The sequence below is a fragment of the Temnothorax nylanderi genome, unplaced genomic scaffold (assembly GCF_030848795.1).
Source record: "Temnothorax nylanderi isolate EJ_2023f unplaced genomic scaffold, tnyl_v1.0 TNYL_tig0180_pilon, whole genome shotgun sequence".
Lineage (NCBI taxonomy): Eukaryota > Metazoa > Arthropoda > Insecta > Hymenoptera > Formicidae > Temnothorax > Temnothorax nylanderi.
The window spans coordinates 198654-342832 of record NW_027249242.1 but is presented as its reverse complement, the minus strand read 5'-3'; the positions used below and the strand labels follow the sequence as shown (position 1 = coordinate 342832).

The window sequence follows — 144179 nt, the reverse complement described above, 5'->3', positions numbered from 1 at the left end:
TCTTGGAAAAGAGACCCCGATGCGATAGACATCGATGCTTTCACATTAAGATGGAAGAAGTGGTTTTTTTACGCGTTCCCTCCCTTCTCGGTTATTTTGAAAGTGTTGCAAAAAATCGAACGCGAGGGTTCGAGTGGCATAGTGGTAGTTCCGTACTGGGAAGCTCAGCCATGGTTTTCACTTTTTTTATCATTAATCGATGCTGAACCCATCATTTTTCGGCCAAATATTAATTTGATTCGTTCCTCTAGCGGAGAGACGCACCCGTTATGGCACCAGCTTACGCTGGTTGCCGCGAAGTTGTCCGGGAAGCCTTCATCCGAAAAGCAGTTCCATTGGGATCAGTGGATATAGTGATCGCATCCCTGTCGGAGTCGTCGTGTCGACAATATGATTGTGGACTAAGAAAATGGTGGAATTTTTGCAACGATAACGGAATCGACCCTTTTTCCGGAACGCCGGCGGATGTATTAACGTTTCTTACTATTGAGTTTAAGAAGAAAGCATCCTACAGTTCATTAAACGGCTACAGGTCGGCGGTAGCGTTAATTTTGGGACCTGAGTTAGGGCAAAACCATTTAATCCAGCGATTCTTTCGAGGGGTGTTTAAACTGAGACCAGCAAATCCCAGATATAATTTAACCTGGGATCCCAAAGTAGTTTTAAGTTATTTGTCAAAAGCATATCCAAATGAAGATATAAGTTTGGAACGGCTTTCTCAAAAGCTAGTGGCCTTGTTAGCTCTGGCTACAGGACATCGCATACAGACCTTGTGCCTGATAGATATTAGGAATATTCGTCAAATGAACGGAAATCATTTAGAAATAAAAATTCCTGATAGGATAAAAACGTCCGGCCCAAATAGAAAACAGCCAGTGCTGAGACTGCCGTTTTTCGTTCAGAATAGGTCCATTTGCGTGGCTACAGCTTTGCAATCGTATCTGAGTAGAACTCAAGATTTGCGTGCGTCTATTGTAAGTTTGTTTATATCGTTTAAGAAACCATATAAGGCGGTGTCCACACAAACACTCAGTAGATGGCTTAAGACAGTCTTGTCCCAGAGCGGCATAAATGTTGAAGAGTTTACCGCTTACAGCACGCGACACGCGGCAACTTCAGCCGCAAAGCGTCATGGCGTTAGTGTGGATGTAATAAGAAGAACGGCAGGGTGGACAAAGGACTCTGAAACCTTTGCGCGTTTTTACGAACGAGAGTTAATTTCGGAAGACGCCCAATTTGCCGAAGCAGTCTTCGATATGTACAGACAAGCTTAGGTCATATAATAATAATAGTAAAAAAAAAAAAAGTTTTGTTTTTCTTTTTATGGCACATCGAACGTAACTAACTTTAAACAACTACAACTGTGATCTCGAGGAAGAGGCGCGAAATACAATGAATGATTAAACGAACTTATCTAAGTGAAGTTCAATCATGATTGTATGAGCGCCTCTTCCGAATACTTTAAATAAATAATCAATGTGAAATAAATATTTAATAAACATTAAATAAATATTATTTTTACAATAAATTGTACAAATGTATAATTAATAAAAAATAAATTTTAAAAACACATTTAAAAAACATTGTCTGCTGATTGGGTATTAGTATGTTAATACTCAAGAATATTGCAGAATGGTCAGTACTGTGCCTATTAGTTCTTACAGTACTGGCAGTACTATCATGATAGTACTCCGAATATTAATCTGATAAAGTACTGACCACTTCAATACTTTGAAGTACTAATGAGTATTATTGCTTGTAGTACTGCCAGTACTGTAAGCACTGACAGACACAGTACTGACCATTCTGCAGTATTCATGAGTATTAACATATTAATACTCTCAATACTACGAGTACTGATCACTCAGTACTGAGTACTGATTGCTAGTACTACTTTTTCGTAAGGGTAGTGATGGAGCAACGCGTAGCAATTAAGGAGCAATCGTTTTATGTTGGATATACTTGCAGAAGACTGTGAGAAATGTATTTTTTCAAGAAAATGAACAGTTTTTTGCTAAAATATCACACAAAATTAATTATACGAATGGAGCAATTGAATATCCCAATAGATCAAGCGAGAAACAGTTATTCTACCAAAAATCAATAGGAAATGTTGATTAAACTCTTTGAGATATAGTTATAAACGATAGAGCTGTTATATTACGTTTGAATATTTCCGCCAATGGCTGCCGAGCCATATAGTTACAATAGGCGGCCAATAGATGGCGGCGGCGTCACTTGTGAAATGATTAATTTGTTATTTTTTCAATAAAAATGCAATAAATCATTAAAATAATGATGGAGCAATAAGGAGCAATTAAGGAGCAATCGTTCTATGCCGGATTTAGTTGCATAGAGTTATTAGAAATATGTTTTTGAGTGAAAATTATAAATTTTACTTTTTTTTTAATATCTTAAAAAATAATAATTTTAAAAGGGGAGCAATTGTTGATTCTGAGGGAGCAATTAGGGAGCAATCGTTTGAGCTATAGTTTATTAAAAAATATGAACTTCCAGCGCCAACTTATTTCCGGTGAAAATATCGAGAGTATCGAGACCGATCAAGATATTCGAAGAATACCGACAGAGGGTCACTATTTCCAACATTTGTTAACCTCTAACCGACGGTTAATTTTTCGGAGCGCTATATAACCCAAAGGCAGGGTTGAAGGCGCTAAATCTCCATGGTTGACGGCACGTTATTTCCCAGTTTTTTTTTTTTTTTTAAGGCGCTAACGCTCCTAACCTAAAAGGAGCAAAACAAAAAAAAATTAATTTTTTGGAATAACTTATTTCCGTTGATCAAAGATCCATAATTTTTTTAGAAATATGTCTGTGGTAGCTCGAATCTATAACTTCCGCAAATTCAGTCTTACAATGTTGACACTTTGTATACTCGTTTAAGACTTGAGACATAAGACAGTATTGTGCGTTGCTAAAAACAAAGATTTAAAGCATAAAACACTGTCTTGAAATTATAAGTCAGCTATTCTGCTCAGACACTAACTCAATATACATGTGTGTGTTGGTGTATCTGTGAGCACATCCGTGAGATATAAGGTCTGTTTTCTGTTGCTGCACTGCTGAACTAGTGCACTCTAGTACACTAGTTCTGTACTAGAATGCACTAGTTCAGCAGTGCAGCAACAGAAAACAGACCTTATATCTCACGGATGTGCTCACAGATACACCAACACACATGTATATTGAGTTAGTGTTAGTGACGCCACCATGACAGGACTAGACGCCATGGCGCCATCTGCCCCGAGTTTTACACCAAACATTCCTAATTATAAAGCGATTTTTTTCCTTTTAACAGTTGGCTACTGTTTGAGTCTTGACATTGGTAGAATTGACGCCAATGTAAACGCACTTACCAGCCGAAGATTTACCCGCCGAATTCAAATAAAAATTATTTATTTATATTTTAAACAAAGAAATATATATTTAAATGAAAAGTAAATCAATTAATAAGAATGTACAAACGATGTACAAACGATGTACAAACGATTAAGCACAATAAACTGTGATTTATCATTATTTTTGAAATAATGAGGGGCTAACTTTTAGAGGTCTTGTTAGTAAAACTTTTTTATTTTTTTTTTAATTAACCAAGAATGTACAAACACTAAAAATCATAGTACATTCATGTACAAACGATGTACAATCCGAATATATTAATATTTTTGTATTTTGTTGTAGATGAGGGGGCAAATATATGGACCTTATTAAGCCGTATATGTGCGTATAGCCGTCGCGCGTTTGTCCGAAGAAATCCGCTCTCTCAACCGGTCACCCATCCAAGTAGTATACCGGCGCCTTGTCGCTTGACATCGATGATCGAACAGGGTAGTGGTGATCCTCTGACTCTGACGCTTCTTTCTTTCTTATACTTGCGTATTTTGGTGAGCATAAAGCTATCGCATAACAATATTAACAATACAGATATACGAATAAATCTTTTTTGCCAGTCAGCGTCGAATATTATTTTATATTAAATATTATTAAATATTTTATATTTTATATTAAAAATGCCATATGACAAAATTTGGAATATCAGAAAATTCTTAATAAAAGAGAAAAAATGCAATAATTATATAATAATAAATTTAATTTTTTATAAGTTCTAAAGTCTGTCAGCAACTTTTCGGAAATATTACAAATGCAATGTTGTATGTGAAACATTCAAAAATATAACGCGTGCAATGCAAATGTAATAATAGTTTTATCACGTATCAGAAATGTTTCTAAACCATTGCATCTGCAATATTTCTCCCGCAATATTGTAGAAAATTCACTGCCTGCAATTCAATTTTTCATTACCGACACAATCTTTCGGAGATTTTTCACAGGTATTTTAAATGCGGTGTTGCGTTTGATATGTTACAGAAATATTATTCGTGCAAAGTAAACGTAATAGTGCTTTTGTAATGCTTTGGAAATGTTTCTGAAATATTGCATCTGCTACATTTTTTTTGCAATATTACAGAAACTTATAAATATTGTAAACAACTTTCTGAAAGGTTTCAGACATATTGTTAATGCAATATTGCAAAAAACATGGTGCAGGTACATTTTTGAAATATTTTAGATGCATAGTTGCAAGTGAGATGTTAATGAAGTGTTTCTGCATTGTTTCTGAATATTTCAATATTTCAGCAACATAACATGCCGAGTGGGTACTTTAACTGTTTCAGTGACACTGATAGCGAAAAAGAAAATTGATTTTCTTGAAATTATTTTCCGCTTTTCATTTTTCTACTAAAAAACAATGAATAAAGTGTATTCTATTATTTTTTATGATCAAAATTATGTATCTTTATTTAAAATCCAGTCCGAGAATGAAGACACGACTCCGCCCCGGAAATTTTGACTTTTCGATTTTTGCACCTTTGTCGTTTTTACTCTATACCGGTTGAACTAAGCAACATAGACCAAAAATGCCTATATAAATTTTGTAGTCAAGCGTTCACTTTTTACAATAGTATACTATATTTCACTAAAATGATTTATTTTGTTGTTAAAAATCGGCACCGAAAAAATAGGGCCGACTTCACCCCGGTCTCCCCTACTACTAACTTATATTTTTACAATAATAGCAATGTCATTACTAACGCATGCATCCTAAATTTATAATTTCCCAATAATAGCAATATTACAAGCAATATCATTCGTATAATGGTCTGTTTACAATAGCCGGCCTTAAGCCACTGTGCTCACGCATTGGTATGTTCGCGGGTTGACTCGAGTTCATCCCGTAATCAATTTTGTTAGGCGGGCAAATGCAGTGCGGGACCGAGAAAGCGGTTCCGCACATAACACCACTATGTGAAGTATCCATTTAATCAGCAGATTTGTAAAATACGATAAATACGCTTATCTTCAGCATATAATCAGATGATTGATTTAAAAATAAACAATGACGCCCACATATCTCGCAGAAGCATTCGACTGCGTTTGTGCATTAAAAGTTGACAAGTTTAAACCAGCTTTACTGTTTACCGGCGAATATTGTTCGCTAAGGTTTGTTATATATCCCAATATTGCAAGATTTATATGGACAGATTTGTGTGAAATGTTGATTTGTATTTTTTACTACAAAAACAATAATATCAGAAAATTTGCGCGAAGTGAATATGATAAATTGGTACAACGTCTGATTTTCTTAATCATGTTACTTTATTACTTTACTTTATACTTGTTGTATACCTGTTCTTTTAAAAAAAAACGTGTTTTTTTATGTTTTTCGTGTGACACATGCTATAAACATATATATTTGGGGCATGATAAGTATTTTTTGTATGTAAATCTAAATAATAAAAAAACAGCAGGTTGTATATATCTGTTCTAAAAAAGAACAGATACACAACAAGTCTAATAAAGAAAATTGATTAAGAAAATCAGACGTTACTAATTTATTATATTCACTTGGCGCAAATCTTCTGATATCATTGTTTTTGTAGTAAAAAATACAATAGAATTATAAGCTCAAATTAAATCAAAATTTTTTTTAATAAACATTTTGTATGGAGCGTGTACACTTAATGCGTTTTTTTTAGCCTTTTCTAAAAGGTCGTTTGTCGTTTTGTAAAAATATATATGTATGGCTTGATTAATTTTCTCACTTGAGAAGGGCCGAAATTATGGCCGAAACGTTGTGAGTTCAAATATATTAATTTTTTGGCTAGTTGGGTCGAACAAAAACGATTTCTGTTTTAAATATATATGTAACAACGTTTTATTATTAGGTTAGTGCAAAAATAATTGCGGCTTTTAATCTTCAACTTCAAATGTGAATATCTCAGCTCATTGAATGGTCTATGTAAAGCATAATTTGTGCAATCTCTCTAGTGATTTTCAGTGGATCCGCATGAATAATAGCTCTTTATTAATCATTATCAAGAGCTTCAGGCCGACCCGCTTTATCTTCTAAGCTTTCGTTTCTGCTACGGAATTTGTGAGACTGTATGTTTCTTAGTTGATATTGCGTGCAGTTTCCCAAGCTTTACAACTCAATTTGAACTCACATAAGATAATCGTACGAATTTGCTTCTTTTCTATCTTCAATTTGATAGTTTGCAATAACTTCATATACACTCTAAGAAGGATAGCACTAGTATGTAATGATAGAGGGAAGTCGGAACTTTACAGTAGTATACCCCAATGACCCCAATTAAACTCAACTTTATGTCGAAGTACTGTACCGAAATTCAAAATGATTGCATCTTATTAAGCTTCACGAAGGTGAGATTTCGTATCTCTTGCGCAGTCAAAAAAATGTCAAACTCTCGTTCCAGAGTTTGTTTAATTTCCACGGCTATCATGGAGTCCATTCCAAGTTCGGCCAGACATGAATTTTGACTTACTAACTTCATGTCTTTTATCTCTGTAATATAAAAAATTATTATGACTTTTAATGTATTACTCATACTATAAACTGATTTAATAAAGAATATAATAAGTATATGCAAAAAGTAAGTCTATACTTTGAACCAGATACCTAAAATATTGGCGACAGTTTTTATCAGACTGTTAAATCCAGAAGATCTTTCTTTCTTTTTAGCTACGATCATGCTGCTTACAACCGGTCGGCTTTGAATTAAAAATTTATCGAGCTCGTCGAGACAGCAAGATATCGTTTGGTGCAATATGCCGGCACGGTCGGTAATCAGTTCCTTATCGTTCCCCTGCATGTCAGCGACGATACCCACGTCACCCACAGATCCCCACTGAATCGCCAATCCGGGTAATCCTTCCTCCGCTCTCTTCTCGCACACCCTCTCCATGATAGAGTTGGCCATGCCATAATTAGTCTGTCCAGCGTTTCCTCTACCGCAGGCACCGGAAGAGAATACCACGAAGTGCCGCAGTTGGGAGCAAATCTTTCTAGAAAGTTTGTCCAATATTTGCGTTGCTCGAGCCTTCGATTGGAAGGACTCCGCGAAGGTCTCCGCGGTTTGATTCTTCAACACGCTATCCTTCAGCACCACACCGAGATTGAATATCGCGTCCACCGGCGCTTTCCTTTCGGCAGTTTGCAAGAGGTATTCGCAGTCCTTGGGATCAGCAACATCGATATCCTTGATAATCAGCACATTTACACAGTACGACTTCCATAGTCGAACTTTCATGCGTTGATACCCATTTTTCATTCCCGTTCGCGATATCAACACGACATTCCTGGCGCCTCGAAATATTAACCAATCGGTCAACTCCAAACCAAATCCACCTAGACCTCCCAATATAATATAACTTTTATTTCTGAGACAGTAATAGCGACGATATGCGACAATGGGCTTGTCTAGAGGTTTATCCTTTTCCTGGATTTTTATAATTATCTATAAAAATATATATTTATATGTTAAAAATGCACATTATATGTAAAATAGGTAAGTTCTGTAAAACTATTGTTACGCCCGAGCTGTACACCCGTACCGCGCGTCATGCGAGTCGCCCGCTATGTTCTGGAATTCTGTCTCTCCCGTAAAAGAAGACGCGAATCGTCCTTAGCGACGGTTGTTATTTATCATTGATGTTCAGATTACGGTCCGGGAATCCGTCACGTTCGAACGTGTTTACCCGAGCTCCCTGTATAAACGAGCTAGATAAATAAATAAGTTCCTTTTCTCTGTTTAACGAGCCTTACTTCCTTGTGTGAGTGTCGGAGTACGCGTCGCGCGTGAGTGTGAGTGAGGAAGTGCGGCGGACGCGCGGCGAGCGTAACACTATTATGAATAATTCTCTATGCTACTATTAATCAATACTAGCGTACCTTTCCCATGTGTTTTCCACTCGCCATGTATCTAAAAGCTTCTTCGATTTCTGTTTTCGAAAAAACTTTTACTTGAATTGGTTTGATGACTCCATCTTTAAGACCATCGGCTATCATTTTGGACAACAGCGACTTATACTTGTGATCGCCAGGACACATCATTTTATCGAGTAGAATCCCATGAAAGCTAATACCTTTCCGAAACACAGACATACCTAGCGTATTGTTAGAAATGAGATCAAATTGGCCGATTTCCAGAAAACGACCATTTTGCGCCAAGCAACGAATGGACGCGATTAACTTTTCTTCTGCCAATGAATTTAACACGATGTCGACGCCGCGACCGTTTGTTTCTCGCATTATCATTTGTTCAAAGCTGGTATCTCGTGAATTTCCAATATGTTCATCCAGAATGATCGGAAACATCTTCTTAATAAAGTTCCGTTTGTCTCTCGTGCCCACAGTGGTGAACACCTCGCATCCTTCTTTGAGAGCGAGGTGAATAGCTGCTTGTCCAATACCGCCAGTACCAGAGTGTATAAGTATCTTATTGCCTTTTTTCATTTTCCCATGTATGTATAAGGCTAAGTAAACCGTGCTGTAAACGCACGGGACTGTCGCCGCCGCTTCGAATGTCCACGCATCGGGTATCTTCCAGCAGAAATCTTTATCTTTCACAACGACGTTTGCAATACAACTAGAAAGAATAATCTTTATTTAGTTTCAATTCTATAATATTACGCAACGTAATTATTTTTTGGAGCATTATTTACTCGCTATTACGGATTCCCATTACACGTTGCCCGTTGGCATCGAATCCTACGTATTCAAACCCAAGGGGAGTACATTGAAATCGTCCTCGCGAGATCGCTTGACCAGATACTAATTTACCAGTCGCAAGCATTACATCTTTGAAATTGAGCGATGAGTAAACCACACGCACCAAATCCTCACGACGGGCTTCGACAGATAGACTGTTCTCTATCCAACAAAGTGTACCTAGATCACCACGGGCCTATAGAAAAATATCAATTTCATAATACGTGACATATATATAAAACGAAATTTTATATCGTGTGACAGTACTCAAAAGACGAAAATACATAATATTATTGTACATTGATAAAGTATATCGATATGCTTTGAAAAGATTCATGTGGCATACCGTTTGGCATACATGAGCGGTAGGTACGGGTTCGGCTTCCGGTCGTGGTAATCGCAAATGTCTATATGATCCCCAGGTCTCATTAGATCGCAATACATTAATGAACATATCTTTTTGCAATTGATGTATATAGAAAGGATCCTGTAGAGAAAACTTAGGGGCTTTCTCATCTTGAATAAGCACACTCCTAACAAACTCTCCGCCTGGCTCTTTTCTCAAACAGTTAACAAAACCTAATAAACCGCATTCAAAATCTCTCTCTCCAACAATTATAATCCTACTCTTTTCCTCGAGCTTATTCTCATCGCTCACAAGCCGTTTTAGATCCTCCAGCCAATTAAAATTATTATTATTTATATAGACAACAATTCTCTTTTCTATCAGAATTTTCTTCTTCAGAAGCACAATCATTTCTTTGTCGGTGCGCTTTTCAAGAATAACATTTAATTCGTATTGCTGTAAATATTTGGTGTAGTTAACTACGTCGCATTTCTCACGTGACAACAGATAACCACCTTCTCTCAGAAATGACAAAAGTCGTTCTAACGAGGCTTGTTGCTTGGTCAAAAGGTTGAATCCGGCAACTATTAAGGCTTTGTCATCTACAGATGGTTTGTTTAAATCTCTAATTGAAATGTTCTGCGGTAGATCTGCTGGACTAAAACGATTCGGCGATGTTAATACAATGATGTTCGTTTGTATCAATGGCACATCACCAAAAGTCTCAAGCAGCAACGAAGAAGAAAGATATTCTGGTGCGACATCGTCAACATCTTCCACTAGCTCGATGGTTTTCACTTGGATAATTTGATGATCTTCCAGCGCGAGTTGCGCCGATATTCGAGTCGCTTCGTTCAAAGAAATCTTAGCGCGATCATGATGAGCTACAAATACGTGTTCTTCGATAAGAACATCCTGAGCCAATCTTCGGCGAGAGATCTGAGTGGTTTTTAAGCCTCGAATCTCTATTCCGCCAGCTATAATCGTGTCTAGTTCTCTGTATATTCGTATCGGTAATGCTGCAATAAGACAAAATAATACGCCTTATATATCACATCAGAAATTTTCTTACGCGACATTCGTCAAAACAAAATAGCTCAACAAGTGATTGAAGAACACTTACTTTTATCCTTGCATGTCGTATCTTCCATGCCAGCCACGCTGTTTCGTAGCATCGATGCATGAAGCTTAGGATTGATCACCAACTTCTGAATGCTCGTCGAAACACATAAGTCTCTGGTATCATATCCAATAATATACATCTGTATCATAGTATCCATAAACGTTACCCAATTTGTTTTCCAAACAATATGTCCTTTGTTGCCTGAAATAGATGCGCTATGTATTCCGCGAAACCAGCCGCTGTACTGGTAACCACGCAGTCTCAACTCCTTATAGATATCTCGAGCAGTTATATATTCTTCTTCATCGTTAATCTCCGGTAATAGATCTGTCCGAATCATTTCCTGTTCTGGATTCGATATCTCGTGCACTGTACCTGTCACAAGAACGCTATCTCTTTCGGTTATTTCAAACTTCCCATCTGTAATATTTTTATATATCCGATTATTTTACATACATTCTTATACGATGCTACTTTAAAACAACTCATCTCATAAATACCTTTCTGTATCGCAATCATCAATTTTACAGCATTACTTTTCGTCAAGTGAGTAGCGCGAATAAAGTTTACATCTCGAAATATTATCGGTATTGTTGTGTATGTTATCCCTTTCATCATACCGAAAGTTTCCCAAACGAGTACAAGATAACTCGTTGCGGGTAGCAAATTTCTTCCATCGATTATATGACCGTACATATAGTCCTCATCGTTGAGTGAGATTTCGACATATCTTTCTCGAGATTTTATGGACGTTTGTGTTTCAAAACTCGGTATATACCAATCTTTGGAGTGATCCCATCTAATGTGGCATTAGAATGCTTGTTTGTACATTATATAATTACATATATAAGAAATAGATATATTATTATTTATATATGTAATATATATATTTAAATAATAATAACAGATTCGATAATATTAATTTATTACCTAATAAATATAATTATAATTAATAATATATATTATATTAATAATTTTACAATATAATTATAAATAATATAAACATATATTTTTAATTTCTTTTATGTAGACATCATCTAAATTGCAATTTCAAATAATATCTTGTACCTGATCGATGGGGAAATCATAGGAGTTCCTCGACTAACTGGATATTCCACTGGCGGGTATAAATTAGCAACTTTCGGCTGTAAGCCACAGTTATACAGCCTTCCAATTCCTTGTAAAATTACGTCAATATTTTGTTCAGTGCGTCGAGTCAATACAACGTTCATTACTTCCGAACACAAGGATTCTTTCAGAACGTGCTGCAGAACGATATCTGGCGCAATTTCGATGGTCACTGCGTTACTTGAAATTAGATGCGTTGTTTGTTCAAAGAGAACGGTATTTAATATACTATATGTATGATAGTCCGCCGATGATAATTTTGATGCTGAGGTGAACCATTCGGTGCGAGGTATGGAAGTGCTGATCCATTTTGGACTCCGTTTCTTCGGCCGTAATATTACTTTGTTTAAATTAAGCAAGAGTTGAATTTCCACAGATGCAAGATAAGAAGTGTGATACGGTACATTGCAGTGTACCTCTTTCACGTGAATATTATTGATCTGACAATACAAAAGTACAAATTTAATATATGCAAATGCGGCAAGTTCGATACTTTGAAGATCATTAAACGAAGTTTTCCATTCGCTTATGAAATATGAGAGCTATTCAATCCTACCTGCAAGATTTTCATAAATTCTCGCACGGATTCTGTGGGTCCACTCACAACGCTGCTATTCTCGCTATTGCGACATATTATTTCAATATCCACTGGACACATGTTTTTAAGACACTCGTAATCAAGACTGACAATTGCCATAGAGCTACGAATTATTTTTCCTTCGGCACACGCCAAACCAATAAAATATGCTGATAAAATAGTTTGTTCGATGGTGAGACATCCATCGGCGTACGCGCAACCAAGTTCACCAGCAGAATGGCTAATCATGTAATCCGGAATAATTCCTAATGATGTTAGGAGATCTACTAAACCGATCTAAAAATTTATACAAATAATTTTATAGCTGAATTACTTTGAAGAATTCATTTCTAATAAATCAATAAAGTGTGGTGAAATAAATGTAGTTATGTAAGGAGATAATTCCACTGTAGTAGGATAAAATGACGTAGAAAGAATTTATATTGCTTCATCAATAAATATAGTATAATTGACATTATTTTATAGCTTCGAAGTATATTTTACCTGAATAGCAACAATGCCAACAAACATGTGTAACGCGTCTTCGCACACTTTTTCATCTGTCTTTGTCAAAATATCCGCGACACCTATACCATATGGTTTTAAAGTAACGTCGCACACTCTTATCGCATTTGCAAAGACGTGAAATTTTAATAAGCTTCGACCTGATTTTAATTAAAAAATATATCATTATTTAAATGCTACTGTAAATAAAGTATGGAACATTAAATACATATATACCCATTCCTGGCCATTGCGAGCCTAAAGCAGAAAATATAAACCAAACAGGTCTTTTCGCATTCTCGCAATTTTGAATTTCCCTTATTGAATCTTGTTGCAAAATATTCAGTATAGTGAATCCTCTCCATAAGTGACCATCTATGCTGTCCCCATAGACGTCGTGTATTAAACGGATATATTCTATATTTATCGGACGATTAGCGACCTATAATCGAAAATTTTTTAAAGCAAAAAGTATGATATAATGATTAATCACTAAAAAGATCTTGTTGAAATTGCTTTCGAAATGTCTACTAACATCGTTTAAGAATAACTTCACTGATTCTTCAGTGCTCCCAGATAATATTACAAGTCTTGGCAAGTCATTACTCGGTGTTCCATTGTTAACTTTTTGTTTGAGGTTCCACTTTAATAACATGTGAGCATTAGCTCCCCCGAAACCGGAAGAATTGATACCTATATAACCGTTTTTAAGTGGCATCGGTTCTTCGACGACACGAACAGTTCCATTTATTAAGGCATCTATATTTCGTGGTGATGTATAATTGATATTTGGTGGAACAAAACCGGTTTCAAATGCTATTATTGCCTTTAAAAATCAATAACAATTATAAAATGTAAATATGAATTAATTTGTTAGATATTGACTTATATATTATTGATAAATAAGTAGTGATATGCCACGTTTGGTCGAGCTGGATCTTTATAGCTTAATATTATTCTTGTGTGAACTTATATACTTTTTTCACTAAAACTGAGCGCCAATTATTCGTTAGTCTTGAAACACAGTTTTTCGTTGAAACCATAAGTTCAACATATTTAAATTGATTTAACTTATTGATGCTAATGTATATCAGCATCATTTAAGTCACTGTAAAAAATTTTTAACTTAAAATAAACTTGAAATAAATTCACAAAAAAATCAAATCCAGCTCAACCAAAGATGGTACATCTTTATTTGTCAAAATTATTTATCGATCAAAATTTCACTTACCATATATTATATGGAGGGGTAAAAGCCATAGTGGTGTAAGTCAAATTTTTTAAAATATTGACTTGTGTGCATAGATACAATTTATATATTGTATAGATTGCATCTATGCACACAAATCAATATTTTAAAAAAGTTTGACTTACACCACTATGGCTTTTACCCCTCCATATGTATCTCATTATGTTAATTCTAGAGATAACCGTGTAATAGAAGGTAATATAATGTAATAGAAGGTTCTCGCGATCCTTTAACCTTTGTGCTCGAGTACGATAGAATGACTTGTCAAACAATTTTTACGTAAAATAAATCTTCCTGTGTGCGTGCGTGTGTATTGCGTAAAATAAACATAAATTTTAAAATAATAAATAAATGCGAAAATTACTTGTTTTACCTTAGCGATCTGAGTAAAACCACTTGCAGCTTCAGCATGACCAAGATTGGATTTTACGGAGCCGATCATTAATGGATTTTTTCTGTTCTTACACAAAACGTTATAAATAGCATTGATTTCCAGAAGATCGCCGATTTTAGTACCGGTACCATGTGCTTCAATGTAATCCAAGCAAGATGTTGATATTCTGCACTCATCGTAAAATTCCGTTAGCAAAGCACTTTGCATAAGCATCGATGGATGTACTATTCCTTCTTCCTTGTAACCATCGTTGTTTGTTTTAATATGAGGACATATAGCATAAATCCTTTTCGCATTCTTTGCTTTTTGAAGGTATATCACTCCTATCGTTTCGCTACGTGAATAACCGTTTGCAGCGATATCAAAAGGTCTGCAGTAACCGTTGGGTGACAAAGCACCTAAATAATAAAAATATGGTATACATCTCTCAATATATACATATATACATATGTGGATCGGTATACGAAACTAATGCCTCCTAATTTTTTTTCTTTCGAATCTGGCGCCATAGAAAATTTTGCATTATACTGAGTTGTTACTTGAAATCTCTAGTTATATTATGTTGAGTAGTGTTGTGATCAGTTTATGTTTGTGTGTCACACGAATAGTTCAAACTGGTGTGTATTTTAAATACGCGTAACAGACAAGGTCGGTGATTGAATTTCTTACCGTGGAAGAAGCGAGTCCTATTGAAATTCATTTGTATTTCAGAAACGGTGTTATCATAAACATTTCTGAGACGCGAATAAATTTCAATGGCTGCGTGCAGCAGAAAGAGCAATTTAGCGAGCAATGAGTAATTTTTTTAAATGGTTTGCCTTTAGTTCTTCCCTGGATCCAAGTGTAGAAACCAATCATAATAAAGAATCATTGAGCGCGCATTGAGCTGCTTTCTCCGCTGAACGCAGCCATTGGAACTCACTTCTTCCACGATAAGAAATTCAACCACCGCCCTTGTCTGTTACGCGCATCTGAAACACACACCAGTTCAAACTGCTTGTGTGACACACTCACGTAAATGATCACAATACCACTCAACATAACTCGCAACTAGAGACTTCAAATGACAACTCATTGAAACGCAAAATTTTCTATGGCGCCAGATTTGAAAGAAAAATATTAGGAGGCGTATTACTTTCGTACTGACCCTCGTATATACATACTAGGTGCGCAACTAAGTTTCCGGGTTTCACACATAGATGGCACCAATAACACATGTACTCGACTTACATGTCTGAAGTTGTCTGAAGTTATAGCTTGGACATCTGTTAACAATAACCAGTCGTTATATAAACACATATCGCAACGCAAAAATATTTTTTCTAACAACGGAGATGTCGAGTTTTGTGCCAAATAAACAGCATTTGCGGGAAGCTTTGCTTTTCTGCTTTAACTTGAAAAAAAATGCAGCTGAAGCACGTCGTTTGCTTGAGGAGGCCTACGGCAAACATGCACCATCGAAAACTACCTGTGAAGATTGGTTTAAACGCTTCAGAAGTGGCGATTTTGACACTGCCCAAGTAGAACAAGTTAATCACAGAAACGTCAAGATGACATTAAAATGATGAATTTTATGTCATCATATGGTCAACGTCAAGAATCAGTTTGAAATGACTGACTTGTGACATGCTGTTTTACGAGACTCGTGATATATGTAACAGTATATATTGTTACAAATTGCATGATTAGTCATAATTTTCTTCAGTTTTCATAACATATTTTGAGTATATTCTTAAATAGAACGAAAAGTTCAAATAAAAGTCAAGGAGAAGTAGTGATTAATCAAGATTAAATGCTTCTAATGGGCCATTTTGACGTCATGATGACGCGTAAAAAATGATTACAGAATGATGTCATTTTGATATTTTCATGACTGATTTGTTCTACTTGGGTGAGGACAAGGAGCGCTCCGGAAGACCAAAAACAATTGAGGACGCCGATCTGCAAGCGTTATTGGATGAAGATGATACGCAAACACAAGATCAACTTGCGGAGGCATTAAACATGACTCACCAAGGTATTTCCAAACGTTTACATGCCATGGGAAAAATTCAAAAGGAAGGAAAATGGGTGCCGCATGAGTTGACTGAGAGACAGATGGAAAATCGAAGAGCCACTTCCGAAATTTTGCTTTTGCGGCATGAAAGAAAGAGTTTTCTTCATCGAATTGTTACTGGCGATGAGAAGTGGATATATTTAGAGAATCCCAAACGCAAAAAATCGTGGCTTTCACCTGGTGAAGAATCAACATCGACGGCACGGCCAAATCGTTTTGGAAAGAAGACAATGCTCTGCGTTTGGTGGGACCAGAAAGGAATCGTGTACTATGAGCTGCTAAACCGGGCGAAACTGTCAATGGGCATCGCTACCGACAACAACTGATCAATTTAAACCATACATTGCTCGAAAAACGGCCAGAATGGGACACGAGACACGAACGAGTGATATTGCAGCACGACAACGCTCCGTGCCATCGCAGTTCCATCGTCCAGGACACCATCAAAACGCTGAAATGGGATCTGCTACCGCACCCGCCGTATTCGCCAGACCTGGCGCCTTCCGATTATCACTTGTTCCGGTCGATGGCGCATGGCTTGGCTGGGCTACACTTGACCAATTTCGAAGAAGTGCAAAATTGGTTGGATGAATGGTTTCGGTCCAAAGACGCGTCGTTTTATTGTCGCGGTATTCATGTATTGCCAGAGAGATGGCGAAAATGTATAGCTAGCGAGGGACGATACTTTGAATAAACCATTTTTTGTATTTCTCTTGAAATTTTCCATTTTTTATTGATCAAAAAAACCCGGAAACTTAGTTGCGCACCTAGTACACGTATATAATATTTATATACACAGAAAAATTAAAAGATTACTTGTCTTATCGAAAAGACATATTTGACTTTGACAAAAATCTTATCACAAATGTTTTTACTAAAACTACACAGCCCGTTGAAATTTGTTTATTGTTCGTGAATGAGAAAATGTAATCCTTTAATTTTTATGTTTAATATATTACAAGATTAATTCGTTTCAATAAAAGTACCAAGACGAGCGAACTGCAGGTTTATAATTGAATTGAGACATAATTGTGCAGTCCCAATTATCGCATCTTCGCATTTGCCCGACATGATATAATGATAACCAAGAGCCATGGCATAGAGACCAGAGCTACAAGCTGAATCGATTGCATACGATGGTCCCTTCAGATCCAAATGGTACGAAATCATGTTTGCTATTGTAGATTTGCTACATCCAATAAGATTCAGACCATCCATCTAATTGCAGAAAGTTAACGATTACAAATTCTCGCACACAAATGATAAATTCAATAATCTCTTCTATTAAACTTATCAATTAATAATTTTCTGTACCTCAAGATCCTCAAACAAAAATTTAGCTTGCGTTTCAGAATAGGATACCGCTATGATCACGGCAGTATTCTTTCCTCGCAATTGCTTCGGATTGATCCCTGCGTCGATAATTGCCTCATAAGAATGTTCCAGTATCATTCTCGTGTCAAGTCCGAGTGTGTGCGCTTGGTCGAAAGATAATCCGAAAAAATCCGCATCAAACTTGTTCAAATTATTAACTATTCCCATACGGTTTGGTACGTCTGGATGATCTAACAAAATGTATAATTTCATGCAAAGGCGTTACACTCCTTGTTCACTTTTTAATAAAATTTTAGTTTAAAATACATATCCTTAACATATAACCACTAATTATTGCAGAAGGGATATGGCATATCCTATATCCACCAATCAGGCATAAATGCAGAACTATCCTAGGTATATGAATTAATCACCTCTCTTCCATCGTCCATGATCAGCTCTAACAAGATCTTTTTTATTAAATAGATTTTCTCGTAATTGATTCATATTATCTGAATCCGGAAATCTACCAGCAATACCAGAAATAACGATCTCCTCGCCAGAGTCAATACCGTTCCAGGAGCTATATGCTTCTGTGCCATTCATGATTTCAATTATTTTCTTCGGATAATCTAGAAAAGTGCTGTGTATTTTACATACTTATTTCTTTTTTACGTATTATATAATACCTGTCTTGATGTTCATAGTATCACTATGATATCAATTAAGGTTGGCAAAGAAATGAGAAATTTGTATAAAACTTACCTTTTTTAAAATAAGGTAAAGAATAAGCCAAGTGTACGTGCTCCATACAAAATCTTTATTTTAAACAATTTTGATCTAATTTGGTCTTATAATTCCATGTATATTTTTTACTACAAAAAACAATGATATTAGAAGGCGTTAAGTAAATATGATAAATTAGTAACATTTGATTTTCTTAATCATGTTTTTTTTATTATACTTGTTGCGTACATGTTCTGTTTTTTTTTTACTATTTATTATTAGATTTACACACAAATATACTTAGCATGCCCTTCTTATGTTACTGGTGTACAGCAACATAGCATATGCTACAAACATATTTGGCATACGTGGCATAAAGAAGACACGTAGAGTGTTTTTTGTATGTGAATATAAATTATGGAATTAAAAAATAGTACAGGTACACAATAAGTATAATAAAAAAAAAACCTCGATTAAGAAAATCAAATATTGCTAATTTATCATATTTGTTTGGCGCAAACCTGCAATATCATTATTTTTGTAGTAAAAAATACGAACGGTATTATAAGCTCAAATTGGATCAAAATTTCTTTCAATAAAAATTTTGTATAGAGCGCGTACACTTGGCGCATTCTTTTTACTTTCTTTTTGAAAAAGATAAGTTTTGTACGAATTTCACTCTCTTGTCACAAGTACATGTAGAAATCGTAAAAATATAAAATCTTTGATATCAAGAGACACGGAAGTGTCTCGCGCCAAGTATACGCGAAGCGAGACCGCACCGTGGATCAACCCTTATAGAAAAATACACTCAACCCATAGAAAAACCCTTAAAGTTGGGTGTGATTTCAGACCGCCAATAGAACGTTAACCATTTAAATGATGGTTAACCTTCTATTGGCGGTCCGAAATCACACCCAACTTTAAGGGTTTTTCTATGGGTTGAGTGTATTTTTCTATAAGGGAAGAGACACGGAAGTGTCTCGCGCCAAGTATACGCGAAGCGAGACCGCACCGTGGATCATTTACGCGACGCGACGAGTTGCGAGTACCCGAGATTTTGAGATCTCGATAACCAGTGAACGGATCAAGTTCTAACTAGGCTTAATGGATAGCTTGGACCAAATTTATATAATAAAAGTGTCTTTATTTTTCCGTTACGTGCCCTACAAGCGGAGATATTGCGATGCAAAGTCCAAATGTGGAAATTTTTATTTAAGAAACGTCCACGTCGTCGTCGTCGGACAAAAATGGCGGCTGGTGTGTCACTTTCCCATTTTTGACACGAGAGGGCAGTGATGCCCGTGCAGACCATAGGGATCCTCTAGTGAGGGTAGAACACCGAGGCTGCAGGATGCGGATTGGTCGTCCGCCATTAATGGGATATTTCCGCTTTGAGTATATTTTAGTAAAGATAGTGTATAGTATATGTTAATTTATGACATATGACCACAGTATAACTCATACTGTGTTATAACTGATAAAGTGAGCGAGAGAAAAAATAAAAGTGTAAGCATTGCCCTTATGAAAAAGTACACTCAACTTTGATGGTTAACACCCAAATTGAGTGTTAACACTAAACTTACTCCCAAATTTGAGAGTTAGCACTCAAATTTGGGCGTAAGTTTAGTGTTGTCATCAAAGTTAAGTGTCAACACTTAAATTTAGGTGTAGATTGAGTGTTGACCATTAAGGTTTAGGTAAATTGTGGGTTTAATCCTCAATGATGAGTGTATATTGGGAGTTTATTCTCAATGATAAGTGTAGGTTGGGGATTAAGCCTCAATGTTTAGTGTAGGTTGGAGATTGATCCTCATCGTTGGATGTTGGTTTGGTGTTAACAGAGTGTTAACCTTTAATGTTCTATGTCGATTTAATCAGTGTCGCCATGATCCCTTTATCGTTGGGTGTCGTTTAAATGTTATTGTGTTAATTTTCGTTAAGTGTCAATTGACGGCTTGGTTTATTGGAAAAGTGTTTCAGATAAAAGTTGAAAGGTTTGAAGGGGGCCAATAGACGATCTTATTGGATTTTGGATCCAGGGCCTGTATTGAGCCCAATAGGGCCTAAGTCAAATTTTTTGAAAACCCCTATTTTTTATTGTACCATATTTTTATATAATACTTTTATATAATATATAATACTTTTTGAGATATTTAAGGAAAACTTGGTAACTTTTTCAATATATATTTAGCTTGATATCTTGATGATTGTTTGCCAGAGAAAAAAGTGGTACAGAGGACTTTTTAACTTAATTTTATTTCAAAAATGTGCTGTTGCAATAGTATACTCCAATTTTTTTTAAATATTTGTGTATGCATCTTCTTGGAGTGTTTACAAATATTTTAAAAAATTGGAGTGCTATTGCAACAGCATATTCTTAAGACAAAATCAAGTCAAAAAGTCCTCTATACCACTTTTGCCTCTGGCAAACCCTTACGAAAAAGTAGTACTAGCAATCAGTACTCAGTACTGAGTGAACAGTACTCGTAGTATTGAGAGTATTAGTATGTTAATACTCATGAATACTGCAGAATGGTCGGTACTGTGTCTGTCAGTGCTTACAGTACTGGCAGTACTACAAGCAATAATACTCATTAGTACTCCAAAGTATTGAAGTGGTCAGTACTTTATCAGATTAATATTCGGAGTACTATCATGATAGTACTGCCAGTACTGTAAGAAACTAATAGGCACAGATTATTGATAAATTAGTTCTCTAGCACAGTCTTGGTTTTGCAATTGACCAAAGATTTTTAATAAACAGGATTTAAACAGATCTCTTCTACGTGTCACAGGGTACCTACCTACCTTTCACATTACATGTCACAGTGTACCCTACGCTATGGCTCAATCGACCCCACGCGTGGGGTCCACTGTGACAAACGCAGCATTTCGAAATATCATTATTTTTGCAAAATATTTCTGAAAATTTACTTCTTAAATCATTTACAAACAAAGTTTATTATATTAAACATCGAATAGTCTCATTTATATTATAATGAAGTTATTAAAATTTTTAAATTCACATTTTTAATGTGATTTGAAAAAACGTGGTCCAAGGGTGCCCACTCTCCCCTACTGCGCCTGTACCATACGTTAGTATCTCACGATTATTTGATAAGTACTAAAAGAGTACTGGAGGGAGTACTGGAGGGAGTACAGGTAGGAGTACTGGGGGAGTACTGGAGGGAGTACTGAATGAGTATTGGATGAGTACTGGGAAGGAGTACTGACAAAGTCAGTATGGTCGATTTAGTAGTACTTTGAGTACTTATGTCTCCAGTACTTTCACCAATACTTTTTCCAGTATTAAAACCAGTACTACTTTTTCATAAGGGAACACTTATTAAGATATCATAAGCTAAATATTGAAAAAGTTACCAAGTTTTCCTTAAATATCTCAAAAAGTATTAGGCAAAATAAAAGAATTTTTCAAACAAAAGTTGTTCAAATTAATTAATAGAGAAAGATGGTACAATAAAAAATAGGGATTTTTATTTAAAAAATTTGACTTAGGCCCTACCCAGCGAGAAATGACCCATCGAATCGACATCTAATTGACGTCGAAATCATCGATATTACATCATATCGAAATAATGCTCGAAATTTGAAATTTATATTTCGATGTTTGTGCTATATGACATTTTTTAAAAGAAGAGATTATTTGTGACATACATTCATCGCGCCAGACTGTAAACAGGCAAATTATGTATTTTCTGTTAAGACATCGATATTTCATCATTTCGAAATCGATTCGAAGCTATTTTGATTTGCCTGTCAAATATATAATAACATTGCCATTATATAAAATGCAATATAAATAAAAAATTATATTGTATTGGCAGACATGGATAATGTAAATATTTTATGATTTGAGCATTATAATAATTGCGTTACAATATTAATTTTTTTAGGCTTCCATTTCCATTAAATAGTTACTTTACCCTTACGAAAAAGTAGTACTAGCAATCAGTACTCAGTACTGAGTGATCAGTAGGGGAGACCGGGGCTAAACCGCCAGTTTTTTTTCGGTGCCGATTTTTAACAAGAAAATAAATAATTTTAGTTAAAAGTGGTATACCACTGTAAAGAGTGAACCTTTAGCTACAAAATTTATATAGGAAATTTTTATCTATGTTGCTTTGTTTAACCGGTATAGAGCAACAACGACAATGGTGCAAAAATTGAAATCTCAAAAATGCCGGGGTTGAACCGCCACCCCCCCGGGGCTAATCCGCCACACTGCATTTTCAATACATATACGTACATCTAATCCTGAAAAATGATAGGATACATTTTAATAATTGTTTTTTAAGAGAAAAATATAAAAATTTATTTAAAATTTTTATGCAAAACATTATTAAAAAATAATTGTTTTACCTATTCCATAAAACAATTTAGGCACGTGAATACAGAGGTTAACCAAATCGTAAACTCCCCAACGGCACGTCACATTGTCAACGCGGGCAACCACGGGGAATACGCGTGACGGCGTTCCGGTGCCATAGGATCAGCGCGGACCCTCGAGCAACCTAACCAAGCCGCGTTTCTCGCGGGGAGCGATAAATAGCGACAGGGGGGTTAGAAAAGCTCGCGGTGGAGCGCGACCATTTTACCGACTCGACGGCGTCCTCGCGCCGATTCCTCGACGCGCCGACGACGACGACGACGACGGCCATGACCACCACGACAACGACGGCCACGACCACCACGACGACGACGGCCACGACCACGACGACGACGACGACGACGACCACCACGACGACGACGACGACGACGACGACGACGACGACGACGACGACGACGACGACGACGACGACGACGACGACGACGACGACGACGACGACGACGACGACGACGATGACCACCACCGACACCACCACCACTACAACGGCGGCGACAATGACGCCGAGACGATGCGGCGAACGCTGGACGATGCGGTTGCACGCGCGACTGTCACTGACACAACGACCAACAACGACGATTTACCGCGGCCGGGAGTCGGGACGATCTACCGCGCGCGCGGCATGTCAACTCTCGCGCGGAAATCGCGGGATCTCAGAGCCGTGCCGTGCCTCGCCGTACCTCGCCGACGTGCCGTGAGCGTGAGCGATCTCGAAAACAACGGTCCGCCATCTTTTTGGTCGGCCAAAACACCCGTTTTGCGACGATACGTGCGTACCATTTCCCTCCTACACAAACTGACGCACGTGCAAGGGAAGACAGAATCACGCTCAAGGGAAACCTAACCTGAAATCGCCGTGAGCTGAAGTCGTGCGCCCGGTGCGCCACAGTGACGAGACTGGCGGACCAGCCCCGGGTGCTTACTGGCGGATAAGCCCCAAACATAAGTTTCAGGTTTGATCGCCCACGAAATATTAGACATCAACGATAATGAAAAAACTACACTGGATTCGTGTTCAGCATGCATTACTCTTTATAATCACGTACCTCGAGATTTGGAGAGCAAATATTATTGCAGATATTACAAAATTTCCACGCGCAGAAAATTTCACTTTTACCTTCCGAAAACACGTTTGCCCTCGTAAAAATCATAACACGGCAGATAACCTGCCGAAACTCCGTTGGTCACATGGGTACCATAAGCAGCGTTTACAATGTTAATAGCGAGTTCGCACAATATACAGGTTCCGAGATATTTGATTTGACGGTTCAACCCCGGCGACGGTTAGGCCCCGGTCTCCCCTACTCGTAGTATTGAGAGTATTAGTATGTTAATACTCATGAATACTGCAGAATGGTCAGTACTGTGTCTGTCAGTGCTTACAGTACTGGCAGTACTACAAGCAATAATACTCATTAGTACTTCAAAGTATTGAAGTGGTCAGTACTTTACCAGATTAATATTCGGAGTACTATCATGATAGTACTGCCAGTACTGTAAGAACTAATAGGCACAGTACTGACCATTCTGCAATATTCTTGAGTATTAACATACTAAACTGTCAATACTACGAGTACTGATCACTCAGTACTGAGTACTGATTGCTAGTACTACTTTTTCGTAACGTATCTTGGAAATACTAAATTAATAAAATACTAAATTAACACACTAAACTATCAATATGACGTTATTTTGATATCATCTTGACTTTTTGTTCTACTTGGATAGTACTGCGCAAGTACTGCGCCTGTACCACACGTTAGTATCCCACGTATTCGATAAACTAAAAGAGTACTGGAGGGAGTACTGGTGGGAGTACTGGAGGGAGTACTGGTGGGAGTACTGGAGGGAGTACTGGGGGGAGTACTGGGGGGAGTACTGGAGAAAGTACTGGAGGGAGTACTGGAGGGAGTACACACACACACTAGAGGAAGTACTGAAGGGAGTACTGAATGAGTATTGGATGTGTACTGGGAAGGAGTACTGACGAAGTCAGTATGGTCGAATTTAGTAGTACTTTGAGTACTTATGTCTCCAGTACTTTCACCAATACTTTTTCCAGTATTAAAACCAGTACTACTTTTTCATAAGGGTAGGACTTTGTTTTCAGTTTTCAATTTCTTGGGTCATCTGATGAAACAAATATGACACGATTATTGATAAATTGGTTCTCTAGCACAGTCTTGGTTTTTCCTTTTTGTAGAAAGAAGAGTTAATAGACTACGTGTCACAGGGTACCCTACCTTTCACATTACATGTCACAGTGTACCCTAGGCTATGGCTCAATCGACACCACGCGTGGGGTCCACTGTGACAAACGCAGCATTTCGAAATATCATTATTTTTGCAAAATATTTCTGAAAATTTACTTCTTAAATCATTTACAAACAAAGTTTATTATATTAAACATCGAATAGTCTCATTTATATTATAATGAAGTTATTAAAAATTATTTTTAATGTGATTTGAAAAAACGTGGTTCAAGGGTGCCCACTCTCCTCTACTGCGCCTGTACCACACGTTAGTATCCCACGATTATTCGATAAGTACTAAAAGAGTACTGGAGGGAGTACTGGGGAGAGTACTGGGGGGAATACTGGAGAAAGTACTGGAGGGAGTACTGGAGGGAATACACTAGAGGAAGTACTGAAGGGAGTACTGAATGAGTATTGGATGAATACTGGGAAGGAGTACTGACGAAGTCAGTATGGTCGAATTTAGTAGTACTTTGAGTACTTATGTCTCCAGTACTTTCACCAATACTTTTTCCAGTATTAAAACCAGTACTACTTTTTTATAAAGGATAAACATAGTGACACGGAATTATTGCCAGAAGCTTATCTCCCGATTCTTAACGCACTTCCTCCTTCCTGATTCCCACTTAGGTTCCTTTCCCCTCCTATTCTCAGTCCCTTCCACATGTTCCTCTCGATATTTCTCGGACTCTCGCATTTGACGTTAGACCGACCACAGCTAAACAAGGTTTCTTTGACACGCGTTTCTGCGGTTGCAAGGTATCAATAATAAATTTAATTTGTATTACGTTTAATTTCAACACTTATAAATTAAATAATTCATATAAGGACATTCGGCATCAGTCCTATCTATCCCTTGACCGCAACGTGTTGGACAATAGAGACGGATCCTTCCTCAATCGACTTATGGACGCTCGAACTAAAAATTGGACACGATGATCTGTGTTTCCTGCTTCGGCGAGCTGGGATTAGGATTGATGCGATGTTATGTATGCGATTGACGATACACGGTAGCATGTAAGGAAGCGATTGGCGCTTAATTATGTTAAGATAAGGAGGTATTGTATTATTTTAATATGTAAGACTATAAGATAAGGGGGTACTGTAATATTTTAATATGTAACGACTATTCCGTTATTCAACGATCAATGTCATTGTCACACTGAAGAAGGCCACAGTTATGGCCGAAACGTTTGTTGATTATTTTTATTGTTCAGAATATATTATGGTAGCACAAAGATCTAGCTAGTTCGCAAGCCCTTTGTTTAATATTGTTTTTAATAAAAAACGACCGCCGGCTAAAAACTTCTGAAAGTCACTCAGGAGGGTGACTTTATATACAATTATATATACGGAATACCACATATATATATATATATATATATATATATATATATATATATATATATATATGTCTTTTGCTGCTTGTCACGCACAATTGTTATCTTCCTGGTGCTTGCTACCTAACTAAGAGCATTTCTATGGCGAGTGTCATCGTTTGGTCTAACCTAACTCTTGGCTGTTCCTGAGGAAAACGTTGATCTCAGCTGCGCATGCGCCCGTCGTTGCCGATCTACTCTATCTTCACGCTATTTTCTGAGCACGTGCTATCGAGGCGACTGTTGATTGGCGGCTCTGGTTGATCTCTGCGACATCCCGTGCGATCTATACGCAACACGGTGCTCGATGTGAACTGACTTTTATTTTGATCTCTGATTGGCTACTTTTGATCTGCGTCATCTCTCGTGATCTATTTGTTCTGCATTGAGTGACGTGCTAAGTGTCTTTCACTTTTTGATCTATTACACGACTGATAACTCATGCTGCGTACGTGTGCCAGGTGTACTAAATCAATAGCTGGTCTATCTGTGTCGTGCGTGGAGTGCAAACGCGTTTTTCACCCGGGTTGCGTCAAGACATACCTTATCACTAAATCTGCTAATAACTGCTGCAGAGCTTGTTTGTCAGTCATGCCGCTTACGCCTAAGGATCCTCAGATATCTCGAACTGCCGATCACCACAGCTCTGCTTCTCCGAGCGCGGGGGCTGTTGCCCCTTCTGGTGCCCAATCGCAATCTATTGATGCATTGCTTCAGTTGATTCTGTCCAAACTCGATGAATCTGACAAGAAATTTACTGCCAGGTTTGACAGGTCTGACAAGAGAATTACTGCCTTTATCGACCAACAAGAGTCATTAAACACGGATTTTGCGCGAAAACTTGATCAAATACCTGAGCTCCTGAAAATCATTACAAATTATGGCGAGAGAATCGCGGCGTTAGAGGCTCAGAATGCTAAATTGGAGCAAGATAATGTTAAGCTTATTCGTGAGATTCATGACTCGAAATCTGCTCAGTCTTTTCAGGGAACTCATGGTGGAAATGAGTTGATCATATCTGGTCTACCATCGGCATTATCCGTTGCTCCATCTGAGCTCGCCAAGAATGTGCTAGAGGCATTAGAAGTCCCGGACTTATCATGCCATATTCTCGGCGTTAGAGCTGTTAAGAAAGCGCTGTCAGTGACTTCCACAGTTGCTGCATCTTCTAGCTCGATCATTGTCACCTTGGCCTCGAGTGCCGTTCGCGATCTTGTTATTTCCAAAAAGCGAGCAAAGGGTGTACTTAAACGAAAAGACGTATGCGGTGGTAACTCAGATTGTAACATTTATGTCAATGAGTTGTTATCCAAGAGCACATATGATATATTACAACGGGCTAAGAGTATTGCTAAGGAGAGGTCCTATAAGTATGTCTGGGTAACGAACGGCCAGATATGTGTTAAATATTCCGATGGTGAACCTGTTATCCATATTGATTCCGATACTGATCTTGTTAAGCTCGTTTATCGTTCGGCATAATGCAACATGTAAATTTTCTTATCCGTATTGCTCAAATTTAACGCTAATTCCCTTTGTGGACATATCGACTTGCTTGCGCATGGAATTGGATAACATCAGTTTTCAGTTTTTGCTATAGGGCTTACAAGGGGAGGACCAGGTAGTGCCCTCACCGATTTAAATAAATTTTTAATATGTTGTAGGGTTAACCCCCCACTAATTAATGGTAAAGTGGCACGATGCAATACTCGAGCATTCGCAAGATATTTGTATCGAAATTTACTTATTTAGTCTATTCGCCAGGTCGATTGAGCATTTTTATCCAGGTTGATGGCTTAAGTTAATGTTTTTTTTTGTTTTTTGGGTCGTAGAACAAGAATCTGTAAATAGTTTTTTCGTAAGTCGATGCAATAAAAAGTTATTAACAATTTATTTGTTTAAATTGCCCTAGCGATCAAACTATACATCCTATAAAAAAATAAACTAGAGAAAATTTGTTCCTCTTTTCACGACGAACAAAATGGCGTTTGAATTTTTCCAAAATCTTTATTATTGACGGAAATATGTCAATTTTTAGGTAATTACTGCCTACGCGTCGCAGAGTACCCTAGGCGTGCGCGCTCGCGCTCAATTGTACCACACGAGTTTTGCTCCTTTAATTTTAATTTAATTTATTTTTTTGCTCCTTTTTTATCCTTTTTTGCTCCTAGGGTACTCCGCGACGCGTAGGCAGTAATTACCTAAAAATTGACATATTTCCGTCAATAATGAAGATTTTGGAAAAATTCAAACGCCATTTTGTTCGTCGTGAAAAGAGGAACAAATTTTCTCTAGTTTATTTTTTTATAGGATGTATAGTTTGATCGCTAGGGCAATTTAAACAAATAAATTGTTAATAACTTTTTATTGCATCAACTTACGAAAAAACTATTTACAGATTCTTGTTCTACGACCCAAAAAACATAAAAAAAACATTAACTTAAGCCATCAACCTGGATAAAAATGCTCAATCGACCTGGCGAATAGACTAAATAAGTAAATTTCGATGCAAATATCTTGCAAATGCTCGAGTATTGCATCGTGCCACTTTACCATTAATTAGTGGGGAGTTAACCCTACAACATATTAAAAATTTATTTAAATCGGTGAGGGCACTACCTGGTCCTCCCCTTGTTAGTGCTTTCTTACCTTGTTATTAGTTTGTAGATTGCGATGCGCTTTAGTTCTTAGTTTTATATACACTATTTAGTTCGCTTAGTGTTACTTGCTTCTTATCATATTCTATCTTCTTATCTCTCTCTCTCTCTCTCTCTCTCTCTCTCTCTCTCTCTCTCTCTCTCTCTCTCTCTCTCTCTCTCTCTCTCTCTCTCTCTCTCTCTCTCTCTCTCTCTCTCACATTGTTTTGAGCCTTTCGACTCACGAGACTCCTAGAGATATCATTGCCACCTTTGACTAGAGAGGATACGGCCTTAGAGGCGTTCAGGCATAATCCCACGGATGGTAGCTTCGCACCACCGGCCGCTCGACCGAGTGCGTGAACCAAATGTCCGAACCTGCGGTTCCTCTCGTACTGAGCAGGATTACTATCGCAATGACTGGTCATCAGTAGGGTAAAACTGCCGGCTCCGTACTCGCAATCAGTTGTACAAGCAAGCCAAACGTTCAAACAGTCTACTGGGTTATGCTAGATACCGTCATTTTCGCAACCAGCTTAACAATGACATCAAACGTGCTAAAAGTGAGTTTCACTTGGCTTCCCTTACCAATATTACTGACTCTGCTAAAATGTGGAGGGAACTTGCTCGTTTGGGACTGGTTAAATCTACGTCTGTTTCTCCTCTCCGCTTTTTCACACCTGATCAACTTAACTCTTACTATGTCTCAGTGTCTAGTACGTTATTGCCTTGCACATATGCCGACTTTACTTCTGCCATCGTTTCAGTTTCTTGCACTTCTCAACGTCCTGAATTTGTTTTCTCTACTATTCAGCCGGACTCTGTTTATAAGCTCATCTTTAATGGACCTTTTCTCTCCTATGCGTCTGGCTATGATGGCATCCCGCTTTATGTTCTTCGCATCGCTTGGCCCGTTATTTCTCAGTGGCTCATTCCTCTTTTTAATCGTTCACTTGAAGCTTCCATATTTCCTTCATCATGGAAACGTGCGTTGATTCGCCCTCTCTCTAAGATTCGCACTCCACTGTCACCGTCTGATACGCGACCTATTGCTAACCTACCTGAAATGTCAAAAATTCTCGAACGCATGGTAGCCTCACAAATTACTGACTATTTGAATGAACATAATCTGCTGAATCCCAGACAGTCTGCGTATCGTTCTGGCTTCAATACGCAATCTGCTCTTTTATGTGTCTGTGATGACATTAGAATGGGAATTGATAAAAGACTCATTACAATCATGATTCTGTTCGACTTTAGTAAAGCGTTTGACACGGTCCCACATCTTCGTTTGCTTATCAAACTGAAAGAAATCGGTTTTTCTGATGAAGTTCTTGCGTGGATTTTTTCTTACCTTACTGGCCGCTCTCAGGCCGTATTCGATGATGAGGGTAATTTTTCTGAGTGGCTTTTCACGTCGACTGGCGTCCCTCAGGGCTCTGTACTTGGCCCACTTCTATTTGCTCTTTATATCAATGATATAGGCGGATTCCTGTCTTTTGTTTATCATATGATATTCGCTGATGATGTACAAATATATCTCCAATGTACTCGCGCTGACATTCTTCATGGTCTTGAGTTGATTTCAAGGGATGCGAATGCTATTTTCGGTTATGCTACGTTGAATGGTCTTAAACTCAACCCTGCAAAATCAAAGGTACTTATATTTGGTAGTCAGGCTTATGTCAATGATATTGACCTCCATTGTCTTCCTCCTATTATTGTAAATCATACACCTTTACCCTTTGTTAACGAAGCTAAGAATTTGGGTGTAATTTTTACGACTAACCTATCTTGGAAAAAACATATCTTGCATGTCTCTCAAAAAGTGCATTATTCTTTGTACAAGCTTAAGTTCAACAAAAACTCCTTGTCCACAAGGTTAAGGATGAGGCTGGTATTAGCTTTAATTATGCCGCACATTGACTACTGCTGCTTAGTCTATCACGGTTTGACTGGAGAATTGAACACCATATTACAGAGACTTGTGAATTGTTGCATTCGCTTTATATTTGATCTCAAGCGTGACCAACATATTACTCCGTTCAGGCGACAATTGGGGTGGCTTACAGTTGAAAACAGGAGATTATACTTTCTTGGCTGTCAAATGTTTTGCATACTTTACATGCACTCTCCTTCGTATCTGCGTGATAATTTCGCTTTGCTTGATCCGCTGTTGAGGAGATCTGACCGCCGTCTTGTTGCATCCCAAACCTTTCATATTCTTTCCCATAGAACTACCACCTATAGAAACTCCTTTCATCTTTCATCTATATACTTTTGGCATTCTCTCCCTAGTAATATTACCTCTGCTTCCTCAATTGTCTCCTTTAAAGGTCTTCTCAGGGCGTATCTGTTGGCACGTGAGGTTGTATGATATCGATTGCTGGTGCGGGGCTTTTGATGGTGTTTTTCCCTGTTATCAGCTTGTAAGTTGTGTAGCGTCTTATTCTCAGTATTAGTTTTAGTTTTACTCTACTTACATTGTTCCTATTTTTAAGCTGCGTCAGTTCTAGGCCTTTTACAGTGTATACTGTTGTGATAAGCCATTGGTTGTGCTCTATACTTATTTGATTTGTGCAAGAGAGCATGCACATTTTGTTTTCTTTTTTGTATTGTTAATCTTTGCCCTTTAGTTTTTCTTGGGCATAATAAATTACATCTATCTATCTATCTATCTATCTCTCTTTCTCTCTCTCTCCCTCTCTCTCTCTGTAAGTATCGAGTGTGTCACGCTGTGTTCTTGCTCCTGCTTCGAGTGATCCGTTTTCTGCCGTGAGCTTGCCTTCGGGCCTTTTTGTTGCAGGCATCAGCAGGTCTTTTGTTGCTTGTCACGTGCTATTATTATCTTTCTGGTGCTTGCTACCTAATTAAAAGCATTTCTGTGGCAAATATCATCGCTTGTTCTAACCTAATTCCAGGGTTGGGAAAGTTACTTTTTAAAAATAACTAGTTACAGTTACTCGTTACCGAGTCAAAAAAGTAACTAGTACCGTTACTAGTTACTGATTCTCAAAAGTAACTCGTTACCGTTACAGTTACTTAAAAAGTAACGATTAGTTACTTTTTCAGTTACTTTTTTTAAATGTTAAAACAAGATTACAGAATAAAAAGTTTAATTTTAACATGATAATTTTAAACTTAAAATTCTTAAATAAAATGTATTATGTATAAAACTACACTACTATTTAGATCTAGGATTATCTCAATAACGTATTAAACTACAAGGATTATATAGGGTTATTTGGATTATAAAATAATAAAATATAAACTCGTTAAATTTTATCTATATTTTTGATTTATTTTTAGTAAAAGTTGATACTCCATTATATTATCATGTAGGCGACCTCTTGAAGGTTGACAGACAGAATTACCGATACTAAACATCCTTTCAACTGATGCATTGCTTCGTAAAGCCGTATTAAATTTAATGAATAGTTTTTTTAATTTCGGGAAATCAATTTCAATTTCAATTAATCTTTATTTCACTCCCCTTCCGGGGTTAGAAAACCTTTACAAATTCTGCTGTACAAATAAAATCATATACATTCATAATATAATTTTTCTTATTTCTTCTTTCCCCGACCTGGTCATTTCCCTTCCCTTCATCTTCCATCCGGCACCCTTTTGGTCATCTCTTTCAGCTTCCTTTAATTCCGCACTCTGACTTCCTCCTTTCTGTCGCTGCTCTTCCCTTTTCTTTCCGGCTCTCTCCCTCCTCTTGTTCGATGCCTTCCTTCTTTCTTATTCTACGTTCACTCTGCAAATAACTGCATTAAAGATTATTCTTACATTCTTACAATCTTACCTTCTTCTCCCCTTCCTCTCCCTTAATGCTTCTCTCTTTATCTCTCTTCATCTCTCCTTTTCATCCTAAGTTTCTCCTATTCTTTTTTCTTCCTATCTGCTTCGTCCTCGTCCGTATCCATAAGGAGATTTTCCTTCATCCTTTTCGCTCCTTCTTCCTCCACGGTCCTCTTTGGCCTCCCGCTTTCCTCTCCTCTCCTCTCTTTTCTCCTTTCTTTCTCCTCTCTTTCTCTTACCCTCGCTTCCACCGACTTGTCCTCGTCCATTTTCACCCTCAATCCGCTCTCTTTCTTTCTCTTTGCATCCAATACCTTCCGCTTATCCTCCTCAACATCATCTGTATTATTCTCTAATCTTTCTGACTAACTTGCCGTTGTATTAGCCTGCCTTCTTCTTCTCTCCAGCTCTGCCATCCATTTCTCTCCCTTTCCTTTACTATTCAGTATCCTTATGATCTTTCTCGCCAATTCCTTCTGGCTTCTCCTCCTCCTCTCCTCTTGTGCATCGCTCTAACACATGCTCCCATGTCTCTGGTTCTGCACCACATATTCTACAGCTTCTTTTCTCTATTGGTTCCCAATATCTTCCACCTCTCATCTCATTACCTATATAGCCTAAATCTCGCTATCCTAATCATGGACTTCTCTTTCCCTTTTTTCTCTAGGTATTCTGGCCTTCTGATTTCTGCTATCTCCCTGTACCACCTGTTATATCTATAGACTCTCTTACTCTTTCATCTCTCTCTTGACTCTGAATGTCTTTGTCTCTTCTTGTTATCTCCTCTATACTGCTCCAGCTATTTCCTCTTTTCCTTTTTATCTCCTCAGTTGCGTATCCTCTTTTTTCATAGAAGCTCCTTCTCTCTTCTTCCCAATTTGCCTTTTCCTTCCTGACATTCCTTTTTATTTCTTTCCAGCATTCTCTTGCAATCTCATTTCCCTCTCCCCTTTCCAGTTTTTCCTCGTATTTCATCTATATTTATTCCCTTTTACCAGCACTTATTCTCATTCTGCCCCTCTTGGTTTCCTCCCTTATCATGTATCCGGGTGTGCTCCAGTCTAGGCCCAATGTCCACCTTATATACCTTTTGTGCATTCTTTCTATTTTCTTTCTCTTTTTCCATCCCCACACTTCTGCTCCATACAAAGCTATGCTTGCTACCAGCGAATCGTATAACTTAATTCTTCTTATCCAGTTTCCTCCAAATAACCTTTTTCCTATTCCCCAAACCTGTCTCATTGCTATGGTAGTTTTCCTTACTCTTTCGTTTATATGCGCCTCCTGTCCTCCGTTCTTTTGGAATGTGTAGCCTAGAAAGCAGAATTCCTTTACCTCCTCTATTTCTTCTCCCTCCCATTTCCATTCCATTTTCTTCATTTTACCTCCTCCCTTCCTGAATCTCATTACCTTTGTTTTCCCTACATTCACTCTCAGCTTTTTTCTGTCGAAATATTTCTCCAGTCTTTTCATCATCCTCTTCATCTCCTCTTCATCCTCTGCTATAGCTACTATATCGTCTGCGTATGCTAACGTCCAAAATTTTATTCTCCCTACTACCACGCCTCCATCTTGCACCCTCCTCATTGTTTCCTCTAAGTCTGCCAGCAATAGTATGAAGAGCATAGCGCTCAGCGGGCATCCCTGTCTGATTCCTTTGACCGTCCAGAAGCATGATCCCTTTTCTCCTTTCACTCTTACCACGCTTCTTGTCTCTTCGTACAGATCTCCTATCCTAGTTCTCAGCTGTTCATTAATCCCTTCTCTTTTCAGTACCTCCCAAATTTGTTCTCTGTTCACGGAGTCGAATGCTGCTTTCAGATCAATAAATGATGCCACTAGCTTCCCTCTTTTTTTGCTAGCAGCCCTTCCAATTACATAATTCAGTGCGTATATATTCTCCATTGTACCCCTTCCTTTCCTGAACCCTGCCTGTGTTTCTGGTAATATTCTTCTTTCTTCCGCCTCCTTCTTCAATCTTTTCGCCAAAATTGCCGCGTATATTTTGTAGCTTGTGTTCATTAATGTCACCCCTCTGTAATCTTGTGCTTCTTTTCCTTCTCCTTTCTTTACTATTGGTACTATTATACCTTCTTTCCAGTCTTCTGCTATTTCTCCTGTCCTCCACGCTGTATCACATACCTCCCATATTTTTTCCTTCAATCTCTCTTTTCCATATATCCATACCTCATTTGGCAATTCATCCGTACCTGCTGCTTTTTTTTCTTTCATTTCTTTAATTACTTCTTTTACTTCCTCTCTTCTTATTCCTTCCTGCTCCTTTTTGCTACCCATTCTTTCCTCTCCCTTCCTGTCTTTTTCACGCGGTTTCACAGTTACTCCTTCCAATAGCTCCATGAAGTGTTTATTCCAGTGCTCCTCCGTTATTTCTTCGCAAACCTCTTTTCTACCCTTCCTTTCTCTGTTTATAAATCTCCATACTTCCTTCTCGCTAGTTGCTTCTCTCGCCTCTTTTATAACTCTCTCCCTTTCTATCTCTTTCTTCTCTTTTATTTTCTCCTCATATTCTTTTTTCTTTAGACTGTACCCCTTTTTATCTACTTTTGCCTTTCTCCATTTAACTTGTTTCTCTCGTGCTTCTCTCCTTAGTCTTACACATTCACTATCCCACCATCTGCTTTTTTTCTTCGATCTCTGGTCTTCTTTTATTTCTTTCCAAACAGCAGCCTGTTTTACTGCGTCCTTTATTCCCTCCAATATTTCTTCTATGTTTGCACTCTCTATTCTTGCCTCTTTCATTCTCTCCTTGTATAATTTTCCGTTCCTTCCTTTGACCAATTCATTATTCTCTTTACTCTTTTCTCCCCTTCTCTTCTCTCACCAGTTCCTTTTACCTTCAATATTACGGGCTGGTGATCAGAATCAATAGCATCTCCAATCCTTATTTCCTCAGTTTTCTCCCAAATTTCCTGGTTTCCGATTATATAATCTATTACCGATTCACCTCTCCCTCCTATAAAAGTGAACTCTCCGTTTTTGTCTCCCTTTGTTCCGTTCATTGTTCCTAATCCTTCTTCCTCTACAAACTCCAATAGCTTCCTTCCCTCTGAATTAATTTCTTTATCTTTCGATTTTCTTCTTTCTCCCATTATCTCTGTTAATCCTCCTTCTCCTGTTCTCGCATTAAAATCGCCTCCTATTATTATTTGCTCCCCTACCTAAACCACCATAATTTGTATATTCCTTTATCTTCTTTATCTTCTTTTCAATATCATTGCTCACATATACCGCTATAATTCTCCACGTACCTTCCTTTGTTTTTGCTATTCTTTCCACAATTCCTTCCTCCTCTCTCTCCTCTATTCCATCTGCGGCTAGTTCTTTCTTAACGCCTGTTATTATCCCTCCTTTTGCTCTTCCCTTCTTTCTTTCTTTCGTCGCTGACTGGCATTTCCACACATATTTATCCGATAACCTTCTTTTAACTTTACACCATTCTTTTTGCTCTACCCATGTTTCTAACATAGCTATATATTATATCCCAGTTTTCTATCTCTTTCCAGAATTCTTCGTTTTGCCTCATTAATCCAGCTATATTCCAGAAGCCTAATACTGTCATTGTGTTCACCCTTTCCTCACTTTGCTTACTCCCTTCCTGCCCCCCGTTCCGCATTTCCTCCCTCTTTCTCCTATTCCTTATGCCTTCTCCTTCCCTATCCTCTTTCCTTTCCTTATGACTTCCGAAAGTCACTCCTCTTCTCTAACTTTCCTCAAAATTTGAGGTTATATGCTTGCTGTCATTTACTGTGTGTTTAATAAATGTTAAATATTTTCCATACATGCCAATCACTGTGTAAACACTTGTGAGTTTGCCAGCCGGTTTCTGGCACCAATGAATGCCAGTCAGTTGGCGCCACTAATCATTGCGTGTGTAAACTTACCTTAACAATAAAAGTAACGATAAAAGTAACTGTTAAATTAGTTACAGTTACTGAAAAAATGTAACTAAGTTACCGTTACAGTTACCAAAAGAAAAATGTAACGCAGTTACCAGTAAGTTACCAAAAAAAGTAACTTGTAACGGTAACTGCGTTACAAGTAACGAGTTATTTCCCAACCCTGCCTAATTCTTGGCTGTTCCTGTGGAAGACGTTGATCTCAGCTGCGCATGCGCCTATCGTTGCCGATCTTCTCTATCTACATGCTATTTTCCGAACGCGTGCTATCTAAGTGACTGCTGATTGGCTGCTCGGGTTGATCTCTGCGACATGTCTTGTGATCTATACGGAACACTCTGATTGCGGATCGATACTACGGAACTCTACTTCTTTTAAGTGATTAAGCGATTGTAGATAACACATGCAGCGTACGTGTGTTAAGTGTACTAAGCAGATTGCTGGTAAATCTGCTTCATGTGCTGAGTGTCATAGAGAATTTCATCCGGGTTGTGTCAAGGCTTACGTTGGTACGAAGTCCGCTAGTGCTTGTTGCAAATTACAATTTTTAAATATGCCGGTTACTCCGATAGAAGATCGCCGTGTACTTTCCTCAGTTCATTGTGATAAAGTATCTAACATCGTTGATGCCCCTGGTAAAAATTACCGTTAGAAACGGATAGAACGTGCATTCTATCCGTTTCTGACTGTTTTACTATGCGTTTCTTTCCCTGCAATTACGGATAGAAGCAGATGAAAAGTGTTGCAGATTCTATAAGACTGTGTACGCAAATACGGTGAGGAAGGCTAACTGCATCTAACTGATTCCTAACGGAACGGAACTTCTATCTGAACCTATGCGCAGACGAATTATGAATCCTATTCGTTTTTATACGTAGCCAATTTTGAATGTCTATCCGCATCTGATTGCAAAACCAGGCAGGATATCTATCTGCATTTGCATGCAATTATGATTTGCCCGCTCTATCCGTTTCTAACTGCAAATGCATTTTATTCATTTCTTATTACTGCAAATACATGTACATTGTGGGAGGTTTGTAGTTATCAGGTAGATTCTACCTTTAAACGCCAGGAGAAGGGATTCCTTTAGTTACGACACTGTAATTTTTCTGGTTGTCGCCTGACAGAACGCCTGCTTATATATTATGGCTGGTTGTATTTTAAATGTGAGAAACGCTTTCCATCATGCGCCGCCTAGCGGCGTCGTCGCGAAGATGCAGATGGATGCGGTATCCGCAATTACGGATAGATACCGTCAGCATTTGATGCGTACAGAATGCGGACAGAAACATACAGGATTCGTATCCGTAGTTGCAGACAAATTCCTATAGGTCGACATTGCGTACAGATGCAGATGGATGCGGTATCCGCAATTACGGATAGATACCGTCAGCATCTGATGCGTACAGACTGCGGATAGAAACAGACAGGATTCGTATCCGTAGTTGCAGATAAATTCCTGTAGGTCGACATTGCGTACAGATGCAGATGGATGCGGTATCCGCAATTACGGATAGATACCGTCAGCATCTGATGCGTACAGAATGCGGACAAAAACAGACAGGATTCGCATCCGTAGTTGCAGACAAATTCCTATAAGTCGACATTGCGTACAGATGCAGATGGATGCGGTATCCGCAATTACGGATAGATACCGTCAGCATCTGATGCGTACAGAATGCGGACAGAAACAGACAAGTTTTTCTATTGCAAAAGCTTATAGATGCTGTATGCCGATAGATTTCCATTAGATACAGTTATACGTCGTTACATTTTCTGTCTGTATTTGCAGATACAATAGTGCTGCTTACAGAAACGGATAGAGCTAGACAAGCTTGCAGTTACAGCGGATAGGATTCCGTTACATACCATCAGAAATTCTATCTGTTTCTAACTGTTTCTAACGGTAATTTTTACCAGGGGCCTCACTCGGCGGTGCACGTACGCATTCCACTACGCATGACACTATACATGCTCTACCAATGATCTTTTGCGTGGATTGATTGCGAAGTTTTCCGCTTTTATTGACAGCCAGCAACGTACTAACAAAGAACTAAGTGATGAGATGAAAAAATCTGATGCGAACCTTTCTACTTTTATTGACAGTCAGCGACGTACGAACAAAGAAATAAGCGATAAACTTAGTCACTTAAATCGTCTTGCTGACACTGTCGCTCAGAATAGTCAGCGCCTAGCTAAATTGGAGCAAGATAATGCGATACTTATTCGTGAAATCCATGACTTGAAATCTGCTCAGTCATTTCAGGGATCCCATAGTAGAAATGAGTTGATCATTTCAGGTTTACCATCGACGTTGTCCGTTGCTCCATCTGAGCTTGCCAAAAATGTACTAGAGGCATTGGACGTTCCGAACTTGTCATGCCATATTCTCGGCGTTAGAGCTGTTAAGAAAGCGCTGTCAGCGACTTCCACAGTTGCTGCATCTTCTAGCTCGATCATTGTTACCTTGGCCTCGAGTGCCGTTCGCGATATTGTTATTTCTAAAAAGCGGACAAAGGGTGTACTCAAAAGGAAAGACGTATGCGGTGGTAACTCAGATCGTAACATCTACGTCAATGAGATGTTATTCAAGAGCACTTATGACATATTACAACGGGCTAAGAGTATCGCTAAGGAGAAGTCCTATAAGTATGTCTGGGTAAGGAACGGCCAGATATGCGTTAAATATTCCGATGGTGAACCTGTTATCTATATTGATTCAGATCTATACTGATCTTGCTAAGCTTGTCTATCGTTCGGCATAATGCAACATGTAAATTTTCTTATCCGTATTGCTCAATTTAACGCTAGTTCCCTTTGTGGACATATCGACTTGCTTGCACATGGAATTGAATAACTTCAGTTTTTGGTATAGGGCTTCTAGTGCTTTCTTACCTTGTTATAAGTTTGTAGATTGCGATGCGCCTTGATTCTTAGTTTTATATACACTGTTTAGTTTGCTTAGTATTACTTGCTTTTTATCATATTCTATTTTCATTATACTTATTAAGTTGCGTTAGTTCTTAATTTTATAGTGTATATATTATTGAAATTGGTTATATTTTATATTGTACCATAGAACAGAACATCCTATCAATTGTTTGTATGCTGGATCATTGGTTGCTCGCCCTTATGAGAGAGAGCATGCCATGCTTTGTAATTACAGTACTGTATTTCTCATCAAACTCACATCAACTTCTGTCTTTAATATATTCGCTCTTGCTTTACATCATGTGTATCTTTGTATTATGCCTTTGTAATTACAGTACTGTACTTCTATCAAACTCACATCGACTTCTGTCTTTAACATCTTGTAACTGCTAATTGTATAACTGCTATAGTAGTTAATTACCATATTATTGTAACTGCTATATTACTTTTTTGCCCTTTAGCCTTGCTTGGGCATAATAAATCTCTCTCTCTCTCTCTCTCTCTCTCTCTCTCTCTCTCTCTCTCTCTCTCTCTCTCTCTCTCTCTCTCCTCTCTCTCTCTCTCTCTCTCTCTCTCTCTCTCTCTTTTTCTCTAAAATGCTATAAATTGAAAAATATTACTTTTTAATCGACTGAAGTTCAATCCGTCGTATACAATTCTTTGAGATTCACTCAATTATTTCCCCTAAAAAATTGGAAAATTTTGTAACCGATTCCAAAAAGATACCGGTTCCCAAAAAGATCGGTAACGAAAAACTATACAGTTTATAGCACTCCCCTTGAAATTCTACGCCTGTTTATATACAATTCTTTAAAATTCGATCAATTATTTCCGAAAAATTGGGAAAAACTTCTGATACCGGTTTCCAAAAAGATCGGTACAAAAAATTATACATTTTATGGCACTCCCCGGGAATTCCCGAAAATTCCGAAAAACTTATGATACCGGTTTCCAAAAAGATCGGTAACGAAAAATTATGTTTTATATCAAAAAACCAATAATACGATTAATCTCAAAAAAAGACATCGAGAATCTTAATCCGCTATACGACCGAATCATAAATGCTACATAACATTTACTCTCTTTGTTTGTTTTTCTTCTGCGACCCACTCGTGTATTCGGTATGTAGTTCGATGCCGTCCTTTGACTCGGAATGACTGCTCTCACACGTCTCTCCGTTCCGGTTACCTCTTGTGCTACATCGCATTATAATTCAGGATGGATTGCGGCTCCTTCATTTTAATAATTAGACAACTTCGAATCTGACAAAAGTGTTAAACTGCAAGAAATTCGCGTGCGACTAATATGAGATAGGTAGATATATTTCCGTTCCTACGCCCTTTGTTCCTCGTTGCGATATTATTTTATGTAACATGACTTCGTAGTTTTAGTACTCTGGATAAGGACACAAACGAGTGTCGAAACGTCGAGGAATTGAATTAATGTAATTACGACATTATACGCAACGTCAGTTTGGTCAAACAATACTGCTTATGAAAAATTATACACTTTATGGCACTCCTCGGGAAATTCTACCCCTGTTTTATAGCAATTCTTTAAAATTCGGTCAATTATTTCTCGAAAAATTAAAAAAATAAAAAAACCGGTTTCCAGAAATCGGTAACAAAAAACTATACACATAATGACACTCCCCGGGAAATTCTACCCCTATTTCATATACTTTTGGTAAAAATTCGGTCCATTGGTCTCCAAGATCATCGAAAACAAACAATCAAACCGACAAACTCTGTCTCTTTATAATAATAGTAATGAAATAGGGGTAGAAAGACTTAAGAATATAATAAAATTAGAAATAGCCCAATATTTCAAAATTTACAAAAGTTAGAGCAACCACGGGCATTTCTAAAAAAATTCAAAATTTTATAAAGAAAGAAGCCCTTTACCGATTATCGCCAAATTCAATACCAACCTTCCTTAAATGATACTCTATCGATTAAAAAAAAACCAGCCCGATATCTCAATATTTGCGGAAGTTAGAGCAATCACGGCCATCAAATCCGCACATATACACACACACGTACACACACACACACATACGGAGATTTTTTTAAAATGCAATTTTTCGACGTTTTAGAACATTCTGAACAAATTGGCAGTGGCAACTAAAAGAAAATTTTTTTCACGAAAACAAAGCTTTCTCTATGAGGAAGCAAAAGGGAAAAAAAGAGCGCCAAGTGTCCGCGCCCGTAAAAATAGCTATTGCATTTTCATAAACATCTAATTGTTGGGGAGCAATTTGAATTAAGCCAAAGATGGCGGGCAGCGCGAGCATATAGCGAGAGTATAGCGAGGTGCGCGCCGTACGCCGAGAGTCGAGTAGTCGGTCGGTCGTGAGTCGGTCATTGTATCGTAGCCATTAGCATCTTTGTATAAGACGAGTCGCTCACTCAACGAGAATAAAGTATCCTTTACTAAAAGGTCTAACAATATATTTAGTACCTTGAGAGTTTATACTAACGATAAACCTACAACACTAATTTTATGTAAATTTTGATAAACTTACTTTGATTATCTTCATCCTTGGTATTAGAATTATTTAATTCATGTATGCGCTGCTGTATCATCTATATAATAATAGATTACGTAATAGACAAAATAATCCAGGATGTTAATAAAAATATATTTATCACATACCTCATCAGTAAGAGAATGTATCAAATTTGTATCTTTTTTCTGCTTGCGCCCCAAAGCAGTGGAGATTGGATATAACATCAGAAAATATTAATAACACGTACCCTGCCTCTATATACAAAAAAACTTTTAACCTGAAACATATTTTAAAATCAAAATTTGCATATACATATAAGATAGAATATAAGCGCATATTTAACTAATTGCTATTAAGTTTTATGAATAGAATTGGGAAGAAAATATTGTTTTTTTCAGTAACATGGAAATTCATTTAATGTCTTTATAACAAAAATTAATTAACTTAAAGTTATTCGACAAAACCAATTTTTTGATACATACAAATATGATTTTTCAGGAACATATAAAAATCTTGTCCAAATAGATTTATTCTTATTGATGTGTTACATAATTTACATCAACTACAAGAATTTAGAATAAGAAAATGTTGCATACCTCTGAAATGATTTTAGGTATTCGTTGTTTTCATCTGGTCCCAACTTGATACCCATCATAGAATCTTTACAGTAACAACATATAAAAAATTTTCATTATTTAAAATATTAATGTGCATACGATTAAACATTGAATTAATTTTTAAAATCGCTAAAACTCGGTAAAAAATTATCTTGACAAAAATTGAAAAAGAATTTTGAAGCTTTGAAGCTAATACTTTACTGTGCCTTTGGCAATTTTTGAATATATCTTATTTTTATTGTTCTGTGGATCAGAAATCACATTGTTCTGTTCCTTAAAATTGTATTGTCATTTTTTTAAAGCGGTTTTGACAGTTACAGCGGTTGAACAGTTTTTGAACCTAAATATATGTTCTCTATTTTTGTTAAGTAATATATATAATCAAGCATGATACAGTGTCAAGATAAAAAACAATATTTTGTTACTAACACATAAGAGTAATTACACAGGCACACGAAAAAAAAGGTCTTGTCCACCAGACGAGACAAACATTTCTATACGTTTTTGGGGTCGCTGAATCCGAATCCGGGGTCGGTTTGACTCGGTCAGATCGCATTTCGTTCCTAACCTCAAAAAAGTGATAAAAGTTGAAACATTCATTGAAATGCCCAGAAAGGAAAGCGATTATATGTTTTTAGGGTCGCTGAGTCCAAATTCGGGGTTAGTTTGACTCGGCCAGGCCGCATTACATTCCTAACCTCAAAAAAGTGATTGAAAAAACCGAAAACTGACCCTGATATGTCGGAGAAAATTTACTTTCATCTTTCCCTGTGATATCTCGTTCTTTTATTCTCGAAAGATCTATGAAGGGAGTTCCTCTTACGTTTGACCCCTTTTTAAGCACCCAGTAAGCAAAAAATCATTATTACAATGTTATTGCAACGATATTCTAGAACTTGTAATGTTGTTAAATATGTAGTTCTTAATGTTGTATAGAACATCATTATGAACATACTTTGACCACGATTCCGAATTTCAGTAATGTTGAAATGGGAGTGCCATAACGTTGCAAATAACATTGCGCTAAGGTTTTTCTATCATTCCTGTAATGTTTTTGAGATAAAAATTTAAACGTACTATCAACTTTATTACAATATTATATTAAGATTACCGTAATATTAATTCTAACATTTATTTAAAGTTCTTATTGATGTTTTATTTCTATTACAGGCAACATGTTTTCAATAAATATGCAATAGTAATAAAATATCTCAATATTTATTGTCTAATTAATATTTAGATTGCTTTTATAGACCAGGCTTGGACAACTTTGAGCTCCAGAACCACGACACTTCTTTTCTATCCACGGAAAGTAGGGGAGTGTCGTGGCTCCGGAGCTCGAAGTTGCCCAGGTCTGTTATATACTAATCTGCAATGGGGAATAATTCACTAATTATCATAAAAAAAGTTTTATTTATATAAAAATAATATATACCATATATATTACAGTTTTCAGTTTATCACAATAATATCTTTAGTGAAGAACACTGATCCTAGCGGAAGGTTTTGGGATAAAATTTATCTTTCAAATAAAAAAAATCAGATTTCTGTCTCAAATCCAGGAAAAAATGCATTTTAAGGCAAGATCAGATGTGGTCTCACATCTCGTCGTTGATCCTTGAATAAAAACTAAACGTGATACTGAGAAAAAATGTCAAGCCAAATAATTTTATCAAAATCTTCCTTTTTTATTTTAAATGTGTCCCCTCGAATGAGGGTGTTAGTGCCTTCGACCTTATCCTTTTAGATCATATAGCACAAATCACTATTTCTAATGTATAAAAACTTTCTTTTTATTATCGCCTACACTGTTGGAAAATTTGTGTACTTTTGTGAAAAAATCTGCTGGTTAAAATTTTTGTGTTAAATAATAATCAACACATACATGTGTAGATTTAACATATGTCTGCTATGTTAATTGAACTTAACAAATATAAAATGTAAAATTATTAAAATAATTAAAAAAATATGTTAAAGTAACACAATTTGAACGTATTTATTAAATGTGTTAAAATTTACAGAAAAAGAGTGTTGATTTGACTCTTTAACAGAAATGGGAATAAAAATTTACAGAAAAAAAGTGTTGATTTTACTCTTTAACACAAATGGGAGTAAAAATCTACAGAAAAGGAGTGTTAATTTTACTCTATAACAGAAGTGGGGATGACGTAGTCTCGACAAGTTTCGACAAGTCTCGACGTCGCTCATTGCCGCGCGGCAAGCGTTTCCGCGTCCCATGTGCAGAAGCCAATGGACAAGAAACGTCGCTGATCGTGGTGGCGCCCGCGCCGTGATTGACTATCTAGTCTGGGTAGCTATGGGTTGAGTTATCGTTGGCGCAAAAAGTGCCGAGTGCGAGTAAAGGAAAATCGGGAAGTTGTATGTGGACTGTGGTAACGCTAACGCACGGCATCGGCACGAAGTCCTATCGGTACCGATTGCGTGACGAAATTCTTCCGAGGGTCAGGATTAACAGCGAGCCTTCGTATTCTTGTTCTGTTCACTTGGATGTCAAGAGTAATTTGCACAAAAACTTGACGTAGGAACTCAGAAGAATCACAAGATCCGCCGTCGAGTGTCTCCTCCGTTACGACGTATCTTATGTTCATCTTTATCTGAGGGAAGAAAGGAGGAGAGAAGGTAGAATAAAATAGAGGGGTGTGGTGAGCGTGAGGAGGGTGAGAGACGGAGGGAAAGGAGAGCAGTGGGGATAGGAGGGAAGCGGAGAGGTGGCTGAGGGAAACGGACGAGGACAGGGAACAGTTGAGACAGGAAGGAGGAAGGCGAAGGTACGCGGAACCGGAGGAAGCAGAAGAAGATAAACAGAGGGATGAAGGAAGAGGGGGGAGGGAGAGGGAAATAGAATGAATTGTAAGGTCGCATATGGCCAGGGCGTGTAAGGGAGTGATTTGTAAGAGGTTTGGGTACGTTCCTCATAAAAAAAAAACGCCTTGTAAACCCTACGGGGATACACAATAAATCTACATACATAGTAAAAGTTGAAACTTTGAGGCTCAGTATCTTTATTTTTTATACCGGAAGAGGTACTGAAATTTATACCATGCATAAAGCACACCTAAATTAACGTATATTCACAGTTTCAAGAAAATCTAGAGAAAATCGATTTTCTCTAGTATAAGGACCGGAGAACGTCCTTAAGGATACGTCATAATATTGAACCAGTCTGCCAGTTTTAACTTCGGATTCGTATTAAGCGGGAAAAAATACATGGGAATACAGTAGTGTAGTGTCTCGGCCAAAACAATTTTTTTTTGCCTTTAATTCGTGTTTTTGAGCATTTTTTTGTGGTTATCTCATAAATTTTAGCCAATCTGACAATTCTGACTTCGGATTCGGATTCAGCGGGAAAAAGTACATGGGAATACACTAGTGTAGTGTCTCGGCCAAGACACTTTTTTTTTGTGTGCCTGTGTTATTATACATATTAAATTTTAGCCAACCTGTTTGAGGTTAGGAATGAAATGCGATCTGACCGAGTCAAACCGACCCCGGATTCGGATTCAGCGACCCCAAAAACGTATAGAAATGTTTGTCTCGTCTGGTGGACAAGATCGACCTTTTTTTTCGTGTGCCTGTGTTATCAACTGCTTAAAAATAACATTATATAATTAATATTTTTTAAACCTTATTAGTAAAATTGCATAAAAAATAACTTCATAATATAAATATAAATTATAATATAAACATAAATTATATACAGTGATTCAGCTGGACCTCTGTGTCAAACTCTGAGAAACCCCGGGAAAAAAAGATTCCCACTCGGCATGTTATGTTGCTGAAATATTGAAATATTCGGAAATGGTGCAGAAATATTTTGTTAACATTTCATTTGTAACTATGCATCTGAAATATTTCAGAAATGTACCTGCATCATGTTTTTTATAATAATGCATTAACAATATTTATGAAATCTTTCAGAAAGTTGTTTACAATATTTGTAAGTTTCTGTAATATTGCAAAAAAATGTAGCAGATGCAATATTTCAGAAATATTTCTGAAACATTATAAAAGTAATATTACGTTTGCTTTGCACGAATAATATTTCTGTAACATATCAAACGCAACATTGCATTTAAAATATTTCTGAAAGATTGCGTAATGAAAAATTGAGGTAAATATGCAGAATAGTGGCCTCCTCACCGATTTCGTTGAACTTAGGCTTAATCGACGCGTTTTTGCGTGAAACGAAAGAATCTGGCAGAAAAAAGTGTCGCTCTGCCTCGCGAAGCGAGATATTAACAGTTAAAGTTGACGACTATCAGGTTATAAAACCTGTCATACCGACAAGATATAGCGACTACGAACATGCCTCGCGGCCACATGCGCATGCTCCGTGGCCGCACGCGCATGCTCCGTAGCGACATATATAGTGTCCCACTCGGCATGTTATGTTGCTGAAATATTGAAATATTCGGAAATGGTGCAGAAATATTTCGTTAACATTTCATTTGTAACTATGCATCTGAAATATTTCAGAAATGTACCTGCATCATGTTTTTTATAATATTGCATTAACAATATTTCTGAAATTTTTCAGAAAGTTGTTTACAATATTTGTAAGTTTCTGTAATATTGCAAAAAAATGTAGCAGATGCAATATTTCAGAAATATTTCTGAAACATTATAAAAGTAATATTACGTTTGCATTGCACGAATAATATTTCTGTAACATATCAAACGCAACATTGCATTTAAAATATTTCTGAAAAATTTCTGAAAGATTGCGTAGGTAATGAAAAATTGAATTGCAGGCAGTGAATTTCTACAATATTGCAGAAGAAATATTGCAGATGTAATGGTTTAGAAACATTTCTGATACATGATAAAACTATTATTACGTTTACATTGCACGCGTTATATTTTTGAATGTTTCACATACAACATTGCATTTGTAATATTTCCGAAAAATTGCTGACTGACTTTAGAACTTATAAAAAATTAAATTTATTATTATTTAATATTGCATTTTATTGCATTTTTTCTATTTTATTAAGAATTTTCTAATATTCCAAATTTTGTCATATGGCATTTTTAATATAAAATATAAAATATTTAATAATATTTAATATAAAATAATATTCGACGCTGACTGGCAAAAAAGATTTATTCGTATATCTGTAGGGGAGACCGGGGCTAAAACGTCTACGGGGTAAATACGTCTAATCAAATATCTCGGAACCTGTATATTGTGCGAACTCGCTATTAACATTGTAAACGCTGCTTATAGTACCCATGTGACCAACGGAGTTTCGGCAGGTTACCTGCCGTGTTATGATTTTTACGAGGGCAAACGTGTTTTCGGAAGGTGAAAGTTACATTTTCTGCGCGTGGAAATTTTGTAATATCTGCAATAATATTTGCTCTCCAAATCTCGAGGTACGTGATTATAAAGAGTAATGCATGCTGAACACGAATCCAGTGTAGTTTTTTCATTATCGTTGATGTCTAATATTTCGTGGGCGATCAAACCTGAAACTTGTGTTTGGGGCTAATCGGTCAGTAAGTAGTCCGGGTGCATTTCCAAGACATTTTCGGGCTCACTGCATATGGAATATGGATGAGACGGGAATTACAACCGTTCAGACACCGAATAGAGTCATCGGACGTCGAGGAGTAAAACAAGTCGGGCGAGTGACTTCTGCGGAAAGAGGAACCCTCGTAACTATTTTTTAATAATGTTTCGCATAAAAATTTTAAATAAATTTTTATATTTTTCTCTTAAAAAACAATTATTAAAATGTATCCTATTATTTTTTAGGATTAGATGTACGTATATGTATCGAAAATGCAGTGCAGACTGTTATACCCCGGCATTTTTGAGATTTCAATTTTTCCATCGTTGTCGTTTTTGCTCTATACCGGTTAAACAAAGCGACATAGACAAAAATTTCCTATATAAATTTTGTAGCTAAAGGTTCACTCTTTACAGTGGTATACCACTTTTAACTACAATTATTTATTTTGTTGTTAAAAATCGGCACCGAAAAAAACGGACTGTTTAGCCCCGGTCTCCCCTATTGTTAATATTGTTATGCGATAGCTTTATGCTCACCAAAATAAGCAAGTATAAGAAAGAAAGAAGCGTCAGAGTCAGAGGATCACCACTACCCTGTTCGATCATCGATGTCAAGCAACAAGGCGCCGGTATACCACTTGGATGGGTGACCGGCTGAGAGAGCGGATTTCTTCGGACAAATGCGCGGCGGCTATACGCACATGGCTTAATATATTTTTTTTGTTCCGGTAACAAAATATTTCATTTTTCACATATCAACAAATAGTTTTTGCGTCAGTAACAAAATTTTGTTTGCTAATACAAAACATTTTTCTCAGTGTAAAATGTATTTGAAATATTTCTGAAGTGTTTCTGCAATATTTCGTAGATATATTTCAGAAATATTTCAAAAATATTGCCGAAATCTTTCAGCAAAGTTGCATTTGAAATAATTGTGCCGATTGAAACATTGCAGAAATGTTGCAAAAACGGTCGTGAAATATTTCTGAAATATTGATGAAAGGTGTTGTCAGTGGACCGCTCGACGTTTTCGCGGTGCGCGCCGTGGAAAGTACAAAAATGAGTACACGAAATAACAGTCAATCATTCTTATTAAAGTGGGTTACACTGGACTTCGCACTCGCGATTTCGCACTCGCTACATTCCTCCGTTTTCTCGACGTCGATCATGTATCGCGTGCGAGTTATGATGGCTCACTGCCGTCCCGGACGGAGCAGGCGAGGGATCGCGGCCGGAGCTTCGCGTCGAGAAATTCGGTGACGTGAGAAACGCTCGTTGGCTCCAAATCGTCTATTGGTCGCGGTGCTTGCGATCACGCGAGAAACACCTGTGCCGTTTGCTCGAAAACACACAAAAAAAGGGGGGGAGGAAACCGTCGCGATTTGGAGCCTTTCAAGCGTTCTCGAATAATGCTTGCTGTCTCGTCGAAGTTCGAGAATTTTCAGCTCGCATTTATTCAATTCTCAACATGCCGCCCGCCTCGCATTCGACGGAATGCGAAACGAACGGGGGTTGACAAGGTCGCATAGAGGAGCGTGGGAACGTCTTGGTTCAAAGCGTTATATACAATATATACATTTGAGAACTTAACCTATTTTTACAATGTCCTTAAATCTAATGAAAACGAACGAGCTTAATTCTAACGGGATTCCGCGGTTCCCGGCGGACTGATAGACGCGGGCAACCGACAGATCTGGGTTATTGGTCGTTTTAGCTCGGAATTGGCGGTGCGTAATGTGACGACGCGAACGCGACCGTCAAGTCCGGGATGGACCTGCTGAATCCTTGCGAGTTCCCACTTTGAAGGAGGGAGTAGGTTACTCTTAAGTAAAACTAACTCGTCAACCTTCGGATTATCGTGAGATTCGGTCCATTTCACGCGCTGTTGCAATGAATGTAAATAGTCCGAAGACCAAGAACGCCCGATCTGTTCGAGCATTAATTGTACGTGTTGCCATCGCGACAACCGATTCGCATTGATTTCGAGGACGGATTCCTCCGGTACGCTCGTGAGCGGTCGGCCGATAAGGAAATGACCAGGTGTCAAAGCGGTATAATCGGACGGATCGTCGCTAAGTGGAGAGATCGGTCGCGAGTTCAAGCAAGCCTCTATCTTACATAAAAGCGTAACGAATTCGGAGCGAGACAGAGTGCGAGCACCAGTCACTCGCCTGAGATGGTGCTTAAAGCTCTTCACTCCAGCCTCCCAAAGCCCGCCGAAATGTGATGCCGCAGGGGGCACGAAATGCCACCGTACGCCGTCGTTAGCGAGAATTTCCTTAAGGGAGGGGTTGTTCACAAGCGCGCGGAAGCTGCGTTGGAGCTCGCGGTCAGCACCCACAAAATTCGTGCCATTATCGCTGTACATGTCCGATGGCAGTCCGCGGCGACTGACAAACCGTTGAAATGCCGCGAGGAATCCATCGGTGGAGTAATCCTCCACACTTTCGAGGTGGATCGCCTTAGTGGCGAGACAAACGAACACCGCGACGTAGTGTTTGCTCCCCTTTTGGCCGCGACCGACAACGGGGGTAATGTTCATAGGTCCGGCGTAATCTATGCCCGTGTGAGAGAACGGAGGAGCAGGATTTACTCGGGGACTCGGGAGATCACCCATTAATTGCGTCGGAGTTTTCGCGGAATGTCGAACGCATGTAACACATTTATGAATGTGAGATTTGATCATGCTTCGCGCGGAAATTAACCAATAATTTTGACGGAGACATCTAAGCGTGAGTTTAGTCCCTCCATGGAGAGAGCGTCGGTGTGCTTGATCGATCAAAAGTTCGGCAATATGATGTCTAGCAAGTATGACGGGGTGTCGCTCATTGTAACTCAGCGCGGAGTTTTCGAGCCGCCCGCCAAGCCGGATTAATTTATCTTTCCCGATAAAGGGGTGGAGAGAGCGTAAGGAACTTGATCGCGATACAGCGGCGTGAGCGTTCAAAGCCTTCAAGTCATCCGAAAAACAAGTCGCTTGTGCCGATCGAAGCCAAAAGACGGAGGCTTCGTGAATCTCCTCTGCGGTCAAGGGAGACTTGACGATCACCGAAGAGGCGACTTTATTTTTAAGTTCCGAACGAAACGCCGAATGTACGCGGTAATACGAAGAAGTCGGATCCAGCTCGAGCAGGAGGTGGGCAGATCCCACTCAGGAGCTGAATCGACGAGATGAACGGTAGCTTTACGCGCTTCGGAAGATACCGTTTGTAAAATGTCCTTTTCAGTCGGAGTCGGGGGGATCGGCCACGAGGCCGTGGTCGAGCTAAGCCACCGGGGCCCCGACCACCATAATTCATGATTGACGAGATCGGCGGCAGTAAAGCCGCGCGACGCGCAGTCGGCAGGATTTTCCTGGGAGCGAACGTGTTGCCAACGTACGGTCGGAAGGCGCGTCTGCACCTCGGAGACGCGGTTCGCGACATAGGAATTCCAGCGGGATGGATGTTGTAGAAGCCAAGCTAATACGATTTGGGAATCAGTCCATCCAAATAAGAGAGCTCGCATCAAGCCCGTGGTGTTTCTTACTCATTCTATCAATCGAATTAATAGAACGACGGCGTTAAGTTCCAAGCGTGGAACGCTAACGGTTTTCAATGGCGCGACTTTCGTTTTGGCCGCGAGGAGGATGACTTGAATGTTAGAGGGAGAATGCACGATTCGGAGGAAAACTACCGCGGCGTAAGCGCGAGTGGAGGCGTCCGCGAAGCCGTGCAATTCAACATCGATTTTATCTTGACGCATCCCTGTCCATCGAGGAATGCGTATTTTGTTAATATTAGGCAAGTCTGAAACGTAATTGATCCACTGATGCAGAAGATCATCGGGGATGGGAGCATCCCAATCAATTTTACGGAGCCAGAGCTCCTGCATCAACATCTTGGCCGCGATGACTATCGGTGACGCCCAGCCGAGGGGGTCATACAGCTTTGCAATAAACGATAAAACGGAGCGCTTAGTATGAACTGTCCACGGCGTATGGCGAAATTACGAAACGAAACGAGTCATCGCGCGGAGACCAAGACAGGCCGAGGACCTTGAGCGTGTCATCATGGTTGATCGGATAGTCCGAGGATTCCCGTTGGTCCTCTGGAATATCCGTCAAAAGTTCGGCTGAATTCGCGGCCCATTTTCGCAGGGGGAAACATCCGCGATTCATTATGCCCACGAGTTGCTTGCGCTTCTCGAGCAGAGACAGAAGGTCGTCTGCTCCGAAAAGAACATCATCGACGTAGGTCGACTCTTCGATTTTATTGACCGCGTCGGGGAAGTCTTTACCTTCGTCGCGAGCTAATTGGATAAGGGAGCGCTGTGCGAGAAAAGGCGAAGGTTTTTGCCCGTAGGTCACGGTGAGTAAGCGGTAAAGCCGAATCAACAGACTGTCGGGGGGGGGCGCCAAAGAATTCGTTGATAGTCCGCGTCATCCCGATGCACGAGTATTTGTCGGAACATTTTAGCAATGTCAGCCATGTACACGTACCGAAAGAGTCGCCAGCGCAGGATTATCGCGGCGATGTCTTGTTGAAGTTTAGGTCCCGCCATTAGAAAATCATTGAGCGAGGTTTTGTCGGTCGATTCGCTAGAGGCATTAAACACGACGCGTAACTGGGTCGTTGTACTCGATTCGCGTAAAACAAAATGATGCGGGATGTATATCGGGGGGTAAGGGGGGCGCTCGTCCGCCCGCACCGACTCCATGTGCCCCATCGATTCGTATTCTCTTAAAAAATCGTGATACTGCGCGGCGATTTCTGGTTTCCGCGCGAGTCGGCGCTCCATATTGGAGTACAGGAAGGAAGCCTTTCGGAATGTGTCGCCGACGCGAGGGGGGCCGTTTTTGAACGGCAAACGCACAATGTAGCGTCCTTGTGAATCGCGAGAATGAGTCGTCGCAAAATGCTTCTCGCAACGTTCGTCCTCTTCGGTGAGAGGAGTTCGAGAGGGGATACGTTCGTCCTCCCAAAAACTTTGAATTAAGGAATTCGTATCCTCGCAGGATACGCAACTCAGGACAGAAGCGGACTCTCCGGCCGGGCGCGCAGGGCCGGCGGGACCGGAGAGGATCCATCCGAAAATTGTAAGCTGGCCCGTCGGAGTGCCGACCGGGCCCTGACGTAGACCGTCGAGTAGCAGAGACCCGTATAAATCCGCGCCGATTAATACATGAATCGGGTGATTACATGAGGGATCAGGATCTGCTAAAGGTAAATCGCGTAGATGTGGCCACATTGCGGCCGGCTTCTGTTGAGAGGCTGTATAAGAAGTGATTCTTTGATATACGTAACCCGAGAAGGGAAATATCGGTCCCTGTTTGTCGCAGGGCGCGAGAGCAAGATTAACTTGTGACCGCGCGACTCCATTAAATTTTTCTCCAAAACAATGTATCTTCAACGCGGCACGATGACGCCTGGTTCGCATCGTCTGACAAAGAGATTCTGATATGAAACTGTATGTCGAGCCTTGATCTAGTAGTGCACGTACTTTAAATGTGCGGCCCTCGATTGTACTTAAACTAACATACGCAGTGGCGAGAAGTACATGAGGCGGTTGTTTCACAAAATCTCGAGTAGCATGCACGTTTTGAACGAACGCTGAGGGCGCGGCCGGTGACTCGGAGGCAGCGGCGACTGACACAGCTGACGGAGCTGAGGACGGCGAATTAATCGCGGAAAGCGTACTTTTAGTACCAGTTTCCGTACCCTCGCGGTGAAGCAGCGAATGGTGAGCTTGGTGGCATTGATTGCACCGTCCTTTACTCGGACAATTGTTTGAAAAATGCTCGGTTCTCAAACAATTAAAGCAACATTTATGCTGTCGCGCGGCGAGTCGACGCTGCTCGACCGACAGACTTAGAAATTTATTACACTTTGCAAGACCGTGGTTTCCGGAACAACGGACGCATTTGACGGGCGAAACCGTATTCACCGAAGCACGAGCTCTATTACCGCGCGCACTATTTGACGCAGATTCGGATTGCGAAGGGTAATCCGCGAGACCGCGAATGCGAAGAGTCATGAAGTCATGAATCTCTTTATACGTAGGGTACGCATCCGTGTTGCCTCGTTTAAGATTCCATTCATTGCGCGTTCGCGGACTGAACTTTTGCGAGATAATATAAACTAGGAGGTCGTCCCACATATCGACCGGACGATCGAGATTCGTTAACGCGGCGAGAGATGCGGACACACTATCGCGAAGTTTTTTCAACTCGGTCACGTTCTCGTTTTTCATTTTCGGTAAGTCGGCGAACGAATGGATATGCGCGTGAATAATCGCGTTGCGGTTGTCGTATTCGTCGGTAAGAAGTAGCCACGCTGCCTCGTAGTTCGCGTCAGAAATTTGAATGTTATTAATCAACGACGCGGCCTCGCCGGAGAGGCTCGCTTTCAGATAATGTAACTTTTGCGTTCTTGTCAACGATTCACTGTTTGCTACGAGAGACTCGAAGATTCCGCGAAAATTCTCCCATTCAGCGAAAGCACCAGAAAAGTTCGGAAGCGAGATACGAGGCAGATGCAATGACACTCCGGAGTGCGCGTCGCGATAAGAAGACTCGTTACCTCGATACGGCGCGCTCGGGGCGTCGCTACTTAATTTACCGATGACCTCGTGGAGGTGGTCCGTCGCGTCGAGGTAGGCGTCCTCGGCGGCAAGAAATTCCTCGTCCTTGAAGTAGTGGGTCGACTTCTTCTCCTCCGCCGTAGCCGTCTGCAGCAGCTGGACATGGAGGGCTTGCACCTTTTCCCAGAGACCCTCCAAATTCGTCAGTCTCCCCTTCGTCTTAGGGAGAGTGACCTGAGCCTTGGGAAGCTTTTTGAAGTTAATCAGCGACCGTCGTAGCTGGTCAATCGCATTGCCTTGAGCAATGAGTAGATTTTCGAGATCCGAAGACATGTTGAGCAGATGTCTGGATCGTGTAGAAATCTTTCAGACACTTGCGTGTCAATCTTCTTGTCGAGCGAAGACGCTCGTGTGCGACTCCGCGGCGAGTAGCAGGGCGATACTCGCGGGAGGCAGGGACGTCTGGCACGTCTCGGTGCGACTCCGCGGCGAGTAGCAGGGCGATACTCGCGGGAGGCAAGGACGTCTGGCACGTCTCGGTGGTCGACTCCGCGGCGAGTAGCAGGGCGATACTCGCGGGAGGCAGGGACGTCTGGCACGTCTCGGTGCGACTCCGCGGCGAGTAGCAGGGCGATACTCGCGGGAGGCAGGGACGTCTGGCACGTCTCGGTGTGCGACTCCGCGGCGAGTAGCAGGTACTCGCGGGAGGCAGGGACGTCTGGCACGTCTCGGTGTGCGACTCCGCGGCGAGTAGCAGGTACTCGCGGGAGGCAGGGACGTATAGCACGTCGCAAAGCAGGGCGCCGTCGGGCGGCGGATGCGTATCGCAAGGAGCACGATACGTTTGCTGGAGGTCCCGCAGGAGCCTCCGAAGCACTTCACAAAATCACAAGGCACCTATCTTTAGGAGAGCGGGTGTGGTGCGCTCAATGTTCGGAGTGAGCCACGGAGTCGAGAACGCGTAGGCGGCGAACTCCGTTTTCGAGCGAGTCGAGCGGGCGCGCCGATTCGTCAATCTCGGCGTAGCACAACGCGAGCACTTTTGAGGCGGTCGAATTGTCTATGCCGGTCTTTTATGTCGATCCGGCTCGAAGGACCATTAAATGTCAGTGGACCGCTCGACGTTTTCGCGGTGCGCGCCGTGGAAAGTACAAAAATGAGTACACGAAATAACAGTCAGTCATTCTTATTAAAGTGGGTTACACTGGACTTCGCACTCGCGATTTCGCACTCGCTACATTCCTCCGTTTTCTCGACGTCGATCATGTATCGCGTGCGAGTTATGATGGCTCACTGCCGTCCCGGACGGAGCAGGCGAGGGATCGCGGCCGGAGCTTCGCGTCGAGGAATTCGGTGACGTGAGAAACGCTCTTTGGCTCCAAATCGTCTATTGGTCGCGGTGCTTGCGATCACGCGAGAAACACCTGTGCCGTTTGCTCGAAAACACACAAAAAAAGGGGGGGAGGAAACCGTCGCGATTTGGAGCCTTTCAAGCGTTCTCGAATAATGCTTGCTGTCTCGTCGAAGTTCGAGAATTTTCAGCTCGCATTTATTCAATTCTCAACAGGTGTAATATTTCAAATGGAATTTTGCAGAAATGTTTCTGAAATATTACATGCCGAGTGGGTGAGTTAATAGATGCTGCTGTATCAATTACTTCTTTAATATTTTCAGGGCAGAAGTTGAGAGTAGTATGTGTGTAAATGAATACGATTCATTCGTAGTAAAACAACTTAAAGAAACTATTTTATGAAACTCATGTTTGCAAAGCACTTCTGGACTCTTCAAAGTGTTAGAGGTGTTGAATATCTCGCAGACAAGCAGCAATTTCCTGAGGAATTTTTAATATATATGATCCACAAAATGGTTCCCCTGAATATTAGAAATGAGCAGGTTAGATTATTTTTATATTTTATTTATTAACATTAAGCGACGTTTTAGATTAGATCATATTTTAACAAATATTTTTATTCTAGTAAAACTTATTGTCCAGTTGAGTGACATTGTTTTTATATAAAATGAGAAATATAATTAAATATATTTTTTAATAATATATCCATATTTGGTTCTATTTGATTATATGCTATATAAAATTAATTTATACTTTTAATACAATAAAAAAAATTAGTGTATATAAATTTTGTCCATTAAGCTATATATAACTTTTATTACAGTTTTTATAAACTATATATCTAAGCAATACCTAGTCTAGGTAATTTTTACAGTATCTAAATTTACAAAATCTAGGCTTAATATTGTAATTAAGCCTAGTATATATATATAAGTCTTACATAGTTTATATTTGCAACAGCTTCTATATTAATCACCAAATATAAGATTATTATTTTTATGATATATATAAGTTAGATTCTCATGTTTAGTTTTACTTTTTCATAATAGCTAGGCATCTAATAAAGAAGCAGATTATTTTAATAAGTCGTGTGAGCTTCTTGGAGTTAAAAAATTACGATTGGAGTTGGCTGCACAAGCATTATCCTCCTGAAGATCCTATTCTTGTCGAAGTTAAAAAGTATTTACATATGTCAGAATCTATTATCGAAGATCCTCTACAATGGTAGAATAAAATGAAGTTGTCACTGCCGAATTTGTACAAATTGGTATGCTACATTTATGCCATACCGATTACAAGTTCAGCATCTGAACGCGCGTTTTCTTCTGCAGGTTTGCTTATCACAGCAAAACGTTCTTCGTTAAAACCATCAAAATCTAATAAAATATTATTTATTCACGATAATTTTAAATTAATAAAAGATATGTATTTAAAGTCAGTAAAATAAATTTTACATTAAGTATAAGTTATATTATTCATATTATTTATACAACTTAATATGTGAAGAAATGTTTAATAAGTAAGAGAGAAAGAAGTCTGATATCTGATGGTTATACAGTGAATTACATTTTATTTTTGTTACGTATGATGGTCAGGAATAACATTTTAAAATAAATTTTATTTTCTTTTGTAAAAGAAAAGATATTAGTAATGCTAATAAAGTGATCGTATTTTGAAAACAAGTGCTGAGTATTTATTGTTTGCTATTTTTGTTCATATTATTTATGAAAAGTTAAAATTGAACTTTATTTTAAGTCAGGAGGATTTAAAAAAATGTACTAACGCCGCCGTTCGCCGTCGCCGCCGATAAATTATCATCCGCCAATTCCGCCGCCGCTGAAAGAGAAAATTATCGGCGAACTTTGCCGCCGCCAAACTATTTTGCTTCAAACGCCGCAATTCACTACCATTCACTATTGCGCTGTTCATAGAGCCTGTAAACGCTAACGCTATTAATGCACTACCTCGGAAGGAAGAGCGTTGGTAGCGAGCAGTTATGACGTATAACACTACCAGTAATGACGTCATGACAGCGTTTGGTAGCGCTATCATAGAGCTCCGCGAACAGTCAGTAGTGCTAGGTAGCGCTAATAGCGTCTCCCCGAACGCACCCCTTGTCAACCTGCACATCTTAATCTTACAATGGCATATAAGACTAGTCATGTTCCGTACTTATTACCAGAATATGTAACAAATAAAAATTACTTTCTCTGAACATCTACATAGTTAATCGCGAAAACGAGACTTGAATATAATTGAAAGATCAAACAATCTCATAGAGAGATGTTCGATCGTAATTATATGAAAAGTCTCGTTCGAGCGATCATTCCCACCCGTTGTAAACACATACTTCCCTACCCGCATCGTAAGATAATTTTTATTTGACGATAATGAATGCATTGAGCTCTAAGGGGTCCGTTCCGAGTTACGCATGAAGCGCGTAGACTGCATAGAAAGTCGTTCCGATTTAATCAATGCGCGCATTGGAAGCGCTTTGGTAGCGCAGAGAATTCCCTAGATTGTACTAACCGTACTGAATTCTTAGCACTCCTCCCAGCGCATTGACTGCTTCTATTTCGACTTGAGGCAGTTGATGCGTCTGATGCGTTTATGCGGTCTATGCGCTTCTTGCGTAATTCGGAACGAACAACGGACTGTATTGACCTCTGACAAGAGGCAGGAATTTGTAATGATATTAGCCGACTGACACTTTTTTTTAAATTAGGTGTGAAATTGATTGTATTTTGTTTGTAGATTATTGTAGTGCATTTATTTTCGTTTGTTAGTTCATAATTAATTTTTAATTAAATATTTAAAGTGTCAGTCGTCGGCTAACATCATATGATACATCAACATATTATAAAATAAAAGAAGTTTGTTTGTAGTTAATTGTATTTTGTTTGTAGTTTTGTAGTCTCTTTAAATTGTTTATAATTAATAAATACATTTGTTGAACTATGTAGCAGAGGGCAACAGCTATCGTTAATTGATTGTCGGATAGCTACACAGTTCGACAAATGTATTTATTAATTATAAACAATTTAAAGAGACTACAAAACTTTTTAATTTTACTACAAAGCTCTACAAACAAAATACAATTAACTACAAACGAGCTTTTTTATTTTATAATATGTTGATGTATCATATGATGTTAACCGACGCGAGACTGACACTTTAAATATTTAATTAAAATATAATTATGGACTAAAACAATCGAAAATGAATGCACTACAATAATCTACAAACGAAATACAATCGATTCCACATCTATTTTTTTGTACACGCATCTACTTCTACAATTTTTTAGATACCGGGTTGAAATTTTGCACACAAATAGAGTATCATAGAAAGTATGTTCTCCTCTAATTTTATTAAAATCCGTCGACCGGTATAGATTTCAAGGGAATTTTTATTTTTCAGAAAAGCGTGATTTACGCTGTAGCTTTCTCAATATTTGAGATATCGATCTATTTCTAATTCTATTATATTTTTCAGTTTTTTAACCCCTATTTCATATATAATTCTTTAAGATTTGATTGATTAGATCCATTTTTATACGCGATCAAAGGTTCATAATTTTTTTAGAAATATGTGTAGCAAATATCGGGGAGATGGCTGGTCTAGTGGGTAGAGCGCCAGATTCGTAATCCGGAGAACCGGGTTCGAATCCCGCTAGGCCGATGAGAATTTTTCTCAGCAAAACGCTGCCCCCCCCATCTGGCGGATAGATCCCAAATGGATACAGTATCCCTAGATGGTAAACTGGGCTCCGTCTTTCGGAAGAGACGTTAAACCGTTGGTCCAGAAAGGGTTAAAGTGAGAGGAGAAAGGGTAGTAGTGTAAAGGTTTGGGTAACGTTCCTTGTAAAAACGACTTGAAAACCCTGCGGGGATAAGCAATAAAGATAGTTTAGTGTAGCAAATATCGGGCTATTTATAGTTTTATTATATTCTTGGCTTAATTGTCTAGATCGGATCATGATCTAAAATCGGTATGATTTAAGCAATTAAGTCAAGATCGGGGCATGATTCAGACAATTAAGCCAAGATCGGGGCATGATCTAAACAATTATGCCAAGATCGGGGCATGATCCGGACAATTAAGCCAAGATCGAGGGACGATCCAGACAATTAAGCCAAGATCGGGGCATGATTTGAATCAAGATCGGGGGACGATCCAGACAATTAAGTCAAGATCGGGGGACGAACCAGACAATTAAGCCAAGATCGGGGCATGATCTAAACAATTAAGCCATGATCGGGGCATGAACCGTACTTATAGTACCAAAATTATAGCAGCCACTAATTTTGGTATTAGAAAAATAATTTTGGACACAATTACATCACAGCATCTCAAAGATATGTTAAATTTAAAAAGAATAGTATTTAATCTTTATTTAATTAAAGAATAACTACAACTTCATCTAATACTTGTCCATTAATTCTTAACACATTCATACTCCTTTAAATGTTCAAGACGCTTGTCGTCACCTTAGCAGCAACAGTGTTTTGTTTACAGATTGCGATTGAATAAATTCATTGAACGTTCTTAATAAAAAGACAGGATGCCTCAAGAACTAATCAACCAAATCTTAAAGAATTATATATGAAATACGGGTAGAAAAGACTTAAAAATATAATAAAATTAGAAAAATTGCGCCAAACCAGTCGCAATTTATTCAATTCTAAATCTGTTATATTCTTCAGTCTTATATTCTCAAGTCCATATATGGACCATGTAGCCTGAACTACTCAAGTCAACATCGATTTAACATTGTGTCGATTGTAAAACTCCATTTATGCTACTAATTAGTAATAAAATCACTTTTTATATATTTAAAAAATTATTTTAAAGTAGAAATAAAAAACTAATGTATAAATAAAAAATGAAACAAAATGGAAAAATTAAGAAATATCCGCTATTAGTAGGGATCATTTTAATAAAAACATTAATTATTTAATTGATTTTTGTAATAATATAACAAATATTAGTCGCAATAAGGCTTATCACAATAAAAAAGTGTGCAAGTAGAAACTTGCACATTGCTTCCTCATAGTTTTTAAGTGTGCAAGTAGAAACTTGCACATTGCTTCCTCATAGTTTTTAAGTGGGCAAGTAGAAACTTGCACATTGCTTCCTCATAATTTTTAAGTGTACAAATTATAAATTTGAACATTACTTCCTCACAATTTTCAAGTATGCAAATTATAAATTTGCACGTTGCTTAATCAACATTTTATTTCGCTCATAAAGCTTCCTCTGTGAGGAAGCCAAATTAATAAATATCTACTAATAATTATACATTAAAAAATAGGCTTTCTCATAAGAGGAAGCTTTATGAGAGAAATAAAATGTTGATTAAGCAACGTGCAAATTTATAATTTGCATACTTGAAAATTGTGAGGAAGTAATGTTCAAATTTTTTAATTTTATAATATATGTCGGCTAGTTTCATGGTCTACAATTAAATAATTAATTAAAAATTAATTATAAACTAACAAACAAAAATAAATGCACTACAATAATCTACAAACGAAATACAATCGATTTCACATTTTTTAAAACATGTCACTAATTTTTTTTAAAAAGTGTCAGTCGTCGGCTAACATTATACGAATGAGGCAGGAGCCATTGATTAGAACGGCGTCGATCCTTTTTCAATTCGCATTAGTACGCAGAGCGGGCAGACAACCGTTCCGAATTACTAAAGCGCTTCATGCGCATTGACAAAACGGAACGATTTCGAAGCGCTACGCAACAGTAATTCAGTCTAAGCGTTTCATGCGCAACTCGGAACGGACCCCTTATGAAGCATGGCGTCGGGCATGGGTAGGCCCTTATGGAAAAATACACTCAACTTTTGGTGTTAACCGTTAAAAAAACACCATAGAAAAACCCTTAAAGTTGGGTGTGATTTCGGACCGTCAATTGAAGGTTAACCATCATTTGAAGGTTAATCTTCAATTGGCGGTCCAAAATCACACCCAACTTTAAGGGTTTTTCTTTGGATGATGGTTAACCTTCAAGTGATAGTTAACCTTGTAACGATGCACCCCGAAATATGCATCGTTCCGGCCTAACATCCTGCCGAGACCGCCCGGCCGACCATCCGCCGGGCGAGGAACGGGCACGGTGTGCCCACCTTATTTTAAACGTTTATTATAACGCTAGGAAGCCCGCGAACGGACTTACCGCGGCAACCGTCTCGACGCGCCGAGCGGTGCCGACCGCGACCGAAGACCGCCAAACGCAATCGCGGCGCCGGGACGCCGTAATTTCCGACCGCTCCGCCGCACCGTCCCGGCGCACGCGATTGCCGTCGCTACCCCCGCCACTCCGTAACGCCGCCGCGACGAGTATAAAAGACGAGCGTTTTTAACGCAAAGTGCGGATCAGCAGCGGTGGAGCGTACTCGGTTATCGCATTATCCAAGTTTGTCTTCGACTCTGCGAGTTCTGAGTCTTGTGAGAGCTGTGCCGACGAGGGCTACCTTAGTGCTGCTGGAGAGGCTGAAAGCTGGACGGCGGAGCCGGCGCAGTGTCTCCGGAGAAGCGGGCGTCTGGACACCCCTCCAAATCGGAGGGTAAGAAGACTACAGGGCTGCCGCTTAAGCGACAGGCTGAAGGCGACTCTTCCAGCCATTCTGGCTTGGAAAAATTACCCCGCATAGAAACCGACTCTACATTACAAGGTAAATTTAATACAACTAATCGCTTCCAATGCCTGGCAGAGACGATAGATTTGCTTGAGAGAGACGATGAGGAATGCGTAGATCAGTCAAAAAGTGAGCATGGGAGTAGATTAACTAATCGTGACGAAGAATTATCTGAAAATTCGGATGAACATAAAGCAACTAAAAAACCCCCCCCCCGATCTATCTTGCAACTAGAATACATGACTATGCTGAATTTGCGAACCTACTGAAGCAAAGTGTTGGTGAAAATTTTCATTTGAAATACCTTGGCAATCAAATTAAAATACAGTTTTTTAAGCTGAGTGATTTTGCCGGGTTTAAGAAATTTGCAATTGACAAAAAATACGCGTTTCACACTTATTCACTCCCAGAAAAGAAGACTCTTACCGTAACCTTGAAAGGCCTTCCAAACATTCAGAACCTAACGGTCTCCAACAAACTAAAAACTAAATACGGAATCGAAATCAACTCGTGTATACAGCTTAATGATGAAAATAGCACATATGCCACTTATAAAATTAATTTAAGCGCTAAGTTCTCGCTCGCGCAATTAAGAAAGATTCGATATTCATTCTACTCTAGAATCTACTGGGATAAGTTTATTAACCGTAAAATCGTTCTGCAATGCTTTCGATGTCAGGCGTTTGGCCATACGTCAGCCAACTGTTTTAAAAAGCCAAGGTGTGTCAAATGTGCTGAGAATCACTTAACATCGGACTGTAAAAAAGACCTAAGTGCACCGGCTAAATGCTGTAACTGTTCGGGAGAGCACCCAGCTAGTTATTCAAAATGCGTATCTTATTTAAAATTTTTAGAAAAGCGCACGGCTACTCGCCCGTCTGGCTTGTTGCCGTTCGAGGTACATAACAAGGAAACTCCTGGCACACGGCGCAAAACTATGTTTTTAAACCCAGCTGGTTATGACTTTCCTCTGTCGGGCAGATCGACTGCCTCAACGAACAAACATGATTACTCACCACCAAAAACATATTCTGAAGCACTGAAACATAACATACCAAGCAATATATCTAGTAACCTTACACATACAGACGATATGGCCGACTTCAACGGCCTAATCCTTGAAATTAAAAAGCTAAGCCAACTAGTTAACATTAAATCGATGTGTAATATTATACGTGAGCTTAACAAAAAGCTAGCTTCTTGCTCTGATGGACTTAGCAAATTACAGATGTTTGTTGAGGCAGCCGATCTTATAAACTAAAAATGGCTCCTTCTCCCTCTTCCCTAAGGATTTGCTTGTGGAATGCCACAAGCTTAAATAATAAAGAACTTGAAATAAACCATTTCATGTGTGCTAATAACATAGATATAGCCTTAGTAACCGAAACGTGGCTACATCCAGGTATCAAGTTAAATTTTTCGGGTTATGATATTATTCGATTAGATGCTCCACGTGTTAGAGCGGGCGGATTGGCGATAGTAATTAGTAAGTCTCTGCGCTTTCATACACTTCCAAACCCTGATATAGATGGATGCGAGGTTCTTTTGATAAGACTGCTATCGGGCCTGAGCTTGACGCTGGGGGTAGCGTACATTCCCCCCAGTAAGAACTTTGACTTTGATAAATTTAATGCGATTTTTCAAGATTTGTCGAATGACAAGATTCTAATAGGAGGTGATTTTAACGCTAAACACCGCTGCTGGAACAATTTCAGCAATAACAGCAGAGGCATCAAACTGCTAAATTATACAAACAAAAAAGTTATTAACATCATGCACAACTCAACATATTCGCATAGGATGCCCCGCAGGCGACCTTCCAACATTGATCTTTTCGTAGCAAAAAATCTGAATTACGATTATACTTGTGTAACAGCCGATGAACTTTCCTCAAACCACCTCCCAGTACTTCTAAATCTTGAGAAATCGCAAATAGAAAGAAGGTTAAATCAATCTCGTAAAGTTAATTGGGAAACTTTCAATTCTACAACGAATAAGTGGAGATTAAGGCATAGTCTGTTAAGCCAGGAAGAAATCGATACATGTATTCGCGACTTGTAACAGTTTCTCTGTGGAGCCTTCAAAAATGCCACTGAAGTGCAAAATTTCAACTTCAGCCATATAACGTCTGATTCCTCTACGGCCGCAGAATTAAATAAGCTCATTAAACTTCGTAATTATTACAGAAGGAAATATCAGCATGCTGGTCTAGATAGGCATAAGCACTATCGAAATATACTTAATTCCATCATTCAAAATAAATTAAGCGAAACTAAAAATAAAAAATGGGCGAAGCGACTGAAAAGTGCGAAGATCAGCGACAATAGTATATGGGGCCTGTGGAAGGCTCTACAGAGAAATAAAACACCCGCTCCTCCGTTTGATCTCGGTAACAACTCTTTTGCGTATGATCCTAAGGAAAAGGCAGAATTACTGGCGCAAAACTTCCAAAAAATTTATCAGGAGGCAGACAGCCTAGTATCTCCACATGAAAACGTTGTAAATGAATACGTTGAGCAACTGGATGAAAAGATCCTGCAATACGATTTGAAATTCATAACACCACGCCTGATTTCTAATATCATTAGATCCTTTCCTAACAACAAAGCCCCAGGCTCGGACAAGGTCACGACTGTTATACTTAAGAAATCATCTTTCAAAATCGTTCTTCAGATATATTATATTATTTTAAATTCATTTCGTTTATGTTACTTTCCGTCATGTTGGAAGACGGCAAAGATTCTTGCTTTCCCCAAGCCGGGTAAGGCACAAACATCACCAATAAATTATAGACCAATCAGCCTCCTAAGCTCGTTAAGTAAAGTGTATGAAAGAGTTTTGCTTACTCAGATTGATGCCTTCCTGTTAACTAATGATATCATTATCAACGAACAATTCGGTTTTAAGTCTCGTCATTCTACAATTCAGCAGTTGCTTAGAGTCACGGAATTCTTTGCAATGGAAATTAACAAGAAAAGAAGCTCAGCAATGATATTACTTGACATCCAAAAAGCATTTGACTCAGTATGGCATAAGGCCTTGCTATATAAATTAAATACTCTTAGTATGCCGGAATACATAATTAAAATCTTACCCTCGTATCTAAGAGATCGCTACTTTACAGTCACTTTTGAGGGAGAATCTTCCTCCGTATGCAGGGCTATGTCGGGTGTGCCCCAGGGCTCCATCTTGGGGCCGGTTCTCTTCAATATATTTATTAATGATATTCCTAAAGACCCGAACACAGAATTGGCAGTTTATGCTGACGACACTGCCGTGTATACTTCTTCTTGGAGTCCGGCTTTGCTCGTCAGCAGATTGCAAAGGCATGTTGATGTCATTTCTCAGTTCTTTAGGGACTGGAAAATGACAATCAACAATGAAAAAACCGAGGCGATAATTGTAACTCGTAAAAGATTTCCAAAACCTCCTTCCATCAGGATGGAAAATTTTATGGTCCCTTGGGCTTAAGATTGACGCGCAACTGAGGTGGAGGCCTGCCATTGACGACAGGATCGGTAAGGCTCGGGGAGCCCTTAGAAAGCTGTATCCTCTTATCAATGGGAAGAGTGATCTCAAATATTAGAATATAAAATTATGCTATACAAGACATGTGCCAGAACCGTTTTACTATATGCAGCTCAGGTCTGGGCGGCAGCTCACGAATCGCATATCAAAAGAATTCAAATCATGCAGAACAAATTTTTTCGCATCATCATCAATATACCTAGAACGCGCATCGCTGATTTGCATACGCAAACACAAGTGGAGTATGTTAGTAAAGTTATTTATGGGATGATCGCTAAAGTCTATAAACCTGATCACGAAAACCCTCTCATTAGCAACATTGGAAATTATAGCACAGATGAAATTCCAATGACCATTAGATGCAAGTTACCTAAACATTATATCGACTCAACATAGACAGTTTCTTTTCCTTTCCCTTCTCCCATCTTCCTTTCATAAAAACCAGCGCTATCGGCAATGTGTCATGGGTTTTTTGCAAATTTTTTCCCAACAAGTACACTCGGTAAATAAATCGCTTTTCCATAATGTAATATGTATGTAAAATATTAATTCACATATGTTTTATGCAGGTAATAGGCGTTGTTCCTGGGTACTGCTTTAGTCACACAAAGGATCCATTAAAAAAAAAAAATCGCAAAGTGCGATTGTCCTGATCACCACGCTCACCGACCGTACCGATCCTGAACTTCCGCACCCGCTAGTCAGAACGAGGGTAGAGAGCCTCTGGCATCCTCTGTCTTCACCGAGCGATTCTCGAAACATGACCAGCTTCCTTACACAATGCACCCGCTAGTCAGAACGAAGGTAGAGAGCCTCTGGCATAATCTGTCTTCACCGAGCGATTCTCGGTACACGACCGGCTTCCTTGCACACGGAGTTATCCGAACGGGGGCAGAGCGCTTCTCTGCCTCCACCGAGCGCTTCTCGCCGGATACCGCCCCGTCTCTAGACGCTTGTAGCCTGCCTCGGGGGTAGATCCTCCGTACTCTGCCTCCACCGAGCGCTTCTCAGTGGCCGGACTCGCGCAAGAGCTATCCTGCCGCCTAACGCGCCGAATTACCGCGATCTCGTCGCCGTATCCGCGCACCGTGCGCACCGCGCTTTACTTCGCGCCGCCCGCGGCACGCCGATCATTGTATCTCGCGCACCTCGAACCATTGCAAATATCGCGAGCATTTGTTATCAAATCCATATCAATCCGTTGTAAATACCGCAAATATTTGTTATCGAATAAAATCTTGTTATTTTGTTACACCTGGGAATACGCTTCATTTTGCCAACCTCGCCTCGCGTCTGTTCCTCCGCGCCTCCTTCGAACCCCGCCCAGCCGCGAGCTAGATCCGCGTGTCGAAGACAGGTTGTTTTAACCTTCAATTAATGGTTAATCCTTAAAAATGACGGTATAAACGCTAAAAATATAAACCCTCAAATGAAAGTAACAAATATGGCGTCCCAATGAGAATCTCTTAAGGGCTCTGCTCGCTGAACCGGACTCCTCGCCTCGATCCTCCCTCTTGGACGCTAGCTGCCGCAGCTCTCCCTTTCCTGGCGGTGAGCTCTCCCTGGTAATCCGACTCTCGCTCGGTTGGTCTCCAGAACACGCGCCGCAAAGATCAATCCGTCAAGAAAGAGATAACGGACTCGACACGTTCGAAGAAACGCAAGCAAGTGCGGCCATGACACCTAACGAGGCTCTTTGAGAGTAGCGACTCGCGCGTCGCGCCATCTAATGTGAAACGATCGGGCGTTGCCCTGGCGAAAATGAGAAGTTTCATAAACGTTTTTTTTTTATGTTTACGTGAGCGTTTGCGGAAGTTCGTTGAGAGTTTAGAAACGGTCAGTAGAGAGTTCGTAGAGCGGAAATTGCAACGCTGCAGCGTTTGAAAAGCGTTTGTATATAGCGTTTTTGAGAGTTTGCACAGCGTTTACATGACATATGACGTTTGCTGAGAGTTCTTTAAAACATTTAGAGATCCTCTGTTAAGCGTTTAGGCTGCGTTCGGAAACGTCACCCGGGTACACACGGGTATACTCCCTTCTCCTAACTCGCTGAGATAGAAAGAGAAGGGAGTATACTCGTGTGCACTCGGGTGACGTTTTCGAACGCAGCCCTGATAAGTCGAAAGCGTTTGCTTTCATCATTGAAAACTGCGTGCAGCCTCTATTGAGCTTAACGGGCGTTTACTCTTGTCGTTAGAAGAAACGGCGTAAAGAGCGTTAAATGTTAAAATCTGCTTTTCGCCTCGCAGGGGGTCTGCTTATATACGCGGCTGGATGTATTTTAAATGCGAGAAAGATACGCCGCCTAGCGGCATTGTTAGAAGAACGTTTGCTGAACGGAGGGAAAACGCTTGTGTTACGGAGTCGGGAAAAGCGTTTCTTGGGCGTCTCCAAGCCGTTTGCGTTAACGCCTTACAAATCGTTCACTGCGCCTCTACAATTCGCCATCGGAAGAGCGTTTGCTGAACGGATTGAAAACGCTTGTCTTACGGCGTTGGGAAAAGCGTTTGAAAAATCTGACAGCAAACTCTCTGCACGCAGCGTTTACTGAGCGTTCTCTGAAAAGCGTTGCCTCAGCATTTCAGAACTTTCATGAAACGTTATATACAGCGTTTTATAAGCGTTCTGAAAGCGTTCAAAATCCAACAGCGTTGTGTAAGCGTTCTTATAAAGTTTGAAAGCGTATAAACTCTCAAAAAACCCTCATTGAACGGTTGTCAACGCTTTATAAAGCTTCTTAATTTTCGCCAGGGTGTACATCCAACGATAAGGATCAATCTCCAACCTACACTAAACATTGATTGTTAATCCCCAACCTACACTTATCATTGAGAATAAACTCCCAATAAACACCCTGGCGAAAATAGGAAGTTTTATAAGCGTTTGTTAAGCGTTTACGTGAGCGTTTGCGGGAGTTTGTTGAGCGTTTAGAATCGGTCAGTAAAACGTTTAAAAAGCAGAAATTGCAACGCTTTAGCGTTTGAAAGACGTTTGTATTAAGCGTTTTGAAAGTTTGCACAGCATTCTCACAGCGTTTGCACAGCGTTTACGGGAGTTTGTTGAGCGTTTGAAAACGGCCAGTAATCCGTTTGAAAAGCGTTTGAAAAGCGGAAATTGCATCGCTTTAGGGTTCTTCTTGCGGTCGAAGAATAATTAACTGTAATTTGCCAATTCTTACGACTTACGACCTACAATACATCCATTGTAGACCGGGCCTAAAACATTTAGAGATCCTCTGTTAATAAGTCGAAAGCGTTTGCTTTCATCATTGGAAACTGCGTGCAGCCTCTATTGAGCGTTTAACAAGCGTTTACTCTTGTCGTTAGAAGAAACGGCGGAAAGAGCGTTAAATGTTAAAATCTGCTTTTCGCCTCGCAGAGGGTCTGCTTATATACGCGGCTAGATGTATTTTAAATGCGAGAAAGATGCGCCGCCTAGCGGCATTGTTAGAAGAACGTTTGTTGAACAGAAGGAAAACGCTTGTCTTACGGCGCCGGATAAAGCGTTTCTTAAGCGTTCTCAAACCGTTTGCACAAACGCCCTACAATTCGCCGCGTTAGAAGAGCATTTGCTGAGCAAAGGGAAAACGCTTGTCTTACGGCGTTGGGAAAAGCGTTTGATAAACGTTTGTAAAGTCTGACAGCAAACTCTCTATACGAAGTTGTATTAGCGTTCACTAAGCGTTCTCTGAAAAGCGTTGGCTTAGCATTACAGAATTTTCACGAAACGTTTTATACAGCGTTTGATAAGCGTTCCGAAAGCGTTTACAACCCAACAGCGTTGTGTAAGTGTTCTTACAACGTTTGAAAGCGTATAAACGCTCAGAAAACCCTCACCAAACGTTTGTCAACGCTCTATAAGGCTTCTTATTTTCGCCAGGGCACTCATCATTGAGGATTAAACCCACAATTTACCTAAACCTTAATGGTCAACACTCAATCTACACCTAAATTTAAGTGTTGATGACATTTAACTTTGATGACAAACACTAAACTTACGCCCAAATTTGAGTGTTAACTCTCAATTTGGGTGTTAACCATCAAAGTTGAGTGTACTTTTTCATAAGGGGGGACAACATAAGAAAATAAAAATCACTCTAAAGATTGTGGCGCCGCACACGAAAAAATTCTTAAAAGGTAAAAAAGTAACATAATATATTTTGATACACAGAATGAATCACTGAAGATGTTACTAATATTTCTGAAATTGAACGAAAAATTCTTATTTTCCAGCAATAATGGGTGGGATGCTGGAGTGACGGCCGAACTTCCTCGATGTCGATAATGTCAACATTTCTAATTTTGTTTTCTCTATATCTGTCTTTGTCTAACGAAATGACATCTGTCCTTGTTCGATTGCTGCGCCATCTCTCGCTACACGGAATACTACTCCGCACGCATACATACATATGAGATTTTCAGACAAATTTTTCTCTTATACTAAAGCTTCTAGGCTCATTTCTGAAAGCACAACATTGTTCTTTTTTGTAATCCCGAGTGCGCTGTATGCTTATTTTATACGTACAAAGTCTAAATTTGTATGTGCAGCAAATGTTGTCACGAGTCAACCGCAGAAATCGATAACAAAACTATAATTTTTCTATTTTTTTTTTCGTTTTTGATGTAAAATCGACTGCAGCGCACTCCGTTTTTGTGCGTACTTTAATTCTGTAAAAAAGTTTTTCCAATTCCGTAAAGCCAATTCAAAGTTTTGTGTGTTCAAAAAAATGTCGGTAATTACTGCCACTACAGCATCCTCTTAAGGGGGGATTCTAGTGTAACAGGCCAAAAAATAAGCGATTTTTAAGAATTTTTTTCTAGAAAACTATTAATGATAGCCAAATAAAACTTTTTGAGATAAAAAGAGGCATTCTTAAGGTATCAAAAAATTTTAGTTATTTTCAATTTGCTTTATTTAATTTTAATATATAATAAATAATCTGGATCCCTCTCTGCGATTTCCCGTCTATTGGTGGGCGTTGTAACGTTCCTCCCGGTTATCCGAAAGCAAAAAACGAAATATTTTCTTAAAGTTAGATATTTTCCGCTGGTACTATACCTCCCTAACAAAGAAAAAATAATAAATTAAAAAAGTTATAGCGTTTTAAAAAAAATTTTATTTTTTGACATAAATTTGATCATATATATTGATCAAAAAATGTTATAAATAAATGCAATAAAAATAAAATGATAGGTATAGTACCTAGAGAAATTTATAACAAATTGAACAAAACTTGACCGAAGTTGATCGGTTTATTAGTTCTCAAGTTATCACGCCCGCCAACTTGAAAAACATGGTTTCGAGAAAAACGCGTTAAAGTTTTAGATAAAGTTTCACGATACTTATCGCTGAAGAATCGACTTGAACTGCTCATCGACCTGCAGTAGCCTGCACAAACTTGATTCACACACACACACAAACGTGTTTGTGTGTGAATAGAAAAATACTTTCAAAAGATTCCAAACATAACAATAGCCGACCCTAAATATCGATCCGTCCTGCTGTTTGGGACTCTGACGCGTCTCACTAAACAGAGCTATAACTTCTTTATTTTTGCGAATTCGACTTTATAACTGTAGGAGCATATTTTTAAGATGTTATACTTTTAATTTATGCAAAAAAAATTTTCGATTTTTTTGACCCGTTACACTAGAATCCCCCCTTAATGTTGTATAGAACATCATTATGAACGTACTTTGACCACGATTCCGAAATTTCAGTAATGTTGAAATGGGAGTGCCATAACGTTGCAAATAACATTGCGCTAAGGTTTTTCTATCATTCTTGTAATGTTTTTAAGATAAAAATTTAAACGTACTATCAACTTTATTACAATATTATATTTATTAAGATTACCGTAATATTAATTCTCACATTTATTTAAAGTTGTTATTGATATATTGTTTTCATTTCAGGCAATCCCTTAGGAAAATTTACTTAAAAAAACTTAAAATAAACTAGAAAGTTTACCAAAGAAATTACTATTGATAAACTATTGATAAACTATTGATAAACTAGAAGTGATTTCGAACCAAACTTTAAGTATTTCTATAATATACTTTAAAGGTTACTTTAAGTTAACTCATGCAATTACTATTAATCACCCCAAAAAAATATTCTGTCATTTAGTGGCTCCCGCTTGATTTTAGAGGATTTTCCTCTGAAATACGGTCTCAAGAAGATATTTTAAAATCTAGAGGAATATCCTCTAACCATGAGACACTAGACTTAAGATTGCAGTCCTCTTAATACTAGAGGACACTGATTTCCGATATTCACCCGGAATAAAAAAAAATTATTTATTTCGAAATTTTATTACTATTTTATAACTAAATTTGTTTCTTAAGATGCAGTCTATGATTATAAATATTTTCTCGTATTTGAAAAACACACTTACCTTGGTGGGATTCGAACTCGAGACCTCTGGATCGTGAGCCAACTGCCTTACGTGGTAGACTACTTCTTAATTTGATGTAAGTGTTATATATAGTCTACATATGTCATAACCAGCGCAAATATATAATTTTCCAAAAATCATCTTAAGAAACAAATTCAGTTTAAAAAGAGTAATAAAATTTTGAATTGAATATATGATATAATATTTCTTAATGTCTCGTGTGGTGCAAGTGTGGTGAAAAAGGGAACTTGTCTTTTTAAGTATACTGTTGAAACAACACGCATAAGTTAAAATCAGCTTTAAGTATTACCTTTATAAAAAGTAAAGTTAAAGTATATTTATAAGTATTACGTTTGTTAAAAGTAAATTTAAAGTATATTTGCGACTTGCTTATAAAGTTTTTATTGAGGTTAATAACTTAAAGAAAACTTTACGCTCGGCTGTCAGTATACTATTAGTCTACTATTATACTATTAGTATACTATTATTACGGCTAGTATACTTTATAATACTTTAAAATACTTTAAGTAACTTTAAAAAACTTTAAGTAAACTTAACTTAAGTTAACTTTATGTATTTATTTTCAATAAATATGCACTACACTAATTATCATAAAAAAGTAGTTTTATTTATATAAAAATATATATATACATATACATGCATATATAGGTTTTATTATGAATTTTATTTCGTGTGCCAATTATCTCTGCGAATTATCTCTGCCAATTATCTCAGAAAGTATTGATCCTAGGAGGAGAAGTTTTTGAAGTCAGCCTTCGGATAAGGGAAATTAAGGTGCTTTCTAACTTTTCTTTAGGCAATGCGATGCAGGTGCTCTATTCAATATATAACTCTTTTACTATATTTTTCTTCAAACTCTTATTTTTTCCTTTTAAGGGGATCCTATAGCGAAGGCCGAACTTCCTCGATGTCGATAATGTCAACATTTCTAATCCTGTTTTCTATGTTATATATCTATATCTGTCCTTGTCTAACGAGAGGCATCTGTCCTTGTTCGATTGCTGTGCCATCTCTCGCTACACGCAATACTGCTTATCCTATCAACCTACATGTGCCTTTACATTAATAAAGCTGCGTTAGTGAAAATCTTTTTTTCTAGGCTTTGAATCTTAGTTCTATTTGCACGATATTGTTCCTACATGTTGTCCCTAGTGCAATTGGGTATCATTTTGTATATATAAACTGCAGTATTTTTGTTTAAGCAAATATTGTCGTCAGGTGACAGCTGTATGTGCCCAAATTTTTAATTTTTTTTCGTTTCTGATATGAAATCGTGTGTCCTGCACTAGATTTTTGTGCGTACTTTAATTCTGTACAAGAATTTTGCAATTCTGTAAAGCCAATTCAAAGATTTCTTTTAATTAAGAAATATCGGTAACTACTGCCACTATAGGATCCCCTTAATACTAAATATTTACCGATATTTATTACAATTATAAGATAAATTATACATTTATTGTTTCAAGTACACTTGCAGACAGTTTACAGAAGGCGTTCAAAGTGTCTACCTTGAACCTGATTGCATTCATGACACCGTCGTAATATTGATTGTCGGACTCTATCGAACATTCGAGGTCATGTTGCGGCCAACTGTAGCGCAGAATGCAATCAGGTTCGAAGTAGACACTTTGAACACTTTCTGTAAACTGTCTGCAAGTGAACTTGAAACAATAAATAAATAATTCATCTCATAATTGTAATAAATGTCACCTAAGACCTGTATGCGCGGTCGCGTAGCTCCTAAACGACGCGTCAGAGAACATGAGTTGCTTTACAGAAAATGGTCCTCTTTACGAGATCTATTGTTCCTCAGAGTTTGTCGCAGAGGTTCTGAATCACCCTATATACGAAATATTTGAAGTGTGTATTACATATAAAAATAAAAAAATTATTTTCTATATACATGTACTAAAATATTCTTATTATACTAAATTATTCTTACCTTCAGATTAAAAGAATTTACAAGTATTCATTTAATAAGAAAACTGTTATATTGTTAATACATAAAAAAATCATGTAATTCTTTCTAAAAAAAGGCATGTTAAGTCGATAGTCGAATTTATTGTTGCCGCTTTTCCGCGATGCTGATTGGTTTTCTCGCTGCGCTTACTTCATTTGCAACTGTTATCGTATATTTTGACAGTTGTGTGTATCAAGAAATTAATAGTGTAATAGTAATAGCATAATGTTAAAGCTAAATAGCGCGCGCGAAGCGCGCGTCTGTGGTGCTAGTCTTATTGAAAAAATTTCATTATATGTTAATAGTTTGTAAATATATCAAATTATATGTTCTCACCACATGCTATTCTCCAAGTACAATTTGATATGTGTTCTAGAAAGACAATTTCGTTTCCATTTAAACCATCTTTTTCTAATTTTTGTGTAAATCTTATAGATTGTTCAACAAATATATTAAAGAAATTTTTCAACATGTGTGAACTAAATGTTGGTGCAGTCATTTTCTGCATTCGAGTCCATATAGATTCTGAAATAATTATTATAAAAGGCTAAAAACAATATATAATAAACAATATCACAATATTTAAAAGAGAATAGTATTAGAGATATAAAGAAATGGTTCAAGAAATTGGCGTTGCTAACAGTTAGTATTAAATCATACATAGGGTGCTACGAAAATTTTGCAATATGCAAAACCAATACATCTATTGGACGGAACGGGACGGAACGGGAGCCTTGTTGCATTCAAAAAAGCGTTCAAAATTAGAAATCGCATCGAGATCTTGCCTGCAGTACATTCCGAGCAAACAGCGAGGAAAGATTAAAAAATATTGTCGTGAACAAAAGAGTACCGTACGAGTATTCGTTATAACTTTTTATGTGGTTTGTCTGTAGACAAGTGTGTAAAAGAAATGTCTCAAGCTTTGGAGAGAAGTTGCCCACATTGGACGACGAATTTCCGATGGTATATACAAGCAGGTTAAAAAAAGAGAGTTTATTCTCAAGAATGACTCACGCACAGGCCGGCCGGCAGAAGCTGTGACGTCAGAAAATATCGCGGCAATAGAAAAAACTACTGCAAGAAAGTAGACGTATCACCTACAGGCAGATAGAGGAGCTTATCCAGATTGGTGCACCTACAGTTCGTCGAATGCAAGGTCGCAACTATTTTACTTGTGACAACTGCGATTCAGATGATGAAAAATAAAGTTTTGCGTTTTTCCTTTCATTATATTAATTTTTAAGCGATAAATAAATAAGAAATCAAATAAAAAATGATTTTTTTTTTTCAGGTCGATTACAACACAGTGAAATTTTTTGTTCACCAGATTTCGATTAATTTGTATTTAAGAAGCCCAAATTTAACATTTAAGTCGATTGATGTCGATATTCATGCATTTTTTACCTTAATTTTACCTGTGTTGCACATCACCCCAAGAAAATTTGAAAATGCTAAAACAGACGTTTTTGAAAACTCGAAAAATTTTTAGGAAAAATTTAAAATTTTGAAAATCTAATCACGCAGAATTTTAGTATTTTACTTCCTCTACATTATACAGCCATGATATATTCAAGAATTTGATTTTTGGATATGTTTCCGAGCAATGCGTGAAAGTGTTGCACATCACCCCACATAACCCTACTATTATGACATGCCAACAAAGTTACAGAGCAAGGTCTGGCTCTTTGAAGACGAGGATACACCAATGGAAGTCTGAAATCCCGATTTGTAAAAAAAAAGAATGATCGCAGTATTCTTAGGAAAACGTGGCCTCATGCAACGTGTTGTACTAGAGTCACAGTGCATAGTAACCGTTTTTCCTGATATTTATAAGTAGCCAAGAGTGATTCAAGCACTCAAAAACCTGCGATCAAGCTCTCGCCTCGACACTTGGCTTTTCCACCATGACAACGCATCGGCATAAATCGAACGAAGACTACTGTGACCTTTTTGGCGAAATCTGGACTAACCCTACTCTGTCACCCTCTATACAGTCCAAACTTTGCCTCTTGTGACTTTGGATTGTTTCCTGAAGTTATAAAACGGCTATAAAAGGGCAGGCAATTTTCCAGCGACAGCGAGCTTTTGGCAGTATGGGACCACCGACGAGATACTATTATACAAACCGATCTTACGGGAGTTAGTGTGACTTGAAAAATTACTCATGGTAACACATATGATAAGTTCTGTTTTATTTTTCACGCCTTATATTTAATGTACAAATCTTAAGGTTTATACATTTCTGATGATAAAACAGTGTCAGAAATGTACACATCTTTATAAGATTTGTACATTTCTGTTGATAGATTTATGTTCGGAACAGCCAAAATAGTCGATAATGTCAGTCTTCAATTACCTCCGAGGCTCTTTTGGTAGTCACGAAAATTTACTCAGGATTGTCAGTCTTTAACAGTAGCTCGTGGTGGGCCGATCTCGCGGAGGAAATCTGGCAACGTTGGTTCACCGACTGGCTTCGCCATATGGAAAAGTGTGTTTAATGTGGCGGAGTCTACTTCAAATGAATGTTGAAAGGTATAGTAGTGTTGCAAAACTTCTGTAGCACCCTATGTATTGGAAATTATAATTAATATAAGTAAAATATAGTATAAAAGTAAATATATATATATCCATAATATATTTACCTATGGTGCATTCTTAATATGTTATAAGTAGGACATTATTTATGAAGTGATCCATCTCAAAAGACCCCGCACGATTTATATGAAAAAAAACGTTTTCGGTCAATTTTTTTGAAATTTTAATATGTTGTAGAACTTGTGTATTTGATAAAAAGTAACAAATTTTATTAACTTTTTATGATTAGTTTCTGAGTTACAGGCATTTGAAAGTAGCATTCACCCTTCAGTGTTATTTTTGCAAACATATAACTTAAAAAAATCTAGGACTTGGTTAGTGGAGCGAGTGTGTTGTGCATGCGTGTGAGAGTTGCGGATAAATTAGGCGAGAGTTTAGAGGGAAACAGGAGTCGAGGTAGGCGTTAATACTGAAGAAAATACTGAAGGCTTAGTAAGAATAAGGGAACAGGATATTCAAGGGCAAATAATAAACAGTAAAATAGTAGAGGCAAGGTATAATACAAAGTACAAAGAGATAGAGGCGAGCAACAAAACACCGAGTTATTTATTAAAACCGAACTTGGATAAAGTAAAAATAGGAGACGAGATTAGAGCGATGGTAAAATTGACTGGCGAAAATAGGAAGTTTTATAAGCGTTTGTTAAGCGTTTACGTGAGCGTTTACGGGAGTTTGTTGAGCGTTTGAAAACGGCCAGTAATCCGTTTGCAAAGCGTTTGAAAAGCGGAAATTGCATCGCTTTAGGGTTCTTCTTGCGGTCGAAGAATAATTAACTGTGATTGGCCAATTTTTACGACTTACGACCTACAATACATCCATTGTAGACCGGGCCTAAAACATTTAGAGATCCTCTGTTAATAAGTCGAAAGCGTTTGCTTTCATCATTGGAAACTGCGTGCAGCCTCTATTGAGCGTTTAACAAGCGTTTACTCTTGTCGTTAGAAGAAACGGCGTAAAGAGCGTTAAATGTTAAAATCTGCTTTTCGCCTCGCAGGGGGTCTGCTTATATACGCGGCTGGATGTATTTTAAACGCGAGAAAGATGCGCCGCCTAGCGGCATTGTTAGAAGAACGTTTGCTGAACGGAGGGAAAACGCTTGTGTTACGGAGTCGGGAAAAGCGTTTCTTGGGCGTCTCCAAGCCGTTTACGTTAACGCCTTACAAATCGTTCACTGCGCCTCTACAATTCGCCATCGGAAGAGCGTTTGCTGAACGGATTGAAAACGCTTGTCTTACGGCGTTGGGAAAAGCGTTTGCTAAACGTTTGAAAAATCTGACAGCAAACTCTCTGCACGCAGCGTTTATTGAGCGTTCTCTGAAAAGCGTTGCCTCAGCATTTTAGAACTTTCATGAAACGTTATATACAGCGTTTTATAAGCGTTCTGGAAGCCTTCAAAATCCAACGGCGTTGTGTAAGCGTTCTTATAAAGTTTGAAAGCGTATAAACTCTCAAAAAACCCTCATTGAACGGTTGTCAACGCTTTATAAAGCTTCTTAATTTTCGCCAGGGTTAAGGTGCGGCAATTTCGAGGACGCAAATAAATACTGGCTTGACGAAGAAGATACGAAGTGTAGATTCTGCAAGTCAGGTAGGGACAATTTAGAGCATTATATAAGCGAATGCAACATCACAAGTATGTGGTTTGAGAATTTAGGTAGGAATAACGGAGAACGATTAGAGAATATATGCGATGACAAATTTAGAATGGAAAAAGGAAAGGTGCTAAATAGATTATGGAAAAGGAGAGAGGAATACTACAAAAAAGATAACGGTTGTAAATAATAATAATGTAAATAATAATGTATTGCGGCTTGTTTGTAAAGAAGAATGTTGTTTGATGTGTGGATGGATGTGTGAGTTAAGTGGAATTGTAAACCAAGTCCTTTCTTGGCGTATAGCTGAAATAAAGACACATATAAAACTTAAAAAAATCTAAATACACGATTACAGAGATCACTTAATACTGTAACCTTTTTGTCTAAAACATTTTTTCATATACCTCACGGTTTCAGAGACATTCACTCGCAATCAAATACATGCTGGAATTTCTTTCAAGGGGTTGTTTCAACCTCTAAACAAACTTCGAAGCCTATAAAAAAAAATACGTGTTATTTTTCTCTGCTCTACAACATATCCAAAGCCCATGAAAATCGATGAGAGACCGGTGAGTTCCAAACGTTCCCTTGTAAGTCTATAAAAATAGGGTGCATGATTTTTATTCAATTAATCCATATTGCATTTTTTCTATGAAAATTTATGGCTTTTATTCATGTTTTTACTATATTAACAGTTATTTGCTATATTAAGTGCAAATTCATGTAGACAAATGTACGGACGGTCTTGTAAATGTCAATTTCAAATGCCAATAATTCAGAAACTAATTATAGAAAGTTGATGTAATTTAAAACTTTTCATCAGGGACACAAGTAGGTACTACACATATTAAAAATTCAAAAAAATTGACCAAAAACGTTTTTTTCATATAAATCGTGCGGGATTCTTTTCAAAATTTTCCAATTATGCTGAAATTTGCACAAATTGTAGTCCTATTAAAACTAAAATCATTGTCCAAATTTTTTGACCCTTGTCCAATGGATTGTCTACTTACAGGGGCTTGAATTTTTATCATCTGGGTCGTCGCGTCCAACGTTAAATTAGGTACTACAGTTCTAGGATCTAGATTAATTTAAAAGATATTTCTCAGCTACAAAGCATGACGGTTTTCCTAAAATTCTCTCTATCTCGAAAACTAAAAGTCGGCTTAATCCTGATCCTGGAATAGTTTTAAAGGGAAAGAATCCTACTTTTTTAAGATTTTTTTCGAAGAAAATCGAAGAGGTCTAAAGAGAAAAATCTTTTTTTATTTTAACCTTCAAAAATCTCAAGTAAGATTTGACTTTTTAAAAAACTGATTTTATATATAACATTAAAGGACGTACAAAGACTTTTTAAAATCGCTACTTGTTTTTTAAAATTGGAGTAATTTATTGGAATTTATCGGCGTTTGAAGTTGGACGCGACGGCCCAAATAATAAAAATCCAAGCCCCTGTAAGTAGACAATCCATTGAACGTGAGTAAAAAAAATTTGGGCAATGATTTTAGTTTTGATAGGACTACAATTTGTGCAAATTTCAATATAATTGGAAAACTTTGAAATTTTGAGGTGGATTACTGCATAAATAATGCCCCAAATGTAGCTCTAGAATATAAACGGTTATGAAACAATAATAAAACAAATTTTAATTACTCTTTTTAATTAATTACAAAGAAAGCCACTAATTAAATAGTTATAAAAAGCACTTAGAGTTTAGTGTTTTCTTGCTTATTGTAAATATCATCTTACTAGGAGCAGTGAACATTCCCATACCAAATACTGGTTGAAATAATTTATAAGCCATATTTTTATCCATACAATTTCTGCTGTGTAAGATAGTCTGCAATATCAAAAGATTATTAATTTTTTCACTGAATTGTAGTAACATGCGCGCGTTTGTTTCGTTCACGTAATTAACATATATTTTATCAATTGTAAATCAATTTGTGGTTAGTTAACGTGAATTACAAATATATTATATATACATATATATGTATAATTGATGTAAAGTAGTTTTAAGTAGCTACTTATTTAGATATACTAGGTGCGCAACTAAGTTTCCGGGTTTCACACATAGATGGCACCAATAACACATGTACTCGACTTACATGTCTGAAGTTGTCTGAAGTTATAGCTTGGACATCTGTTAACAATAACCAGTCGTTATATAAACACATATCGCAACGCAAAAATATTTTTTCTAACAACGGAGATGTCGAGTTTTGTGCCAAATAAACAGCATTTGCGGGAAGCTTTGCTTTTCTGCTTTAACTTGAAAAAAAATGCAGCTGAAGCACGTCGTTTGCTTGAGGAGGCCTACGGCGAACATGCACCATCGAAAACTACCTGTGAAGATTGGTTTAAACGCTTCAGAAGTGGCGATTTCGACACTGAGGACAAGGAGCGCTCCGGAAGACCAAAAACAATTGAGGACGCCGATCTGCAAGCGTTATTGGATGAAGATGATACGCAAACACAAGATCAACTTGCGGAGGCATTAAACATGACTCACCAAGGTATTTCCAAACGTTTACATGCCATGGGAAAAATTCAAAAGGAAGGAAAATGGGTGCCGCATTAGTTGACTGACAAGGGAACCTCGCGAAGTGGAAAATTCTGATTTTAATGAAACTTTCCACACATGTAGGAGTAGTAAAAAGATGAATTTAGATATTTTTTGTAGCGGCCCAAAAACGGTTTTAAGGGGTGAAACCACTGCTCATATGTAGAGCGGTTTTTTGCTTTTCTCGATATATTTCGAAAAATATTCGAGATATCAAAAAATGTTTCAAATAAAAGTTTTATAGTAAAATCTCCTCTATTCAACAACATTAACAAAATTTTGAAAAAAAAAGTTTTGTTTAAAAAATTATTTTTAAAAAATATTATATTAATGTTGTTGAATAGAGGAGATTTTACTATAAAACTTTTATTTGAAACATTTTTTGATATCTCAAATATTTTTCGAGATATATCGAGAAAAGCAAAAAACCGCTCTACATATGAGCAGTGGTTTCACCCCTTAAAACCGTTTTTGGGCCGCTACAAAAAATATCTAAATTCATCTTTTTACTCCCCCTACATGTGTGGAAAGTTTCATTAAAATCAGAATTTTCCACTTCGCGAGGTTCCCTTGTGAGAGACAGATGGAAAATCGAAGAGCCACTTCCGAAATTTTGCTTTTGCGGCATGAAAGAAAGAGTTTTCTTCATCAAATTGTTACTGGCGATGAGAAGTGGATATATTTAGAGAATCCCAAACGCAAAAAATCGTGGCTTTCACCTGGTGAAGAATCAACATCGACGGCACGGCCAAATCGTTTTGGAAAGAAGACAATGCTCTGCGTTTGGTGGGACCAGAAAGGAATCGTGTACTATGAGCTGCTGAAACCGGGCGAAACTGTCAATGGGCATCGCTACCGACAACAACTGATCAATTTAAACCATACATTGCTCGAAAAACGGCCAGAATGGGACACGAGACACGAACGAGTGATATTGCAGCACGACAACGCTCCGTGCCATCGCAGTTCCATCGTCCAGGACACCATCAAAACGCTGAAATGGGATCTGCTACCGCACCCGCCGTATTCGCCAGACCTGGCGCCTTCCGATTATCACTTGTTCCGGTCGATGGCGCATGGCTTGGCTGGGCTACACTTGACCAATTTCGAAGAAGTGCAAAATTGGTTGGATGAATGGTTTATTGTCGCGGTATTCATGTATTGCCAGAGAGATGGCGAAAATGTATAGCTAGCGAGGGACGATACTTTGAATAAACCATTTTTTGTATTTCTCTTGAAATTTTCCATTTTTTATTGATCAAAAAAACCCGGAAACTTAGTTGCGCACCTAGTAGTAGAAGCATTATGTTACAGTGAATGTTTTTCTTTACTTTTGCGTCATCTGGTTCGTATATTACAATGATTAACTTGCTGCCCAACCAAACTTGGAAAGGAGATGAGTAATCTTCTGTTATCTTGAATACATAATCCAGAAGTTCTGAAAATAATATATCTAATAGAAATACTTTTTCATGAGATTACTTATTTATAGATATGTCATTATTACAGAAATATAGATTACGTATATTCTAATTGTACATAATATCCCACCCTGATGAAAAAATTTCTCATATTTTCTCGGAAATTTTGAAAGAATTAAAGACTAATAAAAAATTCTGAAAAAAATATATAAATAAAATTACTCAGATACTTTCAGAAATAATTTGTTTGAAAGTCAAACCGAAATATTTCGCGTGTTATTAAACGCTCGAAATGCGTAGCCCGGCCACGTTCGTCGTGAGCCGTGATCACGCGCCTCGAAAAGCGTCGCGCGCGATGATTCGTCGAGGCACCGCACCTCGGGAACACGTGTTCGACGCGCGAGCATTAGAAATCCTGTAAAGAAAAAACAACGCTGGAAAATAAAGTCACGCTCCCCGCGATTGGCCGAATACTCTCGTTCTCCGGTTTTGCACGGCGCGACCGCCGAATAGCCTATCGGAGCAGGCAGAAGACGTTGAATCGTCGGCTCGTTCGTACGGGAGCTGGCGATCTTTCATAAAAGCTCGTGTCGTTCGTTGTTCTGCGGCATTGAAATTGAACATTATTCGCGTGCGCTGAAACTTGTGTGAGACTGAAACTGAATATTGTCTGCGCGCGGTAAAAGTTGTATTGTGATTCCGAATATTGTTGCGTGCGGTAAAATCTGTGTGAGTTGACGCCCGTATCACTGTCGCGCTCGTCCTCGGCCTCGCGATCAAGATCTCCGCCGGCCGCGAGCAAGATTTCCGACTGCAAGATCTCCGACTTCAAGATCTCCGACTTTAAGATCCGATTCGCGGAACGGCCGAGTCATAAGGACGGATCCGAAGATCTCCGCGTGTACGCGAATTGCTCCGGGCGTCGCCTTGCTCCACCTTGTGCACGAAAATAAACGTTTTTGTTAACAACGACACGAACTCTCAAGTTTCTTTTCCGCTCACGATCCTTCAGCGAATCTGAGGATTTGCGCAACCGACTGTCTTCGCGCTCATCTCTGAGCGTATCCCGGCAATTCAATCGGGACGATCTCGTCGAAATCGGCTCCCGAACATAATTGAATGGGGATTTTCGGAATATTTCAGTGTCCATATGTATGAAAATTTCTGATAAAAAGTGTACAGATTTTCTCAAATTTCTATAAAGGTACATGTTGGCGGGAAAAATCTGAAATATTTTCTTATTTAATCCGAAATTTTTCGAAAAACGTTCCAATTTGTATAAATAAATCTGAAAAATTCTGAGCAAAGTCTGAAAATTTTTATAGACATTTTTATTAATAATATAAAAAATTCTGAGACATTTTTCCACCAGGCAGACAGCATACAAGTCCAAAACATAAGACGTCTTATGTCGCGACATGATGCTGTCCGGGATATAAGAGTGATTCAAAAGGTTACTGCCAAGGAGCTTAAGGAGCGTATAAAGGGGTCAAAATAGAACAATTTTTGAAAAAGGACCTTTGTTCCCCGAAGTAATCCTGAGTCAGTACAAGCCTTTGAATGTATGGAATAATGTACCAATGAAATAGTGTGTGTGTGCTACTCTTCCACTACCTTTATTATGTTTTTATTAAGGTTTTCTTAAGGATTACATTAACTTACAAACTAAATTTACAAAAAGTATTCGAATTGGCAACCTCCACATTCAATGCAAGCATTGCATCGTCGAACAAAATTCTGGCGCACTCTGTCAAATACCTAATAATTTTTACGACGTTAAAATTAAAATATATTACTTCTAAAAAATCTTTACTGATATTTTTCCAAAGAAAAAAGCAAACATAAAGAATTAATTCTTTATGTTCTAAGAAATATTAATATTTCTTAGAAACCGTAAGAGGCTTAAGGGGATGCTGGAGTGACGGCCAAACTTCCTCGATGTCGATAATGTCAACATTTCTAATTTTGTTTTCTCTATATCTGTCTTTGTCTAACGAAATGACATCTGTCCTTGTTCGATTGCTGCGCCATCTCTCGCTACACGCAATACTACTCCGCACGCATACATACATATGAGATTTTCAGACAAATTCTCTTATACTAAAGCTTCTAGGCTCATTTCTGAAAGCACAACATTGTTCTTTTTTGTAATCCCGAGTGCGCTGTATGCTTATTTTATACGTACTGTGACGTTGCAGTTTCGCTGCATTGTGGCGGCGCCCCGCCGCCGTCACAAAGCGCGGGTTTTCGATAATTATTCGTTTCGCGCCCGAGGACGGTTCACAGAGTCAGAGCGAGAGATCTCCAGGGGCATAATTATAATTGCGTTTCCGTATTTTGATCCTTTCTTTTGTTATTTTGTATTGATACGTGGCGCCTCACCGAGCTGAGACTGGAGTTCCCGAGGAGATGCAGCGGATCCTAAGGTGCTGAGTCGACCGAAGGGAATCGAGCCAAAATATCGATTGACGCGAGCGGACCGCGGCGAGACTCGCCGGCCGGCGGGCGCAAGGGAGCGCGGAAGGACACGCGCGCGGCGCGTGATACGGTGACTGACGGACCCGTAGAGGCAGGACCCCGGGACGCCGGGGCGGAATGAACTTCGCCTTCCCTCCTCACCTGCAAAAAGGACTCCGGGATGGATGGCCACCATTCCCGGACCGAAACGAGAAACACGGGGACATTAGCGTCTCGTCCCCTACCGGGAAGGATCCCGGCGAAATCATCGTGCGCGCGAGGAAACCTTAAGCGCCCTGCGGGAGCCAGAATTGTCGGCCCTGCGCAAGGATACGTCGCGAGCTTGCGGGCTCGCCCCTAATTGGTCCGCGCGTTAGCGTCGAGCGGCTGCGTACGTGCGGGGTGGGGCGCGCAATCGATTCCGCCATCGAGCGAAATTTCGGGATAACTCCTGCCTGGATCGTCCTCGACAGCCGATACACGCGTTGAAACAGTCTGTTTCGAAATCGACTAAGCGACGATTTGAAATAAGCGCCGTAATACCGGCTCAGACGTCGCGAGCGCGATCGGGAAAGGCGCGACGATTAACGAGCGCGACAACGGTGAAGCATCGGCCCTAGCAACCGTTTTGTTTTATTATTCGTCATCTTCTTCTTGTGTTGCCTGATCGTTTTCGTTCTCGCGGGTTTTTTGGAATCGACATCGAAAAAGAAAAGGGAGTGAGGCGATACAGATTGAGTGCGCGTGACGTTTATTGTGCTGTTCGCATCCCGGAGCGAGGAGACGTTTTTGGAATCATCGAGCGGAGGACGGAGTTTCAACGGAACCGTGGCGGCGGGGATCGACGGAGCCGGACGGGACGCTCTGACCCCCCGACTTTTACATCCTGCCTAATTACTCCTAACTGATGTGACATCGAGACGCCCAAGAGTTCTAGCATCGTTGCTTCCGACCTCGAGAGGAGCCTCAGGTTTGATTTGCTCGATCCGATTGCAGCGGTGATTCGAGTGACGGTTATGCGGCGGTCCTGCAATTATTTACCGCGCGGCTACGTCGGCTACGTGGTCGACGTGGTGCTAAATATTCGCGCGCACGATCTCAGTTTCTTCTCATTGCGCGTATCCATGTATGAGTGACCCGGTATGTTCCCTATGCGTACGTGCATTATTTCTTTTTGACATTGTTTCTATGCAGGCGATTCCGTTATTTTTTCATTGCGTGAAGTTCACCATATACGAGTATTTTCATATGCGAACGAACGTGAGTTAATTATCTCTTGCGAATGTTACATGTTTATCCCGGCGCTGTTCACGGTAATTCGAGATTCCTTGCGTATACTGACGAGAAGGTTGTGAGAAGAACGGAGATTCGCTTCGAACGAGATATCCGCAGATTACCGCGAGGGCTTTGCGATCAACACGAAGTTGATGCAATGCGTGGCAACACGATGTTGCGAGATTACCGCGAGGGCTTTGCGATCAGCCAGGATTACCGCGGGGTTAGCTGAGAATTCAGGCCTTTTACGTGGTGATGAACAGCACGAGGCTGTATGCGAGATTTCGAAGGACTGTTGACATACGCTACTCTGATCTGAGAACTGCGACCATTGACTTACGCTATTCTGTTGATACCCGCGACTATTTGATACACCGCTTTTGAGATTACCGCTATTTCCTTGATAACCGCTCAGCTCAACGAGATCATCTGTGCACCATTCATCCTTGCGTTCTACGTTCCTGTGACCTGCGCGTTAGACATCCTTGTTCTGCGCGCCATTCATCCTTGCGTTCTACGTTCCTGTGATCTGCGCGTTAGACATCCTTGTTCTGCGCGCCATTCATCCTTGCGTTCTACGTTCCTGTGATCTGCGCGTTAGACATCCTTGTTCTGCGCGCCATTCATCCTTGCGTTCTACGTTCCTGTGACCTGCGCGTTAGACATCCTTGTTCTGCGCGCCATTCATCCTTGCGTTCTACGTTCCTGTGATCTGCGTGCCTTTCATCCTTGCGTTCTACGTTCCTGTCGTCCTTGCGATCTACCTTGTCAACTATTGCCATACCTAATCTCTATTCTCACTCGGCGCAACACGAATCAGTAACATCACACAACACAGTCCGTCGCGAGATTAACTCGATTTTCTTGGCGAGTATCGTGACGATTCTCTTGGCGATTCTCCTGACCCTTGGGGCAACGGCGAGGAGCTTCCAGGGAGAGCAGAAGAACGGTGAGGTTGCCTCGGTAATATTCAGCATGTAAAGCCACGATACCGCCCTCCGGGTTGCGCTCTCGCTCGGGAATAATTCAATGTCGACGTGGCTCGCCGACCAGGCGTAGATTTCGCGATCGAGAACAATAGCGAAGGGCACCGGAATGGTCTCGTGGCCAAGGGATCTTGACCGAAAGTTGGGAGCCTCTGGAGATCGCGGCCGATGCGTCGATGACGAGTTCCGATATCGGGAATTCGCCACTTCTCGCGACCTTCGCGTTCGCGACCGCGCGTTTCCTTGTGCGACGTAACTCGCACGGTCGGGACTTAGATTCCACACGCGGCAGTAATGGCGTTCGCATATTTCATGTTCGGCAATTTCGTGCATTAGGATATTCGCGTCAGAGTATCATTCGCGTTCGGTTATTTTTCGCGTTGAAGTAATTGCGTTCCGCTGGTACTTGCGTTGAGATATTATTCGCGTTAGATTCCTAATTGCACTTGGTCGTTTCTCGCGCTGGAATGAGTGCGTTCAGAGATTATTCGCGTTGGAATGTTCCTCGCGTTCGGTGGATTTTGGCGTTAGGATGTCAAGTGCGTTAGAAAATAATCGTTGGGCTGTTTCCTGCGTTAACGTATGATTCGCGGTGACTTATTATTGTGTCCCGTTTGATTTTCGCGTGCGAGTGATTGCGTTCAGCCCGTGTTTGCGTTAGGATACGATTCGCGTTAGAATGGCATTCGCGTTCATTATTGCGTTCCTCCGTCGCTCGCGGTAATTTCGTGTTTTCGCGTTAGTTATAGTATTTTGCGTTGTTACTCGCGGTAATTTCGTGTTCTCGCGTTAGTTCTAGCACCTTGCGTTGTTACTTACGAGAATTTCGTATTTTCGCGTTACCCGTGTAGAAATGTTCATAAGGCTCTAATAAGGGCCCGACTAGCTGGCCTGAATATAAATCAGGGCCTTGTAAGGCAAAATGATAAGGCCCTTATATGGCATGTAACAAATTGTTTACAAGGCCCTTATAAGGAAAGTTTTTCAGGCCCTTATAAGGAAAGTTTATCGGGCCCTTATAAGGCAAGTTTTTCGGGCCCTTATAAGGAAAGTTTTTCAGGCCTTGATAAAAAGGCCTTATTTCGACCAGAATTACAATTCATGCTTTCTTAAGGCCTTCCAGAGAAAATTTTAATATACTGGTCAGCGACATCGGTCCAATGCTAGGGTGAGTGCACCAGTGAATGAACAGTATTACGTTTTTCTCGAAAAAATAAGGTGTCAGTGTAGTCTTTAGTTTCCGCACTTTTTTGAAGCGGAATTTATGTATTGTTATGTAGCAGCATCACTCGTCACATACGTGAAGTTCGCTCGTGAAGAGATATAATAAATTGTTTTCGACGAGAGTGTGCGGCCCATCGCGTGAAATTGATAAAAATAGTAAGTATGATCGCTTCCCCTCTTCACTTATAGGTAATATTATTTACTTAAGAAGTGTCGAACAAGTCATGATATTGTTTTCTCTGATCAATAAGATGCCTAAACCTTCGTTTTGCACAATTTTTATGATCCTATTTAACCTCAAAATACTCTCAAACTCAATGTTTACTTACTGGTTCTGACAACCGCGATTTTTCCAGTGAATGAACTGCACCGTTCATTCATTGGAATATGTAAATCCAGTAAATGAACGACATGAAAACGACGGCGTTCATTCATTGGAATCCGTAATTCCAGTAAATGAACGACATGAAATATTACTTTTGTTATATAACTTTATTGAAAAATGTTTGATAATTATTACTGTTAAGACTGCAGATACCTACTTTATGTATAAAATCTTGCGAAATAAATGATACGTTAATACCTATAACTACTTTATTTGATAGTGTTCATTCACTGGATTTTGCTGTTTATTCACTGGATTGGTCTGTTCAATTACTGGTGCAGAGGCTGTTCATTGATTGGGTCCGAGTGTTCAATTACTGGGGGAACTGCTATTTTCACTTTCAATAGGGTTTTTTATATATATTTCTGTTCGAATAATACGTTTTAACAATCTAATCCAAATATTTAGGATATAATATGTCGAATAGAATTGGTTTTGTCAGTCCATAACCATCCAGTACAAAGAAAACCTTTCCCAAAACTGACCGTGCGCTTAATCGTTTATTCACTGGTGCACTCACCCTACGTGCCAGTATCGAGCCAGTATCGAGCCGACACTGATTTCCGATATTCACCCGACATAAAAAAAATTATTTATTTTGAAATTTTATTACTATTTTTTAACTAAATTTGTTTCTTAAGATGCAGTCTATGATTATAAATATTTTCTCGTATTTAAAAAACACACTTATCTTGGTGGGATTCGAACTCGGGACCTCTGGATCGTGAGCCAACTGCCTTACGTGGTAGACTACTTCTTAATTTGATGTAAGTGTTATATATAATCTACATATGTCATAACCAGCGCAAATATATAATTTTTCAAAAATTATCTTAAGAAACAAATTCAGTTTAAAAAGAATAATACAATTTTGAATTGGATATATGATATAATATTTCTTAATGTCGGGTGAATGTCAGAAACCAGTGCCAGCTTATTACGAAATTTTGTGTTCGTAAATATATTTATAAAGTTAAAACATCCTCATCAAATCCTTACAAAGGCCTCATTACACAAAAATAAGAAAACCTTTCTTATGGCATCCCTAATAAATAATGATCGGGACCTCATCCGGTTAGCCCTAATAAATAAGTATTTATGAAGTTAAAATATCCTTATCAAATCTTTACAAGGGCCTTACTAGACAAAAATAAGGACACCTTTCTTATGGCATCCCTAATAAATAATGAACGGGACCTCATCAGGTTAGCCCTAATAAATAAGTATTTATGAAGTTAAAACATCCTTATCAAATCCTTACAAGGGCCTCACTAGACAAAAATAAGGAAACCTTTCTTATGGAATCCCTAATAAATAATGATCGGGACTTTATCCGGTTAGCCCTAATAAATAAGTATTTATGAAATTAAAACATCCTTACAAGGGCTTTATTAGACAAAAATAAGAAAACCTTTCTTATGGCATCCCTAATAAATAATGATCGAGACCTCATCCGGTTAGCCCTAATAAATAAGTATTTATGAAGTTAAAACATCCTTATCAAATCCTTACAAGGGCCTCACTAGACAAAAATAAGGAAACCTTTCTTATGGCTTCCCTAATAAATAATGATCGGGACCTTATCCGGTTAGCTCTAATAAATAAGTATTTATGAAGTTAAAACATCCTTATCAAATCCTTACAAGGGCCTTATTAGATAAAAATAAAGAAACCTTTCTTATGGAATCCCTAATAAATAATGACCGGGACCTCATTAGGTTAAAATAAGGAAACCTTTCTTATGGCATCCCTAATAACTAATAATCGGGGCCTTATGTTATGTAAGGCCATCCCTAACAAATTTCTACACGGGTAGCTACAGTATTTTGCGTTAGGTCGAGGGCCTCTGCCTCTCATTCTTCGCGTTAAAGTATTGCTGGCAAGAGCGTGTTGCGCTTGGACGTTGCTTGCGCTACAATTATCGCTCGCGTTAGATTAAGATACTCGCGTTAGACTAAGAATTAAGGTACTCGCGTTAGATTAAGAATTAAGATCCTGGCGTTAGATTAAGATAATCTGGCGACAGAATTCCTGTGCGGTTTTGGACGTGGCGTTCACGCGCTCCGAGCGTGGCCCACTACTCTTTCGCGATACTTCGTGTTATTGATACTATTGTATTATTTCGCGTTTATTCCGGTTATTTCATATTCGGCTGTGTCGTTTTGCCGATATTCTATGTTAGTTGTAAGTTTAATTTTCTTGATAACGGCGCATTCCGCGCGTCCGCTGTGAATTAACGTATTATAATTTACTCTGTTCCGTTTACTGTATTTCATCCAAGCTCGAGACTAAAATCTTTCATGCTACGTTATCTAACTGCGTTCATTGACAATCGGAAAAAGTTATCTAATGTCTGAGTTTGATATTCTCATCTTTCTTTTGCTTATTAATTACACAATTAATGTCTGACTTTCATAATTGCATTCTTCTTTTGTTCATTAATTACACGACTCTTTACAATAAACCTTGTTCTCTAATTTCATTAACTATGTGAGTGTGATTTACGCGTCACCCCGCCGAATGTTGCGCTGCCCTTTTATTAACCCCGCCCACAATCATTAGTCGAGCTGGCCGCTCTTTCTCGTACGCCGGATCTCTTGCGTTTTGTGTTTCCGGATTTTCGCGGTTTTGGAGTATTTCGTGGACGCGTGTCTACGCGTCTGGCGCCCAATATTAAAGTTTCGCGTCGGATTACCGAGCCGTGCGAGGAGCCGTCGGAGAGGCCCATCACCCTTCTCTCCCCGGACCCCTTTTGATCCGTCGCACGCCCCGGGTACGACCGGGAGTGAAAAAGACGTGACAGTACAAAGTCTAAATTTTTATGTGCAGCAAATGTTGTCACGAGTCGACCGCAGAAATCGATAACAAAACTATAATTTTTCTATTTTTTTTCGTTTTTGATGTAAAATTGATTGCAGCGCACTCCGTTTTTGTGCGTACTTTAATTCTGTAAAAAAGTTTTTTCAATTCCGTAAAGCCAATTCAAAGTTTTGTGTGTTCAAAAAAATGTCGGTAATTACTACGCATCCTCTTAAGGGGATCCTATAGTGGCAGTCGTTACCGACATTTAATTAAATGCATTAAACTTTTAATTGGCTTTACGGAATTGCAAAATTCTTTTACAGAATTAAAGTACGCACAAAAATGTAGGTCGGTCTGGTCGATTTTACATCAAAAACAAAAAAAATTTAAAAATTTGAGTACATAGAGCTGTCACTGACGACAATATTTGCTTAATACAAAAATACTGCAGTTTATATATACAAAATGAGATACGTACGACCTAGGGAAAACATTTAAGAACAATATCGTGCAATTAGAACTAAGATTGAAAGCCTAGAAAAAAAATTTAGTGTATTTAACTTTTATATATGCAAAAGCACATTCAGGTTGATAGGATAAGCAGTATTGCGTGTAGCGAGATATGGCGCAGCAATCGAACAAGGACAGATGCCTCTCGTTAGACAAGGACAGATATAGATATATAACATAGAAAACAGGATTAGAAATGTTGACATTATCGACATCGAGGAAATTCGGCTGTCGCTATAGGATCCCCTTAAGTTTCTAAGTTACAAATTTTTAATCTACGTGTTATTAACTTTCATAATCTGCAAAGAAAATTGGCATTTTCGACAAATGAAAAATCAAATTAAAAACCTATGAAATTGCCAACACTCTTTTCCTTTTATTTATTGGTATTTCTTGTCACTGAAAGGAATTACGAGATATTTGCTCGGACATTTATAAAGAAACACCCTGTATACTGAAACTCTTTAATCTTATTTAGATATTTTTAAGTTTTGAAGTGCTCATAATAGGTTTGAATAACATTTAATTCAAACATTTAATTATATTTAAATTATGTTGCTGGTATTATTCTATATATATTTTATTTTATATATAATTGTATTAAGATCATATAATTAAATTTGATAAGTATAACTCGATTTCTGTCAAATAATATCTAGGAATTAACTTGACGGAAAAATAGTGCCTTATACAAGCATATTGAACTTAATTTCATTTTTATAGTCATTATACTAAATTATTAATAATAGTCTTAATCATAATTAAAGGACCCCGCACAAAATCACGGGAAAAAGTCTTTCGGTCAAATTGTCTGCAATTCCGGGAAATGTTCATTCATGTGATGCTGATCAAAAGTTCTCATGAGTAAAAGTCCTCACGACACTCAATAATCGACTGGTCAGCCGACAGAAGCATCGGAAAGTCGGGAAAATGCATTACTTTCCCAGTGGGATGATTCCTACACTAATACTTCTATGCTTCTTCATGTGTGTGTGCATATATGTGCGTGTGGGGGATCGTATCTCAGCGAGAAATGACCCATCGAATCGACGTCTAATTGACGTCGAAATCATCGATATTACATCATATATCGAAATAATGCACGAAATTTAAAGCTTATTTCGATGTTTGTGCTATATGACATTTTTTAAAAGAAGAGATTATTTGTGACATACATTCATCGCACCAGACTGTAAACAGGCAAATTATGTATTTTTTGTTAAGACATCGATATTTCATCATTTCGATATAGATTCGAAGCTATTTTGATTTGTCTGTCAAATATACAATAACATTGCTATTATATAAAATGCAATATGAATAAAAAATTATATTGTATTGGCAGACATGGATAATGTAAATATTTTATGATTTGAGCATTATAATAATTGCGTTACAATATTAATTTTTTTAGGCTTTCATTTCCATTAAATAGTTACTTTATAACTGTAAAAGTCACAACAAAATTCCTGTTTGTAATTTGACAATTTTGAAAATTAAAATATTATATAATAGGTACATTTTTAGTACTACATCCGCTCATTTATTAAACAAGAAGTTAAATTAAGCAACTAATTAAATTATTAATATTAAATATTAATACAATAAGATATTTGTATTTACATTTATCAAAATAAAAAATAAGTACAATTATGAAAATAAATATTAATAATTAGACTTATTAAAAATTAAATAATTCTTCAGATATTGCGCTCGAATTCTTTTCGCGTTTTACAACGCCTGATCGTTTCACATTAGATGGCGCGACGCGCGAGTCGCCACTCTCAAAGAGCCCTCACCTCCTTCCTCACTCGTTAGGTGTCATGGCCGCACTTTCTTGCGTTTCTTTGAACGTGTCGAGTCCGTTACCTCTTTCTTGATGGATTGATCTTTGCGGCGCGTGTTCTGGAGACCAACCGAGCGAGAGTCGGATCACCAGGGAGAGCTCACCGCCAGGAAAGGGAGAGCTGCGGTAGCTAGCGTCCGAGAGGGAGGATCGAGGCGAGGAGTCCGGTCCAGCGAGCGGGGCCCTTAAGAGATTCTCATTGGGACGCCATATTTGAAGACAGACATTAGTCAAAAAAGTACAAGGGCCTCTGCTAGAGTTTATATTCGTCTTGAGATCTGAGAATTATTTTCATTCTTATGGCTCTGACTTGAAATTCTTCTCCAAGAACCGATCTTATAGACATTAATGCAGAGGCCCCACTCTCTTTTCATTTTTCTTTCTTCTTTTTTTTCATAATCGGTATTACGTTTCGGTAAAACTTTTTAGTTACTCTCAATTTCTTTCACGTCAACATATTTTCTTTTTTTGTAAAGATAACTACACATAATAAAGACAAAATTGACTTCAAAGGAACTCTCTTTCTGTCGCTCACCTATCTAAGAATTCTAGACAAACCTGCCGTGTTTGCCATTACTTTTTAAACATAATTAAATTAAAAAAAAAAGTTTGAGTAATGTTGCGTACATCGGGCAAACGAAACGGCATTTGTGCACACGTCTCAGGGAGCACCAGAATGATATAAAGAAAAACGATAGTAATCACTCCGTGGTCAGTTGTCACAGAATGTCATATGGACACGACTTCGACTGGAATAAACCAGTAATCCTACATAAGGAGAAACAGACTAAGAGGGAAATAGCAGAAATGTTTTTTATAAAAAAATTCAACGACAATATTAATTTACAAAGAGACACAGAGAAGCTCAACGCTCTCTACGAACGCATTATAGAAGAGACATAATTTCCCACTTCTTACTCTGTTCCCCCTCTTGATCACTTTGAGCTGTACTGTTTTGTTGTTATCCGTGTCCGCACATTAACAGTAACATCGCCGACTCGACAAGTCCTTTATAAACGATCGAATATGCCGTGTCAACGGTCCTCTATATATTTTAATTATCAACGAACAAATTATGTAAGCACTTTATTTTTATTAACTGTGAACTATATATGTCACATGCCGTAATATTTTTTATCATTAGTTTTTAGATGTGGCGTAGCAGGCATTATGCCTAACTAACTAATAGTTTGTACTTGTAACGCTTGATAAGGACCTAAACCCGAGGTCGAAACGTAGCGTGCTATTTAATAAAGTTGGCCAGTTGGGTCGAATGAAGATACACCTAAGCTGAAAAAGTTTGAGGTTCAACACCAACCTACCTTTATTGATACTCTACGATTTTTCGACGTTTTCGAACATAAGCAACACATTGGCATCGAAAACTCAAAAAACAATTTTTACTTAAGTCTTTTCTACCCCTATTTCATATATAATTCTTTTAAATTCGGTTGATTAGACTTAGCTTTATATGCGAGCAAAATTATGGACCTTTGATCGCGTATAAAGCTGAGTCTAATCAGCCAAATCTTAAAAAATTATATATGAAATAGGGGTAGAAAAGACTGAAAAATATAATAAAATTAGAAATAGATCGATATCTCCAAATTTGCGGAAGTTAGAGCAACCACGGACATTTCTAAAAAAATTCAAAATTTTTTTAAAAAAGAACCCCTTTACCGATCATCGCCAAATTCAATACCAACCTTCCTTGAATGATACTCTATCGATTAAAAAAAAAACATCCCAATATCTCAAAAATTACGAAAGTTATACCATAAACAAAAAAAAAAGATAATTCAACACCAACCTACCTTTAATGATACTCTACGATTTTTCGACGTTTTCGAACATAAGCAACACATTGGCATCGAAAACTCAAAAAACAATTTTTACTTCGGTCTTTTCTACCCCTATTTCATATATAATTCTTTTAAATTCGGTTGATTAGACTTAGCTTTATATGCGAGCAAAATTATAGACCTTTGATCGCGTATAAAGCTGGGTCTAATCAACCAAATCTTAAAAAATTATATATGAAATACGGGTAGAAAAGACTGAAAAATATAATAAAATTAGAAATAGTTCGATATCTCCAAATTTGCAGAAGTTAGAGCATAAACAAACATTTCTACAAAAATTCAAAATTTTATTAAAAAAGAACCGCTTTACCGATCATTACCAAATTCAATCCCAACCTTCCTTACATGATACTCTATCGATTAAAAAAAAATGCACTCCGATATCTAAAAAATTACGGAAGTTAGAGCATTAACGGACAACAGAAGCGTTACATACATACACACACACACATACACACGGACATTTTGTACAAAAGTGATTTTTCGACGTTTTAGAACATTCTAAACACTTTGCCAAAGATACTTGAAAAAAAATTTTTTTCACGAAAACAAAGCTTCCTCTATGAGGAAGCAAAATTAAATAATTAAAAATAAATATTAAAGACAGAAAGTAAAAAAGTTTTTATATATAGGCACCTATATACAGGCATTATACTAATTATAATTGTATTCAGCAGAAAGCTGCTTTGCAACTGCAGTTGTAAAATTCGTGAATTTGATTGGTGTATTAATCTTAGTTTCGGCCAAAATTAAAAGTATACACCAATCACATTCAACAAATTTTACAACAATTGCAAAGTAGTTTTCTCTGCTGAACACAGCTTTTTATTACTTGCGTTATATGTATGAGCCGCCATTTGCTGCGCGTGCGCAAACAACCCGGCAACCGAGCAACGACTTGAATATTTCGTTGAGCACCGACGGCGCCAAACAGCAGTGCTGCAATTGGATATAAGTCCATGATCGAAACTTCGGAAGGCTGTTAATAGACTAAAATAAGGTAGAGAATAACGTAAGTCGCGAAAGGCTATATATTTTACATTCTTTTACGTCTTACGTTTTTCTATGTATGCTTTACTTTATGTCCACGCTACGACAGACGTCTCGTTTTTTGTCATCAGCCGAACGCTGCCTTTGTTGCAACCCAATGCAAAATATTAACCATATTTAATTGGGATCTGACATTCGTCGCCATGACATCTGGTGGTCGAAAGTGAAAGCACTGCATGGTATTACGGATCTCGTGGTATTGTACAGGCTTGACGTGCGGTCGTACTGGTTTTGCGTTACTGGCTTTGTATTTTTATTAATATGGAATTTTCTCCGCGTTGTAAATCTACGAGCAGAATTAAGTGTTCAGTTCGCGGTTGTAAAAGTAAGGTTGATTATAATTTAAATGTTCGATTTCATTTCTCGAAAATTTAATTTGGCAGTTGGATTTTTGATATTTTTTATTTTATTTCACATAATGAGTAATAGCAAGTAGTTTATTAAAATGTTAAACACATATATCATCTTATATCAACTTTTAAAATAAACTTTATCACATTAACATGTTAACATTAATATAAATGTATACTCATTCTTTTAACTTTTTCTATATCTTATAATCCTATATCTAATCCTTCCTATATTTAATGACTTTCTATATCTTATAACTTTTAACCCTTTTCTATTTCTGAAAACTTTTGTATATAATCTTTTATATAATCTTGTAATCATTTCTATATTTTATAACTTTTAACTCTTTTATAATCCTATGACTCAATGTTTTCACTAGCATCTTTTATTAAACTTTCAGTTCTTAAACAGATTTCATGCAACATAATGCCATGGTATACTTTTTTTAATTCTTTTAACATTGTGGTAAGAAATATTTCATTTCGATTCACCCTTAGAATAAATAAATTTTTATCAAAAGTAGAATATATCACAAACGAAGTTGACTTTAAATTGAGCACTGCCATTCTTAATTGCACCTGTCCATAATATCAATGTTTTTCTTTCAAATAAATATTTTCTTTATCTTTTATTAAACTTCTCCCCCCTAAAAAAAATTTATTTGAAAGAAAATCACTTACACTCTTACACAATGTTAAAAGAATTTAAAAAAGTATACTATGGCATTATGTTGCATGAAATCTGTTTAAGAACTGAAAGTTCAATAAAAGATGCTAGTGAAAACATTGAGTCATAGGATTATAAAAGAGTTAAAAGTTATAAAATATAGAAACGATTACAAGATTATATAAAAGATTATATACAAAAGTTTTCAGAAATAGAAAAGGGTTAAAAGTTATAAGATATAGAAAGTCATTAGATATAGGAAGTCATTAGATATATAGGATTATAAGATATAGAAAAAGTTAAAAGAATGAGTATATATTTATATTAATGTTAACGCATGTTAATGTGATAAAGTTTATTTTAAAAGTTGATATAAGATGATATATGTGTTTAACATTTTAATAAACTACTTGCTATTACTTATTATGTGAAATAAAATAAAAAATATCAAAAATCCAACTGCCAAATTAAATTTTCGAGAAATAAAATTGAACATTTAAATTACGATCAACCTTACTTTTACAACCGCGAACTGAACACTTAATTCTGCTCGTAGATTTACAACGCGGAGATAATTCCATATTAATAAAAATACAAAGCCAGTAACGCAAAACCAGTACGACCGCACGTCAAGCCTGTACAATGCCACGAGATCCGTAATACAATGCAGTGCTTTCACTTTCGACCAACAGATGTCATGGCGACGAATGTCAGATCCCAATTGCGGATTGTACTGTGGTAAAGCCTCTTATTTAGTCAAATACATTGAGGAAACTTTTCCTCAATCTCCAAGAGATATTCTCCCATTTTTAAATAATCCCCCTCATCAATTCATCCGTCTTCTCCTCGCAACTTGCAAGTCTATGGATCTCCCCCCCCCCCCCCTTAGAAAGAGCCGAAGAGTTTAATCGGAGGATCATGTTAATCAGAGACGGTGAATCGGCCCATATCTGCAGTGAGGAAATAATAATCAATATCGAGTCGAAATCGACTTATTCTGAGTCGAAAAGTTATCGAAAGTTGTGCCATAAATCAATCAAAATCGATGAATATTTCAATTACTTTTCGATATACGTTTTCGACGTCAATTAGACGTCGATTCGATGGGTCATTTCTCGCTGGGATAAGATTGTATATGCGATACCCGTTCTCAGCGCTACCCAGGATCAACGACGTGGGCGTGACGGGAGTTTGATCCTGTGTGCGTGCGGGCGTGCGTTAATGTATAAATAACTGTAATGTATAAATAGATGCACGGGTATACTAAATGATGCGATGTATGTTGTCACGTCTTTTTCCACTCCCGGCCGTACCCGGGGCGTGCGACGGATCAAAAGGGGGAAGGAGAGAAGGGTGGTGGGCCTCTCCGACGATTCCTTGCACAGTCCGGCAACTCGACACGAAAATTCTTAATGTTGGGCGCCAGACGCGTAGACACGCGTCCACTAAGTACGCTAAACCCGAAAGAAACGCAAAACGCAAGGAATCCGGTGCGCGAGAGATCGGCCAGCTCGACCTAACGGTTATGGGCGGGGTTGATGAAGGGCAGCGCGGTATTCGGCGGGGTGACGCCTAAATCACTAACTCAGGCAATTAACACATGAATAACAACGTTTATTCGGAGGAATTTCTCCGGTGAGAGAGTCAATGCCAATTCGGCTTTCATTGTTACCCTAATCCAATAAGCAAATGATCACGCGGATGTCAGAAATGAAACAAACAATAATCGTCACGCGGAGGTAAGAAATAAACGGAATATTACGTTAATTTACAGTAGACGCGCGGAATACGCCGTTATCAAATCAGAGGATAATCGTAGAAAATTAAACTTACAACTAACATAGAATATCGGCAAAACGACACAGCCGAATACGCAATAATTAAAGTAAACGCGAAATAATATCAATAGAAAGTACGGTTGAACGCGAAAGATCGCGAAATCATGGTGTGTCACGCTCGGAGCGCGTGAACGCCACGTCCAAAGCCACGCAGGGATTCTGTCGCCAAATTCTTAATCCAGCGCAAGTAATAATCGCAGCGCAAACATCTTCCAAACGCAACACGCTATTGCCAGCGATATTTTAACGCGAAGAATGATGGGCAGAGGCCCTCGACATAACGCAAAATACTATAACTAACGCGAAAATACGAAGTTACCGCGAGTAACACTGAAATACAATGATAAACGCGAATGCTATTCTAACGCGAATCGTATCCTAACGCAAGTACTATCTGAACGCAATTATTCTCACGCGAGAATCAACCGAACGCAAGAAATCCAACGCGAGTCATACTCTAACGCAATTATCCCAACGCAAGGAGCAACCGAACGCGAGTAATAGTCCAACCCAATTAATAACGCGAGTAATGCCGAGTGCGGAATCTAAGTCCCGACCGTACGAATTACGACGCACAATGAACACGCGGTCGCGAACGCGAAGGTCGCGAGACATGGCGAATTCGCGATCTCAACATCCGTCTGGGACACATCTACCGCAATCTCCAGGGGTTTGCAAGTTCGGTCGCGATCCCATGGCCACGAAACTTGTACGGCGCCCCTCGCTTTCGCTATCAATCGCCATATCAACGCCTTATCGGCTAATACGCTAATTACCGAAGTTATGCTTGTGCAAAAGCGCGGCCCGGAGAGCGGTGTCGTGGCTTTACATACGGAATATTACGCGAGGCAACCTCACCAGTGATCTGCCTTTTCCCGAGGGTATGTTGCCGCCAAAGGTCGGGTCGATCGGCGTCGTCAGAACAAGGGCTCGAAAGGCCGAACGTACTGTGCCACGTTAAACGACTTATCTCGCTGGAGGACGATCCGAGAGTGCTCCCGAAAATTCGCTCGATGGCGGAATCGATAGCGCGCCCCACTCCGGGCGTACGCGGCCCTGCGACGCTATAGCGCGGACCAATTAGGGGTGAGCTCGCAGGCTCGCGACGTATACTTGTGCAGGGCCGTCAATCACGGCTCCCGCAGGACGCTTAATAGTTCCTCGCTCGCGCGGTGATTTCGCCGGGATTTTTCCCGGCAGTGGACGGGACGCTAATGTCTCCGTGCTCCCTCCGTTCCGGTCCGGGAATGGGGCCACCCATCCCGGAGTCCGGTCTGCAGATGAGGAAGACAGGTGAAGTTCATTCTGCCCCGGCGTCCCGGGGCCCCGCTTCTACGGGTCCGTCCGCCGCTGTGTCACGCGCCGCGCGCGTGTCCTCCTGCGCTCCCTTGTGCTTGTCGGCCCGCGAGTCTCGCCGCGGTCCGCCCTCGTCGATCGATCTATCGTTTCGATCCTCTCGGTCGACTCCGCATTTCGCGATCCGCTGCATGTCCTCAGGAACTCCGGTCTCAGCTCGGTGAGGCGCCACGCAATAGTACAAAAGAAAATAAAAAGGATCAGAACATGCAAACGTGCTTAAATATGCCCCTGGAGATCTCGCATCGACTCTTGGGACCGAAGCGCTCGGGCGCGAAGCGAATAATTATTTACCGAAAACCCGCGCCTTGTGACGGCGGCGGGGCGCTGCCACAATGCAGCGAAACTGCAACGTCACAATGTATATACAACTACGCGCACACACACGCACACACACACACACACACACACACACACACACACACACACACACACACACACGGGATCAAACTCCCGTCATATCCACGTCGTTGATCTTGGGTAGCGCTGAGAACGGGTATCGCATATACAACCTTCTTCCCCCGACTCCACACACACCTACATATATGCACGCACGCAATAAAGAAGTGTAGACGTACATTCGTGTAGGAATCATCCCATGGAGAAAGTGACGCATTTTCCCGACTTTCCGATGCTTCTGCCGGCTGAACATTCGATTATTAAGTGTCGTGAGGACTTTTGCTTATGAGAACTTTTCATCAGCATCACATGAATGAACATTTCCCGGAGTTTTAGACAATTTGACCGAAACCTTTTTCCGTGGTTTTGTGCGAGGTCTTTTATTTGGGATCTTTACTTTCAATGATTTGTATGCCAATTTTTTAATATCGTGTAGTGTAAAAATATTAGTATTTGTAGTTTATAATAATAATAGTATTACTATTACAATTTCTCAGATTCCTCCAAGTGTGACAGTTGCCAATAAATGGCAATGTTTTTGGTCCTGTTAAGTTATTTAGTCTTCTAATAAAAAACACTTTTTGGCAGCACTTCTAAAGAAAGTAACTTATAACAATTGCCAGAGAAATCAATATACCATTTACGAACAACATCGTAATAAGCAATAACCAATGCAAAATATTATAACTTATGATATGATTGAGTGTTACTATCAAAATGAAGATATCATTGACTTAGTACTGTTTTTATTATGTTTCCCAACTTATGGTTCCTCGCGGGCCAACAAGTTTGACGAGTTTAATAACACATTCTTACGTGAATCTCTTTTTTAAGGATACGTAGGGTCGAGGTACCGGTCATGGCCACTACGAGCAGTTTCGAGGATTTTCACTCAAGCCAACGAGTCTGACGAGTTTAATAACACATTCTTGCGTAAATCTTTTTTTTTAAGAATACGTAATATTCGCCAAAGTAGTTTGATGTGCTTAAAGTTGAATCTGCTTTCACAATTTTGCTATTGCATCATTTTTGAAAAAATTGATGCAAAATGGTTAAAAAATGTTAAATAATTTTGGCTATATATTTATTGGAAATAAAGTAAATTAATTTTTATATTTTCGCCTATCTAAAAGTATATCCTGTTTCATAAAACAAAAAAGTATGTTTTTTTATAAATAAAATTTTCTCGTTTTTGTATTTTCTTTATCTATACAAGTTCGATTAAGTTAAAATACAGGGTGTTTCAGGGGGGATGCTGTAGTGGCAGTAATTACCGACATTTTTTTGAACACACAAAACTTTGAATTGGCTTTACGGAATTGGAAAAACTTTTTTACAGAATTAAAGTACGCACAAAAACGGAGTGCGCTGCAGTCGATTTTACATCAAAAACGAAAAAAATAGAAAAATTATAGTTTTGTTATCGATTTCTGCGGTCGACTCGTGACAACATTTGCTGCACATAAAAATTTAGACTTTGTACGTATAAAATAAGCATACAGCGCACTCGGGATTATAAAAAAGAACAATGTTGTGCTTTCAGAAATGAGCCTAGAAGCTTTAGTATAAGAGAAAAATTTGTCTGAAAATCTCATATGTATGTATGCGTGCGGAGTAGTATTTCGTGTAGCGAGAGATGGCGCAGCAATCGAACAAGGACAGATGTCATTTCGTTAGACAAAGACAGATATAGAGAAAACAAAATTAGAAATGTTGACATTATCAACATCGAGGAAGTTCGGCCGTCACTCCAGCATCCCCTTATGCCCTAACTTAAAATATGAATTTGAGATCTCAAAGTAAGAAAAAATTTTCCTCTGAAGGTACTCTCGTAAACGCTTTGTTTAAGAGATATTGACATTCTAAGATTTTATTATAAAATTTTATGAAATTATTTTCAGGTTATAATAAATAAATTAATAGTATGTTTTAACTTTGTTACTTATTACAAAGTATGAAAATTTTAACATAATCATAAATTTTGTCCAAGGTGACAGCCTTGATCATTAAGACAGACTTTGTGTGTGTGTGTGTGTGTGTGTTTCACGTGCTTGATCGAATAATTCTTCTTCGTAAAGAATTAATGTTATTAATCGGTTTTTCGAGACCAGTTTTGTTTAATAGCATCCCAAGCCACAAATCCAATGGCGTCAAATCTGGAGAGCGTGCAAGCCAAGCCACATCAGTTCCATCACGACCAATCCATGGATCGTGATAATGATTATTTAGTCATTGTCGTGGACCTCTGCTGAATGTGCAGGACAACCATCTATAATTGAAACCATGAGTTCCTTCTCACGTCTAACGGAACATCTTCAAAAAGATTATAAAAATCATTATTTAGAAATTGTCCGCATTGAGCCTTGACAATTACAACTATCCAGTGCCGCTCTGTCACTGCTACCGTGAAAGGAAGATGCCAATCCTGTCTCAATGTTCAAGGCTGTCACCTTCCACAAAATTTATAATTATATTAAAATTTTTCTACTTTTTAGTAATAAAGTAATTAAAACACACTATTAATTTATTTATTATAACCCGATAATGATTTCATAAAATTTTATAATAAAAATATTCAGTTGCCAATATCTCTTAAACAAAGCGTTTACCAGCATACCTTTAAAGGAAATTTTTTTTTGTTTTGAGGCCCTAAATTCATATTTTAAGTTAAGACAACCCTGAAACACTCTATATAATGAAGATCGTCTCCACGTGATATACTGAGGGGAATGTTTAAAGAAATTAAAATAATAACGATGTTTTGTTATATTATTATTCTTTATATGCAAAATTTTGTACGTATCATGCAATACTGAAACTATTTTTTGAGTTAAGCGCTTGTTAATTAAAAATATAAAGAATAAAAACGTAATATAACATTGTTGTTGTTGATGTTGTTGTTATACAATACTGTTTTACAAATTAGATTTTTCTACAGTATATACACTGCAAATTCAAGTGTGTTATTTTAACTAAAGCTCTTCTTACATTTCTTGCCGCTTAAAATCACGTCATTTAACACGGTTGAACGTATTAACTTTTAATTTAATACGATTAAACGTGTTAATTTAACACGCAACAAAACATATAAAACGAACTTCAGTCAATTGTGTCAGTTTTAGATGTTTATGCGTGTGGAATTAACACACTTAGATTTACAGTACAGAAACAGATACAATAATTATACTTGATTTTACTGACAATTACAAATTGGCGCTGGTTTGTGAGATATGAAATCTTTTGGGAGGCGCGTGTACTTCGAGCTGCTTTTGCTTTCTCTAGAGGAAGCTTTGTTTCCGTCGAAAAATCACGTTCTTACAAAATGTCCGTGTGCGTGTGTGTGTGTGTGTGTGTGTGTGTGTGTGTGTGTGTGTGTGTGTGTGTGTGTGCGCGCGTGTGCGCACGCGCGCGCGCGGATTTGATGTCCGTGGTTGCTGTAACATTCGCAAATTTTGAGATATCGGGCTGAATTTTCTTTTAATCGATAGAGTATCATTAAGGATGTAATGGCTATATCTTCAAAACGATGAGAAGTCGATAAAAATTGGTGAGATTGTTCTTTTAGTCTTCCTGATGCAAAAAAGTTGAAACGAATCCACTAAACGGTTGTTGAGTTAGAATGATTTTAAGGATGTATTGGAGGTATTTCAAATACACTGCTAAAAAAAATTAGGGGATCACTTCCTCACTAAATTTTTGCTCCTTTTTAAACTGTAATTACTCAGCGAATAATTAACGTAAAAAAGTAAAAAGAAAAGGTTTTATAGGGCAAACTGTCTATTATAAGGTGCTTTTGTTCAATTTTCAAAATCTTGAAATTTGCAGTCTTCCATCGCCTAACAAAAAAATTGGCGAACATAATCATTGATACCATCTCAAAGTATGGACTTTGCCCTTTCAAATGAAAACAAAACTTTGTCCTACGCCGATTATTTAGCGAGATATCGCAATTTAAAGTAACCCCTGTTTTTTTATGATTTCAGCACGATATCGCCGATATTTGCGTAACCTGATGTGCACCACGAGGAGGTTGCTCGGTCGGATTTTGTAAATCAAGAATGTATGTGTATGGAGTGTACATGTAGAGGTTTTTTTTAGTAAGAAGTGTTGTCATCTCTTCGCTCTATTACCTCGCGTATCTTGACTTCATATTGATGCATTTTTGTTACATCAGATTGAGAAATTTCATTCCAAATGTGACGCAGTGCCTCTTCAATCTGATGTAAAAAAATGCATCAATATGAGATCAAGATTGCGCGATACTGCAAAAACACTATTAAAAAAATTTCTACATGTACACACATACACATGTACACTCCATACACATACACATACAGATGCATTCATGATTTGCAAAATCCGACCGAGCAATCTCCCCGTACCGTGGTGCACATCAGGTTACGCAAATGCCGGCACACTGAGAAAAATGTCCAGCAACTTTAATCGGAAAAAAGCGTTTAACTACTCTATCCAATCTATTTCAAACGGATTTGGAGCTGTCCGATGAAGTAATACATGCCTTTATCCAATAAAATGTAATTTCCGATAATATGTGAATGGAAAATGAGTCGCCGTTTATTTGGTCGTTCAAATTTCGTCGGATTAATATCGGACATTGATTTCATCGGAAAAAAACAAACTATTTTATCCGACAAAGTTTAACATCCCATGAAATTGCGTGACATTCGATGAAAAGTTATCCGACGATGTCAGTGAGCTGAATATTTTATCCGATATTATTTAGAGCGCACGCGTAGTACACGGCTCGATCTTTGTTTCCGCCGTTTCCGGTATGCTTGCCATTTGCCTCGTGCTCGTGCCTGCTCGTGCCTGCTCGTGCCTGAGTGTCTCGTATGTGCCTCGCGCTCGCGTGCTTTTCGACCAGAATCGTTACAGCTACGTATGTGCGTGTTGAGCTGGTTGTGTGAAGTTGTGCAAGTGTGCAGTTTTATCTTATCCCGAATATGCATACGAGTAACACATATGATATATGTTTCTCGTATGCATGGCAGAGAACGAGACGTCTGTCGTAGTATTGGACGTAAAGTAAGGCAGTAGAGAAAAACGTAATTCGTAAAAGGCTGTTGTATGATAGCCTATAACAACTTACGTTTTTCTCTGCCTTGCTTTACATCCACGACTACAACAGATGTCTTGTTCTTTGTCATCAGCCATATTCGGGATAAAATATAATCTGATAAGATATAATCGGATAAGATATAATTGGATCATCCGTCTACAAATTAACAAACAGATTTTTTGGATCGGATGTTTTTCAATTTTTGGATCGGATAACTTTGGTCAGATATCACTTCGGTCTGATCGGGTTTTTTTTCCTATCTAAAAGATCGGAAACATCCGTCTGTTAATTTTCGGATGGATTATCAAATTATTTTAATCGGAAAAAGCCTGGATTTTTCTCTCACAATCAGTGCAGTATCGTGCTGAAATGATAAAAGAACAGGGGTTACTTTAAATTGCGATATCTCGCTAAATAATCGGCGTAGGATAAAGTTTTTTCTTTATTTGAAAGGGCAAAGTCCGTAGTTTGAGATGGTATTAATGATTATGTTCGCCAATTTTTTTGTTAGGCGGTAGAAGACTGCAAATTTCAAGATTTTGGATATCTCAAATACGTTCTTATACAAAGCTGACCACGCCTTTGAATATTAATCTAGTGAAAATTGAACAAAAACATTTTATAGTAGACAGTTTGTTCTGTAAAACCTTTTTTAAACTTTTTTTTACGTTAATTATTCGCTGAGTAATTACAGTTTAAAAATAGGCAAAAATTTACTGAGGAAAAGTGATCCCCTAATTTCTTTGAGCAGTGTATATTCAGAAATGGCTGAAATTTTGAGATGTTTTTTTAAAATTAAATTAAAAATACTCTGTAAGTGATTTACTAAACGATATAAGAGTTATTTAAGTTTAAAGTTGATGACATTAACATTATTCCTTATAGAGAACGTCATTTTTGCTGTAAATATGAATAAAAACGATGAGATATTTCTAAAACTTTTTTTCCTTCCTTAAATGATACTCTATCCATCAAATAACTTATACATTTTTTAGGCAAAAATCGATACCCCCTTCACCGATCCTCGCCAAATTCAAAACAACTTTCCTTTAATGATACTCTACAATGTATATAAAATGACATGTATAACTTATACACTTTTTAAGCAAAAATCGGCAACCCTTTCACCGATTCTCCCTAAATTCAATACCAACCAACCTTAATGATACTCCATCCATAAAAAAAAATTTAGCTCGATATCTCAAAATTTGCGAAAATTAGAGCAATCACGTAGATTTTTTAGGCAGAAATCGGTAACCTCTTTATTATCAGCAATTTTTTTAATTATATTATATTCCTCAGTTTTTTCTACCTCAATTTCATTAAGAGACACGGTAGTGTCTCGCGCCAAGTACGCGCGGAGCGAGACGCACCGGACTCTTTTACGCGAACGCACGAGTTGCGAGTACTCGAGATTTTGAGATCTCAATAACGAGTGAACAGATCAAGTTCTAAGTAGACTTGATCGATAGCTTGGGGTCAATTTGGGGAGGGTACGTGTTTTTATTTTTCCTTTACGTGCTCTACGAGCGGAGATATTGCGACGCAAAGTCCAAATATGAAAATTTTATTATTAAGATACGTACGTAAGATACGTCGACGTCTCTCATGCATCATTGGCGGAGGAGTCGCGTCTTTTTCACTTTTTCGACACTGGCGGTGCTAGTATCGCCAGTTTCGATATGTACATATGTATACGTGTGTGTACTGCGCGCAGTGCAGACAGTGCGTTCAGCGCGCTGTATGTATGTACGTGTGCGTGTGCGTACTGCGTTCAATGCAGTCAGTGCGTTCAGCGCGCTGTCAGTCAGTTATTATAACCTAGAAATAGGGACGATCGTGACCGTCGCCGCGTGATAGATAGTGAAATATATATTGACGGCAGGGAGCTGATATATACCGAGGAGATCAAGGAGCCTGTTCACACGAGGTGTTTCTGCCGCGCGATTGCGGCCGCGCGTTAACGTTTGCACGAGCCGCGCGCTGTCGCGAGGCAAGATGCGACAACGCGCGCATACGTGCTTACGCGAAACGGCGTACGCGCGATGGCGAGTGTCCTATGGGTCTAAAATGCCGCAAAGCGTATCGTAGACGCTCGTCGTCACGCGTACGCCGTTTCGCGTACGCACGTATGCGTGCGTTGTCGCACCTCGCCTCGCGATAACGCGCGGCCACGCGCGACAGCGCAACCGCGCGTCAAAACCACCTTGTGTGAACAGACTCTAAGAAGAAAGGTGTACCCAAAATCGCACACGTACGTATATGCTGTTTTGTAAAAGTTACTGTGGCGGTCAGCTGTCCGCCACGAACGCGCGACGGTACGCACGCAACACGGGCGGTATGACGGGAGGCGCGCGGCGCGGGCGGCAGCACGATATCGATCGGCGAGAGAGTTCGGCGCGCGCCCGCTACGCGGCGCATCGCTGGTACCCTTGCTCGTAAGGAAGATTCGACATCGACCCCTATATCTAGGGCAGCTCAACGGGGCTTCTCCAGCGTTCAAGCTCACCAGTCAGGGCGTGCTCACTACTACCAGGGCCCTTGACATAACCCTCTTTTGAGACGGAGTGTGCTCTTCCTCCAGGGCCTCCGTTTATACCTGCTTCGCAGGGCATTAACTTTCTGTGGTGAGAGTCGACAGACACCCTGCCGCAGAAAGGTTTCCTGGGTCGTTACGATCCAGTTCACCGGACGACACCGAGACCAAGACGCTGCCTTCTCCAAGTCCGATTCCGATTCCGACTCCGACTCCGATTCCTGTACCTGGGGCCAAGACGGAGGGTCCATTCCTGATCTCCAAGGTGGAGACTTTTCTCCCGTAAAAGCTACACCTCATCGACCGGCCAACCCGAGTACCACGCATCAAGCTCCAACCTGAGCACTTTGTGGTGACGCACATACTGGCCTCGTCTTCAAGACTCCTCTACGATCTCGGCCTCCTCGAATCTGATTGTTCGGGACGAATAATACGCAACATACTACATTATACACTACACCGTTATAACCTACACAATCACGCACGTCCACGTATTCGTACACATCAGAGAATTATTCAATTCATAATTATATTGTAAATAGAGCATGAATAAATAGAGCGAGATTTTAACTGAACTATCGTTATTGTGGGAACCTCAACGCACCTTCGCCTGATATCCTACCCCACAGTTGCTAAAGTTAAAGAGAACAAAAAAGTGATCTGTATCTATGTACGTTTGACAGGCACTATTTTTCTGAAAAATCTATCTTATTTATATGCACGTGTAACAGACACTATCGCATAATAAAGATTTCTCCGAAGTATGTTAATTATTTTTAATACATTTTGTGTAGTAAAAAGGATTCTGAGAAGCAAAATCGTCGCTCATGTTCCGTTTGTTTCTAATTAATACTTAAAGTATCACAATGTCAATAAGTAAGAAAATAATATTTAAAATGACAATTTATGGATATAAGTATATTTCGCTTCTTAGACTTTAATTAGATATTATATTATGTTATTTAAACTTCAATATAGTATCTGATTGATATATTATATTCAGTAGAACAAATCAAGAGACACGGTAGTGTCTCGCGCCAAGCACACGCGCAACGCGAAACCGCCGGGACTCATTTACGCGAACGCACGAGTTGCAAGTACCCGAGATTTTGAGATTAATTAGTCCTTGCTTGCAATTCAAGATGTAATTGATAATGTGAATACATGGCCCATTCGAAAAATGTTTTGGGATAAAAATATAAAGGATTACAATTTAAGCAGAAAACAGTTTGTGCTTTTGGTTAAAGCAGAGAATACTCTGTATTTATGCTTTCTACTATTCTCTGCTTTAACAAAGATTGATAATCTTTATATATAAAATTGAATGAAGTTGTAAATAACATATGATCTAATAGTAAGAAGTAAAATATACATCCATAAATTATTATTTCTTTACTTACTGATATCGTAATATTTTAAGTATTAATTATAATTATAAACAAACAAAACAACAATTTTCCTTTTAAGAATATTTTTTACTACCCAAAATACATAAAATTTGAAAAGAAATCGGAGAGATACATACATATTTACCTAAAGTTTTATTGAATTAGCAAATTAGTAATTAGTCACACAAAATTACTAATTACGTAAAAATTAATAATAGTTAAGTAAAAGTAAATTACGCCTTACAAAAAAAGTTAATTTGTCAGAGAAAAATTTCTAATTACGTAAAAATTTGTATAGTAAAAATAAATTTTTTATTATTAAAATAACTAATAGTTTGTAAAAAATGAATTATTACTTATTTGAAAATTAATATTTAAAGATAAATTTAGTGTTCCTTTAATTTTTGTGAGAAGTGTATAATTTACTTTTACTTAAATACTATTAATTTTTATGTAAATAGTAATTTTTTGTAACTAATTACTAATTTGCTAATTGGGGAGATGGCTGGTCTAGTGGGTAGAGCGCCAGATTCGTAATCCGGAGAACCGGGTTCGAATCCCGCTAGGCCAATGAGAATTTTTCTCAGCAAAACGCTGCCCCCCCCCCCCCATCTGGCGGATAGATCCCAAATGGATACAGTATGCCTAGATGGTAAACTGGGCTCCGTCTTTCGGAAGAGACGTTAAACCGTTGGTCCAGAAAGGGTTAAAGTGAGAGGAGAAAGGGTAGTAGTGTAAAGGTTTGGGTAACGTTCCTTGTAAAAACGACTTGCAAACCCTGCGGGGATAAGCAATAAAGATAGTTTAGTTTTTACTAATTTGCTAATTCAATAAAAATTTAATTTGTTGTTATTGCTAATTTCGTGAATAATTAAAAAATAAAAAATAAAAATTTTTTGCAGATCCTTGCTTAAAACACTACAAAATGGGTGATATCAGTACAAAATTACTTTTTTCAAAAAAGGTAAAAAAAGGCGCCAAGTACACGCAATGTATTTTGTAAATTCAAAAATCCAATCTAAGTGGTAGCTTTATTTCTTCACAAAATTATATTACCTAACTTAACTTAAGTGACATGTATTTCAAAAAAAGATGTGAAATCTTTAATTTCTCCTTCACAAAATTATATTACCTAACTTAACTCAAGTGACATGTATTTCAAAAAAATATGTAAAATCTTTAAATTAAATTGCGCCAATTGCAAAGAGAATATGTATATTGCTTTGAAAGATAATTGTTGTGCAACTACTTTAACAAAATAAAACCCAAGTGGTAATAGCTTCTTAATTCTCTTTAACAAATTTTTAATATTACAAAGAATCATTTTACAAAAAATTAAAGAAGTAACAGTATAAAATAAAAATATTTAATTAAAACAAAATAAATAAATTTTTCTTGTAAAAAAAACTTGGCGCTGCTAGACTTTGAAATTTAAACATTAAAATTTAAACATTAATACTAAGATTTTTGATTGAATAAAAAAACAATAAACATAATTTAGGGAAGAATGCGACAGAAGTAAAAAAGCAGCGCCAAGTTTTTTAACAAGAAAAATTTATTTATTTTGTTTTAATTAAATATTTTTATTTTGTACTGTTACTTCTTTAATTCTTTGTAAAATGATTCTTTGTAATATTAAAAATTTGTTAAAGAGAATTAAGAAGCTATTACCACTTGGGTTGGAATAGGAAGACCCTTGAATAGGAACACAAAGATACCACTTGGGTTTTATTTTTTTAAAGTAGTTGCACAACAATTATCTTTCAAAGGAATATACATATTCTCTTTGCAATTGGCGCAATTTAATTTAAAGATTTTATATATTTTTTTGAAATACATGTCACTTGAGTTAAGTTAGGTAATATAATTTTGTGAAGTACTATATAATACTTTAAGATTTGGTTGATTAGGAAAATCTGAACAGGAAAAATTATTAAGTACGACTCTTTTAAAGAATTTAAAATTTTAAATATCCCGAATTTTTTTTTCAAAGGGTTGTAGCACAATGGCACATGGCCTATGTTACTCATGAAGATATTTTTTTAAAATGGTTTGAAAGTAATGTGCTTTCTATTTTGCTTTCTTTTTTATATAATTATCATAGAAAATTATCCTTAAAAAATGGTGTTGAAGCAAGTTTCTAATTTGCTCACTTTTTTTACTTGTAAATTTCTACTTTTTCTATTTTTACTTGTAAATAACATTATTAATACTGAATTGTCCGATTTACTATTTAAGCATGTTTGATGTCAAATTGTCGACAATTTGTTTTTAATTTACTTAATGGATAGTAGACGACAACCTACTGTATAATACAGACGGGTTATAATCATATCCACCTATAGACATTATAGACCTGCGAAATTAGACGAAAAAGCTGTCAAATTTGCGGTAAAATTTGTCGCTTATAAAATTCTATACAAAAAACGTTCTATACTTTTTTTCTCAGGATCAATCATTTTCATGTTCTACATTTTATAAAGTTTCAACTTTTATACATCTCAGAGATAATACACTATTTTCCACAGTGTTATTGAATTTGGAAACGATCATTAAAAAGATTAGGCTTGCACATATTATTTAATAAAGTTTTCGAAAATTTAAAAATGCTATAACGTTCAAACATACACCACCCGTAAGTAAATAGAGAATTATTAAAAGATAAATGGTATTGAATTTGGAAACGATCAGTGAAAAGATTAAGCTTGCACATATTATTTAATGAAGTTTTAGAAAATTTAAAAATGCTATAAATTAAAAAAAATTTTTAAATAAAAAAAACAACCGAAATAAATTGCAAGTGCATTTATAGTTTACATTAAGAGATTTAAAAAACATTATAATTAAGTACTCTTTTCTTTAAAACTTCTTCGAGATTACTATATTATAATATATGTTCTTTTGCATTAAATATAATAAATATAATAAATAAAAAAGTATTTTAATTAATATATTTAATTAATGTATAATTTTTGTAAAAATCAAAATAAGATGTAAAAATAAAAATATTATTATTTCTAAAAAATTTTTACATATATTTTTCCAAAGAAAAAAGCAAACATAAAGAATTAGTGTTTCTTAGAAACCGTAAAAGGCTTAAGTTTATAAGTTACATATTCTTAATCTACGTGTTATTATCTTTCATAATCTGCAAAGAAAATTGCCATTTTCGACAATTAAATGAAAAATCAGATTACAAACCTATGAAATTGGCAACAATTTTTCTTTTATTGATATTTCTTGTCCAAGCAACTATCTCGTAACTCTTATAAAGGAACACCCTGTATACTGATATTTTTAAGTTTCAAAGTGCTCATAATAGGTTTAAATAACATTTAACTAAAATTATCTAAATTATCATTTAACTAAATTAATTTAATTATATTTAAATTATGTTGCTAATATTATTCTATATATATTTTATTTTATATATGATTGTATTAAGCTCATATAATTTAATTTGATAAATATATAACTCGATTTCTATAAAATAATATCTAGGAATTAACTTGACGGAAAAATAGTGCTTTATATAAAAATATAGTGTCTCATATATTGAACTTATATAATTTCATTTTTAGTCATTATACTAAATTATTAATAATAGTCTTAATCATAATTAAAAAATGTATTTGGGATCTTTACTTTCAAAGATTTTTGTGCCAATTTTTTAATATCGTGTAGTTTAAATATATTTTATAATATTTGTAATTTAAAAATAATAGTATTACCATTACAATTCCTCAAATTCTTCAACATAAGACAGTTGCCTATAAATGGAAATGGTTTTGGTCCTGGTAAGTTATTTAGTCTTCTAAAAAAAAACACTTTTTGGCTGCACTTCCAAAGAAAGTAACTTATAACAATTGCTAGAGAAATCAATATACCATTTACGAACAACATTGTAATAAGCAATAACCAATGCAGTAAAGTATTATTCCACTTTATATGAATGCTATTACTGAATGAGAATATTGTTGACTTGGTAGTGCTTTTATTATGCTTCCCCACTCAAGCTAATGATTCTGACCATAGACGTATATATATATATATATATATATATATATATATATATATATATATAACAGACTGAGTATTGCCATTGGAGAGCTTGCGGCAAGATGGGGGTCGATTCTTGAATTCATTTGTAAGAGAAATGTATGCGCAAAAGTTGTTTTTACAGAAAAATTGTAAGTCGATTGGCTATAGCATAGCTTTTAACCGATTAACCTGCAATGTTTCTGTAAGAGCAGACACTCTTTAATCTTATTTAGATATTTTAATAAATTCATGAATCGAGCCTCTGAAGGATAGAAAATATGTTTGCGGAGACGTTTTTTTCTTTTCTAATTATCACAATTATATACGTCTATGATTCTGACGTTCAATAACACACTCTTGCGTGAATCTTTTTTTTAAAGAATATGTAATATTTACCAAAGCAATTTGATGTATTAAAGTTGAGTCTGCTCTCACAAATTTGTTATCGCATCATTTTTTTTTAAATTGATGCAAAATGGTTGCTATACCGGTCGTAACGTAGTCCAACGTAGTCGCAAATAGCAGTCGTAAGGTCGTATGACCAAATAAAAAATTTACGTCTCTGAGATTTGCGACAGGCAATGAGCAGATCAAGCTCCGTTTTCACGGCATCTATTTGGCTTGCTCGTTTGTTTCGTGTTTTGTTGTAACATATGCAAAGTTATTAATAAGTTAGGAAATTTTATTTTAATAACGAATGATTTTAGAATAGAAAATTAATCTCTGGACATAGAGATATTTATTTGTTCTAGAAATAGTAACGTTCATAGAGATGATGTAGATGTTGGATTTGGTCAAACCTTGTGACTACGTTACGATCGAAAGTAGTACTGCTTGCATTTATGCGACTGGCTGCTTGTGACTAATATAAAACCTTGATATTTGTTTACGTATATAAATGTTTTGAAGTTATTTGCATTAAATGGAAAAAAATAATTAGTGAGTAGCAAAAGCAAGATAACAAATAAAATATAATTGCAAAGTAATACATAAAATTATCATGTCTGCATATCAAGGTGATGACCAAGGTAATATATCTCACTACCCGTCATAAAGTACATATTATTTATATAACTTAAAATGGCATAAACGTGAGTATATATAAAAAGTAACTCCAACACGCAAAATAATACAACTTTTTCAATGAAGCTTTCTATATTCTCGAGGAAGTCTGATTTGAAAAGCGAGCGATTAATGTATCTGTCATTTGTTAAACTAAACAACTTTGCTTGAATCATTGATTAGATTATCGAATCTCAATAAAGGCTGAACCGAAGTTCTGACTGTTCTGAGTAGGCTCAATTGATAGCTTGGGTCCAAATTATATAAGAACTGATATCACATACGCGTGCTTCGCGCGCGCTGTTTAGCTTTAACATTACACTATTACTATTACACTATTATAACTCCTTAATACACACAATTGTCAAAATATACAGCTGCTCATGAAGTAAGCGCAGCGAGAGAACCAATCAGCATCGCGGAAAAATGTCAACAATAAAATCTCTTACACGGCTTTTTTATGAGTGGACTAGATTATAGCGCTTCGCGCGCGCCTTATGATGTTTTTTATTTGTTATTATCTATGCAAAAAACATTTGTACACTCGATCAATCGACTGAATCAAGACGACCAATCACGTTCGCAATAACACGGCAACAATTGCAAACGCGATTCAGCCAACTTCAGGGTTTCATACCGCTTTTATAAGAGGACTATTTTTATTTTTCTACATGTTCTACGAGGGGATATATTGCGATACAAAATTCGATTTGACAGATTTACATTTAAGAAACGTCGTCATTATCGTCAAAAGAAAATCCTCTTCCAAGTTGTGATGTAAGAAGGCATTAGCTTTTTGTAGAGTTCTTCAAATCAGCGATCATGGACGTGTGCCCCCCCCCCCCCCCCCCCCCCCCCCCCCCCCCGCGCGCGCGCGCACATACAAGTGCGTGTTCCGTATTTTCTAAAGTTATTATATATACGGAAACACTTTCGCGTGCTCCGCAAACCAGAAGAACGAGTTTCAATTTATGACATGCATACTGACAACATTTATTTTCTCACTGTTTGTATATTGTTTTGGTCGATGAGTGTTTGAGGAATGAGAGAATCATTTTATGGAAAATTCTGGCAAAGGCAAGCGATAGTTTAGTCTTAGTCTTTCTGTCTTTGGTCACTTCAAAATTTTATTAAAAATTTCACAATTAGTTATGCGCAATAAGATACCACGTCTGTACGCGAGCGAGTCTAACGGAAGAATCCCCGTTTTTCGCTCAGGCTGCATGGAATAGGCTCTGTTCTCTTAGGACATTGTGCCCTTCGAGAAAATTCTCTCGAAAAGTTCAGATTAATTTAAAACAAAATTAACGCTTTGCAATTATTTATTATTTATACCTGAAGTTTATTATTCGCGCTAGTCATGCGTTTCTTATTATCGTTTATATATTTTTTCCTGCTAATATACCCGTCTATGTTTTCATATATTTGTACGTTTCTCGTATAATCTAGGCGGTTGGGTATGTGACGATGCAATTGCCACGTTGTCATTTTGAAATAAAAAAGTATGTTGTGGTTTTTTAACGATTAATAATAAGACATGACTTTAAATTGATAGTATGATATTGAATGGACTAATTGTAATCCTGAATATAATAGCGAGTTTTTAATTTTCTCTTCGATGTATCTTTTTAGCATGTTTGTAAGTACATATATCAACATCCAACCCAGAAAACATTATGACGTCTTAATTTTTATAAGATGTTTTATTAACGTCTCATAACATTTTGAGGCGTTTTATAGATGTCTAGTTTTAACTAATTTATACGACCACTTTTAGACATATTGTAAATTATAATAAAAAAATAACACGAAAACGCGTTAACAAGGAGAAAAATACGAAAGAGGAGCTAGTGTTGCTTGATAAATCGGCATCATAAATAATTTAATATTTACATAACTTTGATAACAATCTATATATTACAACAGAGATCGCGGTTTTGTCATTAGCAAAGTTATGGAAGTATTAACCCAGGTAGCACATACAAGTTTCAAAAATGTTTTATAAGCGTTTTTCCGAAACGTTTCATAACCGATTTCTAGAAACGTTTCTCATGAGTAAAAATGTCTATTCGAAAAACATTCGATGGAACGTTTCTTTCCGATAAAATAATGTTTAAGAAACTATTATAGAAACGTTTTTTTTTAATAATGAAGAAAATTCCTACTTTTTACGTCTTTTGAACGTGTTTATGACGTCTTTAAGACATGCGTGAGAATGTTCTAGAAGCTTTATGCATCTATTATACCATCTATGGCGTCTATTCTTTTTCGAATAAATTCCTGAACTGGTACACATTCGTGCAATAAGTTAAAGTCAAACAAAATATACTTGTCTCACTCTAACTTAGGGAAGATCGGGGCTCATTGGAACAAGGGGCAAATTGGCAATGCGTTCCGTTTATGTATTTATGGAAAGAAACAATGGAAAAGTTATCACAAAGGGTCTGTTTTCTATTGCTAAACTGGCTGCGCTAGTTCAGAGTTTATCTTTGTTACTCCACATTGTGACTTGGAAGGAAAAAGATAAACTCTGAACTAGTGCAGCCAGTTCAGCAATAGAAAACAGACCCAAAATATCTCTTTTATGACATAGGTACTTTTCCCAAAGTTTATTTAAATTAAACAAGTATATTGCAATAAAAAAAGAGAAAACTCTGATTCAAGAGGTGGCAAGTAAATTTTCGAGCGTTTCAAAATATCGTATTAGTGTTCTTCAGCTTGAGAAGTAAATCAAAGTGACGTATTAGTGTTAGTTAAAAGAAAAGTTTCTGTTACTATATTCGACTGTGTTATTTTGAGTAACAACAGTAATTTATTTTAATACGTATGTAAAGATGGGATATGTTGACTCATATTAAGGTACGTTTAGTTTGACTTGCTGTTGCCGCGAGCGTGAGACGTGTGTGAATATGTGATTTGCTACCTACAATGCTGATAGAAGCTGCTAGATATATATTTATATTTAATATTTTTATATCAGAAAGCTACATCTAAAATAGTTAACAATTTTCTGCAACAGGATTTTGCTATTTGATCATTACAAAATAACTTTAAAAGATATACAATCTTTATCAAGAAGTACATCTGCTACGCATTTCGTATTTCTATTACGTTTTTATTCATTTAACATAGACTTTTGTCGTATAGCCAACTTACCCTACTATCGGGGCAAGCTGGCTACAACGCAGCATGTTCGTATTTCACTTATTACAAAGAAACTACCCAGTAAGCAAAAAATCATTATTACAATGTTATTGCAACGATATTCTAGAACTTGTAATGTTGTTAAATATGTAGTTCTTAATGTTGTATAGAGCATCATTATGAACATACTTTGACCACGATTCCGAAATTTCAGTAATGTTGAAATGGGAGTGCCATAACGTTGCAAATGACATTGCGCTAAGGTTTTTCTATCATTCCTGTAATGTTTTTGGGATAAAAATTTAAACGAACTATCAACTTTATTACAATATTATATCAAGATTATCGTAATATTAATTCTAACATTTAATAAAGTTGTTATTAATATTTTGTTTTTATTTCAGGCAATATGTATTTATTTTCAATAAATATGCACTACACTAATTATCATAAAAAAGTAGTTTTATTTATATAAAAAAATATATATACATATACATATATATGTTTTATTATGAGTTTTATTTCGTGTGCCAATTATCTCTGCGAAATATCTCTGCCAATTATCTCAGAAAGTATTGATCCTAGGAGGGGAAGTTTTTGAAGTCAGCCTTTGGATAAAAGAAATTAAGGTGTCTTCTAACTCTTCTTTAGGCAATGCGATACAGGTGCTCTAGTTCAATATAACTCTTTTACTATTTTTTTCTAAACTCTTATTCTTTCCTTTTAAATAGATTATTAATCTTTCCGGATCTTTACCAAACAGTTGCTGGAAAATAAGAATTTCTCGTTCAATTTCATAAATATTAGTAACATCTTCAGTGATTCATTCTGTGTATCAAAATACATTATGTCTGTTAAGTTAGCACCCCCCCCCCCCACAAAAAACCGGAATAACACATATGTAGAAATTAAGTGCTCTTTGTGTGCTAATTATGTGCTCTATTCACGATTTTTGTGAAGTTCAAAATAAACAAACATATAAACGTTCTTTCAATAGCTACGTTCAGCAGAACGTTTATTTTGCAACTGTTGGAAGTTTTCTAAGCTCAGATTTGTCCGATGACAAATAGATTAAGACCGGTAGGACAAAATTAATTTAAGTAAATAAGTGGATATATGTGCATGTATAAAATAATTTATTTTGTGCAATATAAATTTAAATGTTTTAAAAAAGACTATTAAAGCTATTATATATACATAAAGCAAATTATAATTTTAAAAGGAAAAATTTAATAAATATTTTTGTTAACTGTAGAAACGTAAAAAATACGTTTCTTAAATCATGGTTTAAATCATAGTTTCAAAAACATTTTTGTTCAAACGTTATTTCTTTGTTAATGTTTCGTGGGAGCCGTAAGGCGAAGTAAACATTAATATGATTGAACAATGAACCGTTTATTAGAATGATACAGAAGTTAGTTGCACGTGTCGTAATGCTCGGACAGACAGAAGCGACTCTCACAATTCCTCGCGATTCTTAACTGGAAGCAGTTAACCTGCGCGAGGGCGACCTACATGCAATAGTGTTACAGCGTTGCCAACTTATTATGCTAGAACCAATAAAAAGCTTTATCGTTTCTAACACTTCCCCTTAAACTTTGCATTGTTCTTCTCTGCAGAACACAAATAGCTTAACGCTCAACTTTCAACTACATAACGCTTTAAAAAGAAAATGATGGTACACAACTTTTACATAATGCAAACCTAATATACTCCGTTGCAATATAACAAAAATATGCTCTGTTGTATACCATAACGCAAATTTATAACTTTATAAGTCAATTATTCAGTTAATCTCAACTGATCACGCAATTTCTCATACTGAACACGCGCGGAATCGGTTTCGTTAGGATATCAGCTACTTGTTTTTCACTTGGAATATACTCTACTATTAATTGACCCGTTTCAACACACTCACGCACGAAATGATAACGCACCGCAATGTGCTTAGAATGCTTATGAAAACTAGGGTTTTTGGCAAGCTTTATTGCACTGGCATTGTCTATAAATATCACAGGCTCTTTGTGCAGCGGTGTGATCTTACTGAACAATCTGCCTAGCCATACAGCCTTTTTTGCACCCTCACTCGCGGCCACATACTCTGCCTCCATTGTAGAGAGCGCTACACTTTGCTGTCGCCTGCTTGCCCAAGTGATCACTCTCCGCCGTTGTACTTGAAGAGGATTCCACTAACTGATCTGCGAGTATCTGGATCATTAGCAAAATCTGCATCGCTATATCCTGTCAGTCTGGGAATGTCTCCGTCCAACCTGTACTTGATCCCATATGCCGTTGTGCCCTGAAGATATTTTAAGATTCGCTTGACCATCATCCAGTGTCGTTCCAATGGTTTCTCAAGGAACTGAGAGACGAAGTTTACCGCATAAGCGATATCTGGGCGCAGCTGTGCCTCTACAATTCGCCACATCGGAAGAGCGTTTGCTGAACGGAGTGAAAACGCTTGTCTTACGGCGTTGGGAAAAACGTTTGCTAAACGTTTGAAAAGTCTGACAGCAAACTCTCTGGACGAATGCGTTTCAGCGTTTACTGAGCGTTCTCTGAAAAGCGTTGCCTCAGCATTCCAGAACTTTCATGAAACGTTATATACAGCGTTTTATAAGCGTTCTGGAAGCGCTCAAAACCCAACGGCGTTATGTAAGCGTTCTTATAAAGTTTGAAAGCGTATATAGTCGAAATTTTGATCCTACTTTCAACCTCAGTATTCAGTTTAACGTCTACTTTGGTACTCTGAAGCCTCCGAGTTGAAATTTTGGTCCTACTTTCGACTTCAGATTCAACTTAACGTCTACTTTAGTACTCTGAAGTCTATAACAACCTCTATTGAGTCTATTTAACCTACAGCTACTACTTAAAACCTATAAATTTTATTTTGATGGATTGGTACTCATCCTACTGTGATACTTCTAAATTCTTCTTAATCTTTTGTAATATAAATTAAATATAGTTAATCAAAACTTTCTTCTTTTTTAAATTATTTTTAAATTTTTTTACAATAAAATAAAATAAATATAAAAATTTAAATATATTAAAATATGTAATATTTATAAGAAAGACAAGCAAAACGTATTAGTTTTTATAAAACAGAAATATTTTATTATATAAAATTATTGAAGACATAATTATTATAACAATTTAAGAATTGCAGGGAGAATTTCTTATCGTTAAGTTAACATCATTATTCAAGTTTTTGTTGATTTACAGGAATACCTACATACATTTCATTATTAATAATCATGTGAACACAAGGTGCAACAATATTGTCAATAGGAATTAATTCAATATTATTTTGTACGTGACATTTATGTAAAAAAGTATTGCTATCGTATATAAAATTATCTCCTTCAACATGTAATATATAGTCTGTTATAATTTTTTTAATTACAGCGTAATGATCTCCATTACATCGACAAAGTCTTATGCAATTACAATTACTAATTTTAATAAAATAAATTGATCCTAATAGAAATAGATTATTGTTTACATATTGAATAATATAAGATTGAGTTTCTAAATTTCTTTGGTATGTTTGTGATATGTATAATTTCCCATTTTTAATGAACGGAAATATTTATGAATTACTACATTTTCAGGAATTCGAAGATTACGTAATATATTAATGAGATTAATGGTATAATTTGATATGTACCCCGACACTAAAAGAACTTTCGGAAACTCTTTCAATAATTTTAACCTGTTTTTTTTCGATTTACACAAAAACCTTCAGGTACTTCATCTATTAATCGTATCATTTTAATATAGCGATCATGAGATTTAGCAATTTGTGTATCAATGTGGCCTGTTCCATGAATTAATTTCAATAATTGACCATTAATATTTTCATATTCGAAACACGAAAACGCCCATAATGGTCCAAGTCTTTTTACACAGTCTGCTAAACGAAGCAATTGATGTATGTTAATTGAACAAAAATTTAAACCATATAATATTTCAAACTCTCTAACGAATTTCTTTAAAAAATTTTCAGCTACATTTATCATTAACGAAGTAATTTTTTCACTATTGAGTATAGTTATTGCTGTTACTAAGAGAAGATAATGTTCAAAATAGTCTTGTCGCATTACACCTTTAAGTACAGGAATAGAATAAAAAAAATACCACATTTTAAATTCTGATGCTTTCCAATGAAGTAACTCAACGATGGAACACTCCAAAAAAAATACTCTACTGATAAGTGGGGAATTCCTCTTGACACTTCCTCTAAGCAAAAAATCTTACATGAAGCATATTTTTCTTTAAGTAAGCCGTATTACTTTATAAAAGAGTGGATGCGTGAGATATAATCAAGAGTAAATTCCTCTATAGCAAATTCTACTATAATAATCCGAATAGCCTCTTAAAATAAGAGGATATGCAAGATATTAGTGGCACGCGCGTAATTCATAAATATTTCCGTTTATTAAAAAATGAGAAATTATACATATCACAAACATACCAAAGAAATTTAGAAACTCAATCTTATATTATTCAATATGTAAACAATAATCTATTTCTATTAGGATCAATTATTTATTTTATTAAAATTAGTAATTGTAATTGCATAAGACTTTGTCGATGTAATGGAGATCATTACGCTGTAATTAAAAAAATTATAACATGGCGTAACGATATACGACAGTCATAATCAGTGGACGTAAGTAACACACAAGCTTTGGCGTATCCTGACTGTTAAAATACACCAAAGCTTGTGCGTTACTTACGTCTACTGACTATGACTATTTATTAGGGAAGCCATAAGAAAGGTTTCCTTATTTTTGTCTAGTGAGGCCTTTGTAAGGATTTGATAAGGATGTTTTAACTTTATAAATATACTTTTTTCATAAATATATTTACGAACACAAAATTTCGTAATGAGCCGGCACTGGTTTCTGACATTCACCCGACATTAAGAAATATTATATCATATATCCAATTCAAAATTTTATTACTCTTTTTAAACTGAATTTGTTTCTTAAGATGATTTTTGAAAAATTATATATTTGCGCTGGTTATGACATATGTAAACTATATATAACACTTACACTAAATTAAGAAGTAGTCTACCACGTAAGGCAGTTGGCTCACGATCCAGAGGTCCCGAGGTCCCGAGTTCGAATCCCACCAAGGTAAGTGTTTTTTTCAAATACGAGAAAATATTTATAATCATAGACTGCATCTTAAGAAACAAATTTAGTTAAAAAATAGTAATAAAATTTCAAAATAAATAATTTTTTTTTGTCGGGTGAATATTCGTTTTTCCTCTAGCATTAAGAGGACTGCAATCTTAATGGACCTGATCATCCAGAGGACCTGGAGGCTTTTACGAGGCTTTACTGAAGTCCTCTTTAGAACCTACAAGCGGCATTTTGTGCGTTTTCTGCTATCTTAGAGACGCTAAGTAGGACTAAAGTTTCCGTGTAAATTAAACCTACATTGATCCTCTAGCATCTATAGATGTTAGAAAATTCAGGTCGAAAATAGGTCTAAAATTTCGACTCGGGTAAACTCTCAAAAAACCCTCATTGAACGGTTGTCAACGCTTTATAAAGCTTCTTATTTTCGCCAGGGCTCTCGTTGACTGAAACCACGAACAACCAGGCGCGCTTTGAATCGATCAATATCACCATTTGCTTTTCGTTTGATACGATAGACCCAACGATTCGAGATAGGCTTGCGATCCGGGGGTAGATTCACCAGAGTCCACGTGCAGTTCTCTTTCAATGAATTTATCTCCTCTTCCATCGCATTACACCAGAAACGTCTATCCGATGATCTGTTGGCCTCACTGTAATTTTTCGGTTCATCTACCTCAGTCAGTAGTATCTCAAATCGCGAAGGAGGCTGCAACTTCTTTCTATCTCGTAAAGTACGTCTTGGTGTCTCGACTGAGTTGCTAGTACCTTCTTTAGACTTAACCTCTTCTGGAAGCTTCAACTTCTCTCTATCTCGTAAAGTACGTCTTGGTGTCTCGACTGAGTTGCTAGTACCTTCTTCAGACTTAATCTCTTCTGGAGGTTCGACAGATGTCCGCTTCGGGGGTTCCGATTCTTCTTGAGCCTCCTCAGGAATCAACGCCAGCGATTTATCGACACTCTCAGGTTCGAATATTACATTCTTACTTCGAACTACTTTCCTTGTTTTAAGCCACACACGAAATCCGTCGATCTCGGTTGAGTAGCCCACAAAGATCCTACGCTGTCCTTTGGCATCCCACTTCTTCCGCTGCTCCTTGGGTACGTGCACATAACATCCTGTTCCAAACACATGAAGTGTCTTCAGATTCGACGATCTTCCCGTGAGTAGCTCGTACGGAGTCTTTCCTGCGATGCAACTTGGCCCTGTGCGATTAAGCACATACACGGCGGTGTTCACCGCTTCTGCCCAAAGTGACTTCGGAAGGTCCTTGGCTAGTAACATGGTCCTTGCTGTCTCAACCACCGTCCTGTTTGTTCTCTCGGCACACCCGTTTTGTTCAGGCGTGTACGGGTTGGTGACAATAAACTTTATTCCATTTGTTTTCAAAAGTTTACGAACTTCCTGGTTTTCAAATTCACGACCACCATCACACTGGAATCGTTTGACGGGCCTTTCGAGCTGAGTTTTCATAATCTGTAGCATCTCTTCAATCTTGCCTACAGTCTCTGACTTTTCTTTAAGAAAATAGACCATGCGATATCGCGTGTAATCACATGTAAAGCACACAAAGTACTTTGCTCCACCGAGTGATTTACATTCCATGGGTCCACAGAGGTCAGCATGAATCAGCTCTCCAGGTTCCGTAGCGCGCTGCTGTCTGAGCTTAAAGGTATCGCGATGCTGCTTCCCTTCAACACAAGCACTACAGAACTCTTCACAGCCTTTTGCTTCAATTCCAGTCCAGCTATATATTTTACAGTCTTTTACGTCTTTACATATCTGCAGTGAGGAAATAATAATCAATATCGAGTCGAAATCGATTTATTTCTGAGACGAAAAGTCATCGAAAGTTGTGCCATAAATCAATTGAAATCGATGAATATTTCAATTACTTTTCGATATACGTTTTCGACGTCAATTAGACGTCGCGGCGTCGATTCGATGGGTCATTTCTCGCTGGGGTTAAGCTTATCTATGTATGTTGTCAGCTCGGATCCCAGCGAGAAATGACCCATCGAATCGACGTCTAATTGACGTCGAAATCATCGATATTACATCATATCGAAATAATGCTCGAAATTTGAAGCTTATTTCGATGTTTGTGCTATATGACATTTTTTAAAAGAAGAGATTATTTGTGACATACATTCATCGCGTCAGACTGTAAACAGGCAAATTATGTATTTTCTGTTAAGACATCGATATTTCATCATTTCGATATTGTTGTGCCGCCGCCTTGAATTGGAGATCAGGGCCGGCACCGAGTTCTTTGGATCCGCCGATTAGGGAGAGAGGATACTGGCGATATTGAGTTTGCAGTCACGTTAAATAAAAGATAGTTTTATTGATATAATTGTGTATTTACACTACCCTGACTTGCGGGTTACACTTCACGTTTCGTTGTCTCGCGGTACGCGCTTGGTTCTTAGACTGCCCGCCGTTCCTTGGAAGGGCGGGCTTTTTATCACCTCGGTATTTGCTGACCTAGCAGTCGGCGGATTTTGACTTCGCGACGGCCTAACGGGCAGGTGATGTCCGACCTGCCCATATTTGGTCATTCCCGAGGCTTGTGCAGGTCTTCGCGTCAGCGGTCTTCGTCGCTAGGGTCATATTTCCGATAGGAGGAAACTCGGAGTTGCTAAGTGCATTACTTAATCTCTAATACGTTGTGCGCTCACAACAATATCGATTCGAAGTTATTTTGATTTATATAATAACATTGCCATTATATATAGAATGCAATATGAATAAAAAATTGTATTGGCAGACATGGATAATGTAAATATTTTATGATTTGAGCATTATAATAATTGCGTTACAATATTAATTTTTTTAGGCTTTTATTTCCATTAAATAGTTACTTTATAACTGTAAAAGTCACAACAAAATTCCTGTTTGTAATTTGACAATTTTGAAAATTAAAATATTATATAATAGGTACATTTTCAATACTACATCCGCTCATTTATTAAACAAGGAGTTAAATTAAGCAACTAATTAAATTATTAATGTAGCAGCCGTCGTTAGCCACCAGGAAGTCGCGGAAAGTACGGAACGTTGTACGACGCGGCAACAGGTTAAAAAGATCGAGACATCCTGTCAAATTGCAATTACTCAGATTTGTTTGACAGGACTTCGTGTATCCTAGCAACCGGGTTTTGCAAAAAGTCGCCCATAGATGGATGCCGTAACTCGTATTTCAAATTCAGCCGCGATGAAATATAAAGGCGACCGATTTCGAGGAAATTCGGCGATTCGGCGAATTATCCTGGCGATACATATACAGGGTCAAAACGCCTCGTCTTTTTGATAACAAAGATCCTCCTCGTTCCTACGAGGAAGGGATCACCAAGAGGCGCAAGACTCGCCCACTTCCTCTTGATCAGATCTTCGCGGTCAAGAGGAAGGAGGTTGCGCCAGCCGCAGCCCTAGGCGCTAGTCGCCCTGTGGAAGGCGCTCAGCCGCTTCCTCCAGGCGCTAGTTGCCCAGCTTCCGGCGCAGGACGCCTGGCTCACGGCTCCAAGCCGTTGTCTGCCGGCGCAAGGCGCCCTGCTCTCGGCGCCAGTCGCCCAGTCTCCGTCGCTCCGCCGACTCCTGGCGCTAGCCGCTCCTCTTCGACTCCCGGCGCCAGTCGCCCGTCTTCAACGACGACTCCCGGCACTGGTCGCCCTAACCCTGGGTCGCCGATCCTCGGCGCTAGTCGCCCTACTCCAATAGCTTCAACTCCAAAGAGCAGAAAGAGGCCCTTCGAGATTGGAACATCGACGCCGGATTCTGGAGGATCAACGCCGACGAATCCGTGGGCCCATCCTCCCCTTTCTCTTCCCTCGCTGTCACCAATAAGGAGGTTCTCCGAGGGAACTCAGACGATTCAGCTGAAGCACCGAGGGATTTCGACGCAGACAACGCGACAAGAACTTCGAGATTCTTCGACGCAGACGGAGACTCAAGATTCCAGCCAGACAGAGAGAAAAGTAGCAGCGACGCAGACCAAGCGACGAGGAGGACGAAGACGACGCGGAAGATATTTGTAAAGCAAGAAATGTTATAAATTGTTGTAATGTTCTGAAATTAAAAATGAATTAAATGTTAAAATAAAAATCAACACAAAAAGAAAAAGATAAATTATCTTAGCGATTATTTAATCGGACGACGCTACGTCTAAAATTAATATTAAATATTAATACAATAAGATATTTGTATTTACATTTATCAAAATAAAAAATAAGTTCAATTATGAAAATAAATATTAATAATTGGACTTATTAAAAATTAAATAATTTGTTCAGATATTGCGCTCGAATTCTTTTCGCGTTTTACAACACCTGATCGTTTCACATTAGATGGCGCGACGCGCGAGTCGCCACTCTCAAAGAGCCCCCGCCTCCTTCCTCACTCGTTAGGTGTCATGGCCGCACTTGCTTGCGTTTCTTCGAACGTGTCGAGTTGGTTACCTCTTTCTTGACGGATTGATCGTTGCGGCGCGTGTTCTGAAGACCAACCGAGCGAGAGTCGGATCACCAGGGAGAGCTCACCGTCAGGAAAGGGAGAACTGCGGCAGCTAGCGTCCGAAAGGGAGGATCGAGGCGAGGAGTCCGGTCCAGCGAGCGGGGCCCTTAAGAGATTCTCATTGGGACGCCATATTTGAAGACAGACATTAGTCAAAAAAGTACAAGGGCCTCTGCTAGAGTTTATATTCGTCTTGAGATCTGAGAATTACTTTCATTTTTATGGCTCTGGCTTGAAATTCTAGCCCAAGAACCGATCTTATAGACATTAATGCAGAGACCCCCCTCTCTTTTCATTTTTCTATCTTCTTTTTTTTCATAATCGGTATTACGTTTCAATAAACATTCGGACTCACATTTTCAATCAGTAATCCAGACATCTTAATTCCGTCCTGTAAGATCTGGTTTTTTATTTTAGTTCATTTATTTTCTATTCTATCTTCAGGACAGATTACTGATTTGGTTTGCTTTTATTTCAACTAATGTAAAAACTTTTTAGTTACTCTCAATTTCTTTCACGTCAACATATTTTCTTTTTTTGTAAAGATAACTACACATAATAAAGACAAAATTGACTTCAAAGGAATTCTCTTTCTGTCGCTCACCTATCTAAGAATTCTAGACAAACCTGCCGTGTTTGCCATTACTTTTTAAACACAATTAAATTAAATAAAAAAATTAAATAAATAAAAATAAATATTAAAAAGACAGAAAGTAAAAAAGTTTTTATATATAGGCACCTATATACAGTTGTAAAATTCGTGAATTTGATTGGTGTATTACTCTTAGTTTCGGCCAAAATTAAAAGCATACACCAATCACATTCACAAATTTTACAACAATTGCAAAGTAGTTTTCTCTGCTGAACACAGCTTTTTATTACTTGCGTTACATGTATGAGCCATTTGCTGCGCGTGCGCAAACAACCCGGCAACCGAGCAACGACTTGAATATTTCGTTGAGCACCGACGCGACGGCGCCAAACAGCAGTGCTGCAATTGGATATAAGTCCGTGATTAGAACTTCGGAAGGCTGTTAATAGACTAAAATAAGGTAGAGAATAACGTAAGTCGCGAAAGGTTATATATTTTACAGTCTTTTACGTCTTACGTTTTTCTATGTATGCTTTACTTTATGTCCACGCTACGACAGACGTCTCGTTTTTTGTCATCAGCCGAACGCTGCCCTTGCGGCAACCCAATGCAAAATATTAACCATGTAATATTTAATTGCGGATTGTACTGTAGTAAAGCCTCTTATTTAGTCAAATACATTGAGGAAACCTTTCCTCAATCTCCAAGAGATATTCTCCCATTTTTAAATAATCCCCCTTATTAATTCATCCGTCTTCTCCTCGCAACTTGCAAGTCTATGAATCTCCCCCCCTTAGAAAGAGCCGAACAGTTTAATCGGAGGATCATGTTAATCGAGGACGGTAAATCGGCCCATATCTGCAGTGAGGAAATAATAATAATCAATATCGAGTCGAAATCGATTTATTCTGAGTCGAAAAGTCATCGAAAGTTGTGCCATAAATCAATCGAAATCGATGAATATTTCAATACTTTTCGATATACGTTTTCGACGTCAATTAGACGTCGATTCGATGAGTCATTTCTTGCTGGGATGCTACGTATCATACTGCTACTTCCGACTCGTGGCTGGATGTTTTGATTGTGGATGACTGCGACAGTGCGACAAGGTTCAAGAGTTTGCTAAATCCCTGAGTCCATTCATTGCTGGATATGATCTCTTGGAACTGTCGTATTCACTTAATTGTAAGTTAGATATTAAGCAATCCATGTTACGACGTAGTTATAGGGGTATCGATACCTCTGAGTTCCTTGACCATCTTCAATCTGTTGCTGTTGCGGTTCAAACAGAGATCGATGCTCTCTCTGATGAGTCTAATGTTGAAAAGTTTTGTACCTTACTGTCATGTACCTTACTTGAAACACTCGATATTTATGCTCCTGCTCGCGTATCTGTATTCATAAAGCCTCCTGTGCCATGGCTCTCTGACGAACTTAAGTTCCGGCTTCGTACTCGTAATCAATTGTATAAACAGGCAAAGCGTTCAAAGAGTCTACTGGGCTATGCTAGATACAGACTTTTTCGTAACCGGCTTAACAACGACATTAAACGTGCTAAAGGAGAGTTTCAGTTTGCTTCTCTTAAGAACATTACTGACTCTGCTAAAATGTAAAGAGAATTGGTTCGTCTTGGACTTGTGAAGTCAACTTTAGTTTCTATGTATTTACCTATTTATTTATATGTATATACTATGTAGATAAATGTAAATACAAATATCTTATTGTATTAATATTTATTATTAATATTTAATATTAGTATTAATATTAGTTGCTTAATTAGTTGCTTAATTTAACTTCTTGTTTAATAAATGAGCAAATGTAGTACTGAATGTACCTATTGTATAATATTTCAATTTTCAAAACAATTGCCAAATTACAAACAGGAATTTTGTTGTGACTTTTACAGTTATAAAGTAACTATTTAATGGAAATGGAAGCCTAAAGAAATTATATAATGTTGTAACGCAATTATTATGCTCAAATCATAAAATCTTTACGTTATCCATGTCTGCCAATACAATATAATTTTTTATTCATATTACATTCTATATAATGTTATTATATCTGACAGGCGAATCAAAATAGCTTCAAATCGATATTGAAATGATGAAATATCGAAGTCTTAACAGAAAATACATAATTTGTCTGTTTAGAGTCTGGCGCGATGAATGTGTGTCACAAATAATCTCTTCTTTTAAAAAATGTCATAAAGCACAAACATCGAAATAAGCTTCAAATTTCGAGCATTATTTCGATATGATGTAATATCGATGATTTTGGTGTCAATTAGACGTCGATTCGATGGGTCATTTCTCGCTGGGAGATATCCGTATATATATGCAGAATCAGATATATATCATATCTGAGATAAAATTATCATGTCTTTTTATAATCTTGCTTTTAGTGTCCTTATAAAAAATTACAAATAATGTTTATAAATAAGGCAATAAAATGTCATAATAATTTATAAAATGTGTGTAAAGGTTGTTCTACATTAGTTGCAAGCAACCAATCGCATGAACGCAAGCAGTACTACTTTCGGTCCTATATAGCAAGTGCAAGATTTGATCAAATCCAAAATTTGCGTCTCTTCCATTATCTTCATGAACGTTCACGTCCAGAGATTTATCTTTACTCCATTCCAAATTACTTATGTATTATTAAAATAAAATTTTCTAACTTATCAATATCTTTGCGGGTTACAATTTACAATAAAACACGAAACGAACGAGCAAGCCAAATAGACAACGGAGTTCGATGCCATGACAACGGAGCTCGATTCTCATATTGCCTGTCACATATCGCAGACGCAAATTTTGCATTTGGTCAAACCTTGTGATTGTTGCATATTTGTGACTATGTTACGACCGGAAGGGTAAGCCGACCAGTGAATGAACAGGGTCCAGTAAATGAACAAAATCACTTATATTTTAAATATGAAAAAAATCATGGGTCGAAGATAAATGATTTTGTGATGAAAATTAAGAGAAAAATTCACAGATTACGTGGAGATCAATGTCACGGTTATAAAAAAAGTGTCGACTTAAGGAGAAACATTTTCATGTTTATGGCGTGCAAGCTACTAAGAGGTTAATTTTGCGAAGGTTGCGATTTTACGTTTGGATAAGCGTTATAATTGATTTTCGAGGGTAAATATTGCATCATATAAGTAAAGATAGAGTCAATATTTTATTTTGTCAAACATTTTTCTGTAAATTCGTAAAAATACGCTAAATATAATGATGTCTATTCACTGGTGTGATTTTCTAACCTTTTCTCAGTAAATGAACATGTGGGCTCTATTTTAGTAATTAGGTATTGCAGCCTTTCATTTACTGACAATTCTGTTCAGTCACTGGTCCTTTATCGGTCCTTTTGTCACTTTTCCATTTATTTTCTAAATGTTTTATTCTGAAAGCACCTTTAATATTTTTTTTATAATCAGTATGATATATTGAATCAACTACATAGATGCTGAAAGTGATACGGATAATAATTTTATTTTACGTCTCTAATGAATAGGAGACGCCGCTTATTTGTTCATTCACTGGTCAGTTCACCCTAGTACTGCTTACGAAGAAAGCAATACTACTTACTTGTGCTACTAGCAGTTCTGCTTGCTTAAGACATGTTAATAACGACATTTTTACAACAAATCTCTTCTTTGATTGACTGTAACTTACGACTGCAGTGTAAAAGCTCAAATTGCAAGCCTCTTGCGACTTGCGACAATATGGATTGCTTGCGACTAATGTAGAACGACCTTAAGAAGTTTATTAAGATGTAAGAATAATAAACAAATTATAAAACTGAAAAATAAAAAAAAATAGAAGTACAATAGATAGGGGAGACCGGGGCTAAACCGCCAGTTTTTTTTCGGTGCCGATTTTTAACAAAAAAATAAATAATTTTAGTTAAAAGTGGTATACCACTGTAAAGAGTGAACCTTTAGCTACAAAATTTATATAGGAAATTTTTATCTATGTTGCTTTGTTTAACCGGTATAGAGCAAAAACGACAACGGTGGAAAAATTGAAATCTTAAAAATGCCGGGGTTGAACCGCCACCCCCCCGGGGCTAATCCGCCACACTGCATTTTCAATACATATACGTACATCTAATCCTGAAAAATGATAGGATACATTTTAATAATTGTTTTTTAAGAGAAAAATATAAAAATTTATTTAAAATTTTTATGCAAAACATTATTAAAAAATAATGGTTTTACCTATTCCATAAAACAATTTAGGCACGTGAATACAGAGGTTAACCAAATCGTAAACTCCCCAACGGCACGTCACATCCCAGATAGCAAAATGTTAGCAGAATGCGCGCAGATTGGCAGCAAATTTGATCAAAATCCCACACCAAAACCATAGCCATCTGTGTCCGCATTAAGCTCGTGTTCTGTCGACAGAGCCTGCTGACAGGCAATGTAAGCAGATTGCCAACAGAAACCGCGCAGAGCCTGCATACATAACCTGGCAGCAGATTGGCAGCAAAAACCGAGCAGCGCCTGCGCGCTCGACCTGAGAACAGATTGGCAGCAAAAACCGAGCAGACTTTGTCCATACCCATACAGCAAAAAATATTTTTTAGGAAAGATTAAAATAATTCACAAAAATATTTTTTAAATGTTTCTATGTCCGCCAGATTATGTCAAAAAAATCATTGCAGCAATTTTGGTTGAGCCTTGCGTTGTATTGCTGACAAAGATATGTCTCGCGGATGTCATGATTTTGCTTCGCAGGAAGCCTGCTTATATCAGCCCTCAACTGAAATTTACTTACGAGTTAGTCTTACCATTATGCGCCGCTTAGTGGCGTCGTTGCCAACTATCACGGAAAGATGCGCTACCATGCATCTTTTTTAATTAAGAATATTTCATAATATTTCAAAAATATTTGAAAGAAGATTATAAAGCCAATAATAAATAAATTTAAAATATTTTTTAAATATTTTGGAACGAGATTATAAAACAATAAATATGTAGATTTAAATTAATATTTCAAAAATATATTTCAAATATTTAAGAAAATATTGTCTGGGTAATAAAGAAGAACATTTTTATAAATATTTTTAAAAGATTCTTAAAATATTCTTAAAAATGTATACCACAGAAGGTTTTTAAATCATTTTTAAATATTCCTAAAACAATTTTAAAATGTTTCTTGCAATATTTTTACAGAAATATTCAAAAATATTTTTTGAAAACATTTTGTGCTGTATGGGTAATCAGCTGTTTAAATGTCATGCATTAGCTCTTTAAATGATTCCTGACCTATACTGTTAATTAAGCGTTTTTTTATGAGAAAGGAATGCAAATGTGAAATAATTTTAAAAATGGAAAATATATTATATATATTATAATACATGAAATACATATAAAACATTACAACTCAAGATCTAATATTACAAAGTTTTAATGTATGTGTGTGTGTGTGTGTGTGTGTGTGTGTGTGTGTGTGTGTGTGTGTGTGTGTGTATGTGTGTGTCAAGATGTCTAGCTTAGTAAAGGATACTATAAAAGATATTGTACTAGAAACCAATTAGTGGAGAATATAATAAAGAAAATTTTACTAATTTTTAAATAATATTCTTAATTAACTACCTCTCATTAATTGGTTGTTATTACAATTATTCTCTATAATATCCTTTACTGACCTACATATACTGGAATAATTTAATTTTTTTCCTATCTTTTTATTATTTTGTTTTTAACAAGATAATCTGATTTATAACAATTATTTCTGGTCTGCTAAATTTCTTACCTGTAATATTTTAAATATGATAGTGTTCTACACCACACACATACACATTGAAACTAATGTATGTAATATAATTATATAGCGCCATTCTAATCTATATATATAAAGACAAATGTCCTGACTGACTGACTCATCAACGCCCAGCCCAAACCCCTGAACCTAGAAACATGAAATTCGGGTAGTGTATTCCTCTCATGACGTAAGCACCCACTAAGAAGGGATTTTTAGAAATTCGACTCCTAACGGGGTGAAAAGAGGTAAAATGTGTTTTCACGGATTCCTCGACGGGCAACGCCGGCGCCGGACAGATAGTAATGTATAATATTATTGAGTTGTAAAATATTCGTTTTATACATTTCATGTATTGTAGTATATAAATAATATATATGTATATGTTCTATTTTCGAAATTATATATATACATATGTATATTTATTCCACATCTGTATTCTTTTCTCATAAAAAGAAACGTTTAAATATACAGTATAGATCAGGGATAATTTTTAATGATGAGCTATAATAATGCGCGTCACTTCAACAGCTGATTATCGACAGGATCTGTTTGGTTTTTGCTGCCACTCTGTTCTCAAGTCATGCGCGCAGGCTTTGCTCGATCTTTGTTGTCAATCTGCTGCCAAGTATGTGTGCAGGCTCTGCGCGGTTTCTGCTGCCAATCTGCTCACATTGCCTGTCAGCAGGCTCTGTCGCATTTCTGGCTACAGTTTGACAACATCGTCTGATAGAGCAGTTTCCGCGTGCAATTTGTTGCCTTTCTGATACCAAAAATGTAATGCAGACTCTGCGTGGAATCTGCTGCTCAGGTTTGGCTATCTGGGATTGTCAACGCGGGCAACCACGGGGAATACGCGTGACGGCGTTCCGGTGCCATAGGATCAGCGCGGACCCTCGAGCAACCTAACCAAGCCGCGTTTCTCGCGGGGAGCGATAAATAGCGACAGAGGGGTTAGAAAAGCTCGCGGTGGAGCGCGACCATTTTACCGACTCGACGGCGTCCTCACGCCGATTCCTCGACGCGCCGACGACGACGACGACGACGGCCACGACCACCACGACGACGACGGCCACGACCACCACGACGACGACGACGATGACCACCACGACGACGACGACGATGACCACCACCGACACCACCACCACTACAACGGCGGCGACAATGACGCCGAGACGATGCGGCGAACGCTGGACGATGCGGTTGCACGCGCGACTGTCACTGACACAACGACCAACAACGACGATTTACCGCGGCCGGGAGTCGGGACGATCTACCGCGCGCGCGGCATGTCAACTCTCGCGCGAAAATCGCGGGATCTCAGAGCCGTGCCGTGCCTCGCCGTACCTCGCCGACGTGCCGTGAGCGTGAGCGATCTCGAAAACAACGCAGTGCGTTTGCGCGGACAGCACGCTGTCAGTCAGTCATATAACCTAGAAATACGTATCGCGTTCGCGCGTAACACCGTGGTTTCTCATCGTTAAATATTACTAAGTACGATCGTTTAATTCCGAATTTCGGTTGTGTCGCGCAAGGATCGAAGTGCCACGAAATTAGGATGTGGGTGTCACAAGAGGCAAAATATCAGCGGGATATGTAGTGATAGTCGTGACCGTTTACTATGTTTACGGGAGCATTATTTCTGTAGTAACTTACAATAGTTGCTTTCCATTTACACTCAAGTGATCTGAGTCACTCAGATATGTATTTTATACTCAGGTAAGATATGTCATTTTGTATTTACCTGCTTATTTTGTTGACAAAGCCTCCATAGCCTCATTTTTGATGTGAGTTTATTAGATTCATAAAGCACATGGTCTCGATTGTGGATAAAAACTCAATTGAATCTCACTTGCCAGCATGCAAAAAGAACGTGCATTTAACTGAGTTATGACGTTACAAGTGAGAATTATCTGAGTTTTGATGTAAATGAAAAGCAACTATATTAATTCACTCATTTAGAGCCAAAGCACATAACATGACGTAGCGATATACGCTGGTCGTAGTCCTCGACCTGACAAATCAGGATACGCCAAAGCTTGTGCGTTACTTACATCCACGACTACGACTGTCATATGTGCTTTGGCCCTTACGTGGAGGAATTATCTTATAAGTTACTACAGAAGTAACGCTCGTGTAAACGTAGTACGTGACAGATAGTGTGTGTGTATGTATGTGTGTGTGATCATCATCTAATATTATATATTAGAAGGTGCATCCAAAATCACATACGTATGCATATGCTGTCTTGTAAATGTCTTGTAAATTACTGTCTTGTAAAAGTTGAAGAGAACGAGAAAGTGATCTGTAGCGTAATTCGTATTGTAGTCAAGTTAAAATATTAATTGAATCAAGTCTATTATATTATTTATGATAGACGTTGATTTTATATCTTAGTGTCTGGAAATATTAATTATTCACGAAAGCAATAACAACAAAATAAATTTTGATAAATTTTATATTCGTATTCAGCTATCTCTAACATTTTTAAAAATAATTATAATTAAATTATTGTTTGGGAATATTATACATAACATTAACATAATTATTTTTTAAGGCAATTATGAAGGAGAGGCGCTTTCTTACCGATTTGGGAAGGAGGGTAGGGAGGGAGGGAGGAAGGGTTAGGGAAGGTGGGAGGGAGGGAGGAAGGGAGGGGGAGGGAGGAGAGAGAGAGAGAGAGAGAGAGAGAGAGAGAGAGAGAGAGAGAGAGAGAGAGAGAGAGAGAGAGAGAGAGAGAGAGAGAGAGAGAGAGAGAGAGAGAGAGAGAGAGAGAGAGAGAGAGAGAGAGAGAGAGAGAGAGAGAGAGAGAGAGAGAGAGAGAGAGAGAGAGAGAGAGAGAGAGAGAGAGAGAGAGAGAGAGAGAGAGAGAGAGAGAGAGAGAGAGAGTTAAAACTGTCGCATTTAATTTTAGGAAAAACGTTGTTAAGGTGATGCTGGAGTCGTCTGTTTTACCGGCATTTTTTGCCGTCACGTAGCGTCGTATTAATTTGACAGAATTAAAATTCCTTTTCCAGAATTGCAATACATACATCAATGATTCAGGAAAACTTCGATTTTACATAGAAAACGAGAAAAAATTACGGAAGTACAGATTTCCTTATCTACTTTTATCCTAATATGGCGTCTCGAGTTGCGGCGAGCTGTCAGCTCATCACAAGATGTGTTTCATATAAGAGATATACCATTAATACGAACGCGGAAACAAGCTTCCCTGAATTACACAACAAGAAAAACATCGATAAACCCCCCAAATCAAGATTTGGAAGCGTAATATAAAAGTATGATGTCGGTGTGCATCGTGCGTATGTGTGCGTGCAATGTAGCGTGCTATCCTTGTCTATATCTTTGTCTCCCGTTGAAAAGATCCAGATGGAAATCCAGATGGTTATCTACATGGATAACTAGATAAAAATATATGTGGATTTCTATGGATTTCGGATGGTTTTGTATGGATTTCCTATGGTTATCTAGATGGAAAACCGTACTGAAAAGGTACAGATGGAGATTCATATGATTATATATATGGCTAAACATATAGATTTCCACCTGTATCCCAGGTCGGATTTGTATGGTTTTCCACATGGTTATCCACATGTATAACCAGCTGCATTTTTTGGATGGCACTTTATATGGTTTTTCACATGGTTTCCATATAATTTCTCATATAATTTTCCATATTGTTTTCTATATCGTTTTTTGACAAAACAATTTACTATTATCAACGTTTTTTTTAAATAAAATCCAGGTTATTACATAAATATTGTCAAAATCCACATGGATTGTTACAAAAAATAAATAATTATCTACAATTCTTTTACAAAATCCAGATAGACTTCCTTGTAGATTTTGACAAAATTGTGATTGATATCCTGGTGGATTTTATAAAAGTTTTATGGATTTTGATAAAAGCTAGCTATATGAACTTTTTAATCTATTTATATAATTGTTGTGTATGAGGCTGGGTTCACGAAAGAATAATTCGCAGGATACTGAATAATACGTCCGTTTATTACTAGCTCCGGATTGCTTCTGGCCGGAGCCCGGCTTCGGGGGAAGGCCCGGAGCATCGGCTCCGATTCGCGGCTCTCGCACGCCTCATCGGTACTTGTCGCGCCCGCTCGCGACTACGCCAAGCACTACGTTCGCGCTGTCGCGACCGCGCGCGAATTCTGACAATATTGGGAACGTCCAACATAACACTTTTTCCCTCCCCGCAAAAGGAAACTGCCTATCGACGGCCGAAACTGGGATCCACATATCTTTCCGGCGGTCTCTTATTTCGGACTGGGCGTTCTCTTGGTTGTCCTGGTTCCGGGGTTCTTGCTTCCCTCACCGGAGGCTGTTGCAGAGCTTCCGGTCCTCGCTCCTCTTCTTGGTCGCGTTCAACGCGACTTGGTTCCGCTGCGTCACCCGGTGCCGCTGGCTTCTCTTTCGCCTCTGGTTCGTCATCGTACACCCCCGTGTACGGTTCTGTTTGATGGCTTCCTTGCTCTCCTCTCTTGCGGATCTGGTCGACGTGACGCTCCCAGGTCCTGCCATCTTCCAATTTAATCTTATAATGTAATTTACCTAAGCGTTGTACAATTTTTCCAAATTTCCATTTAATTTTGCTATTATAGTTACGGCATATCACGCTCTCTCACCATAAATTCACGCGATTTTTTATTAAGGTTAAGGTTAGCGCTTTTCTTGGGTGACTCAGGTATACATAAAGTAAATTCTGTACGCATTTTTCGCTTAAACATTCTCTCAAACGGAGTCACTCCTGTCACGCAATGTGGTGTTGTCCTGTATTGGACTAAGAAATTGCGTAGCGCGTTTTCTACGGTTGTTTCCTTACTATTAGGGTCTGTAAGTATTTTCTTTAAGGAGTTTTTCAACGTTTGTACGAATCTCTCCGCTTGCCCATTGGTTGCTGGGTGGTACGGAGCTGTAAACTTTGGGGTGATCCCCTGAGATTCTAAGAATTGTGTAAAATTTGCAGAACGAAAATTACGGCCATTATCCATGACCATAGTTTTTGGAATACCGTAATCGGTGAAAATCTCCTTACATATTTTAATTGTAGTTTCCGCGGTTATGTTTTTAACAATTCGCACAAACGGCCATTTCGAAAATGCGTCTACAAATACAAAAAAATACATGCTCATGTAAGGCCCCGCGTAATCCACGTGGACCCGCTCGAACGGTGTCCCGGCTGGTTCCCATTCGTGTATTTCTGCCTTCGGTGGGTTATTACGCACGGTGTTACATATATCGCAGTTCCTTACTAACTTCTCTATCGCTTTGTCTATACCAGGCCACCAGTACAGACTCCTAGCTAACGCTTTTATTTTAACTACCCCGAAATGGTTTTTATGTAATTCCCGGAGGATTCGATCGCTCATTTTACTAGGGATTACTACCTTTCCATTGCACAAAAGTACGCCCTGCTGCACACTATATGCTGCTTGATTTATGTTGAAACGCATTTTTTCGGGTATCTCTTTCTTTTCGCGTATGGCCGTCAGGAGACTCTTCAATTGCACATCCTCCACTGTAGCACCAGCAATTTTATCCGCGGATACGGGCATTTCGTGTAACATTCCTATTTCGTAAATATCTACTACATCACGTTCCGCGGTTGTAGTTGTGCTCACCAGTAACCGTGATAAACAATCCGCATTGGCATTCTGTTTAGAGTTTTTGTATTTAATTTCGAATGAGAAACCCTGTAGGAGTATCGCGTAATGTTGCATCCGCATAGCCGAGTACGCGGGTAAAGCTTTTGACGGCGCAAAAATCTGTACCAGGGGTTTATGATCCGTGTATAATGTAAACTTGGTACCGTAAAGGTACTGATGGAACTTCTTTACTCCAAAGATTATAGCGTAAGCTTCTTTGTCGATTTAAGCGTAACGTTGTTGCGTTTTAGAAAGAGACTGCGATGCATATTGCAGTACGCGTTCGGTGCCATCGGGGTAACGGTGTGATAACACCGCCCCTACTCCGTACGGGCTAGCATCGGTAGCTAAAACTAACGGTAACTTCGGATCAAAGTGGGCTAAAACCGTATCACTTTTGAAACTCCTTTTCGCGCATTCAAAAACCTCCTCGCATTTGTGAGTCCATTTGAAAAGGACTCCCTTTTGTAATAAGTCGTGTAGTGGCGTGAGCATCGTGCTCAGGTTCCTAATGAACCGCCCGTAGTAATTGACCATTCCCAAAAATGATCGTAATTCGGTAATATCTTTCGGCCTAGGCATGCGGTCAATGGCCTGCATTTTATCTGTAGTTTTATGTATTCCCGATCGGTCAATTCGATACCCGCAATAATGTATGCTATCTTGTAGGAACTTGCTTTTGCTTTTGTTTAACCTAATGTTGGCGTCACCCAGGCGTTGCAATACCTGTTTCAGGCGTTGTAAATGGATTTCCTCGGTAGGTCCCGTGACTCAAATGTCATCTAAAAATACCGTTGTCCCCTCGATACCCTGCAATAAGTTTTCTATTTCACGCTGCCAAATGGCCGGCGCTGATGCGTTTCCATACATTAAGCGTGTACTTCGGAAAAGGCCTCTATGCGTATTGAGAGTGAGTAATTCTCGATCCTCTTTCCTAACTTCTAATTGCAAATATGCTTGTTGCAAGTCTATCTTGGAGAACTTTTCTCCGCACGCCATATTCGCGAATAATGTATCAGTTGTAGGTAACGGATGCTCATCGATCAGTAAGCAAGGATTGATAGTGACGCTAAAATCCCCGCATGGGCGTACCGTATTGTCTTTTTTCAACACCGGCACAATGGGGGTAGCCCATCTCGACGTGTTTACTTTCTCAAGGACGCCTTTCGAGACAAGCGATTGTAATTCCTGGTCGACCAACGGTAACAGTTTGAAAGGGACGATACGGGCTTTGAGGAACACCGGTTTAACGTTTTCTTTCAAAGTGAGCTTTGCTTGTAAACCTCTAATTTTGGTCGAATGTGGGTCTAATTTATTCCGATATTGTTGTAATAGTTCTGTAATTTTGCATTCCGTATCATTACGTGACGTATTTATTGCATTTACGGTGTCCGTTAGACGTATGTGCAATTGCCGAATCCACTCACGGCCTAACAATGGTTCGCGCTCGACATTCGAAACGTACAAATTTAATTTGATTTTAGTTTCTTGCCAGCTAACCATCACGGGTACCACGCCCACAATCTTAATCGGCGTTTTGCAAAAAGTAATTAATTGTAACGTAGTCGGTTGTAACCGCTTGGATAAGAATAAATCCTGTAACGTATGTGTACTCACGATGGTTACCGCAGCTCCGCTATCTACTTCGAATCGCAAAGGTTTGCCCTCGACTGTAATCGTCTCAAAAAACTTTTCTCTGAACTGCGGGTGTTCCACGACTAATATTTTCTCTACTTGGTTTGCGGGCGCGTGTTTCGCCGCCATACACACTTTACGCAGGTGGCCTGGTGTCCCGCAATTATGACATTTAACGCTCCTATCAGCAGTGTACGGGTCCGCCGGCGCCAATTTATTACAGATGACATCAAAAGCCGACGTCCCAATAAAATGTAGCAAATACAGGACTTGTTGCTCCGTAGGTACTTTAAAAATCTTTACCGCCGCTTGAAAACGTTGGAGCCACCTCGCCCATTCCGTCGTGTTCGGATCGAAAACTTCGATACTAAAGTTGCCATGTAATACAACGGCCGCCATGGTTCAAGGTGACCTCAGTACTGGCGACAACGCCTCGGTTTGTTGAGCGGCGTGGAATGTAACGAACAATGTATCCTGAACAATTCGAAATTACCCGTAATGCAAAAGGTAATTCCGTACCCGGTGTACCGGCTTGGAAAATCGCAGACGATCTCCCCCGTATCGAGATTGCTCGAGAGAAGGTGTAACTTGGTATCCGGTGGACCGGCTCGAGCTTTTCGAACGCTCTCGAACAATGTAATGGACGCCACGTATGCACGTAATGGCGCTTCGCGATCGTACTCACGCGTGCTTCGGCGCTTGCCGTGCTTTCGCGCGACTCAGGATCTTGTCGGCTTTCGCGCGACTCCTTTATCGTGCTAGTACGGGCTTCTCACCGGCTGCGGGAGAGATCCCATCCTCGTCGCCAATTCTCTGTTGTGTATGAGGCTGGGTTCACGAAAGAATAATTCGCAGGATACTGAATAATACGTCCGTTTATTACTAGCTCCGGATTGCTTCTGGCCGGAGCCCGGCTTCGGGGGAAGGCCCGGAGCATCGGCTCCGATTCGCGGCTCTCGCACGCCTCATCGGTACTTGTCGCGCCCGCTCGCGACTACGCCAAGCACTACGTTCGCGCTGTCGCAACCGCGCGCGAATCCTGACAATATTGGGAACGTCCAACATAACAATAATATTTATTTAATATTACCTATATAAATATTTATATATTAAGGTGCAATGTAGGACAGATTCCGACCACCAACTCAAGTCGGGGCGTGTGTACGTGTGTACTTGTACTTGTTGCCAAGGGAGAGCTTGGGTGTTTGAGCTTGCGAATCTGGAACATGCGGGTCTCTTGCGACAGGGCGCCGTGGAATGCTCTGAAATTAATGCCCCAGCCTCACTCAGCTCTGATCTTGCGACAGGGCGCCGTAATTCCCGGTCCAGTCCATCGCGCTTGATATTTTTCTCGCTCCTAAACAACGACACACTTCTTCTCCGTCTCACCTGGGACGAGAGAACCGGAATTTTATTTCCTTTCGTTTTTCCAACTCTATTT

The 144179-nt window shown here is 38.1% G+C and overlaps 1 protein-coding gene and 1 long non-coding RNA gene across 5 annotated transcripts; both read right to left on the bottom strand.

Annotated features, from left to right (window-relative positions):
• Positions 1-3573: 3573 nt before the first annotated feature.
• LOC139778349 (fatty acid synthase-like) lies at positions 3574-19338 on the bottom strand. Of its 3 annotated transcripts, XM_071716255.1 has the most exons (17): positions 18217-19327; positions 17783-18033; positions 17455-17686; positions 14392-14810; positions 13305-13595; positions 13007-13211; positions 12770-12930; positions 12245-12562; positions 11629-12128; positions 11061-11359; positions 10561-10980; positions 9438-10456; positions 9046-9287; positions 8273-8969; positions 7001-7838; positions 6705-6886; positions 3574-3917 (listed from the first exon to the last, which is right to left on the bottom strand). In XM_071716255.1, exons 1-16 carry the CDS (start codon positions 18386-18388, stop codon positions 6711-6713), a joined length of 6240 nt encoding a protein of 2079 aa, XP_071572356.1. In that variant the 5' UTR covers positions 18389-19327; the 3' UTR covers positions 3574-3917; positions 6705-6710. The 3 variants fall into 3 exon arrangements, 2 of the variants coding, with proteins under 2 accessions (XP_071572356.1, XP_071572355.1); XM_071716254.1 differs by having other exon boundaries at positions 3574-6886; positions 18217-19326; XR_011719546.1 differs by lacking the exons at positions 3574-3917; positions 6705-6886 and adding an exon at positions 7936-8088 and having other exon boundaries at positions 7761-7838; positions 18217-19338.
• Positions 19339-42929: 23591 nt separating this feature from the next.
• Positions 42930-101383, bottom strand: LOC139778356 (uncharacterized). Of its 2 annotated transcripts, none has more exons than XR_011719552.1 (6): positions 101258-101383; positions 87220-87805; positions 83058-83164; positions 80913-81003; positions 75310-75498; positions 42930-43007 (listed from the first exon to the last, which is right to left on the bottom strand). It is a non-coding gene; the product is annotated as an uncharacterized lncRNA (long non-coding RNA). The 2 variants fall into 2 exon arrangements; XR_011719553.1 differs by having other exon boundaries at positions 87270-87805.
• Positions 101384-144179: the final 42796 nt, after the last annotated feature.

Coding starts and splice junctions, on each gene's coding strand:
- LOC139778349 (XM_071716255.1), bottom strand. CDS start 18,388: ATGAATGGCACAGAAGCATATAGCTCCTGGAACGGTATTGACTCTGGC. Junction 17,687..17,782: donor TTTTGTTTGAGGATCTTGAG/GTACAGAAAATT, acceptor TTCTGCAATTAG/ATGGATGGTCTGAATCTTAT. Junction 8,970..9,045: donor ATGGGAATCCGTAATAGCGA/GTAAATAATGCT, acceptor TATTCTTTCTAG/TTGTATTGCAAACGTCGTTG.